This window comes from Bos mutus, chromosome 14, assembly GCF_027580195.1.
Source record: "Bos mutus isolate GX-2022 chromosome 14, NWIPB_WYAK_1.1, whole genome shotgun sequence".
Taxonomy (NCBI): Eukaryota; Metazoa; Chordata; class Mammalia; order Artiodactyla; family Bovidae; genus Bos; species Bos mutus.
In genome coordinates, this window is record NC_091630.1 from 57,508,756 (window position 1) to 57,652,934 (window position 144,179).

General features: G+C 40.8%; 1 protein-coding gene and 1 long non-coding RNA gene across 2 annotated transcripts; one reads left to right on the forward strand and one right to left on the reverse strand.

The window, feature by feature from the left end:
- Positions 1-306: 306 nt before the first annotated feature.
- Positions 307-35,884, reverse strand: UBXN2B (UBX domain protein 2B). The gene is made up of 8 exons (XM_070382374.1): positions 35,760-35,884; positions 21,192-21,295; positions 13,688-13,838; positions 12,827-12,910; positions 11,380-11,489; positions 8,928-9,065; positions 4,390-4,551; positions 307-3,264 (listed from the first exon to the last, which is right to left on the reverse strand). The coding sequence occupies exons 1-8, from the start codon at positions 35,841-35,843 to the stop codon at positions 3,102-3,104; spliced, it is 996 nt and encodes a 331-aa protein (XP_070238475.1). The 5' UTR covers positions 35,844-35,884; the 3' UTR covers positions 307-3,101.
- Positions 35,885-36,062: 178 nt separating this feature from the next.
- On the forward strand, positions 36,063-80,055 carry LOC138990759 (uncharacterized). The gene is made up of 3 exons (XR_011466860.1): positions 36,063-36,831; positions 45,873-46,020; positions 79,932-80,055. It is a non-coding gene; the product is annotated as an uncharacterized lncRNA (long non-coding RNA).
- Positions 80,056-144,179: the final 64,124 nt, after the last annotated feature.

Consider the following 144,179-nt stretch of genomic DNA (forward strand, 5'->3'; position numbering starts at 1 on the left):
CTGGGAAAGGCAGCGAGGGGTCCAAGGAGGTAAGGGGTGTGTCAGAGAACAGCTATGTGGCTGTGAGGACAGGGTTACTGGAAAAAAGGACCTTTTAAAAAGTTCAGGAGGAAATGAGGCCTGTGCTGCGGGAAAAGTGAAGGAAGAGATTCCAGTGAATCAGTGGCAGGAAGCTTAGCATTGTGACTGCAGCTGTGTGGAAAGAAAGAAGCATGAGAGAAACTCAAGACTCTCAGCTGAAGAGATTTCTAAGTTGTGTGGCAGGGGCAGCCTGCTTTCTTCTTACTGATTATAGTCTAATGTGAGAAAAAATAGATAAGTTGAGGGAAGGACTGTTAAAAAAAAAAAAGGAAACAGGACTTGATGACCTGGAAATCCTTAGCGAATAACAAAGACATTAAAATTCAAAGATTTACTTTTAGGCAGCTGAAGCTGAAACTCCAGTACTTTGGCCACCTCATGCAAAGAGTTGACTCACCGGAAAAGACCCTAATGCTGGGACGCATTGGGGGTGGGAGGAGAAGAGAACGACAGAGGATGAGATGGCTGGATGGCATCACTGACTCGATGGACATGAGTCTGAGTGAACTCTGGGAGTTGGTGATGGACAGGGAGACCTGGCGTGCTGCGATTCATGGGGTCGCAAAGAGTCAGACACGACTGAGCGACTGAACTGAACTGAGGCCTGCTCCAGGGGAAGAGATGAGACTGTGGCCTACGACCTGCTGCTTATACCTGAGAAAGACAGAGAAGGTCACAGACAGCCGGAAACAGCTGGGTTACCTAGGAAAGCTCTGGAAGGAGCCTGTGGTTTAATGGAGTGAATCTCTGTAACATACACAGAAGATCCACACATGTCTCGAGAATGTTACATTAGCAGATATTGCTTTCTTAAAGGGGACAGAGACATGAAATGAAAAAAGATGGCTCAGCCTCCTACAATTACAGACATTACAAGCTGATAGAACTACTTGGCTGCAAATACCTGCTACCTTTCATGAAAAAGGGAAAAAAAAAAAAGAGGTCTCTGAGAGAAAGTCACACACCTACAAAGACTGCTGAGTCACAGAAGGCTGTTTCCAGGCCTTCAAGCCGAGTGTGTCTGGCTGAACTTACAAAGTGCTTGGCACTGGCAGCTCCCGTTTCCACCCCATTTTCTTTTTAAAACAGGAATGTCTAGAACGGTTATTTTATGCCTGTTGCCATTATATAACTGGTTTCTCTAGGTTCACAGATGGAGAGAAATTGTGTCCCAGGAACCACTCATACCAGATGTTCACTCATACTTGGTTTACATGATTTAAATGAGATTCGGGACATCTGAGTTCATGAGATCCAGGTAAAACTTTGCACTTTTAAGCTGGTGCTGCAGTGGGTTGAAGCTCTTGAGCACCTTTCAGGGTGGAATGTGGATCTTCGGGACAGGAGTGGACTGCAGTAGACAGAAAGGCCTCCCAAAAGGCTCATGTTCTAATCCCCAAGCCAATGAATTTGTCAGTCTATGTGGTAGAAGAGATTCTGCAGATGGGGTTAAGTCACACATCTGAGGCGAGGAGATTATCCTAGAGTATCCAAGTGAAGCAAATGTAATTGCCAGGGCCCTTAGAAGAAAGGAGAATCAAAGGTGGAGGCAAAGGCCGTAAGGATAGAAGCCAAGATGAGGGGCTTGGCCATAGTGAAGGGATGGATGCCAGCTGAAGAGGCAAGAGATGAGCCCTGGTGCACTGGAAGGAACCTGTGATCCATCACCTTTCACAATCAAAGGGACCTCAAGGATCCAGTTACTATGGACCTTATGTGGGGAGAGCATCCAGGATCACCTGGTAGACCCAATAAACAGAGACTCTTTCCCGGCTGTTTTCCAAGAGATGTGATGACAGAGGAGTCAGAGGGATACAGCGTTGCTAGTTTTGGAGACGAAGAGAGGGGGCCACAGGCCCAGGCATGCAGGTGGCCGCTTGAAGCTGGTAAGGCAAGGACACACATCTCCCCGAGACCTCCCAAGAGGAACAGTGCCCTGCTGACACCTGACTGTAGCCCAGTGAGGCCCACGTGAGACCCAGAGAAGTACAAGAAACCTAGGCTATTGTAAGCCACCATGTCTGTAGTGATTTGTTACAGCAGCAATAAAAGACAAGCCAGGAGAGGTGACCAGAGATGAAATGGTGTTGGGAAGAAGAAGAAGCTTTTCTCTCACTCCTGCTGCACCTCCCTCACTCAGCGAACATCTGGCTCCAGCAGAAACGCAGACATTTACGCTGGTGACTCTTCAGGTTCTGTCTCTTTGATGGAATTCATTCTTTCGTTTCTGCCCTCATTTGGTTTTGCAGTACAATACACTCTGGGTTTAACACTTACAACAGTGTTTAGTATACATGGTGGGTCCCCCAGAAACACTTGCTGAATGAATAAATGGGGGTGATCAAGACGGGCGCAGCCAGGGACTGTAGTTACTCTCCTTTAAAGTGCAGTTGAACACACTCCTCCTCAAGAACTGCTGACCTTTATGTCTTTGTTTCTGGTTTATGAAGGTCATAAAACACAAGGCGAAACTGTATTTTCTGACATGAGTAAAACAGCTAAATCAGCAAGTAGAAAGGAATTATTTATCTTAATAGGAGAAATAACTATCATACAATCCAAGTATTTAAATATCAGAATACATACATAGTTCCCAGTATACATTACAGAAAAAATTTCAAGGTGTTTGATCAGAAGATTTCTTAATGGCTGCTGATCAATGCAGCATCAAGAAACTTTAGTGCAAATTTTACCAAATACATTTGTCAAAAATGGCATTTTGTTCATTTTCTCTGCAAATAAGTGCTGTTACATTAACTCTGAGCATGTATCAAATTGGTTTGCCTGAATATTTAAAAGCTATCAATGGAAGCCAGCCCTTTTGGCTAAAACTTCGAACATATGTTACCTTAAGATCTACTCCTAGTCCAAATTTGTCTATCCTAAAGCTGGAAGATTGAAGAATTAAACCAAAATTTATCTGTATAAATAATAAAAATAATTTTTTACGCTCTTAAGTATTTTCCTCACTAGTATGGCACATTACCATTCCTACATGCTACTGCATAGGTAGGACAGTATCATTTTAGCTGCTGCAGTATCACAGTGTTAAGAATATCTGCTTCTTGTAGTGTCAGGCTTTCATCTGTTAGCACTTTGTTTGGAAACGAAGTCACGAGAATAAAGTCAAGAGTTGCAAATTCAGGACGAGACTGAACGATAAAGTCCCGGACATCCAGGATCCTGAAGAAGTAAGATGAAAATAATTTGTGATATGAAAGTTTTATTGTCATTTAGGTTTTTTAGCTAAAATTAGATAATAATTAAAATAAATCACACAGTTCTAATCCTTTAAATGTGTTATAACCTTCTTTAATTTCAATGGATGGATTTATCTTGGCTTTCAGGTAAAACATGAGGATTAACTCTGGAGCGTACCTAACAGTTACTTTCACTGTAAACAGACACAATCTCCAGGTGAGTTGTTCCATCAAAGAAACATCAACAATGCTACTACACTGAACTACAAGGGCTGACTTTTTCATAGTATAAAACATCTTAGTAGCACATGATCCAGAAAAAGGTACCTCAGATGAGCCTATGTCAATGTGAGTCTGTACCTACGAAAAGTGTTTAAAAAAATTACTTTCATATAGACACAGCAACTCAACTAAGATCATAAATGTTATCTCTTAGTGGGACACAGTGAACAATAAAAACAATATCTTATTAGCATAACAAATGAATGCTAAAATGACATTTAAAACTGTTAATTTGAAATACTTGATAACAGCACAATTAAACTTTATTTACACTACAAATCTCTATGTAGATTATTAATCCTACAGGGTTAGGGCTTCCCTGATAGCTCAGTTGGTAAAGAATCCGCCTGCAATACAGGAGACCTGGATTAAACACCTGGGTTGGCAAGATCCCCTGGAGAAGGGAAAGGCTATCCACTCCAGCATTCTGGCCTGGAGAAGTCCATGGACTTCTGTATGGTCAATGGGTTGCAAAGAATAGGACACAACTGTGACTTTCACTTTCAATCAGGGTTATCATAAATTTTTAAAGGAGTAAAGTTCAAATAAGGTTTTACTAAAGTAAATCAAATCTGATTCAACTTTTCCTGGTTTTAGCATCAGCGCAAAATGATAGCTTTTAACAATTTTCTTTATTTCTAAGTGGTATCTGCATTTGCATTAGTATTTGGACAGTTTACAGAGGATGTTTAAGTACTAAGTATTTGACTTCTTATTTCAAGTTTTTCTGTCAAAAACTTACTTCAAAAGTAAACCTAAGCAATTTCATATTTTTCCTGACTCAAGATGCACCCAGATTTACAAAGATAAGTCACCCTGAGCTTACCTGTGAGTACTGTTGAATCTCTGTATCAAACGGCTCCCGTCTGCTAATCTGATCTGGATTTTGGTGGTTGGCATGGAATCATCAATAAGAACCACTGCATTGAACAGTGACTTCTCCTCCTCTTCTGGGGAGGAAGGTGTACTGACTATTTCAGGTGTGAGGCTAAGAAAGAAGAATTAAAGAATCAGAACGTAAATATAAACACGTAAGACGCATGACACACTGCAGACAGTAGAAGCACCACTCGGACCTACAGCTGACTCTCCACTCGTCCTGCCATCACGTCTGCACCAGCGAGAACACAGCTTCCTTTGGGATAGCCTATTTTTCTTGAAAACTCTTTTATTAAAATTATTCTGGGTCCTACAATTCTGATTTAGTTTATCCAACTTTCTTCCTCCTTCATCCCTTTGAAATTTCATGAGACTGTTGGGCACAATGGTCTTCAATCAGAAACCCGAGCAACTTGGAGTTTATGTCCAAGACTGACCATGAGCACAGACAGATTTCAGATCCCAGCTTTGTCAATTTGTGTGAACTCAAGTATGTAAATTAATCTCTTTGAATCCCAGTTCTATCATTTATAAAATGGAAATAATAATGTTATGAAAGTCTGTTATAGTAATATAGTGCTTGAAACAGTGTTTCAAGAGGTATCAGTTATATTTGTACATATCATCAATACTAAGCTTAAACTTAGTTGATACCACTTTAAAAATCTGATTCAAGTAGTTACTGTTTTACAGAAAAGAAGTAATGAGAAATTTAATATATGGTAATGACAGTGATAAATAAACAGACTCTGTATGACTTCAATATCTTTAGACTATAAAATTTTTGCATCTTGTTTTATACCCCTGGATATGTTCCAGTGTCTCCTAGTTTACAGTCTATGGGGAACCTGAATAAAATTTGTATCCTACTGTTACATGAAAACTGTATAAATCTTAATTACTTTGAGTTGGTTCATAGTGCTTTGCAGGTCTACTATATAATTCTCCTTCTCTGTATAGTCTATTAATTTTTGAGAGTTAGTATCAAAACTCTTAACTAAAGATCTTACTTTATCGACTTAATATACGGTGATGAGTGTGTAATGAACCTTGTGTGACATGATCTCTTTCCAGTGGACCGTGGTTACTAGTGACCATAGTGCCTTCCAATGCTAGCAGGATGACCCGTAACCGTAAGCTGCGAGTGAACGTCAAAAACAGAGTGCTCTTTTGGTTAAGCAATTAAAACAAATACAGCCAAGTTCTTTAAAGACATCACATCTTAGTTTTATCTCAGTTATCTTTTAAGGGATCTTTTGACAATCTTGATGTTTATTCTTTCAAATATTGAGACTTAGATGGGTCCCTATCTTACTTTTGAAAAAAAAAAAAAAATCTGTTAGGATAGAGGCCCCATGAGCATTTGTGCTTTATTCTAGTACAAACTGAGCTCATTATGGCTCTTATTCCCACCCAAAAGCTTTTCTCAACCTATACAGCCAAGTGGGAAAAGTAATTGGCACTTCTTGCTATGCTTTGCCTTTCCTTAGCTACCTCCTGACACATATTACAGAACCAATTTCAGAATGTATATGAAAAAGACATAGAAAAGGAGAACATGATGATCTGCAGTCACTGCTCAGGTAGTATTAAGGAATTTCCTGTCAAGTTTGTAATTCAGGGTTGAAAGAGCTGTACCACCAAGGTGGGTCACTGTGCCGACAGGAGGATGGGAGGCAATGAACCAAAGGGCCTCTTCCCTCTCCCTCCGTGTCCCTATTCCCAGGTCTCCACGCTGTCATCACCACCAGCAGCACATTCAAGTTCTGGAGTGCGGGAGGCGCCATGGCTAACAGCATGGATCCAGGAGCCTGACTCCAGGGCTGATTTTGCCGCTTGTCAGACATGTGACTGGCGGCAAGTCCTTTCACCTCTCTGTGCCCAAGTTCCCTCAGTTGTAAAACAGAGACAACAGCTGCACTATTGCAAAGATTAAATTAATTAGATCTGTAAGCACGTCAGTGCTTCTATATAGTTGGCTATTAATGTTTTAACTACTGTCCTAACAACCACCAGGGGAGGAAAAGTTACCCATCACCCCACTGGCACATGGGGTTCTGGGGTCCTCTCCATGACGTCAAGTTGCCTCACACTGCTCTTTCTGTGCTTTAATGCTTTCTGTTTTAAAAAAAATTGGGGCCAGCTAAGCTACTTCTCAAAACACGAAAATCAAGTGCAGGGTGGGAACTCTAAGAAGAAAAGCTTTCATGCATTTCTTTGTATGATGTGTGTGTCTGTCAAAGTGAAATTACATGGAATAACAATGAAAGACAGGTATAACGAACTGACACTGAATTCTTCCCTATGCTGAGAAACGAAAGGGGAAGACAGAACCACTGTGCACAAGGCAGCTGAGAAGAACTTGGAAAGGAAGGAGTCACATGAACAGGAATACAGGGCACCCAAGAGAGCATGGTGGCGACACAGCCAATTCAACGTACCACCTGCAGTGACGTGTGGAAAACGGAGGGTCACGTTTACCAGCACACATTATGTTTATGAAGAGTCCAGTCATGGCTACTATAAAGGAGTCCATCATATATCATGCCACACTCACTGGTTTCTAAATTGTGCTCAGCGAAGTCCTGGGTTTCACTGTCTGGAGATATCTAAGACAATCCCCTCTTTCTGCAATGAGAATTCTATATGTGTTTCCTGAAGAAAGAGTTTGGCTGCTTAAAATATATTGAAAATAACCAACTTAAGGACATTGCTTTGGCTGTAAGAGCTTAGCAATTACTTACAGCAGAGAGATGCTTACAGCTATGATCTAAGATATTTACTGTTTTATCTAATCAATAATTTCCCCCTCTGAACCCACATAATCATAATCAGAAATAGGCAGGATGGCAACTGGTAAAAAGCATGCACTCTGCAGGCAGAGTGCCTGGTTTGAACCTGACACTCTAACCACTTCCTAGCTTAACTACTCTGGAAGAACTACTGCACCTGCTAATGGAGTGGTGACAGGCGCTATGGCAAGAAGCTGCTGTGAAGATGAAGTGGGTTCATGTCTACAAAGGTACTGACAGAGTCAGGGATATGCAAATTAACTGCTGTCTAAGTAATGCTCAAAATTCTCCAAGCCAGGCTTCAGCAATACATGAACCGTGAACTTCCAGATGTTCAAGCTGGTTTTAGAAAAGGCAGAGGAACCAGAGATCAAATTGCCAACATCTGCTGGATCATTGAAAAAGCAAGAGAGTTCCAGAAAAACATCTATTTCTGCTTTATTGACTATGCCAAAGCCTTTGACTGTGTGGATCACAATAAACTGTGGAAAATTCTTCAAGAGATGGGAATACCAAACCACCTGATTTGCCCCTTGTGAAATCTATATGCAGGTCAGGAAGCAACAGTTAGAAGTGGACACGGAACAACAGACTGGTTCCAAATAGGAAAAGGAGTACGTCAAGGCTGTATGTTGTTGTCACCCTGCTTATTTAACTTATATGCAGAGTACCTCATGAGAAACGCTGGACTGGAAGAAGCATAAGCTGGAATCAAGATTGCTGGGAGAAATATCAATAACATCAGATATGCAGATGACACCACCCTTATGGCAGAAAGTGAAGAGGAACTCAAAAGCCTCTTGATGAAAGTGAAAGTGGAGAGTGAAAAAGTTGGCTTAAAGCTTCATTCAGAAAATGAAGATCATGGCATCTGGTCCCATCACTTCATGGGAAAAAGATGGGGGAACAGTGGAAACAGCGTCAGACTTTACATTTTGGGGCTCCAAAATCACTGCAGATAGTGATTGCAGCCATGAAATTAAAAGATGCTTACTCCTTGGAAGGAAAGTTATGACAAACCTAGACAGCTTATTAAAAAGCAGAGACATTACTTTCCCAACAAAAGTCTGTCTAGTCAAGGCTATGGTTTTTCCAGTGGTCATGTATGGATGTGAGAGTTGGACTGTGAAGAAGGCTGAGTGCCGAAGAACTGATGCTTTTGAACTGTGGTGTTGGAGAAGACTCTGGAGAGTCCCTTGGACTGCAAGGAGATCCAACCAGTCCATCCTAAAGGAGATCAGTCCTGGGTGTTCTTTGGAAGGACTGATGCTGAAGCTGAAGCTCCAATACTTTGGCCACCTCATGCGACGAGTTAACTCACTGGAAAAGACCCTGATGCTGGGAGGGATCGGGGGCAGGAGGAGAAGGGGACGACAGAGGATGAGATGGCTGGATGGCATCACCGACTCGATGGACATGAGTTTGAGTGAACTCCGGGAGTTGGTGATGGACAGGGAGGCCTGGTGTGCTGCGATTCATGGGGTTGCAAAGAGTTAGACACGACTGAGCGACTGAACTGAACTGAAGTATAACATTATCTACTAACACTATCATCAAAATTGCACATCTGATCCCATCAGCGAGGTCTTCACAATTTGTATCTTAGTTTTTACTCTCTAGGTTATTTTGCTCTCATTCTCAAAGAAAATTCATGTTGAACAAAGACAAGTATTTTCTCATTTTAGGATTTTACCTTCCAAGTTTCTGTCCTTCTCCACTAAAAGCCTTGAACCTCAACCTAGGCTTTACGTATTCTTGATCCTGATGGTCCTCCATGTCCAAATTCAAGTGTCCTCCATGAACCAGTCGCTGAAGCTCCAGGGGAATCTCTCTTAAAAAAAGAAAACCCACTATGAGATAAGACCGCACATCTGTCAGAATGGTGTTCATCAAATAGAGCACAAATAACAAATGTTGGCAAGGACGTAGAGAAAAGAGAACCTGTATCCTGTTGGTGGAGGTGCTTCTGACAGTTAGAGCCCTGAACTGTGGGATGGCATTTATAGCTCAGTCAGCATTAGAAAATCCCCCTGAGGACCTAACAGGTAGTGCGGTATTTTTTTCTGAACACCCTGGCGGAAGGCTGGAAGTTTGACGGGGATGGTTTTGATTATCGTCTGATTCATGTGTGCCACCCTCCTGCAGGCAACTGTTGTTTTTTTTTGTATTGTATTAATATGCTTTGAACTTTTCAGAAACTCACCTGCCACATAAACCAAAGATTGTACTTTGTTTTGTCTGGAACTTAATCAAGTCTCTGACTGCAATACCACGTATAGTAACGAAGCTGCTAACTTCACACACCTCACTACCCCATTATTCTGATTTCTGTTTGTCATATCTACATGATAAGTGCTAGACTGCACACAGGTGTGCAGTCTGTGTGTATGTGTGCTCAGTTCCCCAGTTGTGTCCAACTCTTTGAAACCCCATAGACTGTAGCTCACCTGGCTCCTCTGTCCAAGGGATTTTACAGGCAAGAATACTAGAGTTAGTTGCCATTTCCTCCTCCAGGGGATCTTCCCAACCCAGGGATCTAACCCGAGTCTCCTGCATTGGCAGGTGGATTCTTCACCACTGAGCTACCCAGGAACCAAGCTATCTACTTTGTTATATTTTGGTTATGTTATATATTGAAATATGTGTAATTGCATAATAAATTACCTTCCTTTACTTCTTCACCATATTTAAGATAAATGTTACATGAAACTTTTAGACATAATAGGCATAGACTGATTATATTATCTGTAAACACTTCCTTGAGGATAGTAAAGATGGTGTTACAAAATATGTCATAAAGCAGGGGGCAATGATTATACAGCTGACAACCACTATCTGACCATCAATCATTTTTTTCAAGGTGCCATTTCTAAAATGGTTCTTGATCATAATTTGAACTTGAGGATACAGTGTGGCTCAAATGAAAACATTCCCTTGGTATTCCAAGACTGAACGTTAGCCTACAAAGTTCATGGAGTATTTTCATTTAGTAATAAATTAGTTTGGATCTTTACGGAGAGCACACTCATCATCAACATGGTCTTTCCTTCTCCCATCCTGAAGTAAATGTTATTTCAATCGTCCTGTTGATCTTCACCAGGCAGAAGCCCACTCCCCTGGCCCCCGCAGCTCCCAGTCTGCTCAGTGACTCTGCAAGCTCCCAAGCCCATGGCCCTGACCTCAGCTCTTGACCTTGCATTTACCACCAGCACACACTGCCTGCCGGGACAGCCTCCCACCTTTCTCATGACTTCCTTCCCAATTACAGCATGTCTTACGAAACCTTCTTCAGTATTCTGACATTATCTGGGAGAATTCAACTTCAAAATCCAAGCAAATTAATGTCCTAAAATGCCTTTCCTTCAGAGTTCCACCTCCACTCCCCTCCTACCACTCTGCTAGGAAAAATTTCACTGCCTGGAAAAGCCCCACTTTCAACTCCTGGATGGAGAGTAGCCTCCTGTTCTGGGCCCTTCACTGCTACTCACATTTCCCAGCTCATAACCAGCCTGATGTCTTTCTTTCACTGTATTCCTACTTAGGGATGATCACTTATCAGCTAGTGAAAATAAATAGCTCTTGTAATTGTAGCAAAATCACTCAAGTCCTTGTCCTTCAGCCACAAGGGCTGGTGAGTTACAACGTTCTTTAGATGGGTCAGGGCACTGTAAATCTGGTTTCAAAAATTTTAACTTCGAACTAACCTTCTGAATTCTTCTGCCAGCAGTAATGCCATTTAAAAAGATTTCTAATATAAGCGGCTTTCAGGCATACATGCAGTGAGTCACCCTGTCAACAGTAAGCAGGACAGTGGCTTAGCAGATGGGCAGACACCTACTGATCAATTCATAAATTTATGACACTACGATGCTGCTTCTCAGAACTGGGACCATAGCTTCATGAGATTTTAAAGGAAACCAATATCTACTGCTCCCCCCACCAAGTTAAGAACCAGTGACTTATAGATAGCAATGTGTCCTTTATATACTTAAAATACCCTTCCCCCCAGAAGCTGTTTACAGAATATATTCCAGTATTTCACTCTTAAAAACCAGTGGAGCACTTCTGACTGGTGGTCTGTTTAAAAAAACAAACAAAAAACCTCCACCCTCAGTAATAGACAAAATCTAAGTAACATATCTTACCCTCTCTTAACAGACTCCAGAAACTGGGCATTTGTTGGGTCACTGTAAGGTCTCAACTCTCCATCATCCAAGCTGAAACCGTTGCTCCACAGTTTAAGCAAAATTTGAACCTTTCGCGCATAGAAAAAAGAAATACAAGAATGCGTCTGCATTAAACAATTTTAATTTTCAAACACGTTATTTACCACTTACTTACAGTATGAAGTACACACTTCCCTGGTGGTCCAGGGGTTAAGAATCTGCCTGCCAATGCCAAGGAAATGGGTTTGATCCCTGGTTGGGGAGCTAAGATCCCATGTGCTGTGGGGCAATTAAGTCCATGTGCCACAACTACCGAGTCCAAGCTCTAAAGCCCGTACTCCACAACAAGAGAACCCACCACAAGGAGAAGCCTGCACACCGCAACTAGAGAGTAGCCCCCATTCGCTTCAACTATAGAAAGGCCGTGCAGCAATGAAGACCCAGTGCAGCCAAAAATAAATTAAAAAGAAAAAAAAAAAACCCAACAAAAATTTAAAAAAATATACAAAGCTTTTTGTACCATCCTTTACTTTATTCAGGTCAAATAAGGACATAAATGGAACCATGTGTGCTTCCTTAGATTTGTATTTGGCTTAACAAACTGACAATGGCTAAAATATCAAAGGTGCCACTGTGGGAGCCTGGCCTTGAAGTACAATTATTTCTAGTTCACTGAGAAGATCCAAGTCATGAGAGAAGCCACTGCCACCCCACAGCCACTCTTCCCCTTCATCTACACTCATATTCTTCTCTGCTTCATGCCAGAGAGCACGATGAAATCTTCAGCGACCCTCCAAAGTAAAACTATTCATCACATTGAAAACGAGACGGTTAACTTCAAAATTTCAAAAAGAAAAAACAAAGACTGACTTTAGGCATCTCTACGTTTGTGCGTACGTGTTGTGTCCAACTCTTTCTGACCATGTGGACTGTAGCCTGCCAGGTTCCCCTGTCCATGGGATTCTCCAGGCAACAACACTGGAGTGGACTGCCATTTCCTTCTCCAGGGGATCTTCCTAATCTAGGGATCGAACCCACGTCTCTTGTGCCTCCTGTATTGGCAGGTGATTGTTTATGACTTGGGTCACCTGGGAAGCCCTATGTTTCCATGTATATAACTCAGCTAATTCTACACCATGATGGTATGCCATTTATAATAATTATTATAACATTTATGTAACTCATTTTGACAGTGAATGATACATTCTTTCACAAACGGTTATATATCTTTAAGTGCAAGGCACAGCTGAGATACAAAAAAGGCACAGCTGAGAAACACAACATTTGAATCTGAAAACTTACACGTTAGTTTTTTTAATCAATACTTCAAAAAATAACAGAAGAGAATTTCAGTTTTTAATTTTATAAAAACCGTAGTAACTAGGGGCAAAAATCAACAATTTCTCATTTTCATTACTGTACCTACATCTTGCAACTGATTTTCTCCATAGATGTATTCAGACTGCTTACAAAAGGAATTACCCAATCTGTATCCTCCACCTGTAAAAGACTAAAAAAAAACAGCAAGTGGGTTAAAAATTCAGTCTTATTAAAGCAAAATGTATGATAATGTATGATATATATTTTAAAACTAGATCAATTAGCCACACTGGTATATACTTTCCAGGAAATTTTTACATTAAAATAAAGGTCTTATGTTACAGAAATGTATACTCTAGTATATCATTTTCTTCCCATAAAAACATGAGTGACTCAGAAACTGAAATAACTTACGCCAATCTTAAATTATGAAATACATTCATACACTGAAATAATATTTTTAATTAGGAACAGACTTTTAAAACTCACCATTAATATTTTATAACAAGTCTTATAATAAAATTATAATTCTTGAATCATATTTGACAAAGCATTAAGAGCTTCATAGAGAAAGGAAGAATTTAATAAATTGAGTATAAATAACCCTGAAGAAAAGCTCCATACTTATTTTATAAGCAGCTTTGATTCAACTGTAATGCATCAACTGAACTGCACTTTTTATTTTGTTTCACTAATCACAAGCTCTTCTATTTTTCAGGTGAGGCAGCTTATGAAGTAAAAACACCATTCCTTTTAATTATTATTCATATCATATATGGGTTTTTAATCATCACACTCATAGAAATGTTAAGAAACTGCTTTAATTTTGATTAATAGAAAGTTATAGACTTTGAAAAATAACGGAAATATCTGAAAAAGAAATACACAGAGAAATAGTGTTTGCAAATAATATAAAAATCTATAGCAGATCAAGTACACTGATAGCATATAAAACTTCAGCCCTTACCTTAGATTTGTCATCACCCGAGGCTCTTGTGGCTTCATTCAGAGGGACGGCTCCATGCTGTCTCGCCTCTCTGAAAAGTTCATTCACAATTTTCCCAGTTGAAGGTTGAACTATATGTAATCCACTGCATTCATGCTCACTTGAATAGAACCTTTAAACATTGTAAAGTTCATGAATAAAAACAGATTGTAAGCATAAACTACTTTAAAGCAAAAGACTACATAGTCTTAGGAAATGACTTTTATTTAAAAAGAGCCATTTCTATGGCTTTTGTGAAAGTACTTAATTTTAAAATCGGGATCAAGAAATTAAGAAGTAAAGAGTTCATTTATCTACTTTCTCATGGAGTCTGAGGAAACGCTGGTAGCAGGCTCAGCATGCCACCTGAGAACTAGCTTGCTTCTTCCTCCCTCCCGCTCTGTGACTGCTGATCTATCGGTGTGATCCTGGGAAAACACTGCTGACAGCCAGAAGCTAAGTCGCCTCCCCAGAGGAATCCACATTTCATAGGACTTGGTTAGTGAAAAGCCCTCCAGATTGAGACGATATGAACATCTAAATCCACAGGCCTACACATAGAGTTTATTCCTCAGAGAGCTCTGACTGAAAAATTAACCTCCCCCCATGTTAAAGGTTGTAATCTCCCTGTGTTAAAGGGCTTCCTTGGTGGCTCAGAAGATAAAGAATCTGCTTGCAATGCAGGAAGCCTGGGTTAAATCCCTGAAGAAGGGAATGGCAACCCACTCCAGTATTCTTGCCTGGAGAACCCCATGGACAGAAAAGCCTGGTGAGCTACAGTCCATGGGGTCACAAAGAGTCAGACATGACTGAATGACTAACACTTTCACACTTTTTCACTATGTTAAAGGTAAATAATTCAGACCACAATTTTCTCAATGTGTTAACTATGCATTGAATCATTTCTCCTCTCTTTTCTATTTCCTCATAAAAGCTTCCTTCACATAAATTAGTACACTATTTTATCTTTCAAGATTTTTTCCAGTCAAGAATGTCAGAAAATATAACCAATGAAATATAAACATGGAGACTTTCAGAATAAGACGAAAACCAAAGCTCATTTCCTGAACTACACATACCCTCCAGTCCAGTTTCCAATCTACAATGAACTGACTCAGAAAATGAAACAGACGGGGAAAATTCTATCAGCACTGAAGATCAGGATAGAGTCACCTTTAAGGCTTTCTCCAAATGAGTACGTGGAGAACGAAACAGGAAAGGGAAGGGAAGCTCTGCTCTCAACTCACTGTCCATGGAGGAAAGATCCAAGAGGAGAACAGTGGACACCAGCAGAACCCCACTAACAAGGCTGGTTCACAGCTGGGGGCGGCTGGGTGGACTCCAAGCTCCTAGTGCCCTGGGGAGGCACCTGAGGTCCAAGTTTAGCCAGAAGAGGAGCCAACCGAAGCCCTCCTGCCAAGCTGATCCTCGGAGGGCCCCATGCAACAAACCAAGGCCAGGCACTGCCATGGCTGGGTTTAAGACTAGGGTCAGTGCAAGAAGCCAGTAGTCATGTAGGGATGTGAGAGCTGTAAAGAACGCTGAGTGCCAAAGAATTGATACTTTCAAACTATGGTGCTGGAGAAGACTCTTGAGAGTTCCCTGGACAGCATGGAAATCAAACCAGTCAACCCTAAAGGAAACCAACCCTGAATACTCATTGGAAAGACTGATGCTGAAGCTCAAATACTATGGCCACCTGATGTGAACAGCTGACACATTGGAAAATGCTGGGAAAGACTGAAGGCAGGAGAAGTGGGTGACAAAGGATGAGACGGTTGGATGGCATCACTGACTCAATGGACATGAGTTTGAACAATCTCCGGTAGATGGTGAAGGTCAGGGGGGCCTGGCGTGCTGCAGCTGATGGGGTTGCAAAGAGTCGGACACGGCAACTGAACAACAGGGCAAGAAAGAGCCTGATAGCTGATGCCTTAAATGGCAGTATGAGAAGGGAAGGGGAAGGGAGGGAAGGGGGAAGGAGGGAAGGGGAGGGAGTGGGGAGCTTCTGCTGCATGCTCTCCCTTATCTCTTGAGCTTAGGCTCCCTCCTGGGTCCCTAACCTCAAGAGCTGAGTTACAAGGCTCCTTCTTCTCAGTCTCGGTGAGGAAGACCTTACAGGAAAAACCGGGCACAGGAAAAGATTTATTAACTTCTTTACGGTCTCTGAATTTTTATCACCAGTATAAGAAATCTCTGCCTGCCTCGAGGTCTATTTTCTTCCAGAAATTTTATTGTTTCCCTTTTATATTTAGATCCACAATCCACCTTTCACCTCTTTCATAAGTATTCCTATATACTTACTTCTCTCTTGCTCTATTTCAACTCATCTGATCATCATTTGTCCCTGTCCAGAGATAACAACTTCCTCTGTAGAGATGACTCTCAAATATAGGTTTTAGAGCCTCTTACTTATGGTCCAGTGCTGAACTGAAAAGCACCTACTTGAATCCAGTTCATCTCTTCCCATGAATGATCACATTTTCCTCAGGTACTAGATTAAGAACTTTTCAGAGTTCTCTCCCATTCTCTTACTCTCTTTTCCATGTCACCACATTTCTATTCCACATCATCATGTTTCTACAATAAATTCTTTTAAAAGTATCCACACCAATGTCACCCTTTCTCCTCCATTCCACTGACACCACGCTAATCCTAATCCTAAATTTTACCAGCATACTCTTTGGATAACTACAGTTGTTCTTTTCTTGATGTCTTCTTATTTTGTTTTCCTCATTACTCTTTATTTTATATGGTACTGCCAGTCCTCTTTTTCTAAAGGTATTATAATAATAACTAACATTTATCAAGTGCTCATTTAATCCTCATAAAAATGGCATTAACTCCACTGTACAAATAAGAAATACTGAAGTTTAGGGAATTAAAAGACTTGTCCACTGCCAAAATCTTATTAGAACAGAGAGGAGAAAAACAACTGAGGTGTGTCTATAACTAGAAACAAAGTTTTTATCACTATAATTTTTATTGTAAAATTTACAGTAAAACCATACACTGGCTTTCCCCTTTCCACATAAGCACAGCTTTCCTTGGCCTTCCAGGCTGGCTGTGCTGTGGCTGCATCCAGGACTGGACATGTAATTTGTAGGCCCAGCACCAAAATGAAAGTGGGAGTCTCCTTGTTCAAAATGTGTTAAGAATTTCAAGACAGTAAGAGCAAAGTTTTCCAGCAAATGAAAACCGGAAAAGGTCAGTTTTCATTCCAATCCCAAAGAAAGGCAATGCCAAAGAATGTTCAAATTACCACACAATTGCACTCATCTCACATGCTAACAAAGCAATGCTCAAAATTCTCCAAGCGAGGCTTCAACAGTATGTGAACCAAGAACTTCCAGATCTTCAAGCTGGATTTAGAAAAGGCAGAGGAACCAGAGATCAAACAGCCAAATCCAATGGATCATAGAAGAAGCAAGAGAATTTCAGAAAAACAGCTACTTCTGCTTCACTGACTACACTAAAGCCTTTAACTGTGTGGATCACAACAAACTGTGGAAAATCCTTAAAGAGATGGGAACACCAGATCACCCTACCTGCCTCCTGAGAAATCTGTATGCGAGTCAAGAAACAACAGCTAAAACCAGACGTGGAACAATGGACTGGTTCCAAATTGAGAAAGGAGTACATCAGGGTTGTATATTGTTACCTTGCTTATTTAACTTATATGCAGTGTACATCAAGCAAAATGTACTTGGGCTGGATAAAGCACAAGCTGGAATCAAGATTGTCGGGAGAAACATCAATAACCTCAGATATGAGATGACACCACTCTTATGGCAGAAAGCAAAGAAGAACTAAAGAGTCTCTTGATGAAAGTGAAAGAGGAGCGTGAAAAATCTGGCTTAAAACTTAACATTCAAAAAACTAAGATCATGGCATCTGCTCCCATCACTTCATGGCAAATAGATGGGGCAACAGTGAAAACAGTGACAGACTTTAATTTCTTGCGCTCCAAAATCACTGCGGATGGTGACTGCAGCCATGAAATTAAAAGACGCTTGGCTCCTTGGAAGAAAAGCTATGACCAACCTAGACAGCATATTTAAAAAGCAGACATTACTTTACCAACAAAGGTCCATATGTCAAAGCTGTGGTTTTTCCAGTAGTCTCGTATGGATGTTAGAGTTGGACCATAAAGAAAGCTGAACGCCAAAGAATCAATGCTTTTGAACTGTGGTGTTGGAGAAGACTCTTGAGAGTCTCTTGGACGGTGGTGAGATCAAACCAGTCAATCCTAAAGGACATCAGTCCTGAATATTCATTGCTGAAGTTGAAACTCCAATAATTTGGCCACCTGATGCAAAGAACTGACTCACTGGAAAAGACCCTGATGCTGGGAAAGACTGAAGGCAGGAGAAGGGGATGACAGAGGATAAGATGGTTGGATGGCATCAATGACTCGATGGACATGAGTTTGAACAAGCTCTGGGAGTTGGTGATGGACAGGGAAGCCTGGCGTGCTGCAGTACATGGAGTTGCAAAGAGTTGGACACGACTGAGTGACTGAACTGAAGAGCAAAGCATTAAAGCAAGCTCGAGGCCCTTCCCAGTGAGGTTCTCTGGGTGGGCACAGAGGCCCCACATGATTGAAGTAGGCCCTGGTAGCACCCAGTCTGTCCATCCTCACCTGCCATGAGGCTACCCAAGTTCTGCTGCTCCTCTTCAGCTCCCTCCTGTCATTTTTATTACTTTTTTCTTCTAGGCCTATTCTGTCCCTTGTCTTCTAGTTATCTTTAAAGGCCCAGCCAGATACCCACACTGTGCCAGATATTGTGGAAACTTGTCTCACTAAATTTGCAAAACCATACTAGGATCTAATGACTTGTAGGGAACATTTTTTTAAGTTCTTATATTTTTGAAGAAGAAGAGTTACATTTTTAAAATCCTATTTGTGACAGAGAACCTTTTGTGGATGAATATGTAAAAGCAGGTGTCAGGCTGTCTTCTGTGAACTTTTCTGTAGATCCTGTCCCTCCTTTTCTTTAAAACAGATCAAGTTATGTGTAGACTACTGAAACTTCACATGATGGTCACACTGAAAATATACTGGCTTAAAACAACAATGAACAGATGAATGTTTTGATATTTAAAGTTGTTCAAGAAGGTGGACCATGAAGTAAGGTGGACCATTTCTGTACCAGACAAAAGCAGCAGACATGCAATGAAATCAGGCAGATGTCACTGCCAAATGTGAAGCCAACAGAACCACATACTTTCTATTCAAAAATATCACACTTAGCAAAAAGAAAAGATGGCCAATAATTTGGTTTGCAATTGTATTTTAAGCGGATCAAACAGCATAAGCCTCAATATATTTAATGCAGCTCCTCCTTTTGGACAAGTAATTCTAGAAATCATATCTGAGGCACTAAGTCCTTAAAAATTGCATTATCAAATTGTAAACATTAATGGCAACACTGTGTCAGCATAAAAGAAAAGAGAAAACAATTCACTGAAATATTTTAAGGATTATATTTGAATCCTTAAGGAAAATATTAATGTACTAATTTTAAGAAGTCAAATATTTTGATTTTTTATACCAGCAAATCAAGTCATTCAAAAACTGGTTCAAATTGGGGAAGAATAGTCAAATAACTTATGAGTAAAACTTTGGTACATTAATATTTTAAGCACTTTCAAAGTTTCGGAGACTGAACAAATTAAGGAAGCAGCTAAAATATATATATGTCTGTGTATATATAATACATATGTATATATGTATTATATATATATGTGTATAATACATATACATTATATAAATGCCTATATAATACATTTATATTATACAAATGTCTGTGTATATATATACATACACATTATATAAATGTCTGTGTATAATATATATTATACATATATATACACACATACATATATAATACATATATTACACATATATCTGTGTGTATATATATATATCAGATAAACTTAAGTGAAAGGGAAGGATATTCAGACTGTGCCAAGATGACCAATCTGCAGACAATAAAGGAAAGACTGTACCTCCTGGTGGAGTGATGGTGGCGGTCAGCACCCTAACCGAGTGAACAGGGCACCAAGAGTGGGGGAACCCGAAACCATAAGGCTCCTGGTGTAACATAATACACAGCAGAAAATGTCAATAAGTAGTACTCTTGACAAGCATGTTTAACAAGAAACTCGTGACAAGCATTTAACGAGAATCTAAATGTGAGGAAACAGTGACCTTGAATGTGGGACATTTTATAAGACATCTGGGCCCAGCTCTTCAATGTCAACGTAATAAGCTTTAAACAGATGAGTTAAAAGCAGACAATGGAAAGATGGGAAGAATGCTCTGGATTCAGATTTAAAACCGGCATCATCAGTGAAATGTATCCTAAATCCTCAAAACCTCTAAGAGTATCTGATTATGGACTATGTAGTAAATGACATGCAGTCAGAGCTCACTTTCTAAGGTGTGAGACATTATCAAGGAGTGTTTGCGTCTTACTGGGTGTGGACTGCAGCCTCTAGGGATGAAGTGCTATCACAGCTGCAATTTACTTTCAGGTGGTTGAGTAACAGAGTGTGTGTGCACCAATGAACTGCTACAGCATATAAACAACTGGTGAATATTGGAGCAGACACAGTATATGTTCATTATCCTAATCTTTTGATTATCTATGTATTTGAAAAATTGTAAAATAAAAAGTTGGGGTGAAAATTATAAATTATAAGTGTTATTCTTTCCATTCAGGAAAGATAGGTCATTTTATCTCCCCTACAGGAAGAAGGAAGGCAGAATAGTAACAAACAAAAAAAGTAATTTCCACTGAATTTTTCAACTTCTGGAAAAATAAAAGACTTTCTGAGAATGAGATGTAATGGGGAAATTCAAGCTTCTCCCTAGTAATGAGATTTGTGTACTAAAAAGACATTAATGAACATATACATGGAAATAAGAAAACTCATGACAATAAAATATACCTGGTTTCCATCTCTTAAATCTTCACTGTTGGTTCTTTTTATAGTTCAGGGGTTTTAACAACAGCAAATACTATCTATCACTATTCGATGTAGCATCATCCAATGGAAGGAAAGACAGAGTCCTAAAGTCACAGATTCTTAAATGGAGAACAAAACACATAGAGGGGTTCCACGGATGGACTTTAAGAAACACGCAAACCTTTAAAAATGAATGACAAAGCTGGATGTAAATGTTCTAGGGGAAAGACGGTGTAGCTTTTATCAGATCCTCAATGAGTCCTATGACTCAAAATAGAACCACAGTGCCCAAGAAAAATACTACTCAGTATACTATGCTTTGTGAGGTCTATCAAAACATTAAGTATTTAAGATAATTTCCCCCAAATTTTCTTCTTGCTTTCTATTATAGTTTCAGAAATAGTATTTAAAAATATTTAATAAATTATAGTTAAAAAATTCCCAAGGCCATTTAAAATAATGTGGGATTAGTGAACTAAAAAGGGATACAAGTTTGAAAAACAAAACTTACCTTTGAGGTGCTGTCTGTGGGCTTTTAAAGGCTGTAGCTTTAGGTCTATCAGATTTGGAAGCTTTGCATTTCACTTCATCTTCATATAATTCTGCCAAGGCCAACTACAGAATAACAGATTTGTTATAAAGTATAAAAACATTAGAAATAAACTCTCTGTACAAAAAGTTAGGAATAGAAAATTAACTTGTAATTGAGTAGTCAAGATTTTTAATTAAAAATGAAGGCTGCTATTTCAGAAGATGACTCCCTTCCAAAATAAAACCAGTGTAGCTCTCACTAAAATGTCACACATAGGGAGGAGCCAAGATGGCGGAGGAGTAGGACGGGGAGAACACTTTCTCCCCCACAAATTCATCAAAAGAGCATTTAAACGTCGAGTAAATTCCACAAAACAACTTCTGAATGCCGGCAGAGGACATCAGGCACCCAGAAAAGCAATCCAACTCTTCGAAAGGAGGTAGGAAAAAATATAAAAGACAAAAAAAGAGACAAAGAAGGAGGGACGGAGTTCCGTCCCGGGAAAGGGAGTCTTAAAAGAGAGAAGTTTCCAAACACCAGGAAACCTTCTCGCTGCGAATCTGTGCCGAGCTTTGGAAGCACAGAGGGCAACATAACAGGAAGTAAAAATAAATAAACAATTAAAACTCAAGATTGCGAGTCCTACGGTAACTCCCCAGCGGAGAAGCAGCGCAGACGCCTGCACGCGCGCCATTAGCAAGCGGGGCTGGGCAGGGAGGCGCGGGCGTGGGCTGCATCGCTGAGAGTAAGAATCTGGCCCTGAATACCCTGAGCACTATCTGAGCGAAATAATTTGGGCTAGCAAACCAGACTGTGGGATATCTACCACGCGAAAAGCCAGCCCTAACCTAAGACACCGCCAGGCCCGCGCACGGAACAAAGAATTGAACAGAGATAGCCGGCTGCAGACCTTCCCCCTCCGGTGACAGGCAGCCAGAGCCGGAAGGGGGCAATTGCAGCCCCAGAGAGACATTATCTATAAAACTGTAAGCAGGCTTCTTTGCTAACTAAAACTTCTTGGGGGTCTGGACGGTTAACATCTGCCTGAGAAGGTGCGCCGGTTTTACGCCCAGATAACCGAGTGGCAGGGAGGCGATAAGTCGCAGCATTGGCGCCGCCCCAAACACCTCATCACTTGAGCTGCTCGGACCTGGGAAGAGCACAAAACTCAGGCCCAACTGAGTCTGCGCCTCTAAGGACTACCCGAGTGCCTGAACCTGAGCAGCTTGGACCTGGGAGGTACATGCAACCCAGGGCCAGCCTCGGATTGTTCCCGGCGGAACAACCTAGAGCCCGAGCAGTGTGGGCAGGGAGGCTACACGCGCCGTGAGTGGGGGCAGACCCAGTGTGGCTGAGGCACTGCGAGCGCACGCCAGTGTTAATTGTTTGCAGCATCCCTCCCTCCCTCCCCCCCACAGCGACTGAACAAAGAGAAGAAATACAACACCACCCATCAGAACACCGACACAAGCTTCCCTAACCAGGAAACCTTGACAAGCCACCTGTACAAACCCACACACAGCGAGGAAAAGCCACAATAAAGAGAACTCCACAAACTGCCAGAATACAGAAAGGACACCCCAAACTCAGCAATTTAAACAAGATGAAGAGACAGAGGAATAGCCAGCAGATAAAGGAACAAGATAAATGCCCACCAAACCAAACAAAAGAGGAAGAGATAGGGAATCTACCTGATAAAGAATTCCGAATAATGATAGTGAAATTGATCCAAAATCTTGAAATTAAAATGGAATCACAGATAAATAGCTTGGAGACAAGGATTGAGAAGATGCAAGAAAGGTTTAACAAGGACCTAGAAGAAATAAAAAAGAGTCAATATATAATGAATAATGCAATAAATGAAATTAAAAACACTCTGGAGGCAACAAATAGTAGAATAACAGAGGCAGAAGATAGGATTAGTGAATTAGAAGATAGAATGGTAGAAATAAATGAATCAGAGAGAATAAAAGAAAAACGAATTAAAAGACATGAGGACAATCTCAGAGACCTCCAGGACAATATTAAACGCTACAACATTCGAATCATAGGGGTTCCAGAAGAAGAAGACAAAAAGAAAGACCATGAGAAAATACTTGAGGAGATAATAGTTGAAAACTTCCCTAAACTGGGAAGGAAATAATCACCCAAGTCCAAGAAACCCAGAGAATCCCAAACAGGATAAACCCAAGGCGAAACACCCCAAGACACATATTAATCAAATTAACAAAGATCAAACACAAAGAACAAATATTAAAAGCAGCAAGGGAAAAACAACAAATAACACACAAGGGAATTCCCATAAGGATAACAGCTGATCTTTCAATAGAAACTCTTCAAGCCAGGAGGGAATGGCAAGACATACTTAAAATGATGAAAGAAAATAACCTACAGCCCAGATTATTGTACCCAGCAAGGATTTCATTCAAGTATGAAGGAGAAATCAAAAGCTTCTCAGACAAGCAAAAGCTGAGAGAATTCTGCACCACCAAACCAGCTCTCCAACAAATACTAAAGGATATTCTCTAGACAGGAAACACAAAAATGGTGTATAAATTCAAACCCCAAACAATAAAGTAAATGGCAACGGGATCATACTTATCAGTAATTACCTTAAACGTAAATGGGTTGAATGCCCCAACCAAAAGACAAAGACTGGCTGAATGGATACAAAAACAAGACCCTATATATGTTGTCTACAGGAGACCCACCTCAAAACAGGGGACACATACAGACTGAAAGTGAAGGGCTGGAAAAAAGATTTTCCATGCAAATAGGGACCAAAAGAAAGCAGGAGTAGCAATACTCATATCAGATAAAATAGACTTTAAAACAAAGGCTGTGAAAAGAGACAAAGAAGGTCACTACATAATGATCAAAGGATCAATCCAAGAAGAAGATATAACAATTATAAATATATATGCACCCAACACGGAGCACCGCAGTATGTAAGACAAATGCTAACAAGTATGAAAGGAGAAATTAACAATAACACAATAATAGTGGGAGACTTTAATACCCCACTCACACCTATGGATAGATCAACTAAACAGAAAATTAACAAGGAAACACAAACGTTAAACGATACAATAGACCAGTTAGACCTAATTGATATCTATAGGACATTTCATCCCAAAACAATGAATTACACCTTTTTCTCAAGCGCACATGGAACCTTCTCCAGGATAGATCACATCCTGGGCCATAAAGCTAGCCTCGGTAAATTCAAAAAAATAGAAATCATTCCAAGCATCTTTTCTGACCACAATGCAGTAAGATTAGATCTCAATTACAGGAGAAAAACTATTAAAAATTCCAACATATGGAGGCTGAACAACACGCTGCTGAATAACCAACAAATCACAGAAGAAATCAAAAAAGAAATCAAAATTTGCATAGAAACGAATGAAAATGAAAACACAACAACCCAAAACCTGTGGGACACAGTAAAAGCAGTCCTAAGGGGAAAGTTCATAGCAATACAGGCACACCTCAAGAAACAAGAAAAAAGTCAAATAAATAACCTAACTCTACACCTAAAGCAACTAGAAAAGGAAGAAATGAAGAACCCCAGGGTTAGTAGAAGGAAATAAATCTTAAAAATTAGAGCAGAAATAAATGCAAAAGAAACAAAAGAGACCATAGCAAAAATCAACAAAGCCAAAAGCTGGTTCTTTGAAAGGATAAATAAAATTGACAAACCATTAGCCAGACTCATCAAGAAACAAAGGGAGAAAAATCAAATCAATAAAATTAGAAACGAAAATGGAGAGATCACAACAGACAACACAGAAATACAAAGGATCATAAGAGACTATTATCAACAATTATATGCCAATAAAATGGACAACGAGGAAGAAATGGACAAATTCTTAGAAAAGTACAACTTTCCAAAACTCGACCAGGAAGAAATAGAAAACCTTAACAGACCCATCACAAGCACGGAAATTGAAACTGTAATCAAAAATCTTCCAGCAAACAAAAGCCCAGGTCCAGACGGCTTCACAGCTGAATTCTACCAAAAATTTAGAGAAGAGCTAACACCTATCCTGCTCAAACTCTTCCAGAAAATTGCAGAGGAAGGTAAACTTCCAAACTCATTCTATGAGGCCACCATCACCCTAATACCAAAACCTGACAAAGATCCCCATAAAAAAGAAAACTACAGGCCAATATCACTGATGAACATAGATGCAAAAATCCTTAACAAAATTCTAGCAATCAGAATCCAACAACACATTAAAAGATCATACACCATGACCAAGTGGGCTTTATCCCAGGGATGCAAGGATTCTTCAATATCCATAAATCAATCAATGTAATACACCACATTAACAAATTGAAAAACAAAACCATATGATTATCTCAATAGATGCAGAGAAAGCCTTTGACAAAATTCAACATCCATTTATGATAAAAACTCTCCAGAAAGCAGGAATAGAAGGAATATACCTCAACATAATAAAAGCTATATATGACAAACCCACAGCAAACATTATCCTCAATGGTGAAAAATTGAAAGCATTTCCTCTAAAGTCAGGAACAAGACAAGGGTGCCCACTTTCACCATTACTACTCAACATAGTTTTGGAAGTTTTGGCCACAGCAATCAGAGCAGAAAAAGAAATAAAAGGAATCCAAATTGGAAAAGAAGAAGTAAAACTCTCACTATTTGCAGATGACATGATCCTCTACATAGAAAACCCTAAAGACTCCACCAGAAAATTACTAGAACTAATCAATGATTATAGTAAAGTTGCAGGATATAAAATCAACACACAGAAATCCCTTGCATTCCTATACACTAATAATGAGAAAACAGAAAGAGAAATTAAGGAAACAATTCCATTCACCATTGCAACGAAAAGAATAAAATACTTAGGAATATATCTACCTAAAGAAACTAAAGACCTATATATAGAAAACTATAAAACACTGGTGAAAGAAATCAAAGAGGACACTAATAGATGGAGAAATATACCATGTTCATGGACTGGAAGAATCAATATAGTGAAAATGAGTATACTACCCAAAGCAATTTATAGATTCAATGCAATCCCTATCAAGCTACCAACAGTATTCTTCACAGAGCTAGAACAAATAATTTCACAATTTGTATGGAAATAAAAAACCTCGAATAGCCAAAGCGATCTTGAGAAAGAAAAATGGAACTGGAGGAATCAACCTACCTGACTTCAGGCTTTACTACAAAGCCACAGTTATCAAGACAGTATGGTACTGGCACAAAGACAGAAATATAGATCAATGGAACAAAATAGAAAGCCCAGAGATAAATCCACGCACATATGGACACCTTATCTTTGACAAAGGAGGCAAGAATATACAATGGATTAAAGACAATCTCTTTAACAAGTGGTGCTGGGAAATCTGGTCAACCACTTGTAAAAGAATGAAACTAGAACACTTTCTAATACCATATACAAAAATAAACTCAAAATGGATTAAAGATCTCAACGTAAGACCAGAAACTATAAAACTCCTAGAGGAGAACATAGGCAAAACACTCTCTGACATACATCACAGCAGGATCCTCTATGACCCACCTCCCAGAATATTGGAAATAAAAGCAAAAATAAACAAATGGGACCTAATTAACCTTAAAAGCTTCTGCACATCAAAGGAAACTATCAGCAAGGTGAAAAGACAGCCTTCAGAATGGGAGAAAATAATAGCAAATGAAGCAACCGACAAACAACTAATCTCAAAAATATACAAGCAACTCCTACAGCTCAACTCCAGAAAAATAAATGACCCAATCAAAAAGTGGGCCAAAGATCTAAATAGACATTTCTCCAAAGAAGACATACAGATGGCTAACAAACACATGAAAAGATGCTCAACATCACTCATTATCAGAGAAATGCAAATCAAAACCACTATGAGATACCATTTCACACCAGTCAGAATGGCTGCGATCCAAAAGTCTACAAATAATAAATGCTGGAGAGGGTGTGGAGAAAAGGAACCCTCTTACACTGTTGGTGGGAATGCAAACTAGTACAGCCACTATGGAGAACAGTGTGGAGATTCCTTAAAAAACTGGAAATAGAACTGCCTTATGATCCAGCAATCCCACTGCTGGGCATACACACTGAGGAAACCAGAAGGGAAAGAGACACGTGTACCCCAATGTTCATCGCAGCACTGTTTATAATAGCCAGGACATGGAAGCAACCTAGATGTCCATCAGCAGATGAATGGATAAGAAAGCTGTGGTACATATACACAATGGAGTATTACTCAGCCATTAAAAGAATACATTTGAATCAATTCTAATGAGGTGGATGAAACTGGAGCCTATTATACAGAGTGAAGTAAGCCAGAAGGAAAAACACCAATACAGTATACTAACGCATATATATGGAATTTAGAAAGATGGTAACGATAACCCTGTATACGAGACAGCAAAAGAGACACTGATGTATAGAACAGTCTTATGGACTCTGTGGGAGAGGGAGAGGGTGGGAAGATTTGGGAGAATGGCATTGAAACATGTGAAATGTCATGTATGAAACGAGATGCCAGTCCAGGTTCAATGCACGATGCTGGATGCTTGGGGCTGGTGCACTGGGACGACCCAGAGGGATGGTATGAGGAGGGAGGAGGGAGGAGGGTTCAGGATGGGGAACACATGTATACCTGTGGTGTATTCATTTTGATATTTGGCAAAACTAATACAATTATGTAAGGTTTAAAAATAAAATAAAATTAATTAAAAAAAAATAAATAAAAAAATAAAAAGATAAAAAAAAATGTCACACATAGTAGCATAACTAAGTTACAATAATAGCTTAATTACTTTCAATGAACTATTCAACAGCTTCAAAAATGATTTGGTAACAGATTAGTTTCAAAGTTGGAACTATAATTCTTTTAAAAATACTTGAAGATGTTTTACACTTATGTCAGCTTGCTCTCATTAGATCCCATAAAAATATTTCATTTAGTTCTTCACGTTTTCAAAATCTGAGTACATAAGACAATTTCAAAATTATTCTATTTATAAGTTTACCAGACATAAAAACTTCTAAAGTTTAGGAAAATAAGCTTCTAAAAAATAAAAGACAATGAAAAAAATATATATAGTTTATATAACTGTTAGAAAGCAGTTTTACCAAATTATGCTTTATAAATATATGGCTGGATATCTCTTTCAAAATGAAGTCAACAAAGCATACTTTTTGAAACTGCAATTTTAAGAAATTATCAAAATATTTCATTATTATATAAGTTATATTGTTTCCACTTTTGACATCCTTGGACAACTCAAGTCAGACTTTCCTTCATGGCCCTTGTGGCTATTCAATTAAAACTGGCATGACCCTAATCTTTGGAAAATTAAAAAAACCAAGAAACACTCTGCTGCAAAACTCAGATGAAGTACTCCTAGAAAACGAGAAATATGAAACAATCTCCAGGGATTCTGTCCTCAGTAGGAAAAGAAAAATAGGGAACTGGGCCAAAGCTAATTTTCTGAAGAGTCTATTAATCAACCTTTAAAATATGCAAGAAACAAGAAAACAAAACTGAAAGGCTTTATTTTTCCCACCTAACTTTTGACCGCCACTGCGTACACATATGTCAACTTTCATGTTTCTATCATGTTAATTTTGCAAGAAACCTTAATTATAAAAGTGTAGTGTAGCCTAAAAGAATCTTATTAAACTCCTAACTTAGGTTTTTACTGTGTGAGCTTAAGCAAATTATTTAACTTCTCTGAGCTTTTTAGTTCCCTCATCTTCTAATGTCTACAATAAAGGGATTACATAATGTATGTGAAGCACAAGGCAAATGCTCCATTACCAGAAGGTAGTATTAAAACCTCCTCAACAATGATTTTTATCACTGTTTCATTTTCCCCAAGATTTTTCTTGCTCCAGTATTATCTATATATCTTCTATGATCTTTTCCTACCTTATCTTCTCCAAAAGGGAGAAACAAACAAACCACCCTCACCATGCACAAAAAAATAAATGAGAGAGATGGACAGAGACAGACACTCTAATTACCTGGACCCAAGGTTTTAAGAAATTTTTACCTTCAAAAATTTTCTTCAAAACCATATTCCTTTATGGATTTCCTCATGAGATGATAATATTGCTCTATGAATTATTTTTATGCTATTCCTCCATCAATGGAAATGGTACCTGTATGTCAAAGGCCCATTATAGCCATCCTTTACGAAGCCTTTTCTAGTTTTCTTAAGTGATGTAAATCCTTATAGCATATGGCATTCTATTATTGACACATATTAAATATTACATTCTCATCACTTGTGTACTTTTCTTACTATTTCATCCCCCCTACTATAATTTATAAATTTCTGCCTCTTGAGAAATTTGTATGCAGGTCAGGAAGCAACAGTTAGAACTGGACATGGAACAACAGACTGGTTCCAAATAGGAAAAGGAGTACGTCAAGGCTGTATATTGTCACCCTGCTTATTTAACTTATATGCAGAGTACCTCATGAGAAACGCTGGACTGGAAGAAACACAAGCTGGAATCAAGATTGCCGGGAGAAATATCAATAAACTCAGCTATGCAGATGACACCACCCTTATGGCAGAAAGTGAGGAGGAACTAAAAAGCCTCTTGATGAAAGTGAAAGCGGAGAGTGAAAAAGTTGGCTTAAAGCTCAACATTCAGAAAACGAAGACCATGGCATCTGGTCCCATCACATCATGGGAAATAGATGGGGAAACAGTGAAAACAGTGTCAGACTTTATTTTTTTGGGCTCCAAAATCACTGCAGATGGTGACTGCAGCCATGAAATTAAAAGACGCTTACTCCTTGGAAGAAAAGTTATGACCAACCTAGACAGCACATTCAAAAGCAGAGACATTACTTTGCCAACAAAGGTCTGTCTAGTCAAGGCTATGGTTTTTCCTGTGGTCATGTATGGATATGAGAGTTGGACTGTGAAGAAGGCTGAGCGCCGAAGAATTGATGCTTTTGAACTGTGGTGTTGGAGAAGACTCTTGAGAGTCCCTTGGACTGCAAGGAGATCCAACCAGTCCATTCTGAAGGAGATCAGCCTTGGGATTTCTTTGGAAGGAATGATGCTAAAGCTGAAACTCCAGTACTTTGGCCACCTCACGCGAAGAGTTGACTCATTGGAAAAGACTCTGATGCTGGGAGGGATTGGGGGCAGGAGGAGAAGGGGACGACAGAGGATGAGATGGCTGGATGGCATCACTGACTTGATGAACGTGAGTCTGAGTGAACTCCGGGAGTTGGTGATGGACAGGGAGGCCTGGCGTGCTGCGATTCATGGGGTCGCAAAGAGTCGGACATGACTGAACGACTGAATTGACTGACTGAATGACTATAATTTAGGCTTCCCAAATTGTTTCTAATGCAGAACTGGACAGGCACCCAGAAAATTCTTGTTAAATTATGTAGACTACAACACAACAGGAATCATAGAGAGATATGGGTAGATAAATTATGCTATAGATTTAAAAACTGAGATATTGGGTTGGCCAAAAGTTTGTTTGGGTTTGTTTTTTCATAAGCTGTTATGGAAAAATCTGAATGAACTTTTTGGCAAACTCAAAATTTCCTATAGTTTTGTACATTGTTTTTTGCTTGAAGAAGATGTGAACAAACCTTGACAATCAAATAATCTTCTACAAAATAAATGAATAATGCAAACAATGCCTCTGATTCCATGAAATGTGGAACATATATTAATAAAATAGGAATATAGAGAAAATTACATCAGACCAGGGGGTCCAACTAGCTGAAAGGTTCTAGTTATTACTGGCACATCATTAACTTAGAAGAAAATGAATGATATTTAAAGGGAATTAATGCCAGGATCCATGATGTCCCTATAGCATCATATGGCATAAATTCATTAGCTAATTAGTATTATTTAACATAGCAAATGACACCATATCTGAAGAGATAATAAACTGAGGTACTGGTTAAAACCAGTAGAAAATGACAGAAAAATCTCAAATAAAGAGATAAAAATACATGCATTGTGAAATAATTATGGACTGTGAATTATCAGGACAGATTTCCATGAGCTAAACAACTAAATTATGTGATATTTCAATCACACAGAGAGAATAAAATATGTAAGCACTGATAATTTTTTCTCTAGAACTGGAAATGTGATGAATGTGTGAAAAGAACCTGAAACTGTGGGTAAGAATATCAACAACACAGCAAAAGACTGAAAGTACTGGAACTCCCAGTCTTAGACAACTGCCAGAAGGTATAATGTTATTGTTTAGTCGCTCAGTCCTGTTCTTTGTGACCTGGTGGACCTTAGCCTGCAAGGCTCCTCTGTCCATGGGATTTTCCAGGCAAGAATACTGGAGTAGGTTGCCATGCCCTCCTCCAGGGGATCTTCCCAATCCAGGCACTGAACCAGCATCTCCTGCACTGGCGGGAGGATTCTTTACCCCTGAGCCACCTGGGAAGCCCAGAAGGTACAATACAGACTTAAATCTAGAAGAGCAACATCAGCATCACCTGGGGGCCCTTTAAAACTGCAGGTGCTCAAGCCCTGCCCTGGACCAAGAGAGTCAGAAACTCAGGGTGGGGTTCAGGAACCTGTGCTTGAGCAAACCTTTCAGGTGACTCTGATGCACGTTAAAACTGAGAACCAAGGATAAGGGACACTGACACCAAGAGGATGAAGGTCCCAGATAGTCCTACTCTTTTCTCACTGACAGAACTCTCTTCTCTGCCCCATCCAAAGCCTATTCCAAACCCTGGTAAGTACTTAAGTTAGCCCCAATTTTTCCCCAACTCCAACCTATATGGAAATAAAGAAATAAAAACCGAAATCTTTTTCTTTTGATATCATTCTGAGGAGACCTGGAACAGAGTGTACCTAATCTGTTAACTCCACGTGTGTGGATAGAGGGAAGGGCATGACAAGAGACAAAGGGCTCTGAAGACGTTCAGAACTACTAATGAACACTGAGGTTTGGGGTGAGTACTGTCACTTTGTCATTACTTTGACAACAAAGATCTGAATAGTCAAAGCTATGGTTTTTCCAGTCGTCATGTATGGATGTGAGAGTTGGACCATAAAGAAGGCTGAGCACCAAAGAACTGATGCTTTTGAACTGTGGTGTTGGAGAAGACTCTTGAGAGTCCCCTGGACTGCAAGGAGATCAAACCAGTCAATCCTAAAGGAAATCAACCCTGAATACTCATTGGAAGGACTGATGCTGAAGCTGAAATTCCAATACTTTGACCACCTGATGCAAAGAGCTGACTCATTGGAAAATACTCTGATGCTGGGAAAGATGGAAGGCAGGAGGAGAATGGGACAATAGAGGTTGAGATGGTTGGATGGCACCACCAACTCAATGCACATGAGCTTGAGCAAGCTCCAGGAGTTGGTGAAGGACAGGGAAGCCAGGCATGCTGTGGTCCACGGGGTCACAAAGAGCTGGACACACTAAGTGACTGAACAACAAGTGCCACTTAACAGGGGCTTCCCAGGTGGTGCAGAGGAGAAGACCCCACCTGCCAGTGCAGGAGACAGAAGAGATGCGGGTTAGATCTCTGGGTAGGGAAGATCCCCTGCAGTAGGAAATGGCAACCCACTCCAGTATTCTTGCCTGGAGAATCCCATGGACAGAGAAGCCTGGCAGGCTGCAGTGTATGGGGTCACAAAGAGTTGGACACGACTGAGTACCTACATACTGTCACCAGCACTCCTGTCCCAAGCTTCCCCCTTAAATGTTCCCAATTCCGGAGGAGGAAGGGAGATAAAATCTACTCTCATTGTGGGACCCAGGGGAAACTTCTGCTTTTAGAGAGTCAGAGGCTCACTGTGCTGGGAGGCTTTTGGGGGACGACCATCCATCTCTCCTGGTGTGGTAAATGAGGAAATCTCTCCTACTTTAGAGGCTGACAAACCCCACACTGCACGGCAGCTGACAAATAGGCACGGAGCGATACTTCTGCTTGTTCCAATTAGTAACACATCACCCTTCTCTCCTCAATAATACTGTGAAAGACTCTTAGAGCAAGTTGCCAGGAAATTAAGAAGTATCTACTGAAAACTGAACTAACTGGGTAATGCTTAAAATAACACAGCTAGATTAAACAATAAAAAGATAATCCAAAAATATTCACTATCCAAGAAACCAGCTGGGGAGAAGAACATTATCCAATTCTTTTAAACCTTTGATACGCACTCTATTACTTCATATGTCATTACTTTGGTTCTTTTCTTCCGGGGTTTCTTTGCAAATTCTTCACATTCTTATTAAATTCTAAAATAAACATTATCAATACTTAATGTATTTGAAATGCCAAATCACATTCATAAAAAAATCAGTAATCTACCTACCGAAAAGTAGATAGGAGACTGGAAAAAAAAAAAGTTTATTTTCTAATTGATGGTGGAAAGGAAGGCATTCTCAAAATTAGCGACATCTACAACATTTCCAACAATTAATCATATCAATCCAGTGGACTCAGTCTAAATTTGACAAGTATCAGGTGATCATTAACCAAGCTATTCTCATTTTTCACATAAGAAGAAATAGATTTAAATTAGAGAAAGGCTATTAGGTCACATAGTTTTAACTTAGTAGCATTAGATGGACTAACCAGTGAAAGTTACAGTATTTTCTCCTTTAAGGGAAAAAGAGCCAAATATTTAGTAAGCAAGTCTGAGCCAGGGTAATACTGAAGAGGCACTTTACAGACATTCCTTTATTTCATCCTTGACACCTGTGATCAACATAACCCTGAATTTATGAATAAAGACACAGGATCAGAGAAGTTAGGACATTTCTCCTATACTCACGTGACTACTAAGCAGCAAGGTCAAGGAGCAAGCTGAAGCTGTTCTGACTAGAAACACTATTTTTCCCCCAAGGGCACATGCTGCGTCTTAGTGATGCTGGCCTTCAATAGACAAGATGAGGTAGATGAAACCCTCCTACTTCTGGATTCTGTTTACTACTACTAAATTGAGTCATAAATACTGCAAATGTTTTATCAATACATTGAGTTCATTTCCTAAGCTGACACTGATCACTCCATTCTCCAAATTCATCACTGTATGCACTGCTTATCTTGGCACTCAATCATCCTCCATCTTAAAAATGTTATGTTAAATTCATGTGTATCTTATTTAGGCAAACAATGGGTAGAAATGCCTTTCACACTTCTAGGCCCTTCCAGTGTCCCAGCACCAACTGTGGATTTGATGTACTATTTATCTCTGCATTCCCAGAGCTTAGTAGTATGTTACAGGGCAGGTGGTCAATATACATTCGTTTAAAGAAGCAGAATGAAGGTGTGACAATAAAGAATTATAATAGACCTTTTCTACTAAGCCTGGTAGATGGAGGGACATTCATGTTTAATTATAGTCCCTATAGGCGTTTGGGGTTTCCCAGGTGGCTCAGTGGTAAAGAATCCACTTGCCAATGAAGGAGATGGTGGTTCGATCCCTGGGTAGGGAAGATCCCCTGGAGAAGGAAATGGCAATCCATTCCAGTATTCTTGCCTGGAGAATCCCATGGACAGAGAAGCCTGGCGGGCTACAGTCCATGGGGTCGCAAACTGCGACTGAGGAGACACACATCTTCACTGTTTCAATTTTATCAATCATCTTACAAAGGGACAGTTAAAAAAACACCCTAAAATGAGTAGCGTGAAGCACCTGGCAGAGGGCGCTGGTATTGAGGCAATTAATGTCAATGTCCTGTAACATTACAAAGTTTTACATCCCCGTTTCTTACGTGCAATGTTTTCTACCCTATAGCAGTAACGACTAGGGTGCGAGACGTAGGATGAAATACTTATTTAGGTCACTGTGAAAGGAGATCAGCCCTGGGATTTCTTTGGAAGGAATGATGCTAAGGCTGAAACTCCAGTACTTTGGCCACCTCATGCGAAGAGTTGACTCACTGAAAAAGGCCCTGATGCTGGGAGGGATTGGGGGCAAGAGGAGAAGGGGACGACAGAGGATGAGATGGCTGGATGGCATCACTGACTCGATGGACGTGAGTCTGAGTGAACTCCGGGAGTTGGTGATGGACAGGGAGGCCTGGCATGCTGCGATTCATGGGGTCGCAAAGAGTAGGACACGACTGAGCGACTGAACTGAACTGAAAGGGAAAAGCTCTCTGATTAAAAAGGAACCATTTTTACATTTAAATAAGCCAGAAACAGCATCCGAGAGAAACAAGACCAAACCGGCTTCCTTGTGACTCGACTTCCCCACGGCCACCTCAGAGTTTCCTTCTGCATAAGTCTGACCGGAGCGTCAACCAGTGAAGCATTCAACTGACCCCTCAAAGAAGCCATTCGGAATCAACAGCTGCTTCTTAAAAGGCAAGAGGGGTGGAGGGGAAACGCCGCCGGGACACCTGAGAGCGCGGGGCGCCGACACTCGTTTCTCCCGACGCCCCTGTCCGGCGTGCCGCCCGGGGGAGACCCACGGAGTCCGAGTTCGGTCCCCGGGCGGGTCTGAGAAGCTCGGCCGCGACCGGAACGGCCCCACACATTCCCCCGCCGCACCGCCCGCCGCACCTGCAAGTCCCGCGCGCTCGGGGGCCGCGGCCCCGCCGCCCTCGGCTCCTCCTCGCCCGCCTCTCCGCCGCCGCCCTCCGCCATCTTTCACCGCTCCCGGCACCGCCGCCGACGCGCCTCCCGCGACTTCCGGGGCCGGTTGCCTGGCAACGGCGGGGCGGAGCGGTCCCAGTGCGCCTCCGCCTCCCCCGCCCCTCTCCCCCCCTCCCCGCGCGCCCCTCTTCCGGCGCCCGCCCACCTGTCCGGTCCCGCTCCTTTCCTTAAAGGAAGTTGGCTCAGAGTTTCCTTTCCGAGAAGGGCAGCACGGACTTGGGGATTTCTTTACCCCATGGTGACAATGTCTTCTGGAGAGTTCATCTGATGGAAAGTGCCACCTTACTTTTCCCATCTCGGTCACATTCTCTCGTTTCCCTGCCAAGGATTGGGTGGTGCGTCGTCCCCGAAGCGTGAAGTGTTGTTGAGAAAAGAACCCCGTAAACTCTCTGTGATTAGAGCTGCTGCTGCTAAGTCGCTTCAGTCGTGTCCGACTCTGTGCGAGCCCAGAGACGGCAGCCCACCAGGCTCCCCCGTCCCTGGGATTCTCCAGGCAAGAACCCTGGAGTGGGTTGCCATTTCCATCTCCAATGCATGAAAGTGAAAAGAGAAAGTGAAGTTGCTCAGTCGTCTTTGACTCTTAGCGACCCCATGGACTGCAGCCCACCAGGCTCCTCCGTCCATGGGATTCTCCGGGCAAGAGTACTGGAGTGGGGTGCCGTTGCCTTCTCCAGCGATTAGAGCTAGATACTCCTAAATTCTCTTTATTCACCTGAGACTTGTTCAGACTCCTGTCTTATCCCAGGTTTTTTCTATGACTCCGGACGCAAAGGTAAAAAGAAAGTAGTCCTGGTCATTATAAACCTCACAGTCTAGCGGAGGAAAAGAGATATAAACAGCGTAAATGCCATTTGCAGTAAAACTTTGCAGGAAATGTTCGGAGTGGAAGATGGGTGTGAAGGGAAATATTCTGCTGGCATCTGCTGCGTGCACCGTGCTAGGTGCGTTCTTTGTGTTCTCTTGTCTGCTGCTCTTGGAGGTGAGTATTGTTATTCCGTGTTATACCCAAGGAAAACTGATGACAAGTAACCACTAAATTCACTCTGTTGTGAATGGCGGTAGCGGATACTAAGCCTTGCATTTGCTGGTTATCCCAATGTTCTTTTTAGTACAGTATTTGTTGTTCAGCCGCTCTGTCGTGTCGCACTCTGCAACCCCATGGACTGAAGTACGCTAGGCTTCCCTGTGCTTGACAGTCTCCAGGAGTTTGCTCAAACTCATGTCCGTTGAGTCCATGATGCCATCCAACCATCTCGTCCAACATCTTGTCCAATTAGTACAACCATCTTTTTCAATTAGTACAACATTCTGCCCTAGAAATCCCTGGATCTTCCTTATATCCCATAAAGCCAATGGCATTTTGCCCCAGTCTTGAAGGATAAGTGCTCCTGATAAACTTTGAACCTAAAAGGACCACAGCGAAAGGCATGGGTTTGAAATACCATGTTAATGCTGGTAACCACATGGCTGAACCTTAGGAGAAATGATAAAAGATGGTTGGGGTTGGAGCGTGTGATTGCCATCTAGCCTGGAGATGCAGGACAGGTACTGAGGGGTCTTGCCTTAGTGAAGACATCAAATATTATGCCCTGGGCCAATGATTCTCAAGGCTCATGCACAAAGAACTCCCCTCCCATTCCCAATGCAGGAACTCAGATTTAATTAGTATGGGATTCCAGTCAGGCATATTTTTTAAGATGCTCCCCATGTGGACTTTGTTTCTGGCCATGACAGTGTTCCTGATACTGGATTTGCCTTCCCCTCCCAACAATGAAAACACTAGACAAAATATATGAGACGATTATTTCCAGACACTGAACTACAGGCAGTACAGATCTGTGCTGTGCCAGAGAAGGGAAACGAGCGAGATGAGCGATGTTTGTCCTGGCTTTGTGCCTGGAACTCTCCTACAGTGCTGGTGAAATAGAAAATGGTGCAGCTACTTTGGAAAATAGTTTCTTCTAAACTTAAGTATTCATTGTCTTAAGACCCAGCATTGACCCTCCCAAGTATTGACCCAAGAGGAATGAAAATATGTGTTGACAAAAATATTTGTACCTAAATGTTCATAGAAGCTTTATTCATGATAGCTCCAAACTGCAAACTATCCAAATGTCCATCAACGAATGAATAACATTTTGAGAAATTTCATAGCACAGACTACTACTCAACAATAAAAAGGAAGAAATTACTGATTAACACACCATGACTGAATCTCAAAGCCATGATCTTGAGTAAAAGAAGTCAGATGCAAAAAAGTAAATATTGTCTGATTCAATGTGTGTGAGATTCTAGAGCAGGCAAAACTTATCTTTACTGAAGGAAAACTGGCAGTAAATTGCTTGGGGTCAGTTCTTTGGGAAATGATAAACTTGGGGAATTTGACCGACAAAGGTTATGTGGAAACTATTTGAGGTGATGAAAATGTTTTATATCTTTATTGGTAGTGATAGTTACATATATGTGTGAGTATTTGTCAAAAACATATTGAACTATATACTTAAAATGAGTGTACCTTATTATATGTAAATCATACATTTACACAATTGGTTGAACCCCCCCACCCCAGATAATTCTGTTGCACAGCCATGGTTGAGAACCACTGGTCTTAGGCAATTGGGAGCCATTAAGTGATTTGTGATTTAAAAAGATAACAGAAGCCTCGGTGTGTAAGATGAATAAGAATCATGAAATTAGCAGGTTATTACAACAGTGAGGGATGAGCAAGATTAAAGAACATTTTTTTTTTTTTTTTTGGCTGTGTAGCTCATGTGATCTCAGTTCCCTGATCAGGGATCGAACCTGGGCCCAAGGCAGTGAGGGGACTTCCAAGATTAAAGTTTTATCAGTGGCAGTGAGTAAAAAGAGAAGCAATAATTGGTAGAGATTTTAGGACCTGAGCCAACTGGGGCTGGAGTCTTTCATGAGAAATATAGGAAAGAAGGAGGGGTAAAGAATGACACTCAGGGTTTTGGCTAGGTGATTTGGCACATAGTGCCTCCTACAAATCTTTGAGTTGAGAAGGAGAGGCAGACTTCAAAAGAAAGAAACAAGTTTGTTCTGGACACGTTGTGGCTTTGTTTTGCTTTGTTTTCTCCCAGTTTTATTGAGGTATGACTGACACCTGGTGCTGTGTAACTTTAAGGGGTATAGCATAATGATCTGACTTACATACATCATGGAATGTTTACCCCAGTAGGTTTAGTGAACATCTATCAGATTGCATAGATATAAAATAAAATAGGAAAGGTCACTTTGGAGATCATCAGCTTAAAATCATCCCATCTAATTTATATAATAGGTAGGTGTATGTAAACCTCATGGGACCTAAAATTTGTAATAGATACACACACACCCACACACACAAAGAAGGAGGACTCCAAACATCACACTAAACATAGTCATAAAACCACAAGGGAAGAGAGTATTATGGACATTTTGAACGTGAAATTTTTGTGGGACACAGGGAAATACTTCATGGAACAACTGCAAATGTGGGTCTAGATACTAGGAGGCGAGGAGAGGATTCTGAAGATAGGGAATTGGTGTTGACTGCCTGTGAGTGATAACAGGGTAGGTGAGGCTTTTGGAAAAGTGTGAGATGTGATAAAATTCGAGGAACAAGAATACTCGGAAAAAAACAAACCTGAAAGTCTCAGCGGGTAAAAGGAGAATATTCAGAGGAGACGCTGAAAGTAGTCAGAGAGGAAGGACGAAGACAAGAGGCTGGACAGACCAGTGAGAAGGCAATTTCGAGGAGACTAACAGTGCCATTTCCTACAGATAATCAAGGTTAGGATTGGAGCAGTTCCCTGGTGGGCTAGTGGTCAGGATTTGGCGCTTTCACTGGCTTGGCCCGGGTTCAATCCTGGATCGGGTAATTAAGATACCATGAGTCTCGCAGTAAGGCAAAAAAAAAAAAAAAAAAAAAAGAGAATTGGAATGTGTCCACTGGATTAAGAGAAGAGGTTGCAGTACCAGGGTCAATATGAATTTCATAGAGAGGAAAACCCACATTTTAGCAGTTTGAGATTGACAGCTGGGACAGTGAAGCTGTGTTTTCGAGATACTTAAAGTCAGGGATGTGCAGGAGGTGGCTTATCCTGGTTCAGGAGAGCCTGTGGTTAATTTTTCAGGAATTTTAAAAGCAGTTGTTAAACACAGCCAGTATTAAAAATTAAGGGCAAAGAGGGAGGGATAAATCAGGAGTATGGGAACTAACAGATACTGTAGCCTGCCAGGCTCATCTGTCCATGGGATTTCTCAGACAACAATACTGGAGTGGGTTGCCATTCCCTTTCCCAGGGAATCTTCCGATCCAGGGATTGAACCTGCTTCTCTTGTGTCTCCTGCATTGGCAGATGGATTCTTTACCACTAGCACCACGTGGGAAGCTCACAGAAGCTTCAGATACACACTGCCATATATAAAGTAAATAAACAACAGGAATTTTACAATATAGCATAGGGAACCCCATATTCAATATCTTGTAATAACCTCTGGAAAAGACTAGAAAAAAGATACATAAATGTATATATGTATAACTGAATCACTTTGCTGTACACCTGAAACTAACACAACCTTGTAAATCAACTATGCTTCAATTAAAAAAGTAAAAGAAAAGTAAATTACAAAAACTTACAATGAAATCATATTAAAAAGCAATGTAATCAATACTCAAGAGATTATTTCAAAATTATTTAAATACACTTTATTATTATCCATACATCTGTTGTATTTACATGATGAAATACCATATAATGGTCTGCTGTGGTGGCAGCATGTTGGTAGCTTGAAACTCACCAAGGTGGGAGTATTTACATCTCAGAAGTTGACAAATGCTGCACATCAGACATTGATTTATTGTTTTGTTCATTGTTTAAGAATATAGTGGAGAAAATGTTTACAAGGCAGTTAAGACTTAAATTGTGCTGTGTCTGTAACTGTGAATAGCACAGCTAGCTAGCTAAGTCGATTCAGTCGTGTCCGACTCTGTGCGACCCTGTAGACGGCAACCCACCAGGCTCCTGAGTCCGTGGGATTCTCCAGGCAAGAGTACTGGAGTGGGTTGCCATTGCCTTCTCCAATGCATTAAAGTGAAAAGTGAAAGTGAAGTCGCTCAGTTGTGTCCGACTCTTAGTGACCCCACGGACTGCACCGTGGGATTCTCCAGGAAAGAGTACTGGAGTGGGTTGCCACTGCCTTCTCCAGTGAATAGCACAGGGGATTAAAAAAAGAGAGACATTCTTTCAGTATGTGACCAGCTCGTTTGGGCTACTTTCTGGCCTTCTGCTCAGTTTCTTGAACTTTTCCTTAGGTCCCCACAGCTAAGGTGCAGGTGAGGGATTGCAGAGGAGTTTTGCAGATGACTTGGGGTTCCCTTTCTTTGGCAACCTCTTTGCTAGGATTGGGCTTCCTAGGGGCTCAGACAGTAAAGAATCCACCCACAAAGCAGGGGACCTGTGTTTGATTTCTGGGTTGAGAAGATCCACTGGAGAAGGGAATGGCAACCCACTCCTGTATTCTTGCCTGGAAAACCCCATGGTCAGAGGAGCCTGGCGGGCTACAGTTCACGGGGTCACAAAGAGATGGACACAACTGAGCAACTAATACTTGCTAGGTTTCCTCCTCTTAATTTCCAGCCCTGAATTCCGACCACTGATAATAACTCCCGATTGCATCATTGCCTCCCCTCTGCTTTTTCTAGTTGATGTGTGTAAGCAATGCTTGAACAACGTGGGGGCATAGTCTGCATAGTCAAAAATGTGCTATAACATTACAGTCAGCTGTCTGTATCGGTGGTTCTGGATCTGAGCATCAACCCATAGATCATGTAGTTAACTGTAGTATGTATTTATTGAAAAAAATTCACCTCTAAGTTCAGTCCTGTGCAGGTCAAGCCCATGTTGTTCAAGGGTCAGCTGTATTCTCTTTATCTACCAGCTGTTTCTTTTTCTCCCCAGTGGCTCCTTTTAAAGACAATCATTAGATCTACCTATAGAAGTGACAACCTTTTATTTTATTGTGATCTTGAGTATTAGATAATCTAACTCCTTATGACCATGTGTGAGATAAAATGGGAAATAAAATTGAAATGGGAATTCTAAATGTACAATTAGTGTATGTGTACACGCCAGTCAGGAAAGGTGATATTCTGGTAACAAATAGTCCACAGATCTCCGTGGTGCTTATAGACCATGGGGTGAGGATGAGTCAATGGCGACAGTCTCTGTCTCATATTAGCCTCACTTAGGGACCTCAACTGACGTCACCACCTCCATTCTCTGGAACAATCTCTGCTGTCACACAGTGGGGAGAAAATTCAGCAAATCATGCTCAGATCTTAAAGCTGTTGCCTAGATCAGGCACTTCATGTTCCCACCCATATGTCCTTGGCCAAAATGAATCCAGCGCTCCCGCCTGACTGTCCAGGACTTGAGCGACTGCAGTCCCACCATGTGGTCTGAGGAGGAAGCTGCAGATGGGACATCAGGGGTGACCATTTCAGTGTGATTCACAGGTTAAGAGCAGGGAGCATTCAAGTCTTTCCTGCACTGGTTCCAAATCACTGGTCCTGGAGTAAACAGTCCCTTGCATCTTGTTCTGAAATTGTGACAGAGATACTGTACAGTGGACTAGGAGCTGTAACTAAGAAAATGTAGTGTTGTAATAATCACTACACGATGCCCAGAAAGCTGCTCTTTTAATATCTGAAGCTACCGAGGTTTTCCCTCTGTCATCGCAGTTCGAAAAGTTAGAATTGTTCTCAGATAGTGGCTTCAGAATTATGCGAGACTTCCCAGGTGGCGCAGTGGTCAAGAATCCGCCCACCAATGCAGGAGACGCAAGAGATTTGGGTTGGATCCTTGGGTCAAGAAGATCGCCTGGAGGAGGAAAGGCAACCCACTGCAGTATTCTTGCCTGGAGAATTCCATGGACTGAGGAGCCTGGTGGGCTATAGTCCATGGACTTGCAAAGACATAACTGAGCAACTAAACATGCACGCATGACACAAGGACTTCCCTGCAGGTCCACTGCAGGGGGCGTGGGCCCCTGGTCAGGGAACTAAGATCCTGCGTGTTGCACAGTGCAACCAAAATAATAGAAAAGAATTATGAGGACATGGCATCACTCTTACACACGAGCTCTGCTCTCCACAGGCATTTCCCTCTTCATGCTTCCTTCCTGGTTCTCAACTGTGTCATGTGTAACTGTTTGTGTTTGTTAGTGAAGTTTTCAGACAAGAAAGCATCCCCAGGAAGAGCAAGGAGAAGAATAAAGGAAGAGTGAAAGGCACTGGAACTGCAGCAGGGAAGTTCTGTTCATCCGTGCCTGAAAGTGGGGCATCTGAGTAAACGCACAGAATTTAGCAGCTCTGTGGAGGCCAGCCAGGGAGTGTTCAATAAAGGACCAGATTCCGGTATGACCTGATGACGCTGGACAGCAGGACTGGAGGGATCGATTTTAGCTGCGGTGAAAGACCAGGTGCAGGCCTGAGACCTTGGCCTTGTTTGGGGGTAGTTGCCACTCGTGCTGATGGGCGGTCCTGGTTGCTCCGTTGGCGGTTCCCGTGTGCCCTCAGGAGGCTGCACAGGCGCGGAGATGCTGATACCTCTGAGGTTGTAGGAAGCACCACAAGGTCTGTGGTGCCCTGGCCTGGCCCCTCAGCAAGCAGCATCCACATCATCACTTCCATGCTCGCCTGGCTGGGAGGTGCTGGCCTATAGCTCTGCTTTGGTCTCTTTTCAACCATGTGCTGTAGTGTTGACTCAGAGGTGTCCGGCTTTACAAGTTGACACATCGCTCCAGTGAAGGACCACGGTGCCTCTCCTGGTAACACTGGCTTCTGCATTCAGCTGTCCCTTCAGACTCTGCATCTGTGTTCAGAGGTGTCCAGCTTTACGAGTTGACCCATCGCTCCAGTGAAGGGCCATGGTGCCTCTCCTGGTAACACTGGGCTTCTGCATTCAGCTGTCCCTTCAGACTCTGCGTCTGTGTCTCGAAGCCCTCTGCCCACCTCACCACCCCCCGCCCCCCCGATCACCCAAGTCACAGAATTCAGCTTCTTTACGGTTTTCCACAAGAGACTGACAGATTCCTCTATGCTGAAGATTTGAAGGATCTGGGGAAGGACTTAGCATCTTAGGTTGTTCAAAGTGAACTCTATTTAGCGTGTATTTTCTGTGGCCTCTGTTCTTCCATGCTACCCTCTCCCAAGGATGAGGGTGAAACTTCTCTGTTCCCAATTACCAAAGGCAAATTCCCCATCCTTAATCAATCAGGACAAACATTGAAAAATAAAAAAATCAATTACTGCTGATCAGTCCTTTGCAGTTTTAGCTGCCACTCTGAGCTGTTATCAAGCTGGGAACATCTTTTAAATCTATTTATTTATTTTTTGGCCCAACCGAGCAACATGTGGGATTTTACTTCCTCAACCAGGGATCAAACCCATGTCCCTTAAACTGGAAGGGAAAGTCTCAGGCCACCCCTTTTAAACAAGTTCCCTGACAAGAATTCTGGTGAAGACAATAAGCTAAGTAAGACTCATGCATTTTTAGATCATTCAGAGGTCATTTGAGATAACTTCCTGATTGTTCTTGGCTTTGTGAGATGTTTCTTTCCTGTGAATGAAGTGCTCCTGCATTTAAAAACAAAACAAACAACAAAAATACCCCAAACAACAATAAAAAAAGCATGTGTAATGTGAAAAATGTCCATCAGAGGGAGCACCAGCCCACAGATTTCAGCTCTAAATCGAGATTTCTGACTCCAGCTTCCTCTCCATCTTTGTTGAACAAAAGAAGGTGAAATTCTCAGGAATGCAGTGTTACATACAACACACACTGAAAGAGGATTAAACATATATTTGTGGTTATTTTTTATGTAGAATGTAAAATTGAATTTAGTAAAAGAAAAGGAGAACTGCTGATGTGAAATTTGCAACAGTTGTTTCTAAAGGAGGTGATGCAAGAGTGCAGCGTGGGGAGCAGGGGTGGGGTAGGCCTCTGGCTGGTGCTGTGGCCCCACATTTAGTCTTCATGTAGATTATCAGTACTGTTACTACTACTTCTACTACAACTACTCTAGTTTTGGACGGAGGAGTTTATTTACCTACTAAACCATCCAGATGGAAACAGGAGCAAGGCAGACATGCGTGGACCAGTTTAGGTCTAGATATTCACCAGATTGGACTATTTTTAAACATTTAACATGCAACTTTTTATCGCAAGAACAAAACAATCTATGAAAACTGACTTCCAGAATTTTCCAAATTATTTTTCAACACGTAATTTCCCCCTACATTTCTGTATCAATTTCGAGGGAGACAAGATGGTAAAGAGTCTGCCTGCAATGCAGGAGACCTGGGTTTGATCCCTGGGTTGGGAAGATCTCCTGGAGAAGGGAATGGCTACCCACTCCAGTATTCTTGTCTGGAGAATTACATGGACAGAGGAGCCTGGTGGGCTACAGTCCATGGCCTCACAAAAAGTCAAACACAACTGAGTGACTAACACTTTCACTTCACTTTCAAATTCACCCCAAATACCAAAACTTTACTTTATAACCTAGTTATATAAGAGTGCCTAAACTGATACTGTTCTCTAAGCCCAGGTTCATATCTTCCATTTAAAATCTGTAAGTATCTTTATTTTTTGGATCTTTTTTGATGTGGACCATTTCAAAAGTCTTCATTGAATTTGTTATAATATTACTTCTGTTGTTTTATGTTTTGGTTTTTTGGCTACGAGGCATGCCAGTTCTTAGCTCCCCAACCAGGGATCAAACCTATACCCCTTGCATTTGAAAGTGAAGTCTTAACCACTGGACTGCCAGGGAAGTTCCATAAAATATATAAGTATCTTTAAATGAAATTGTCTATGTTAAAGGTCTTCTGGAGAAAAAATTATGAGTTAAGCACCTATAACTCCATCTTCATTTCTGCTATAATGTAGCAGTTTATCATCTAACCTGAAAGGGTCTATCAGGTGGGAGAGACTGAGTTTCTTATTTTCTCAGAATACCTGACTGCAGCTCATGATGTACCAGCATCTCCGCTTCTTCATGAATTACTCCTCGCTGGGGAAGATTCTCACACAAATATTGGAGACCGCAGCCTGACCCAGTTTCAAGTCACTGAGATTCTCATGCACTGATACTCTTGAAGGTATTTTTCAAAATATGTCCATTCTTAAAATGCACTGTGTTTAACATTTTCTTGAAATTCATGCTTTTCTCTGTTGAAGATACTGATTTCTCTGAAAAGGCCTGATTGTTTTCTTCCCTCTTGAGTCTAAGACGTTTTACCCAACTGTAGCTGGAATGAAGGGCTGACCTTGTTTTCCTCGGTGATCCTGACGGTGTTCACTCACACGGTGTTTTCTCTTTTCCCTGTTTACTTATTTATTATTTATGCATGTTACTGGAGTATAGTTGATTTCTAATGTTGTGGCAGCGTGTCTTCTGAACTCCTGGTGTGGTGCCGGTGGATCCCCTCGGGGTGTGCGGTGCTGAGTCACAACTAGGTCCCATAGACCTTCCATCATGGTTTGCAGTCTTGATTCACGTCAAGGAAAGGGAGCTTCCTGCTCCACAGCCCCAGCCCATGGGGAGTCCAGCTCTTTCTCATCCAGGCTGCCGCTCTGCATCCCATTACCCCCAGAGCGCAGAGAGCTGGTAGCAGCCTGACCAGGCGCCATCCCACCCCAATGGGGGCGCTGACTGGGCATCCATGTACATCCACGCCCAGGGTTGTCATGACAAGTTTCTGCAAATGGAGTGGCTTACAGTAACAGAATATATTCTCATCACTCTGGAGGCCGGAAGTCTGACATCAGTGTCCCCAGGGTGGTTCCTTCCATTGGTCCTGATGGAGAATGCACTCCCTGCCTCTCTCCCAGCATCCTGCAGGGCTCTCGGTCGGTCTAGGCTTGTAGATGCTATTACTTCAGTCCCTGCCACTGAACTCGCATCACCTTCTTCTCCGGGTCCCAGAGTCTCTCCTCTTCTGTCTCTTCTGAGGATATTCTCACTGGATTTCAGGACCACCCTAATCCAGGATGATTTGAACCTCATGTTAACTACATCTGCAAAGACCCTTATTCCTAATAACGTCATATTCTGGGGTTCTGGGTGGATGTGAATTTTGGGGGGACATTATTCACCCAGTATACCACATGCACAATAATTCTGTCTGCTTGGGGCTGAAATGCCCACTAAGGGGTATCCAGATCACTTTGAGGATCCTTGCTTTAACAAGGCACATACCTTTTTGCAAATTCAAGATTTAGGTGGTGAAATACTTGTTATAGAAATGTTTGATCATTGGAAATCCATTCATGTCACCAAAGAAATTTTTTCATCAAACTTATCAGTGAAAGAAAAGACATTAAAATTGAAAATAGACTTTCATTTACGTTAAAATTTTTGTACAGTTGTAAAGTAATAAAATTTTTTTGTTGTATATTAGTACTCTTGCCTGGGAAATCCCATGGACGGAGGGCCTGGTAGGCTACAGTCCATGGGGTCACTAAAAGTCAGACACGACTGAGCGACTTCACTTCCACTTTTCACTTTCATGCCTTGGAGAAGGAAATGGCAACCCACTCCAGTGTTCTTGCCTGGAGAATCCCAGGGACGGGAAGCCTGGTGGGCTGCCGTCTATGGGGTTGCACAGAGTTGGACATGACTGACGTGACTTAGCAGCAGCAGCAGGGCAAGTAAGTTTTTCATCAATGGTGGTCATCAAGAAGTAGCTTTAGTCATTTTTAAAGGTCTTGATCAAGGATTGCATGTAGACATTTCAAGTATAAAGTCATATTTTAAACAATTATATTAGAAAAAACTTAGAAATACATCAAATATTCAAAAATGATATTTGAAGCTTAAATTTAGTATTTAAAAGTGTTCCAGATACTATATGGATTTTATAATAATTTTGTAATGTAAAAAAATCATGATTTTTTAAAATCAGGTTCCACGTAGATGCTTCTAAATCCTTTCTAGTTTTTCTCAGAGTATAAGACAGTGTTTTTGCTATGTGAGTCAGAACTTGAAAAAGATGTAACATATCACCTTAAGAACTTTCTATGCATAAGCAAATGCATGTATTTATTAATGTTCAGTTCAGTTCAGTCGCTCAGTCGTGTCCAACTCTTTGCGACCCCATGAATTGCAGCATGCATACATATATACACACATTTATCACATATATTTATAAAATTATATTTATGTAAAACCATACATTAATGTTTTTTAAATTGTAAGCATTTATAAAAGTCTATATGTTTATGCAAGTGGATTGATAGTACACATATAATGCAAAAACTGGCCCCTTTTCTTTAAACAGAAAGTTTAGTTATCTTTTCTTATAAGTATGCTTAGAACTCTGTTATTTTGAAAAACGACTGGGCAGCGTTCTATATGGTATGGCTGTCGTCAATGCCCTACATTTTGTCAGTCTCCTGTTAATAACATTTAAGTTGTCTCTAAATTTATTTCACTTTTGCTATCACCATTAATGCTTCAGTAACTATTTGTGTAGAAATCTCAGTAGAATAAATTCCTAGGAGTGGAGTTGTGGCATCAAAGTCTGTGTGACTTAAATTTTTTATGGATACAGGAGTCCCCCTTACAGTCCTGTGTACAGGTATACACAGCAGATGTGTTGCAAGACCTTCTGAAACTACAGGTAGTACAGATCCCTGGATATACTGTGTTTTTTCCTATACATACACACTGATGATAAAGTTTAGTTTATAAATTAGGCACAGTAAGGGATTAACAAAAGTAATAATAAGTAGGGCTTCCCAAGTGTGCTAGTGGTAAAGAACCCGCCTGCAAATGCAGGAGACAGAGACTAGGGCTCGATCCCTGTGTCGAGAAGATCCCCTGGAGAAGGGCGTGGCAACCCACTCCAGTATTCTTGCCTGGGAAACCCTGTGGGCAGAGGAGCCTTGCAGCCTGCAGTCCCTAGGGTCACAAAGAGCTGGACACAACTGAAGTGAATTAGCACTTAGCACAACAGTAAGTAGAACAATTTAACAGTATATTGTAATAAAAATTATGTGAATGTGGTTTCTCTCAAAATATCTTGTACTGTACTCATCCTTCTTCTTGAGGTGATATGAGATTGTAAAATGCCTGCATGGTGAGATGACATGGGTAACGTGGGCATTGTGACACAGAGTTCGACCACTGCTGACCTTCTGATAATGATACATCAAGAGGATCATCTGCTTGGGTTGATCCTGGATCACTGACCTGTGGTGATGCCGGTGGTTGGATGTCAGGTGTAGACAGTGTTGATCCCTGGGTCTCCTGGGTGGGACTGAGCATGAGATTTCATCATGTTGCTCAAAACAGTTTTCACTTTAAAACTCATAAATTGTTTATTTCTGGAATTTTCCATTTAGTAATTTTGGACTGCAGTTGAACTGGAAAGAGAAGGCACAGATGGGGGCAGGGGCGGGGGTTGGCCGTACTATGAAATAACCAGCAAACTTTGGCACCAATTTATTCTCTCACAGTTAAGAGGGAGCTGGTTTTACCACCCTGTTTCCAGCAGCCTTTTAAATTGTTGATCCGAGAGATGAAAAGTGCTATCTCCTTTCTTTCTTTAATTATAGTTGAGAAAATAAAAGGGAGAAATGAGAAATGAGATTGCTCATATAGATAATTCAGTCAACAGTCACCTGTTGGAGATAACATAAGAATGTCACAGAGATTTAGCTCTTAATTGTTCTATGAGTCAGTAAGAAATGGGGCGTGGGGGGAATTATAAATACATTTCATAGGAAAACCAACTTTGTTTTCACTTAAGGGGTGTTTTAACCATTATTGTAATGGACGCTGACAATGAGCATGGTGTCTGTCACTGCATGGCCAAGTAACAGAACTCAGATCATGGAACTAGGAGACCTGGAGAATTGTTATATATATGTATGTAAATTTGACCTCATATCATCTTTTGTATAATTAGTAGTGTTATTGCGGCAAATCATTGAACTGTGTGTCTATTTCCTCATGAGTGTAATGTACAGGGTTAGGACCTCAACACCTTAAAAAATGTGAATTTAGAAACGTCTAAATTCAGTAAATATCATTATTGATGAGGATTTCCAAGATGAGAAATTGTTCCTACCTTAACTCTCCAGTAGGTGGTGATATTATAACATTCAAAATAGTGCAGGAGTCAATATTTCAGATTTAGAAATATTCTTTGCCACTGTAGTAAAATTTTAATGTTATATACAAAGAGTGCATTTTTAAATTTATTATTTTGCATTTAATATATTCACTTTAGTTGTTTAGTTGTGTCCAACTCTTTTGCAACCCCATGGACTGTAGCTCTGTCAGGCTTCTCTATCCATGGGATTTCCCAGGCAAGAATACTGGAGTGGGTTGCTGTTTCCTTCTCCAGGGGACCTTCTTGACCCAGGGATTGAGCCCAAGTCTCCTGCATTGCAGGCAGATTCTTTACCACTGAGCCACCTGGGAAGCCCAATATATTCACTTATGATTGTTCTTTTAATGTCTATAAAATCAGACTCCAAATCTAATTACCACAGACATGATTTCCAATCTGTTGTAGTTTCTTTAATTCAGTTCATTTTATAAATAGTTTCAGTTTTAATTAATCAGTTTGTTTAATTGGAAGACTAAGAGTGGATACAGATTGAACTTTGTTTATCCTGTATAAACTAAACTGTAGTACTAAAACTGTAAAATTCTGTATAAGAAGTTATTTGAAGGAGAGCCTTGAATAAGGTCCTTGGATATCTTTTTAGAAAGTCATCTTTTAGTGACTGTATAATATACAGAAAACCAAGGACATTGAAAGTTCACGGAAATTGCAAGATTTCAATTTTAAGTTGTATAATTTTCAAAAAATAAATTTCATATATGCAGTAATGGCAGAAAATAAAATGTCATGTAATAAAACAGCAAGAAAAGCTTTGCATAAATGTGTAGTCATTTATCTTTTAACATATGACATATATTAAAGAACTATAATAAAGTCTTATTAGGAAAAATAAAGGAAGACACTCATAATTTCAGAGACTAAAAATAGTAAACATGAAAATACCATTTAAGGTAAACATAGACTAAATGTAAATATTTATTAAGAGCCTGTATGGAATATTTTATACAACTTGACAAGTTAGTAGTGAAAATCTTTCAGAAAAATCGTCAAGCAAGTGCATAAAATCATTTTTTAAAGATCATAATAATAAGACTTCATAAAATAGATGGGGAAACAATGTTTTCTTGGGCTCCAAAATCACTGTAAATGGTGACTGCAGCCATGAAATTAAAAGACGCTTACTCCTTGGAAGAAAAGCTATGACCAACCTGGTGGTGGTGGTTTAGTTGCTAAGTTGTGTCTGACTCTTGTGATCCCATGGACTATAGCCTGCCAGGCTCCTCTGTTCATGGGATTCTCCAAGCAAGAATACTGGAGTGGGTTGCCATTTCCTTCTCCAATGACCAACCTAGACAGCAAATTAAAAAGCAGAGACATTACTTTGTCGACAAAGGTCCATCTAGTCAAAGCTATAGTTTTTCCAGTAGAGTTGGACCGTAAAGAAAGCTAAGTACCAAAGAATGGATGCTTTTGAATTGTGGTGTTGGAGAAGACTCTTTAGAGTCCGTTGGACTGCAAGCGGATCAAACCAGTAAATCCTAAAGGAAGTCAGTCCTGAATATTCACTGGAAGGACCGATGCTGAGGCTGAAACGTCAATACTTTGGCCACCTGATGCGAAGAGTTGACTCATTGGGAAAGACCCTGATGCTGGGAAAGATTGAAGGCAGGAGGAGAAGGGGATGACAGAGGACAAGATGGATGAGATGGTCGATGGACATGAGTTTGAACAAACTTCGGGAGTTGGTAATGGACAGGGAAGCCTGGCGTGCTGAAATCCATAGTGTTGCAGAGTTGGACATGACTAAAGTGACTTAGTAGGTATGCACGCACAGCTCCTTATATCATATAAAAATATCTATCTTAATACAAGACACTTCTACAAAAATTGACCCTGATGAATGCCACTGATGAATGCTGCTGCTACTGCTGCTGCTAAGTCGCTTCAGTCATGTCCGACTCTGTGTGACCCCATAGATGGCAGCCTACCAGACTCCTCCATCCCTGGGATTCTCCAGGCAAGAACACTGGAGTGGGTTGCCATTTCCTTCTCCAGTGCATGAAAATGAAAAGTGAAAGTGAAGTTGCTCAGTCATGTCCGACTCCTAGCGACCCCATGGACTGCAGCCCGCCAGGCTCCTCCATCCATGGGATTTTCCAGGCAAGAGTACTGATGGATAACCAACACTAATTCTTAATATGTAGGTTAGAAGACTTAGAGTCATTTTGTGCTACTTGGGAAAGCAACCTTTGAAACTTTGCTTTGTCTTAAAAAAAAAAGAGAGAGAGAGAGACTTGGGTTAAGAATAAGGAATCAGAGAATAAATTGTTGCATGATGTTTCTTTAGCAAGACATAATCTTACTGTAAAATTTTTAAGTAGGTGAGACAATGCTCTTAGTTGATTTAGGTGATTATTATCTGAAATAAAGGTTAGAAAGGCTGTAAATTTAGGTTTTCTTTTTTTAAAGAATTAATAAATCCTAGCTATCAAAACCCTTCCTACTTGAACAAGGGAACCTAATAGACTTGGATAAGTGTATTTAAATTCTCATAATCTGGAACTAAATAGATAAAGATAATAAGGGATACTTACATACTATTACAGATTTGGGAAAAATTGAAAGGAGAAAGGAGTCTAAGAAAACCAAAGTCTAATTTTGTTAAGTGCAGAGAGGTGCGTGCAGGCACGAAAGTGATCCTCTGTCCTGAACACAAAGTTGGGCCACTTCTCCTAACCTGCTTTGAGGGTCATGTGGGTGCGAGTGAGTTCAGCCTTTCAAGTCAGCCTGAGAAAACCTCCTGTGTGATCCTCACCTGCTTTCTCCACCCACTGGCCAAGTGCAGAGGAAGTAACTGGCCAAGGGCGCTATGACCTAGGGGATGCTGGAGCCATAGTTGGAAGGAGGCTGGTCGTTTAGCTGATGCTTACCTGGAAAATTTGTGTTCAACTTTGCACAAATGAAATATGAACTTTTTTGTGAAGTTTTGGATTCGTTTTACAACAATGAGTGCTCCTTATTCTAATACATGTTACTGAATTTTTATTTCTGTCAGATAACAGTTTTTAGTTGAAATTAATGTATGATTGATATTTTACATGTTACTTTCTTCACTTAAGAAATTTCCATGAACTTGCCTTCATATGTGAAGAATGTTGACATACTAGTGGATGTGACAGAATTCCAGCTGAACTATTTAAAATCCTAAAAGATGATGCTGTTAAGGTGCTGCACTCAATATGCCAGCAAACTTGGAAAACTCAACAGTGGCCACAGGACTAGTAAAAAGTCAGTTTTCATGCCAATCCCAAAGAAGGGCAATGCCAAAGAATGTTCAAACTACCATACAGTTGCACTCATTTCACATGCAGGCAAGGTTATGCTCAAAATCCTTCAAGCCAGGCTTCAGCAGTATGTGAAACGAGAACTTGCATATGTACAAGCTGGGTTTTGAAGAGGCTGTGCAACCACAGGTCTAATTGCCAACATTTGTTGGATCATGGAGAAAGCAAGGGAGTTCCAGAAAAACATCTACTTCTGCTTCTTTGACTATGCTAAAGCCTTTGACTATGTGGATCATAACAAACTGGAAAATTCTTAAAAGAGTTAGGAGTACCAGACCACCTGAATGTGAGTCAACAAGCAGTAGAACCCGGGTGTGGAACAACGGACTGGTTCACAATTGGGAGAGGAGTACAACAAAGCTGTATATTGTCACCCTGCTTATTTAACTTCTGTGCAGAGTACATCATGTGAAATGCCAGGCTGGATGAATTACAAGCTGAAATCAAGATTGCCTGGAGAAGTACCAATAATCTCACATACGAAGATGATACCACTCTAATGGCAGAAAGTAAAGAGGAACTAAAGAGCCTTTTGATGAAGGTGAAAGAGGAGAGTGAAAAAGCTGGCTTGAAACTCAACATTAAAAAAAATCTAAAATCATGGCATCTGGTCTCATCACTATAGAAGGGGAAGAAGTGAAGCAGTAACCGATTATATTTTCTTGAGCTCCAAAATCACTGTGGATGGTGAATGTGGCCATGAAATTATAAGATGCTTGGTCCTTGGTAAAAGGCTATGACAAACCTAGACAGTGTATTAAAAGGCAGAGACATCATTTTGCCAACAAAGATCTGTGTAGTCAAAGCTATGGTTTTTCCAGTAGTCATGTACAGATGTGAGAGTTGGACCATAAAAAGGGTTGAGTGCTAAAGAATTGTTACTTTCGAGTTCTGGTGCCAGAGAAGACTCTTGAGAGTCCCTTGGATGGCAAGGAGGTCAAACCAGTCAATAAATCCCAAAGGAAATCAACCCTGAATATATATTGGAAGGTCTATTGCTGAATCTGGAGCTCCAATACTTTGGCCACCTGATGTGAAGAGCTGACTCATTGGAAAAGACCCTGAGGCTGGGAAAGATTGAAGACAAAAGGAGAAGGCGGTGGCAGAGGATGAGATGGTTAGATCGCATCACCAACTCAGTGGACATGAATTTGAATGAACTCTGGGAGATAGTGGAGGACAGATGAGCCTAGCATGCTGCAATCTATGGGGTTGCAAAGAGTTGGATACGACTTTGTGACTGAACAACAGCAGTAACAACACTTTTGTATGTAAAGAAGGTTGACATGCTAACCATCTTTAACACCATATTCCTATTTCATATTGGTAATATTTTCTTGTATTACTTTTCAAACTCAACTGTTTGTCATTAAGTTTCCAATTTTTTACCATAAGTTATGCTTCTCAGTACTTCTATACCAATTATTTTGGGGCTTTACTCAAAATGAGTAATGTGGTCAAATAAATGAATGGTTGATAAGGATAAATGTGGTCAGTGGCTATCACACACTCTGTGAATTCCTAAAAATTACTGCGTTGTGCAAAACTGTGTGATAAAAAATACGACCCATTAAAGAAAAAAAAAGTTGACCTTGACTAAAATGAAAACTTCTACTCTGTGAAAAATGCTGTTTAAAGAACAAAAAGATAAGTCAGATTTTGCAAAAATATATAAAGAGTTCTTAAAGCTCAACAATAAGAAGCAACCCAGTTTAAAAAATGGGCAAAAGGTGTGAACAGACACCTCGTCAAAGAAAATACACAGATGGCAAATGAGTGTATGAGAAGATGCTCACCATCATATATTATTAGAGGATTGGAATTAAAACCGGCTACAGCTACGTATCAATTAGATGCCTAAAATCAAAAACACTGATTGCACCCAATGTGGGCAAGGGTGTGGAGCAACACGAACTCTCCTTTACTTCTTATGGGGAAGCAAAGTGTTATAGCCACTTTGGAAGACAGTCTGGCCATTTCTTACCAAACTAAATGTGCTCTTATCATGTGATCCAGCAGTCGTGTGCCTTGGGTTGAAAACTTAATTGCACTCAAATGAATTGAAAACTTATGTCCATGCACAAGAAAACCTGCACACACTCAACAGGGAGGGGATTTATATACACATATAGGTGATGCAGGCTTCCCTGGTAGCTCAGCTGGTACAGAATGCGCCTGCAATGCAGATGACCCTGGTTCATTTCCTGGGTCAGGAAGATCCCTTGGAGAAAGGCATGGCAACCCACTCCAGTATTCCTGCCTAGAGAATCCTCATGGACAGAGGAGCCTGAAGGGCTACAGTCCATGGAGTAGTAAAGAATCAGACACAACTGAGCAACGAAGCACAGAACAGCACAGCATAGGTGATTCCTGCTGCTGTACAGCAGAAACTAATACAACATTGTAAAGTAATTATACTCCAACTAAAAAATTTTAAATTAAAAATTTAAAAACCTGCACACAAATGTTTATAGCAGGTTTTCTCGTAACTACCCTAACTTGAAAGCTGTCAAGATGTCCTTCAGTAAGTGATTGGAGTCAAACTGTGGTACATTCATGCCATGGAATATCATTCAGCAATAAAATGAAATGAGCTCTCAAGCCACAGAAATACATGGAGAATCCTATATGCTAAGCGAAAGTATACAGTCTGAAAAAGCCACACACTGTGTGAATCCAACTGTGTAGCTTTCTGTAAATGGCAAAGCTCTGGAGACAGTAAAGGGATTAGTGGTTGCTAAGGGCTCAAGGGGAGGCCAGGATGAATCAGCGGAGAACAGGGGATTTTTGGAGCAATGAAACTATTCTGAATGACACTGTGATGGTGAATACATGTCATTATACATTTGTCAGAACCCAGAGAATGTACAACACACAGAGTGAACTGTAGACCTCTGTTAATAGTAACAATAATGTACCAGTGCTAGCTCATCAGATGTAATGAGGTACCACGCTTAATGCAAGGTGCTAGTAATAGGGCTGCTGTGTGTTTGGGAACTCCATGCTTTTTGCTCAGTTTTTCTGTAAATGTAAAATTGCTCTAAAAAATAAAGTCAATTCAATTAAAAAATGAGCAAACAAAACAACAAATAAATACAACAGGGCAAAAATGGGATTAGGGGCATGATACTCAAATATTTTATGAATGACATACATGAATTTGATAGCTAATAATTTTGAAATAATATTAAAAGCAAATTCCAGGCATTGTTTTACCTCTCCTGTGTGTCTGACCCCATGGACAATAGCCTGCCAGGCTTCTCTGTCCATGGAATTTCCTAGGCAACAATACTGCAGTGAGTTGCCATTTCCTTCTCTAGGGGATCTTCCCTACCCAGGGATCGAACCCATGTCTCTTGCATCTCCTGCATTGGCAGGCAGATTCTTTACCACTGAGCCACCTGGGAATCCCCATATGAGTACTCTATTAATATTTATTGTATTTTAATATTTTGCATTTATTATATTTTTAAAAATCTGGGTAATAGTGTTATAGATCATGGAAATACTGTTTTTATAGCTTCAGATCAGATCAGTCACTCAGTCGTGTCCGACTCTTTGCGACCCCATGAATCGCAGCACGCCAGGCCTCCCTGTCCATCACCAACTCCCGGAGTTCACTCAGACTCATGTCCATCGAGTCAGTGATAGCTTACTGTATGAAAAAATAATGCTGATATTTATAAAAGAATAAAACACAAACTACTAGTGATTAACCAGAGAAAAAGAAATAATATTTTAAAAATCTTTTTGTTAAGAACAAAATATTCAAAATACTAAAATTGTCAATGTTGGTGTTACAAACAGCTGGATTTATTTTTTGCTGCTCATCTCCATGACTAATGTATATTCATAATTAGAGATGTGGATGGGTGTGGCTTGTACATCTGCTGCATAGAGGTAGTTGGTAGATAACTGATGAGAGTGTGTGTTTTGTGTTTTCCTACCAAATTTAGCGGCCTTCCCTGGTGGCTCTGTGGTAAAGAATCTGCCTGCCAAGGCAGGAGATGCAGGTTCAATCCCTGGGTCGGGAAGATACCCTGGAGAAAGAAATATCAACCCACTTCAGTATTCTTGCCTGGGAAATCCTGTGGAGAGAGGAGCCTGGTGGGTTACAGTTTGTGGGGTTGCAAAGAGTCAAACATGACTCCCTGACTAAAGAAAAATTACCACTCAGTTTATCTGATGCAGTATTTCTGGTGTTTCCTGCAGACATAAGGAAATCTCGATTATGCTCAGATTGTTCACAAGTTAAATAACTAATTGTGCTAGAAAAAATGTGATTTTCAAAGCCAGCATTTAACCAAAGGAGCTGTAGTATTAGAAGGCTTATAGAAAACAGCATTCTTCTGTTCTACCCTGTCCATTCTCTTAACTCTGGCCTCCAGATCTGTGACTTTACACACTTGTTGTCTCTTTCTTTAGGTAATTAGGTCCATTTAATTTATTTTTTAAAGTGCTTAAATTGCTATTTCTTCAGTAGTAAATTTTAAGATTTTTTGATGTAGGTTTCTCTGGTGGCTCAGCGGTTAAGAATCTGCCTGCAATGCAGGAGATGTGGGTTTGATCCTTGGATCAGGAAGATCCCCTGGAGGAGGAAATGGCAACCCACTCCAGTATTCTTGCCTGGGAAATCCCATGGACAGAGGGGCCTGCAGGCTTCAGTCCATGGGGTCGAAAAGGGTTGGACGTGATTTAGAGACTAAACAACAACAACAACAACAATTTTTAAAGTTTTAAGGAATTTGTTACAATATTGCTTCTGTTTTATGTTCTGATTTTTTTGGCTGTGATGTGTGTGGCATCTTAGCTCTGTGAGGAAGGATCACACCCAAACCCCCTGCATTGGAAGGTGAAGTCTTAGCCACCGAGCATCCAGGGAAGTCCCTCGTAGCAAACGTTACTACTGCACACACACAGCCTTTTCCCACCTCTCACAACCGCCTCCACATTCACCAGTGGTCGTGTGGATAGACACTCCGTGTTATCGTGACTTTGTAAATATTGTCTGACATTAAGTCAAGTGGTTTACTGTGAATATCTTTCTTTTCCCATAAAATTTTTGTCTTTTAACTTTGACTCTTGTTATTTGCATTTATTGTGCTTGGTTTTACAGCTGTGTCCGTGGTAACTGAAATTTATTTGATTTGTGTTTCTTTCCTGCCTCCAAGAAAATGACATTATTTGAATGAGTTCTCTCTATATATTCAGAATGTTAAAGTTTTATTAGTTATGTTGTCAGTTTGGAAATTTCATTGCTTTCTTTTTAAAAACATTTATCTGTGTCATTTTACACGTGTATCTTTCTATTTTTTCTGACACAGGTTTAATGTTTGTTTTACACTTTAACTCATTTAGAATTTATTATGGTATATGATATGACATTTGGATCTAATTTATTCTTTCTTTGTACCAACATCCGGTACTCCAGACATTTCATTGCCAGTAATTTTCCCCTCATTGGCCTTGCTTTATTTGTTCATTTTTAGAATTATGTCCAGTTAATTGGTCATGTCATTTGTCCTCTCAAAGCCTGTACGATTGTCGTAGAATTGGTGGTTTGTCAATAATATCTATCCTGGGATTCTCTTTCTACTCAGTTGAACTTTATTTCCTGGAGTACTGTTTTCATGCTGGTGACTCTATTTCCCCAGTATCCCCACTATTTAGCAGTTGGATCGCCCCCATTTTCCTCGCTCTGCCACCATCTGCCGAGTCATCAGCTGGCAGTCGAGTTGGTTGTGCTTACAGTTCTCCCCCCTCATCTGTAGTTTGACTTTCTATAGTTTCAGTTGCACATGGCCAACCACAATCCAGAAATATTAAATGGAAAATTCCAGATATAAACAATTCATAAGCTTGAAATTGCATGCCGTCCTGAGTAGCCTGATGAAATTTCGTGCCACCATGGTCCTGCGTCATCCCTTTGTTGGGTGTCTCCTGCCCGCTGTCGGGGTTATCAGATCGATGGTCGAAGTACCTCAGGGCTTGTGTTCTAGTGACCCTGATTTTACTTAATAATGGCCACACAGTGCAAGAGCAGTGAGGCTGGAGGTTCAAATATGACAAAGAGATGCTGTGAAGTACTTCCTTTGAGTGAAAAGGTGAAAGTTCTCAACTTATAAGGAAAGAAAAAGATCGTACACTGAAATGGCTAAGATCTACGATAAGAATAGATCTTCTATCCGTGAAATCGTGAAGAAGGAGAAAGGAATTTGTGCTGGTTTTGCTGTTGTGCCTCCTGCTGCAGAAGTTACGGCCACAGTGTGGAGGAACGCTTGGTTAAGATGGGAGAAGCATTCAATTAGTATGATGAGATTATTTTTCTGTTTTACTATGAGGTAACTTTAATGGCAGTAAACATTTAAGAAGCAAATAATATGCATACAAGATATAAATGTAAAAAAATAGAAGTAGTGAATTGTAGGGTTAAATTTTTTCATATATGTATGTGTGAGTGTGTGTATGTGTGTGTGTGTGTATGTATGTGTGTGTGTGTTAAATTGCTTCAGTTGTGGCTGACTCTTTGTGACCCTATGGACTGTTGCCTTGCAGACTCCTCTGCTCATGGGATTCTTCAGGCAAGAATATTGGAGTGGGTTGCCATGCCCTTCTCCAGGCGATCTTCCCGACCCAGGGATCGAACCCACATCTCTTATGTCTCCTGCATCGGCAGGCAGGTTCTTTACCACTAGCGTCACCTGGGAAGCCCATTAGAAAGCTGTAGTTTCTTTCATTATGTTCACATACACACAACTTTTTTGTTTTCTCATCAGGGATCTTTGCCGACACATCAGATTTTGTGACTCCCAGCTTGCCAGATCAGGTGTGACACAGTATTGCTCACTTCTACCTAGAAGACGGTCTCAGAGGGTCTTGCACAGCATGTGTCAGCTTTACAGCTCTCTTATCTTTCTCTGTCTTGCAGAATTGTACTTTTAGGGATGTTTTTCTTCTCATAGCGAGACACACAGGAAGTTCAAAAATACATCTATAAATGTACTTCTCAGAAAGTGTTTTGGCATGCAGGATCACTGATTGGAAGCAAGCTCTCTCCTGACTGCAAGAATATCCTGATTAGATGGCGTTATTTCCTTTGTGGCTTAAATAACCATATATTAATCTGAATTTGAAATCCTGGGTTTCAAGCTCTTTTTAAGTTGTTAGAAATTGCCAACCACTAGCTCAGTAACAGGGGTAAAGTGAAATTCATTGTTTGGTTTTTGAGGTTGCAGCATAAATGAAACTTCAGGAACAAAAGATAAATTTGGCTTTTGTTGCACCAACTGACGGAAACTGCTCAGTCCAGTGATAGTAGCAGCAAAAATACACAGTTAAGATGATAAACCAAGGTTATGATTGAACAAGTAACTTCACAACAGAGGAAAACTTTACAGGGTCACTTCACAGCCCCATAAGCATTCAGGGTAGGGTTATATTTCTAGGGAGTTTCTAGTCCCTGTTATTTAAAGATGAAGATCTGTTTGCTTTTAAAAAATCTATTTAATTATTCAGCAAGGTTTTTGACATTCTGAAAGAACTTACCACAATGTCACAAAGAAATAGATTCTTCCAAGACCATATTTGGAGGGTGACTTTACAAAATGATCCCACTTTCTTAAAATGCCCCTTCCTCTCCATCCTCCAACAATGGACCAATCCCTTCATGCTTTCTCTTGCTAAGCTCTCATTGGCACCAGTGGAAAGCTTGCACAAAAGAAGCAAAAGGTCTGGACTTTGTTGAAATGGAGTCACTTTGTACATATGTAAAAACTACATCAATTTATTTTGTGAAGCCGAAATGACTGTTTAGGAGCCAGAAGAGGTAGGAGTAGTGGAAAGCAGCATTTTGGTGCTCACACGTGAATCAGCATATGTCTGCATGATGTTGTTGTTCAGTCATGTCTGACTCTTTGTGACCCGATGGATGGCAGCACTCCAGGCTTCCCTGTCCTTTATCTCCTGGAGCTTGCTCAAACTCATGTCTGTTGTGTCAATGATGCCATCTATCACCTCATCCTCTGCTGCTTCCTTCTCCTGCTCTCGGTCTTTCCCAGCATCAGGGTCTTTCCCCACCATCAGCTCTTTGCATCAGATGGCCAAAGTATTGGAGCTTCAGCTTCAGCATCAGTCCTTCCAATGAATATTCAGGACTGATTTCCTTTAGGATTGACTGGTTTGATCTCCTTGCTGTCAAGGGACCCTCAAGAGTCTTCTCCAACACCACAGTTCAAAAGCATCAATTCTTTGGCGCTCAGCCTTCTTTATGGTCCAACTCTCACATCTGTACATGACTACTGAAAAAACCATAGCTTTGACTAGACGGACCTTTGTTGGCAAGTTGATGTCTCTGCTTTCTAATGCACTGTCTAGGTTAGTCACAGCTTTTCTTCAGAAACATTAAAATGTTTATTCAGATGCATTCAGAATGAAGGAATATGATAATTCAGCTGACTGGGATGGTTTAGCAGCAGTCAGGCATACAATTTCATTATTTTTTGATAATAGATATCTGGTTTATAAAATAGTATAGTAGTTTTTAATGTATCTGGAGGTATAGTAACCACCATTTGAAATAAATATATGTGATTGTTAAATGTATTGTATGTACACAGGATTTGTGAATGACATGAAGGTATTTAACAGAGCCCTAAGAACCTGACTGGAGAAGGCAATGGCACCCCACTCCAGTACTCTTGCCTGGAAAATCCCATGGGCGGAGGAGCCTGGTGGGCTGCAATCCGTGGGGTTGCAGAGTCGGACACGACTGAGTGACTTCACTTTCACTTTTCACTTTCATGCATTGGAGAAGGAAATGGCAACCCACTCCAGCGTTCTTGCCTGGAGAATCCCAGGGACAGGGGAGCCTGGTGGGCTGCTGTCTATGGGGTCGCACAGAGTCGGACACGACTGAAGTGACTTAGCAGCAAGAACCTGACATTCTTAACGATTTGGAACATAGGCTGCAATGCAAAAGTAAGGAAACATGCCTCTGACTGGCAAAATCCCTGGTGCTTTGTCATAAGATACGTGCCTTTTGCAGTAAAATTGCATGTAAAGTACGGGAGAAGGTGTGGAACATCAGGGTCCAAAGTCTTGATAATAAATGACGGCGGCCCAGCAGCTGGGGCCACTTAAGACAAGGCAAACCATCCTCTGTGTTGCAATGGCCCTAGGAGCTCTCAAAAGCATAAACATGTTTAGTGAAGTGCATTTGTTTCCTGTTTGCTAGTTTGGTGGAACAGAGTACAATAACCAGTATTTTTAATGTTGGAATCATCAAGAAAGTGCACGAACTTTTTTTTTTTTCTCAATATGCTCAGACATGAAAGAGTCAGACATATTCTTTTTTTTTTTTTTTCCAGACATATTCTTTAAAGTCTTGGCTTCATGTGGAACACTCTCTGAAAATGGCAGGGAAATGAAACATTGATTTATTTAAAAGAGAATTTATACATTTTCTATGCTGTCCTAAGTCCTTCTGAGAAGTAGACGTTTTCTAAACAAGCGATGCTACATTTTTTGAAGCTTCTGCTTTTTTTCCAAATAATTTTCATCTTGTGTGCATGAGTGCACAGCCACTCAGTTATGTTTGGACTCTTTGTGACCCCATTGACTGTAGCCCACCAGTCACCTCTGTCCATGGGATTTCCCAGGCAAAAATCCTGGAGTGGGCTGCATTTCCTTTTCCAGGGGATCTTCCCATTAATTCTAGGTCTCTGACCCCCATTACATGTGACCTTAGGCAGTGTAATTAACTTTTTTTGATAATTTCCTGGTTATGCACACACACACATGCCTACACATGCACACACACAAACACACCCACCCATTTCATAGAACTGTGAAAATTAGATACTGTGTCTGAACATTTTGTGTATATTGGTTTTGAATGTTTGCTTATCTGATTTATGTATGATATAGCCAAGAAAGGAGGGTTTCTGTGGCTGGTTCCACATTACATGTCTGGTGGGTGCTGAGTCCAGGTTGGATGCTGGGTGACCTAAATCTGTTCCACAGGTTTCTGCTGCCCTGGGACTTCTAACTTTTTCAGTTTCATGATTTTCAAGCTTTCTGAAGTCATTAAATCTGTTTTATGGATGTTGTTGCTGTTTAGTCACTAAGATGTGTTCGGCTCTTTGTGACCCCACAGACTGTAGCCTGCCAGGCTCCTTTGTCCATGGGATTTCCCAGGCAAGAATACTGTAATGGGTTGCTGTTTCCTTCTCTAAGGGATCTTCCTGACTCAGGGATCATACCCATGTCTCCAGCATTGACAGGTGGATTCTCTACCACTGAGCCACCAGGGAAGCCTGTTTTATAGATGACCAATGTGTAAAACAGGTAAAACCAGGCTTGCTATGCTGAAAGTTTTGAGGAGCTGAAACCCTTAACCCCACTTTCTTGTCCTAATAACACCAGGCCTCTGCAGAAGGGCTAAAAGGTCTGGTTTGGTGTGTGCTTTCTCTTAGTTATAGTAGATATCAATACATATTTTTTTTTTTATACTTTTTTCCTAGTTTTCTTCTAGTTTTATTGAGAAGTAATTGACATACATTACTGTATATGTTTCAGGTATATAGCATAATGGCTTAATTGACATATATTGTGAAATGATTACAATAGGTTTAGTTAACATTCATCATTTTTGTATAGATACAATAAAAAGAAAATAAAAAAATTTTTTCCTGTGATGAGAACTCTTAGGCTCTCCTCTTTTAACAGCTTTATATATACCATACAACAGTGTTAATGCTGTATATTACATCCTTAGAACTTAGTTGTGTTATATCTGGAAGTTTGTCCCTTTTGAACACTTTATCCAATTCCTTTTCTCCCCACTGATCTCTTTTTCTACGCGTTTGGCATGGTTTCTCATTTGTTTTTTTGTTTTGTATTTGTTTTAGATTTCATGATGAGATTTTTAGGTGAGAGTATACAGTATTTGTCTTTTTCTGTCTGAATTTACTTCACTAACACCTTCAAGGTCCATACATGTTGTTGCAAATGCATATTCTTAAGAACTCATCTGCAGGTTAGGGTTGATGGATAAAGATAAGTTTTTTCAAAATTGAAGTAAGTTTGATCAGTTAGAAAACTGAAACTAGAAAACTAGACACAGAGAATCTCATTATATGTGTTTTCTCTGTACATTTATATAAGCACATCTTATTTGTCATTTAAACACTTCTTTTCTAATGCTAGGTTCCTGCTAGTTATGACAAATTGTGTCCACTTTAGTAATATTTTAATTTTAAAAAATTTTTAAACACATTTATTTTGCTCTCCTAGGTCTTCGTTGCAGCATGTGGGATCTTTAGTTGTGCATATAAACTCTTAGTTGCAGCATGTGGAATCTAGTTCCCACACCAGGGATCAAACCTGGGCTCTCTGCATTATGGAGAGTCTTAACCACTGACCACCAGGTAAGTCCCCACGTTAGAAATGTTTTAGATAGCATTTGAAACTCCAGAGGTTGCCAACATCCATTGGATCATCGAAAAAGCAAGAGAGTTCCAGAAAAACATCTATTTCTGCTTTATTGACTACGCCAAAGCCTTTGACTGTGTGGATCACAACAAAATTTGGAAAATTCTTCAAGAGATGGGAATACCAAACCACCTTACCTGCCTTCTGAGAAATCTGTATGCAGGTCAAGAAGCAACAGTTAGATCCGGACATGGATCAATGGACTGTTTCCAAATTGAGAAAGGAGGTACGTCAAGGCTGTATATTGACATCTTGCTTATTTAACCTGTATGCGGTGTACATCATGCGAAATGCTAGGCTGGATGAAGCACAAGCTGGAATCAAGATTGCCAGGAGAAATATCAATAATCTCAGATATGCAGATGATACCACCCTTATGCAAAAAGCAAAGAGAAACTAAAGAGCCTCTTGATGAAAGTGAGAGAGGAAAGTGAAAAAGTAAGCTGGCTTAAAACTCAGTATTCAAAAAACTAAGATCATGGCATGCAGTCCCATCACTTCATGGCAAATAGATCGGGAAACAATGGAAACAGTGACAGACAATTTTCTTGGGCTCCAAAATCACTGCAGATGGTGACCACAGATATGAAATTAAAGGACACTTGCTTCTTGGAAGAAAAGCTATGACCAAGCTAGACAGCATATTAAAAAGCAGAGGCATTACTTTGCTGACAACGTTCTGTGTAGTCAAAGCTGTGTTTTTCCAGTAGTCATGTATGAATGTGAGAGTTGGACCATAAAGAATACTGAGCAGTGAAGAACTGATGCTTTTGAATTGTGGTGTTGGAGAAGACTCTTGAGAGTCCCTTGGACTGCAAGGAGATCAAACCTGTCAGTCCTAAAGGAAATCAGTCCTGAATACTCATTGGAAGGACTGATGCTGAAGCTGAAACTCCAATATTTTGACTGCTTGATGTGAAGAACTGACTCATTGGGAAAGATCCTGATGCTGGGAAAGATTGAAGGTGGGAGGAGCAGGGGATGACAGACAATGAGATGAATAGTATCACCGACTCGATGGACGAGTTTGAGCGAACTCCGGGAGTTGGTGATGGACAGGGAAGTCTGGCGTGCTGCAGTCCACGGGGTCGCAAAGAGTCGGACATGATTGAGTGACTGAATTGACCAAACTGACTGACTAAAACTCCAAAGGAGTATCTATAGTTGCTGACAGGATGGAAGATTTATTTAATCTCCATTATATGTCACTGCCATGTCTTCTCTACAAAACTGTAGCATTTTTATGCAGTTGAAAGTGCACTTGCTGCTCCACAGAAGCCATTCCTTGATACACTGTTACCATGCGTTATCACATACACTCCATCCTTTCAGAGAGATGCTGTTTGTGTTTGAAGCCACTGGGAACTGGAAGTCTTCAAAGAAAGTTACACACATTCAGGGTGGACCAGCTGTGCATAAAGATCTAATCATGACGTTCTCTGAGTTGAAGCCTTGTGCCCAAATGACAGGAGAAAGCAGACAGCATTATGAGAATACAGTATTGCCATCCCAGTCTGCCACTGCTCTTTATTCTTTTACATCTTGTCTTTCAAGTCTTTCTTTTGTTAAATAATCTTAAACCTTACTGGGGATTAGTATATTATGTTAACTGACGGCTGTATATTCTAATACAGGAAAAAACAAACAACTCTCCTCCCACCCTCCTAGCTAATACTAGGTCATTTTAGAAGACACAAGATGGAAATTACTCACACAATACCCTATTTTCAATTTACTTTTGCACTTTTGGAAAGCCCTGAGAATTCATGTTTTATGCATTTGTTCATAAAACATTCACTGAGTGCCAAGTATCTACAGAACTAAGCTGAGAGGTTTAGAGACATACTTAGTTTGAGTCTTTGATAAGTGGGAGGGAATACACACAATTAAAATACTTGCAATTGATGGCAGCTGTGGCTGGTGCAGTGACAGAGGACTTTGCAACCTCAGCAGAGCCTTGGGAGGGAGAGTTTCAGGGAGCCTTGAGAGTTTTGGGGAGAAGCTGATAGGTGAATAGTGTTAAATGTGAGAAGCACTTTGTCACAACCAAGGCCATGGTCAAGAATTCAAGGCTGGGAAGGCAGGTAGATGTATTGAGGCCTTTGTAGTTCTCTGGGAACAGCAGAGACTTGAAGGGTTGAGGACATATGTTTGGTGAATAGAAGATAGTGAGCACCATGGGGTTATGCAGTCAGGATCTTGATGTACTTCTGACCATTAAAAAAAATTAGCTATTTTCACCTTCACGGAAGTGAAAACACTGCCAAAACAGTGGTCATGGCAGATAATGCTAAGTGTCAGCACAAGTGAGATTTACTCTGGGAGGGGTTTGTTGTCATTCAGTTGCTAAAGTTGTGTCTGACTCTTTGCGACCCCATGGACTCCAGCCTACCAGGCTTCCCTGTCCCTCACTGTCCCCCAGAGTTTGCCCAAGTTGCTGTCCACTGAACTGGTGATGCCATGCAACCATCTCATCCTCTGTCCCTGCTTCTCCTCCTGCCCTCCATCTTTCCCAGCATCAGGGTTTTTTCCAGTGAGTCAGCTGTTTGCATCAACTGGCCAAAGTGTTGGAGCTTCAGCTTCAGCATCCGTCCTTCCAATAAATATTCAGGGCTGATTTCCTCTAGAATTGATTGGTTTCATCTCCTTTCTGTCCAAGGGACTCTAAAGAGTCTTCTCCAGCACCACAGTTCTGGTTACCACTCTGGGGGTTTAGATAACTGCAGATTCAGTGTGATGATGATTAGTTAGTCAAAAATAAGAGGTAATTTTACCCAAAGTTTCCTGTGTGAGATGATTCTAGACAGCAATAGAGGGACTATTTCTGCTGTGGTCTGCCCTGTAAGATCACATTTTTTTTTTTTTTTTTTTTTAATGTGGGACCATTCTTAAAGTCTTTATTGAATTTGTTACAGTATTGTTTCTCTTTTATGTTTTTTTTTGGTTTTTGGCCATGAGGCATGTGGAATCTTAGCTCCCTAAGTAGGGATCAAACCTGTACCCCCTGCCTTGGAAGGCAAAGCCTTAACCGCTGGACCCCCAGGAGGGTTCCGTAAGATCACCCCTTGTGTGTTACATTGCATCCAGTTCTGATCACTACACTTTAAGAAGGATTTCAGCAATGGGATCATGTTTTTCTTTTTTTAATTTTATTTTTTGAAAAATACCAACTAAATGGGTTATTAAAAGTCTGAAAACCATGAAACTTTGGAAAGCCCTGAATAGTTAACCAGAATCTCTGGAATGGAGCCCTGGCATGTGTAATTTTTAAGAAGACTCTGTTGATTTTAATTTGGAGGCAGGGTTGGAAAAACTAGAAGAGATAAACTGTGTTTCATTTTTCAATTTCAGTTATTTGTTTTTGTTCAGTTGCTCAGTTGTGTCCAACTCTTTGCAAACCCATGGACTGCAGCATGCCAGGCTTCCCTGTCCTTCACCATCTCCCGGGGTTTTCTCAGATTCATGTCCATTGAGTCGGTGATGCCATCCAACCAGCTGGTAGCCATAATAAAATAACCAAATTAGTGTATTTTGTAAGAAAAGCATCACACTAGCTTATAAATAATATACATTTAGTAGCTTCTCATCCTCACATGATGGGGAAAGGACATGTGTTGATGTAGACATTTGTTCCCAGATGTCAAGATCCCCAGAAGTTGAGCCTCACTGGCAGTGAGCTCTGTACAGAGATTGGATTGTGTTTCTACCACCAGGCTCCTCTTTCTGCTTTGGAAAGTGTGGAATAGTTTAAGGAGTTTGGCTATTTTATTTGTGAAATTACACTTGGAAAATTTTGCCTATTTTCTATCAGGAAGCAAGAAAACTTCAAACCTTTTCCTCCATCATGTCTCTTCAAGTGCCCCCCACCCCCACCCCGAGCTTGTCTGTCCACTGTCGGATCTTTGGTTCCAATGTAAAGTCAACAGTGTAATAAGTCCCATTAAAATAAATGACTATTGATCGCTTCCCATGATGTCATCTTCTAACTCCGCTAGAATAAAGTGCTTTTATTCTTGTTCTGTTTGATCTTTTCCTTATATTTGAAAAAAAAATTGACAAAACAAACAGAAAGTCTTTTGAAGTTTTGAAAGAAGGCTTGGAGAAAAGAATCCTACTAGGAGAAACCCACCCAGACATTGATAGAACTCATTCATTTCTCAGAAGTTTGTTGAGCAACAAGTACATGCCAAGCTGAGTCGCTGTCCCAGTGGTAACCGGGCCATAAGCCCCTACCTGTCCAGAGGGTAATGCACTAGAAGTTAGCGTGTATAGCCATATTTTACCATCAAGTCCCTTTGTCTGCCTATGAGTGCACCAGAGTCCCAGTCCTGAGAGGAGAAGTGAGTCACTATTGACTCCTCTTTCAAGGAAGCTGGAACACCAGGGATTCCAGAAAACTGAAAAGGCTCAAGAGAAAAATAGTAATGTATATTCTAAATATGTCACTCACAAGCACTTTCAAGATAGTGTCAGGAAATATTACATATTAGTAATGTAACCACAGGAAACGGGTCTAAGTGAGGGGTGAGCTGTGGGACCAGGCACTAAGGTGTGGCCTTAAGGTGTAGGAACAGGGTGGGAGCAAGGCCCCCAGTGGCTGAGTCCTCCGGAGATGAGAAGAACCCTGGGGCAGCCTCCGCTCCTCTCAAGAAGGCTGGGGCTGGGCACTGACTTGTTTCAGGACCTGCCTAGGACTGACTCGCCCTCTAGAGCAGGAAGGAAGACCTTCTTCCTGTTCGGGGAAAATCCATGACAAGCATATTTGGATTTTGAAATCCGCCAGTCCTCTCCAAGTTGTCCCTACTCCAGTCACGATCTTATTTCTCTTTTTAATTGTTTTTAGTACCTGTATGATTTTCACAATCTTGTGTTGTGAGCTTCTCACATCCCTGTAGTTGATAATTATTTGCTCTGAAGTATCTTAACTATATATTCACCACTTTCCCATACCCCTCACTTCAAGTTCTGTTTCTAGGGATCACCCTCCATAAATGAAACAGAACATTTCTATTATAGCATTCTTCAAAAATTATTATTGTTATTATTTAGGTTCAGTGGTAAATGATGTCTGCTTTGCCATATAGAGTATGGTTAAATCTATATTACACCAAATAGGATGTTTGGCTATTTTTTATTATAGAATAAATGAGTTTTCTTCTCTCTGATCTCAAATGGAAACTTCTGGGATGAAGTGGAAAATTATATCCAGTAGTTTAAGAGTTTGGGGATAAATAGAATAAACTGTCTTTTCATATAAAAAGATGATCCACAATCAAAATAGCATATTCTTTGCTATTTACAGAGCAGCAGGGGAAGGTCTATACTGGTCAGTCCACTGTTTTTGCCAAACTTGTCTTCTTTTATTATATTCTGGCAAAATGGTTGACTATCCTTTGGTGATGCCATGGGTGTACACTCTCCCAGAAGATTCTTAATCACCACACAACTAAAATGTAGTATTTTCTGACACTATCTAGGAGTGCTTATGAGTGACGTATTTAGAATGCACATTTCTGTTTTTCTCTTGAACCTTTTCAGTTTTCTGGAATCCCTGGTGTTCTTTCTCGGAAGGTGAGTCAATAGTGACTCGCTTCTCCTCTCAGGAAAGGAACTCTGATGTATTCATAAGTAAATAAAAGGATTTGATGGTACAATATAGCTATATAAGCTAACATCAAGTGCATTACCTATTAATGTTTGACCTGGTAATAAATATGTAATCTAGGTACAGAGAGCACCTGTCTCACATTGCAGCCCATCTACCCGTGAGGCTGAATTTCTAATCTATCAGTGTGCTCTGATCTTTCCTGTCTCTCTTCTTCCAGATTGGACCAGCCCTGTGAGGTAGTCAAGCTGGGGCAAGGACCTGGAGTCTGATCACTGACCACTTCCGAGTGCACACTTTGCTCTCGTGGCAGCCACAGGTATATTCACAGCTGAGACAGTGGGTGTCCTCCAGCTGTGTAACTTCTAGAAGCCCGAGTTGTTAGCACTACTCTCCTTCTAGGTTTGCTCAACCTCTCATGAAACCCTGCGGTTGTTCCTGTTCCCAGTGGGCATCGTGTCTTGAGTCAAGTGCCACCTCCAGCTTGTCATTAGATAGCTGCCTTATCAGTATCACCTTCTGTTTGTCCTACAGCTGGTGAAGACCAGGGAATTTCCTTTAGATTTTCTTTTTTAATCAGCAAAGGGAATGTGGAGAACCTGATCTAACTCCATAATAATTGCCCTTAATCACTGCCAGAATTTACTTCTGTTTCCGCAGGACTCAGCTGATGCTATTGCTTTCACTCAAATTGCTGTTAACTTCTTCCCTCTTTCAAGGGAAACCATCGGTTAGGATGTCTTGATCTTTGATTTGTAACTTTTAAATCCTTTACTGATTGGACAAGGCTTTTGTTTGTAAAAGAGTCACCACTTAAAATATAGAGTTACCATTTATAAATATAACCTAGACAGCGTATTAAAAAGCAGACACATCACTTTGCCGACAAAGGTCTGTATAGTCAAAGCTGTGATTTTTCCAGTAGTCGTTTATGGATGTGAGAGTTGGACCATAAAGAAGGCTGAGCATGGAAGAATTGATGCTTTTGAACTGTGGTGTTGGAAAAGACTCTTGAGAATCCCTTGGACTGCAAGGAGATCAAACCAGTCAATCCTAAAGGAAATCAGTCCTGAATATTCGCTGGAAGGCCTGATGCTGAAGCTGAAACTCCAATACTTTGTCTACCTGATTGTGAAGAGACGACTCATTGGAAAAGACCCTGATGCTCGGAAGGATTGAGGGCAAGAGGAGAAGCAGGCAGCAGAAGATGAGATGATTGGATGGCAGCATGGACACAGTGGACATGAGTTTGAGCAAACTCTGGGAGATAAAAGACAGGGAAGCCTGGCGTGCTGCAGTCCATGGGGTCGCAAAGAGTCGGACATGACTTAACAACTAATCAACAACAACAAGAGGGCGCAGCTACATTTAAAAGAGTCTAAGTGTACACATTTCTCTACAGTTGTATCATCACAATTTCTCTACAAGTCTCTCTCAATGCCTGAACCTCCTTTTTAGCTAACTGTAAAGTCTTTTCTATTAAATATCATCTTCTCTTTGTTCTGGGCCATTAAACTATATATACATCCTTTCATCCTGCCCTGTAGCTCCAGAGTAAGATACCGTCATCTTCCTTTTTAAGGCTAATCTATCTCACTGTCAACTGGATCCCACACCTAAATTATTTATACATCAATTATTTACCAAGAGCCTACGATGGGCGAGGCATCTGTTAGAGAGCTGAGGACTGACATGCACAGGCAGGTGGGTTCCTGTCCTCATGGAGCGCCTGGCCTTGCTTATCTCCCCATGATAACAGTTCCATCTCCAGCATTCCCATTTCTACCTTTTTAGCTCCTTCTCCTCTCCTTTAAATCTTTCCCTCATGCCCCATTAGCTAATCCCCAGTTCCCTCTTCTTTTTCTTCCTATCTGCTCACTCATTTCCCCTTCTGTGATTTTCAGAAACTTACTGGATTCAGCGTTAGATATTTTTTGATGAAGCTCACCTGATCATGAGAATCAAGAGAGGAACTTGTTACAGTGTTTGTTTCTGAGTCCGCCTTTGGAAGTTTTTGGTAGAAGATGGCTGAGGTCAGGGAATCTGTAATTTCACGTAGTTATGTAGATGACTCCTAACATCAGGCCAGTTGGGTAGCGCTGGGCTACATGACTTGCAACTCTGATATTTCCCCATCCAGCCCCTTTACCTTCTGTGGGCACACCTTACATCACACTGCCCCAACCCTTGCTGTCCTCTCCTTTCCTTTCTCTTCCAGAGAGACCACTTAAGAGACCACCCACTTATTAAGGCCCCTGCTTCGTGATCCAATCTCTGGTCTGTATCTAGAGTCTGAATCTTTTTCATCTTATTCCTTAGACTTCTGCTTTTTCATCTGCCTGGGGGAGAGAGATATGGCAAATTTAGTACAGAAAAAACTGCTAAAACCAAACCAACAAAAAAATCCAGCAACAACAGTTCCCTTTCACACACACAAATCAGAACCCAGACCTAATACAATATACTGCCAAAATGCTCATATTCAACAAAATATTATGCCGAGTCATGCAGAGAAGCAGGAAAATATAACCCACACTCAGGGAAGAAAGCCAACATTATAAATTATCTCTGAGTAACCCCAGATGTTGTATTTAGCAGACCAAGATGTCAAAGCAGCTATTATAAATAAGTTCAAAGAACTAAAGGAAACCATATTTAAAGAATTAAAGGAAAATATGACATTGACTCAACAAATAGAAAATAGCAATAAAAATAGAAACTTTAGAAAAGAAACACATGGAAATTCTAGAATTAAAAGATATCAATTGAAGTGAAAAATGCACTAAATATATTCAACAACAAAATTAAAATGGCAGGAGAAAGGATCATCAGTCTTTTGATACGCTAATCAAATTTATCCAATTTAAATAACACAGAGAGAAAAAGGCCTAAGAGAAATGAACAAATTTTCAGTGATATGCAGGACAACATCCAGTTTACTAAAATATGTGTAATGGGAGTCTCAGAGGGAGGGGAGAAAGAGACAGAGAAAATACTTGAAGAAATAATGGCCAAAACATCCCAAATTTGGTGACAAATAGCCAAGGGGTCAACAAATAGTAGGAACAGAAGTGAACTTCCTTAACTTGATAGAGGGCATCTATAAAAACTCTGTAACTAACATTACATTTCATCATGAAATTACTGTTTTTCTCTGAGGATCAAGACCCAAGACATTGATATCAACTATTGGCATTGTTATTCAATAGTTTTGGAGGCTTTAGGACATGTAGTAATGAAAAAGAAAGGAAGAACAGCAGGAGAAGAGAAGAGGAAGAAAAGAGAGAAGAGAAAGAAAAGAGGGAGGGGGAAAGATGGAAGGAAAGAGGAAAGAAAGGGACGAGAAGGAGGGGAGGAGAGGTTGGAAAGAAGGGCACCTAGATTTGAAAGGACTCTTTTCATTTTTAAATTTCAGATGAAACTATCTTGTATGTAGAGAATCCTAAGGAGCAACAAAGACAGGAAAAACTAATAAATGAGTATAGCAAGTTTGTAAGATGCAAGATTAATATTCCAAAATCAGATTATGAAATACTAGCAGAGAACATGGCAAACATGAAATAAACCAATTTCATTCAGAAAAGCATCAAAAGGAATAAGTATTTAAGGATTAAACAATAAAAAGAATATGACCTTCAGAGTGGAAGCTAAAAAATATTACTGAGAGAAATTTTAAAAGAGGTAAATAAATAAAACAATATCCCATGTTTATGGCCTGGAAGAGAGAGTTAAGATTTCAATTCTCCTCAAATTGTAGATTCAACAGAATCTCCATCAAAAATGCCAGGAGACCTTTTTTGTAGAAATTGATAAGATGATCCTAAAATTTACATGGAAATGCAAAGGAACTAGAATTATGAAAACAATTTTAAAGGATAAGAGCAAAGTCAGAGCAGTTACACTGCTAAATTTTAAAACTTCCTATAAAGACACAGTAATCAAGAGTTAAATTTGCATAAAGATAAATATGTAAATCAACAAGGCAGAATTCAGAGTTCTTAAACAATTACACTAATAGTTAATTATAATTAAAATTTTTTGCTTTGAGATAATTCTAGATTCACGTGTGGTAAGTAATACAGGAAGATGCTGGGCAGCCTTTACTCAGTTTTCCCCAAAGGTGACATCGTATGGGAACTCAGCAGAATGTCACAGCTAGGATACTGGCATTGAGACAGTCAATATGCACAGCACATCCATCACCACAAGGGTCCCTCTTTTTGCCCTTTTATAGCTACACCCGCCTGTCTTCTCTCCATTCTTGACCTCTGGCAATGACTAATCTGTTCTTCATTTGTATGATTTTGTCTTTTCAAGAATGCTATATACATACATTGTATAAATGATACGTGAAGTCATATACAGGGGACATTTTGGAATTGGATTTTTTCACTCAGCATAATTCTGTGGAGGTTCATCAAAGTTGCTGAGTGCATCAAGAGTTTTTCCTTTGTATTGCTGAGTAGTATTCAATGGAATGAATGTACCAACAATTTGTTCAGCCAGTCACCTGTTGAAGGACACTTTGGTTGTTTCCATTTTTTGGTTATTACAAACAGGTTTGCTAAGAACAATTGTGTACAGGTTTTTTGAGTGAACATATGTTTTCATTTCTTTGGGATGAATGCCCAAGTGAAATTGGTGGGTTTATGATCGTTACATGTTTAATTTTTTAAGAAACCAGTGAACTTTTCCAGAGTAGCTGTACCATTTTACAGACCCAACGGCAAAGTACAAATGATCCAATTTCTCGTCATCCTTTCCAGTGTGATGTCATCCTTTTTTTATGTAGCCATTCTGAAAGTATGTAGTGATATCTCATTGTTTTGGTTTCCATTTCTTCAGTAGCTCTTCTAACATACATTGTTTTAATTACTATAGCCTGTATATTGTCTTAATAACGAATAGTTTTATTCCTTCCGTTTCATTCTCTTTTTTTATTTTCAAGTTTGTTTTAGCTATTCTAGGACTGGTCCACTGATTTTTGAGAAATATGCAAAGACATTTCAATGAGTTAAATATAGCATTTTCAGCAACCTAATCTGGGACAATTAGATACATATATATATGCAGAAAAAATGAACTTAGAATTTGGTCATCGTATGCAAAAATTAACTCAAAATGATATCCAGGTCTAAATGGAAGACCCACCACAAAGAAACTTCCATACAAAGTATAAGAGAAAATTGTGGCTCTGGGTTAGACAAAGATGTCCAGCTTATGGTATGAAAGGCACAATTCATAAGTAAGAAAATAGATTTCGGACTTCAACAACAGTAAAGACATTTGCTCTTTAAAAAGCCCCATGAATACAGTAAGGAAAATATACACAATACTATTGTAATAACTTGCACGGTGACAGATGATACCTCGACTTATTGTGATGATCATTTTGAAATGTATGGAAATGTTGAACTACTATGTTATGTACCTGGAACTAATGTAGTGTTGTAGGTCAGTTATACTTCAGTAAGAGTTTTTAAAAGCAAGAATAAAGGGTTCATGAAGAAAATGAAAAGACAAGCCTCAGATGGGGAGAAAATATTTGCCTATCATATTTTGGATAAATGTTGTTGTTCAGTTGCTAACTTGTGTCTGACTCTTTGCCACTTCATGGGCTGCAGCTCGCCAGGTCCTCTGTCCTCCACTATCTCCCAGAGTTTGCTCAAATTCATGTCCATTGAACGGGTGATGCTGTCTAACCATCTCATCCTCTGATTTTCAGATAAAGGATTTGTATCCAGATATATAGAGAAAAGTATATTCATGCTCACCATTTCAAAAATAGAACCTAATTTTATTTATTTATTTATTTATTTATTTATTTTTTTGAACCTAATTTTAAAAAGGGAAAAAATACGTGAATAGATACTTTCCAACAGAAGATAGGAATGGCGGAAAAGCACAGGAGGAGATGCTCACTGTCATCATTAGGGAAGATGCACTTTTAAAGCCCAGTGTGATGCTACCACATACCCATACACAGGGCTATAATAAAAAAGACCAACAAGGCCAACGACTGATGAAAATGTGAACATGTAGAACTTTTGTACATTGTTGATGGGCATGGAAAATTGTAGAACCACACTGGAAAACCATTTGGCATATTCCTCAAAAATTAAACATAAATTTATGACACAATCCAACAATTGATTCCCTTTCTAGGTGTCTACTGAACAGAACTAAAAACTGATGTCCACGTAAAAACTTGTGCCAGTGTTCCTAATAGTATTATTCGTAATAGCCTCAAGCTGGAAACAATCCAGATATCTGTCAACTAGTCACTCACTAGGTAACCAAAATGTAGTATCTTCTTCCAGTGGAAGATTATTTTCCAATAAGATGGAAAGAGCTGCTTACCCATGCTGTGACATGAATGAATGTCAAAAGCATTATACCAGGTAAAAGAATCTAGACACAGAAGACTATACAGTGTTGATCTCATTTTTATGAATTTCCCAGAGGAGATAGAGAATATAGAGAAAGCACATCAGTGGTTGCCTGGGACTGAGGGGGTGGGAGTGGAGATTATAAATGAGAGGAGGGAAGTTTTTAGTGCAGCAGAAATGTTCTAAAATTGGGCTGTGGTGACGGTTGCACAGCTCTTCATATTTACTAAAAATAATTGAATTATACACTTAACAATAAATGAACTTTGTGGTATGTAAATTATTTCCCCAATGAAGCTGTGAAATTCTAATAATAATTCTTTTTTGCAAATGTTTTCTTATAGTGCCAGTTTAATAAGTAATCACCAGTGTTTCACCTGGCTTTTAGGAAAGCCAGATTTGGAGAACAATAGGAAGAATAAAAACATAAGTTATTTACTCTGAGATTCCTCTTAAATCTCTCCAAGAATAAATAGACACTGGATTCTCTTTAATGACAGAAGTCAGTAAGCTGGGAGAATGGCACCTGATACATCCCAAAAGATCATTTCTTTTCCCTAAAGTGAACTTTCAAAGCTGGTATTTGTCACATAGCCAAGTTTTTCCTAGAAGTTACCCACAGTCCACTCTGCTGAAATACTAGGAAACTTCCATGTCATTGTACCTCTCCAACTTGCGATGTGAGTAGTGATATAATTCAAATGATTATTTTTGTTTGGAGAGTTTAAATTGTCTTATTATGTGCAAATAACATTCTTAGACTTGAGTCACACATTTACAAACTAATTACATGGCGTGTCTTTGCTTCACTTGCCTGCACAGTGATCATGTAACTCTAAAGGAAATGTGATTATTTTGTACCTGAATTAATTCAGAGCACAGTTATGTGATCATTGGTTTGAGTCCCTAGGACAGAAACATCAAAGTCTAGTCAGTAGCAAGAAGTTATAATGCAGTCCTTGTCTTCTGCAAGCAGATTCTGTATTCTGCTGGTGATAAACTGCATTCTGTTGGCAAATGATTGTTCAACAGGACAAATGTGGTATTATTCTCCATTTCTAAGCATGAAATTCCCATCTCTAGGACTGTTTAGTGTCCACCGGCCTTCAACACTTCACTTCACAGCCAGCTCCAAGTGCTTATGTAATAATCGTCTGCAACCAGTCACTTAAGGGCGACTTTTTTGATGACCTTGTCAGAGGCTTTCTGTTGGCAAGCGGGATTGATGGACTCTCAACCAGCACACGAGTGACAGAAAACACTTCTGTCACAGTGAATTCACTCTTTTGATACACAGAACTCACATTAGAGGTCAAATTGCCAAAACTGGTGTTCTGTAGCTTCACAGATTCTATTTCTGCCTCCTTTTGGGTGGTCACTTGTAGCTGAGTTTGCCAGAAGAGGCCTTATTAGAAGGATGCACAGGTTCTTCCATAGTCTACTGTTTAGCCTGATTTCAATCACCAAGTGAAGGTCTCTCCCTTTTCACTGAAACCTAACAGATTAGTTTCACAATCTGCTTGTTTTGGCTGGTCATATTCATAGGAACCCCATCCAAAGAGGAAAGAAGGAAGTGAGGGAAAGTTAGAAAGCATAATGTAGTATGATGAACTTGGTCCTAGGGCATGGCTCTTAATCCAGGATGTGGCTGCTTAATGAGCAGATGATTCCGATTAAATGGGGCCTCCAATGTCTCTCAGTACCCTGTAACCTCTGGTATCACCATGAAGGTCTCAGCGATAAGGCTCACAATCTTTTTGGCTTTTTAGAGTTTTTTTCCAGGCTTCCCAGGTGGCACTAATGATAAAGAATCTATCTGCCAATGCAGGAGACGCAAGAGACATGGGTTCAATCCCTAGATGGGGAAGATCCCCTGGAGAAGGAAATAGCAACCCATTCCAGTATCCTTGCCTGGGAAATTCCATGGACAGGCTATAGTCTATGGGGCTGCAAAGAGAGACATGACTGAGCGCACTTGCAGACACACCCCGCAGATGCCTAGCACAGTCCCTGACCAAGGACTCAAAGTGCATGCAGGGTTATTTACTTATTTATTTATGTTTGGCTGCATTGGGTCTTCACTGCTGCACACAGGCTTTTTCTAGTTGTGGCAAGCAGGAGCTACTCTCTAGGTGTGGTGCACGGGCTTAGTTGCCCCATGGCATGTGAGATCTTCCCAGAGCCCGTGAAGATTGAACCCGTGTCCCCTGCATTGGCAGGCGGATTCTTATCTACTGGACCACCTGGGAAATCCACATGCAGATTTGTAGGGAGCCTCTGTGCTTTTCCCACTTCTCTAATATCTTGCTCTGCAAATTCCAGCTGCCTCAGCAGTCTAGAACTTGGTTCAGTTCATCTCAATTCATCGAGACTGCTGTGTCCAATGGGCTTCCCCTCCCAGCCACAGAAGGCAGAAATCGGGATTATTGTGGAGCTTATTTTGTGTGTTTTCCTTGTCTTAAGGATTATAATTCTGCATCCTTTGGGTGGTCACCTGTGGCTGAGTTTGGCAGAAGAGGCTTTATTAGAAGTCTAGAACTTGGTTCTGTTTTTTTCCCAATGGCCGAAAGCAGTTGCTTTATACATTTTTTTTTCCTGCTTTTGAGAGGGTATTCTTGCCTGGGAAATCCCATGGTCAGAGGAGCCTGCTCTGCTACAGTCTATGGGGCCATAAAGAGTCAGACACAATTGAGGATGCACACACGTGGTTGTTTTTGGTGGGCGGGCAGATCTCCTAATTGGTCTATCAAGGATAGAAGTGGAGGGTCTATATTCAACTTTCATATTCTTATCTGGTTATCAAGGGTAAGCAGTAATTCCCAACATGATTAATCCTGACACAATCTTTTCTGGGCCAGTCTCTATTCCTTATAGTTGTGCTTGGGACAAATGAGTCAAAAAAATAGCTTAAATATAGTTTTTAAGAGAAAATAGTTTGTAAGATAATATTGTAACAAAGTCAAATATCAATTATTTTTCTTCTGCCTTATTTATTGATTCTTATAGATGATTAAGAGTTGACTATCTTATACTAAATATAATTTCCTAGACCAGCCTTTTGTCTAATGACAATCTTTTCTCTCTTCTTTTTATGTTCAATAACAGAACTTCGGACAGAAGGCAGTTTTAAATGTCTGCTCACATAACCATCAAACAAATGTTCTAACATTAGTTGTATAGTCTATAAGAAGACTGGACTTTATGTTGAACAGAATTAATAAGAATCTTGGATTACAAATTCAATATTTAGTGTAGATTTCAGCTTCTGGTCTCAGTGGTAGAATGTATTGGCTTCCTAGAGGTTCCAATAAAGCTTTTAACCAGCTGTTCTGTTTAATTGTATCCTTTTGTGTGTCTCAGAGAGACAAGATGCTAAAGCTTTAACCTCAAATTTATTTTTGCACCTTGCCAAATACACTGGAACAAAAGGTTGAATGTGATACAAATTCAGTACATCAGTATATTGAGTCAAACATGTTTTCATGTCACTTGAATTGCAGATTGGCTGGACTTTTACCCTGCTGCTACCTAACTCTCTTTCGAGACTTTTAAATGCATGGTCTCCTTGGTTCATTTCTCATATGTGCTTTTGGGTCAATTACAACTCTGCCTCACTGCTGCCCTGTTCTCTCCAGCAAGATAAACACTGAACAGAACCTTTTATCTTAGCAGGGCTTCTCTGGACACTGCATTAGAACAACTTTTCTCTCTCCAATGTATTATTTATGAGATTTTAAGTTTTTCTTTCACTTTGGGTGTGAAACCAAACTTTCATATACAGTGTAACAGATGTGGCAATAAGTCCAACTGATTACCTGTCTTCCTGTGATTTCATCTGCAGCACTTCCTTCAGCTAGTCACTTTCAGCTGAGTTCTTTTCTGGCGCTCATGTGATGAACTGGGGGCTGGACTTTGTGACTGAGGGGTACTTTAAACCAGGCATGTTGAAGGATGACATGCAGCTGTTTTGGGCAGAGGCTGTCTATGGTGACAGCAACCACAGATTCATTCACAGTTGCATGTCATGGCTCTACTTGCCAAGATAACTGGTCAGCCACATTAGAATGCAAGTTGCCTCCTGCCTTGTGGTGACTGTTCCCTAAGATGGTGTTTCTCAAGGACTGTCCATCAGCCCTCTCCCTCATAATCATACTGGGTGCTTGAACGACATGCAGACCTGTGTCATGTCTGAGGATGAAGCCTGGAACTTCTTTCAACAAGCATCCAGGGTGGTTCTCACACATAGAAAAGTTTCAGAACCACTTTCTTGAGGGGAGCTATTTTAAGATCCAAACTGGCAAAATATTTACTAATTTAATCTATGATGAATTCATGTTGTTGTTGTTTAGTGGCCAAGGCATGTCCAACTCTTTTGCAACCCCACGGACTGTAGCCCGTCAGACAACAATACTGGAGTGAGTGGGTTGCCATTTCCTTCTTCAGGGGATCTTCCCTGATTCAGGGACGAACCCTCATGCCCTGCATTGGCAAACAGATTCTTTACCACTGAGCCACCAGGGAAGCCCAATGAGTTCATGCACAGATGACTTAGTGTTAAATTTTTGGTCTAGGATTTTGCATTGATGCCTCTTGCTGTGCTTATTGTAGAAAAGTTTTCTATAGCCTGGACCAAACATGGCTTCTTCTCCAGGTGGGAACATTGGCACTTCCTCTTTTGTCTATGTCCTTAATTTCAATGAACAGCTACATCATTTCTCAACTTTCTTAAAGGGATGTAGCAAAGTCATCCTTATGGTTCAGGTCCTTCTTTTTAAGATTTTCAGTTTTCTGGACCAATTTTTATTATAATTGCAGGACACGATCCTGGCATTGTCTCTGTCTGAATGGGGATTGATGGTGCCTTCAGGGATCTGTATAACTTTCTGCAGACATTCTTGCTCATGTTAAAAGAATAAATGAAATTCTCCAATGGATGTTCTGATTCTCTGCTATCACTAGCCAAGAAGTTGTTTGGATACTTGCCAAGCCACTCACCTTCTCACTGGTCTCCTTGCTTCTACTTTTGGTTATACAACCATTTCTCAACACAGCAACCAGTGATCCTTAAAAACATGTCACTCCTCACTCAAAACCCTCCAATGGCTTCCTGTAGTGGATGCTCTGGTGTGTTGCCCAGATACCCCTCCCCGGGACTGAAGCACTGTTTCCCCCAGATGGTGGGACAGTTGGCAGCTAACAGCCCTCAGCGAGTCGCTCTTTAGGAATTGCTCTGTTGAAGAGAGTCACCTCAGCCAAGATCACCTTCATGGCAGCCTGAATCCACTGATGGTTGGTGCGGGGTATAAAGACTGAGTAGTATTGGCCATTTTAACTCCAGAGCTCCCAGTGGGGTGCACTGCATCACAGTTCCCCTTTTCCATCTGCCAGGTCCTGCTTCTTTCACGCTCTGTGTGTGCTTAATTGCTAAGTCATGTTTGACTCTTTGTGACCCCACGGACTGTAGCCCGCCAGGCTCCTCTGTCAGTGAGATTTCCCAGGCAAGAATACTGGAGTGATTTGCCATTTACTCCTCCAGGGGAATCTTTCCGGCCCAGGGATTGAACTCAAGTCTCCTTTGTCTCTTGCACTGCACGCAGATTCTTTACCCACTGAGCCATCGGAAAAGCCCCACCCTTTGTAGCTATAGATGCCTGAGACCACTTCCCCAAAACTTCTCACCCACACATTTCCATCTTAGCGTCTATCCTAAGGAACTCAAGCTGCAATACCTCCCATCACATACATTTTATTAAAAAAATTTTTTTTTGTATGCAGCATCTTAGTTCCCTGACCAGGGATAAAACCTGTGCTCCCTGCAGTGGGTCTAACCCCTAGACCACCAGGGGAGTCCCCCATCACATTTAGAACAAAGCCATGCTCCTCTCTAGTATGGCCCTGTGCACACTGGGCCTACCTGTCACCAGCCTCCTGTCCTCCCCTCTCTCCTCTGTGCGTTTCATTAGAGCCACCTTGGTTCTCCTGCCATCCCTCAGACACTCAGGTTTGTTCCTACCTCCTGGTATTTTGCCCTGCCCTCTGCCCAGAACAGAATCCTTGCCCCAAACTCTGCATGACCCACTTCTGTGTCTCTGTCCAAACAATCCCTCCTTAGAGAGCTTCTCTGATGGTCCTTCCTAAGGTGGTGCCCCCTGCCCCCACATCAGCTTCTACCTCCTCATCTGGCTTTACTTCATAGCACTTCTCAAATGTTATTTATTTCTTTTGTTTCTCTTGCTTGTATGGGAAGCTTATGAAGTCAGTCTTGTTTACTGCTTCAAAGCAGCACTCACATGTAGTGAGCCCTCAGTAAATATTTCTGAATGAATGGATGAATGAATGAGTGACCTGCAATTGACCCAACCCACTCACACAAAATAATCAAGATAAGAATGTAAATGTGCTTTGCTCTCTGCCTTTTAATCTTCATATCTAATAGATGTGTTCACATATCATTACCTGTTCATTTCTTAGCTCTGCCATTTATTGGCTGTGTGACCTTAGGTCAGTTATTTAACCTCTGTGCTTCAGTTTTCTTTCCATAAAACTGAGGTAACAGGGTTGTTGTGAAGATTCAAGTGGTTAGAAAGAAGACTGCCTACAAGGTGGCAACTACTTTGCAAGTGTTAAATCAGTTTCTTTTAAAATTGGTGTTACATCTTTTGACTTAAAATCTATCTTAAATGCTTAGAACTATTTTGTCATAAATGTTTACTTACCTAACCACCTTTTGTCTGACCTTGAGTTTGTTTCCAGTTTGCTTTACTATCATAAATAATGCTGTAATAACATCCTTGCACATGAATCTTTTTGCATATCTGTAACCATTTCCTTGTAGTGATGCCTGTCATAGAACTACACACTTCTATTATTAAGGTGCATTATTAACTCTAACAAATAGCCTGAAAAAGTGTAATGGCTCAAACACAACAAAAGTTAATCTTTCACTCAGATTTCAAAATGGGTGTTGTTGATTCCTTGTAGGTGGCAGTATTGAAACCCCATCTCCAGGACATGGCCCCCAGGGTTATCACACTGGTCAGCGTCAAGCCAGTGGAAGGAGAAACAAGGAATGAGGAAAGCGCATTCCTGCCGATCACATCAGTCGACCCCCTGAATTGCCCTGCCCACTCAAGAGCAGGAATATAGAGAGAAGAAATCGAGTGTTGTAATTTCTCCTTCTGAATCTTAAATAGCTTCCGTACTGCTTCCAGGTTGTGATATAAACCAGAGGATGCTGTCACTGTGCTGTGGCCCCATTTACCTTTCTAGAGTTAGAAGGCAAAGGTTGTATCTGACGGGTCTACTAGCCCTTTCTTGGTTTTCCATCTCTTATCCCATAAATACATGGTCTAGTAAGGTCCAGTGTCTTTGTGAGTGTCTCACAATTCATCTGTGGCATTTTTATTAGGTATGGACATTCCCAAAGGAACTGAGAAGTGGCATTATCAATGCTTTCCAAAATATACACTGGTAGGTAGATAATTTTGGCTTCCCTGGTGGCTCAGATGGTAAAGAATCCACCTGCAATGTGTGAGACCCAGGTTCAGTCCCTGGGTCAGGAAGATCCCCTGGAGAAGGGAATGGCAAGCCCCTCCAGTATTCTTGCCTGGAGAATCCCATGGGGTTGCAAAGAGTCGGACATGACTGAGTGACTTTCACTTTCACTTCAGGTAAGTAATTTAGATGAAATCTTCGGTAGTTAAGAGTTTTTCAAGAGCAGTGCTGGGCAATAAATTTAAATCAGGATTCTTGGTATAACTAGGGAATTACTGTGAAACTTTCAAATGAAAGTATAATCTTTGCTCTTAAATGAGTCAGAATCTAAGTTAAAATGAGTGATCCATGGAAAATGTGAAAAAAAAAAAACCAAGCTCTTATCATAAATTATACAGTACATAATCAGCCACTACCTGATGATCTTAAATAGGGCTATTTTGCTTCTACTTTTCTATTCAAACTGAGAACAATAGCAATGAATAATTGTATGTCCTTCAGCATCTTAACTTCTTACGCAGATGTCTCAAAAGATAAGATTTTATTTTGGACAGATGACAACCGAATGATTTGCAAGCCTCAGGCCCAAGTTTAGTAGGATAGACTAAGCATGTTGACAATATTTTAAACTGTTGAAATAAACTTCTATCATTTCATTTGGAATGATTCCTCAAGCTTATTCTAAATATCTTTATTATGGAAATAAAATATTTTAGCTAGGAGTAAAATTACTTTCTAAATGTAATTTCTTCTAAGAACATAAATCTAACACTCAGCACACTTTTCAAAGCTATCTAAAATGGCAGTTCCTCTCAAACATTAAAAAATGCCACCAGCATGTTATCTACTGAATGTCCCACCTAAAAACTCATTCTTCATCAGCAAGGATCAAATCCACCCTGTTTTCACCAGAAAATATGTTACCATAAGCTCATTCACAGATGCTCTTGGTGGGATGGTGGATGTCTTAGTCAGAGACCTAAGCCTTTGGGTACATAATGTTTAGAAGTTAGGGAGATGAGGCAGAATCCATAAAAGAACTGGGGAGTGACTGGCAGGAAAAGGGGAAAATTACATGTTGTGAAAGTCAAGTGATGAATTAATGTTAGTAGGAGGATGTGATTGGCAGCAAATGCAGATCAGTAGATTGAGGAAACAGTGAAGTATAGGGAAGCCTGGCGTGTAGCAGTCCTCAGGGTCATAAAGAGTCAGACATGACTGAGCGACTGAGCAACAGTAGATTGGTCAAGTATTGGAGGACTGGGAGTTGACCATTGAATATCATGTAGAAATCACTGGTGCCATTGACAAGAGGGTTTCACGGGCTCAGTGTGGATGAGAGCCTGATGGATATGCATAAAAGAGAGAATTGAAGGAGAATGTGCATTGTTGAGTGTAGATGACTCTTTTGTCTTTCCAGCCAAAACCACCAGGATTACACTCTAGTTGAGCAAGTTGGGCTTGTAGCTCATTACAGTGAGGGAGACCGCACAGTATGGGGAGCACTGGGTCTGTCAGCAAGGTGTTCTATAATTTGGGGGGAAGTTTCAGGAACCAGATCTTTGTTCTGGAGTGGAGGATCTCTGGAAGCAGGGATAATTAGCTATCTTAATAAATCTTCATAGGAAGGCTATGAGTGTGGTCAAAGCTGTAGTTAGTAAAGAATTATCAGTCACTGACATCAGTCGGAAGAGGTGGTGTTGCGTAGTTTGTGGTTTTCACAGTGACCTTGCTGTTGTCTGTCCTTAGATAAGATGATAAAGTGGCCTTGTTTTTTGACTGCTTTATCATGCTCACAGAGTGACCTTGTCTGATGTTGATGTTCTGTGAAATTGTTTATGTTCAAAGGAAGAACACCAAGGTCTAGCTGTGAATGGTGTGCTGTTACAGACACTGCTGTTGGAGGACTCGGGGAAGAAGTAGTTTACACACGGTTTGAGTTTTATAACTGAATATTCTCATATGTGATTCATCTCTTGTTCCCCAAACAAGATAATAATTAACATGTCTGATCATTTATTTTTCTTTCTATCTCACTTTTCCACTCTGAGGCTCCAGGTTTTGGGGGTTAGCATTTACCTAGCACATGACACTGCAAATTTCATAAACTGAGCAGAAGATGGTGATACGTGAAATTTTCGTGAAAGCCTAAATTGTAATGCTGCAGACTCATTACCTTTATTTGGCCATAGACTCAAAGAGATTGTGCATTCCAAAGTGAAAGTGAAAGTCGCTCAGTTGTGTCCGACTCAGCGATCCCATGGGCTATACAGTCCATGGAATTCTCCAGGCCAGAATACTGGAAGGGATAGCCTTTCCCTTCTCCAGGAGATCTTCCCAACTCAGGGATCGAACCCGGGCCTCCCACATTGCAGGTGGATTCTTTACCAGTTAAGCCACAAAGGAAGCCTAGTATGCATTAGCAGTACTCAATTTCATGGAATATTGAGTAGTTACTTTAACATTTAAGAAAATTATATTAACTGTTTGGTAAGAGTCGGACACGACTGAGACATGACATGACTGAACTGAACTGAACTGAACTGAACACCATAACATTAGCAATGATTTTGGATATTAGATTTCTTGATACATTTTTGTTTCATACATTTGGCAGGAGAGTCCAAAAACTATATTCAAAAAGTAAAAATGAGTATAAATTTACATAAAATTAGTCCCATGGAAAGTTTAATTTTATCTCCCACAGTTTAAGTGATTTTTTTTTTCAGCTATTTTCCACTTGGATGAACCAAGACTAGTTACCATAACAACTGTGGTTATTACCACTGATTAAGTGGTCTTTTCTTACACCAACACACTTATCAACGTGTTCACGGTACAAACGTTAAACCTTCACAATGTAAAAACGAAAGACTTCCTTATACCCCCAGCCACCAGGACCTCTCTCTTGATACATTCATGGTTCTCAGCTTCTTTTATATCATTCAGAGATATTTAATGCTTATATAAGCATTTATACATGTATTCTTCCAACCTTACACAAATGGTCTGCACTTGTTATTTTACCTAACGATTTGAGACTGGTTTCATTACAAATATGTACAGTGATTTTGTTCTTTTAAGCTGTTAGTCTATTTTATTGCTATAAAAACATTTCAATAACTCTATCACAGATAATTCATCACTGAACAACTTTATACATGTCCTATGCATCTGAAGAACAACTTTCCAAAATTAAAATTCTGGGTCAGAGATCATTGACATTTTAAAATTCAGTGGCTGTTACCAAGTTTCTACAGAAGTTGTACCAGTTTCTACTTCCATCGGGAGAGGATGTGAATGTTCCCCATACCATTACCAAAATGCTAGGTGGACACTTTGATTACTGCCAGCCTGTTAAAAATGTTACTATAATTTCATTTTTCTTGGGAGCGGGTTATACTTTTCGTCTTGATAGAATTGAGTTCTTATAGTAAATACGTTTTTTATCAGTTTGTTATCTTTTGACTGCAGTGGTTTTCCTTTGAATACATTTAAAAAAATTTTTTATAGAATTGATTTAATTAATTGTGGATTTTGTGACATCTGGCCTTCATGTCATCTACACGGGCTTTCCTGACTCTGAAGTTGCCAAAAACAAAAGAGATACACAAGCAACCAAGTAAAAACAAAAATCTTCTTTCACAGTATTTTTCTAATATTTTAATAAATTTACATTTTTTCACAAAAATTTTTAATGTTAATTTTTTTGGGGTATAATGTGTGAGTTACAGATTCAAGTAAGTTTTCAGGTATCAGTGTAATTGTTTTTTTATCTATTATTGACTAGCTTATCTTTTCACCATTCAGTTCAGTTCCGTCACTCAGTAGTGTCCGACTCTTTGCCACCCCATGAATCGCAGCATGCCAGGCCTCCCTGTCCATCACCAACTCCCGGAGTTTACCCAAACTCATGTCCATCCAGTCGGTGATGCCATCCAGCCATCTCATCCTCTGTCATCCCCTTCTCCTCCTGTCCCCAATCCCTCCCAGGATCAGAGTCTTTTCCAATGAGTCAACTCTTCGCATGAGGTGGCCAAAGTACTGGAGTTTCAGCTTCAACATCAGTCCTTCCAATGAACACCCAGGACTGATCTCCTTTAGAATGGACTGGTTGGATCTCCTTGTAGTCCAAGAGACTCTCAAGAGTCTTCTCCAACACCACAGTTCAAAAGCATCAATTCTTTGGCGCTCAGCTTTCTTTACAGTCCAACTCTCACATCCATACATGACCACTGGAAAAACCATAGCCTTGACTAGACGGACCTTTGTTGGCAAAGTAATGTCTCTGCTTTTGAATACGCTGTCTAGGTCATAACTTTCCTTCCAAGGAGTAAGTGTCTTTTAATTTCATGGCTTGCAGTCACCATCCGCAGTGATTTTGGAGCCCAAAAAAATAAATTCTGACACTGTTTCCACTGTTTCCCCATCTATTTGCCATGAAGTGATGGGACCAGATACCATGATCTTCGTTTTCTGAATGTTGAGCTTTAAGCCAACTTTTCCAGTCTCCTCAAGAGGCTTTTTAGTTCCTCTTCACTTTCTGCCATAAGGGTGGTATCATCTGCATATCTGAGGTTATTGATATTTCTCCTGACAATCTTGATTCCAGCTTGTGCTTCTTCCAGCCCAGCATTTCTCATGATGTACTCTGCATAGACGTTAAATAAGCAGGGTGACAATATACAGCTTTGACGTACTCCTTTTCCTATTTGGAACCAGTCTGTTGTTCCATGTCCAGTTCTAACTGTTGCTTCCTGACCTGCCTATAGGTTTCTCAAGAGGCAGATCAGGTGGTCTGGTATTCCCATCTCTTTCAGAATTTTCCACAGTTTATTGTGATCCACACAGTCAAAGGCTTTGGCATAGTCAATAAAGCAGAAATAGATGTTTCTCTGGAACTCTCTTGCTTTTTTGATGATCCAGCACATGTAGGCAATTTGATCTCTGGTTGCTCTGCCTTTTCTAAAACCAGCTTGAACATCTGGAAGTTCACGGTTCACATATTGCTGAAGCCTGGCTTGGAGAATTTTGAGCATTACTTTACTAGCGTGTGAGATGAGTGCAATTGTGTGGTAGTTTGAGCATTCTTTGGCATTGCCTTTCTTTGGGATTGGAATGAAAACTGACCTTTTCCAGTCCTGTGGCCACACCATTAGTGTGAAATATAACCTTGTTTGTATACTAAATAGCCATGTGAATTTGGTTATATTACTGGATTTGCTTTTCTTTTACCTTAATCTCACTATTCATATGTAATGTATTTAGTAAGGCTAGTTTCCCCTCAGTACTTTTCTTTTTTATAGTCTTCCAGTCTATGGATATTTACCCTTGTTTATATCTTCATGTGGACTTCTGAACGAGTTTATGTAATAAAAAAAATCTGTTAGTAATTTGTCAGTATCACATTAAATGTTCACATGACCTTAGAGAGAATTCATGTCTTTAGTTGATTTCCTCCTTTCCAAGATCACAGGAGGCCTTTCTTTGTTCAATTCTTCTCTTGAATAAAGTTTGCCACTACTAATAGGGTTTTATCTGCTTTCCATCCCTTTTCCCTGTAATACTGTTAAAACTGTTATCTGGGAAATAGGTACTCAGAATCATCGGGTTCTTCGTTTTAGACTCCATCTTCTGTCAGTTATACATTTAAATTTTGTTTTTGGGTGTCAGTTTTGAAGAACTTTCTGTTCTTTCCTGTGTGTTCTTTTTTCTGCTACCAGTTTTATGATCTCTTAGTTATCAGAGATGTTTACTAACTCTTTATAAGTGACAGGACAGTGCCCATCCTACCCATTCTTCTTAAACCTTAAAAATTGTATGGAATCATACAAGATGCTGAATTGCAAATGCAATCTTGCAAAAGAAGAAAAAAGTTGAGACATGTTCCCTGATGTCAACTATATTACAAAGCTACAGCAATTAAAATAATATGTTACTGGTATAAAAACAGACAGATCAATGGAATGAAATAGGGAGCTCAGAAATAAACCCACACATATGTGGGCAATTAATTTATGACAAAGGAGCCAAGAACATACAATGGGGAAAGAACAGTCTCTTTAGTAAATGGTGTTGGGTAAACTGGGCAGCCATGTGTGAAGGATGAAACTGGACCACTATCTTACATCATACATAAATTTAACTCAAAATGGATTAAAGATTTATATGTAAGACCTGAAACCATAAAACTCCTAGAAGAAAGTATGTGTGATAATATTCTTAACATAGCTCTTGGTGATGATTTTCTTGAATCCAAAAACAAACACAACTAAGGCAAAAACGAACATGTGGGACCATACTAAACTCAAGACTTCTCACAGAAAAGGAAGCCGTCACCAAAATGGAAAGGCATTTCATGGGAGAAAGTATTTTCAAATCATTTATCTAATAAGAGACTAATATACAAACTATAGGGGCTTCCCTGCTGGCTCAGATGGTAAAGAATCAGCCTGCAACGAGGGAGACCGGGAATGTGATCCTGGAATGTGATTCACATCCTGGAATGTGAAGTCAAGTGGGCCTTAGAAAGCATCACTACAAAGCTGGTGGAGGTGATGGAATTCCAGTTGAGCTATTTCAACTAAAAGATGATGCTGTGAAAGTGCTGCACTCAATATGCCAGCAAATTTAGAAAACTCTGCAGTGGCCACAGGACTGGAAAAGGTCAGTTTTCATTCCAATCCGAAAGAAAGACAATGCCAAAGAATGCTCAAACTACTGCACAATTGCACTCATCTCACATGCTAGTAAAGTAATGCTCAAAATTCTCCAAGCCAGGCTTCAGCAATATGTGAACGATGAACTTCCAGATGTTCAAGCTGGTTTTAGAAAAGGCAGAGGAACTAGAGATCAAATGGCCAACATCTGCTGGATCATCAAAAAAGCAAGAGAGTTCCAGAGAAACATTTATTTCTGCTTTATTGACTATGCCAAAGCCTTTGACTGTGTGGATCACAATAAACTGTGGAAAATTCTGAAAGAGATGGGAATACCAGACCACCTGACCTGCCTCTTGAGAAACCGGTATGCAGATCAGGAAACAACAGTTAGAACTGGACATGGAACAACAGACTGGTTCCAAATAGGAAAAGGAGTACGTCAAGGCTGTATATTGTCACCCTGCTCATTTAACTTCTATGCAGAGTACATCATGAGAAACGCTGGGCTGGAAGAAGCACATGCTGGAATCAAGATTGTCAGGAGAAATATCAATAACCTCAGATATGCAGATGACACCACCTTTGTGTCAGAAAGTGAAAAGTAACTAAAAAGCCTCTTGAGGAAAGTGAAAGAGGAGAGTGGAAAAGTTGGCTTAAAGCTCAACATTCAGAAAACGAAGATCATGGCATCTGGTCCCACCACTTCATGGCAAATAGATGGGGAAACAGTGGAAACAGTGTCAGACTTTCTTTTTTTGGGCTCCAAAATCACTGCGGATGGTGACTGCAGCCATGAAATTAAAAGATGCTTACTCCTTGGAATGAAAGTTATGACCAACCTAGATAGGATATTCAAAAGCAGAGACATCACTTTGCCAACAAAGGTCCGTCTAGTCAAGGCTATGGTTTTTCCAGTGGTCATGTATGGATGTGAGAGTTGGACTGTGAACAAAGCTGAGTGCCAAAGAATTGATGCTTTTGAACTGTGGTGTTGGAGAAGACTCTTAAGAGTCCCTTGGACTGCAAGGATATCCAACCAGTCCATTCTAAAGGAGATCAGTCCTGGGTGTTCTTTGGAAGGACTGATGCTAAAGCTGAAACTCCAGTACTTTGGCCACCTCATGCGAAGAGTTGACTCATTGGAAAAGACCCTGATGCTGGGAGGGATTGGGGGCAGGAGGAAAAGGGGACGACAGAGGATGAGATGGCTGGATGGCATCACAGACTCGATGGACGTGAGTTTGTGTGAACTCCAGGAGTTGGTGATGGACAAGGAGGCCTGGCGTGCTGCGATTCATGGGGTCGCAAAGAGTTGGACACGACTGAGTGACTGAACTGAACTGATATAAAATATATAAAGAAAGCATATAACTCAATAGCAAAATCCCAAATTTTGTACAAAATAGACATAAGATCTGATTTCCAAGGAAGACATATAGATGGCAATCAGACCATATAGACCTTTTGATAAACAGCTCCAGGGAAGCTACTGGACCCTGTTTGAGACAGAGTACTTGACCTTGGACTACAACTGGCTGTGTTTCCAGAAGCTGAACATGCAGCCCGGATGCCATGTCATCAGTGATAGCTGTACCATCATGTCTCCCTGTGCTTTATTTGTTGTTCAATGAGGGATCCCTTAGGAGCAGCTGATGGAGAAGGAAAAAGCCCAAGCTTGGTTCCTGGTTGGATTGGTTCAAGATGTAGGTGTTAGGGAAACATGGATCGTGTTTCCCTGACCTATACTCAGGAATGACATTGAAAGGCCATGGTGAGAAAACATCCTCCTGGGATGAATATACAGTAAGGCCTCTGGTTTCTGCTTTGCATGGAATGAAAAGCTGCCTTTTCTTTAGATGGTTTATAGGTATAGGTTATAATATACATCAGGACTCATGAGCCGTGACAATTGGCCAGAAAAAAGATTGGAAGATTACAACTCACTGCTTTCTTTACACCAAGAGAAAAATTTGAACACATATTTAATCATGTGTTTCATCATGGAGTCAACATTGTTCAAAACTCTCTTCTACCTAAAATCATTTGAGTTGAAAAAGACTTAAAGTGGTGTTAGTAATAATCCCAGGATTACTGTCAAATTTGTTTTGAGCCAGTTTATTATACTTGTGACAAATAAATATTGGTAAATAAAGCTAATTTACATTCACTGCCCCATCTGATATCCACGGAGCTTTACAAGTCTCCCGTGCTCTTCTCATTAACAAGATTATGCATGTAATGAAAGTAGATGTCTTCTTATCCCCTAAAGTCCTCACTAGTCTCTGAAGGCAGAGGATGTCTTGTTTCTCTATTCAACAAGGTAAACAGTCTAATCAAGTACTGGGCACTCACATGTTGTCAGATGGCATTATAAGTAATGCATCAGAAAATTTACTTACACATCAGAAGCATTAATCTTTGGCTTGTTACATAGATTTGGGAAGCTAGAATTTAAAATAATTATTTGTTCTTTAAAACAACACTCATTGTTTCATATTTTGTATAATAAGTGATTACTTTAACCTTTTGATTAACAACTAATAGCTTAATGTTGATATCTAATGCTTGCATCAAGAACTTTTCTGGAATGCTGTTGTCAAATATGGAACCCACAAGCAATGCGTGACTATTGAGTCCTTGAAATGTAACTTAACTCAGTTGAGCTGAGCTATAAGTAAAAAGTATGAATTGGATTTCAATGACAAAGTAATTGAAAAGTAAAATATTTTATTAATACATTTATTTAGTGGCTCAGATGATAAAGAATCTCCCTGTAATGCGGGAGACCTGGGTTCAGTCCCTGGGTTGAGAAGATCCCCTGGAGAAGGGAATGGCTACCCAGTATTCTGGCCTGGAGGATTCCATGGACAAAGGAGCCTGGCAGGCTATAGTCCATGGGGTTGCAAAGAGTCAGACACGACTGAGCAAATTTCACTTAACTTATGTTAAATAATGTTCACTTCAGTTATGTGTGAAACAATATTTGAGGGATGTCGGTTTAATTTAGTAAGTATAAACTCCTATAATTACCCATTGTTTAGTGTAACGCACAAAATATCTCTAACACAGGGCTTCAAATTGTGATATTGTTATTTATTTCATTAAATTTTCTACCATCATTAAGTATTAAACCCCAAACGTTATACTGATTGTGATTTGTATCATCTTTACTCCTTGATCCACATGCCAGGCCCACTAGTGTGTCACGTGAAGTCTACCACCCGTGAACGGAACGACAGCAACAACAGAAAAGCAAAGGATGTGGTTTGACCTTGATGATAATGATAAAATAAAGACACAAATATCACTCAGGCATCCCTTCCAGAGACCTAGGATTCTTCTCTATCCTTCCCTTCCATACTCTCTCCACTGGCCATCCATTCCTGCCATTCTGCTTCCTAATGACTCTCAAATGTTCACTTCATCCTCCTGTCTATTGCTACTATATTGGCAACCCCCCTTAGTGTCTTTCCCAGAATTATTGCAGTGTCTATGGCCTGGGTCCATAATTCCAATTCTCTTTGTCCTTCTGCTTATTCTTAAGATGTGGATCAACTGTTTTTCTCCTAAAATACAAATCTGTTCAACTTTTTAATGAGGAGTCCTGCAAAAATTCTGACTGCCCACATGATAAAATGCACACTGCTTAGAGAATGTTCCCTGTGCTGTCTCTCATCACATCCTCCTCTATGTCAGCCACGTTGGATGGGTGAACATCCTTGATGTGTGTTGCTGCCTGAGGCTCTCAGCCTGTGCTCACTGGCATATTAGCCTGGGAAGCTCTCCTTGCCTGGACTGCCCACGACCTGGACTCTCCTGTCATTCTGACGGTGCTCTAGACTGCATTGTTCAGTCACTCAGTCATGTCTGATTCTTTGCAACCCTACGGACTGTAGCCTGCCATGTCCATGGGATTCTCCAGGTAAAAATACTGGAGTAGGTTGCCATTTCCTACTCCAGGGGGTCTTCCACACCCAGGGATCGAACTCACATCTCCTGTATTGTCAGGCGAATTCTTTACCACTAGTGCCACCTGGGAAGCCCTGTTATGACCTCCCCAAATTCCTACTTTGAAGCACTAACCTGCCAATGTTACTATATCTGGAGGTGGGGCTTTTAGGAAATAATGAGGTCATAAGTGTGGGGCCCTGATCCCATAGGATTAGTGTCCTTATAAGAGGAGACCCCAGAGAGCTCTCCCTCTGTCCCTGCTTTCTGACAAGGATGCAGTGAGAAGGCAGCCATCTGAAAGCCAGGAAGAGAGCTCCCACCAGAAACCATCTCTATTGGCACCCTGATCTCTGACTTTCAGCCTCAAACAACTGTGAGAAAATAGATGTCTATTGTGTAAGCAGAGGTTGGTGGTGATTTTTATGGCAGCCTGAGTGGACTGATATGGAAGGCTCTGCTCCAGCTTCATTCCCAGAGAGTGTGATCTGGGTTAGGTGCCTTTCCTCCACTCCCTGCAGCTGCTGGGTCCTGTTATCAGAGCCCCACATTATTCTGTGGCTATGGTCATTAACTTCAGGAAGGCAGAGTGAGTCTTTCATTAGTCTTTGCATCAAATTCTCAGCACATGATTGTTCATTTTAATGTTGAAAGAGGTACAGGACAGAAATGGTGTTTTGCTGGCTGAGCATTTTAGGAGTGTTTTGCAAACATGTTCCAAGGCAAATGAAGAATATTTGGGGGATGCATTTCATGAAGAGTTCTCACAAGTAACTTCCAGTCTGAGGCCACCTGGCCAGAGGGAGCAGCAGGGATCCAGGGCCGGCCAGCTGGTGAGTCTGGGGAGGTGTCAGGGAGCCATGTTTCTTGGGAAAGTTACCAAGCCCACGCTTAGTTAATGCTCATAACAGGTGGGATTATCCCTGTGGGGCATCCGTGTTAAAGGGATCTGCTCCCTCCTTCCCTGACCTCAAATGCAAATGGTTAATGACAAGGGAATGATAAAGAATCTTTAGTTATCAAGCCGTGGTAACCCAATGCCTCAGAGAAACAGACGGGACTGTATCTTTGGAGGGCCCTGTTTCTTTGAGCGGAAGAAATAGAACAATGCCCTAGCACAGTTGTTCAGTTTCACACGTTCTCATTGCAGAAATCATGGGGCAATTTTCTCAGGCTTTGCTAGGGCTGTACCATTTATTTCTCCTTTCACAGTAGTTTGTGAACCTAGTGAATTCTTTGTGATTTCATGAGATCTCGGGTAGTAGAGGATGTTGTATAGTGTGTGTTCATTGATGTTTCACTTCTATTTTTTTAATCTGTCTTTATCAGTTATCTTCCTCTTTTTATTCGTGGTCTTATACTTGTTTGCTAGTTTTCCAGGCATGCCATGTTATATTGTATGGATTAGAAGTGGCACATTTGGAGGGTGTCCTGGAGAGTTTTCATGGGTGGAGGGGTCAGCCTCCAATGGTTACTATAAGGCAGCATGTGGGAAGAGTAAGGCATGGCTTATCCATGGGGTCATGCAGACTTGTTCATAGATAGCCCTGGGTTAGGATGTGTGTGTGTGCTCAGTCACTCAGCTGTGTCCAACTCTTTTCAGCCCTGTGGACTGTAGCCTGCCAGGCTCCTCTGTCCATGGAATTTTCCAGGCAAGAATACTGGAGTGGGTTGCCATACCCTACTCCAGGGAATCTTCCAGACCCAGGGATTGAACCCAGGTCTCTTGTGTCTCCTGCATTGACAGGTGGATTGTTTACCACTGAGCCACCTGGGAAGCCCCTTATTATATTTACGTCTGCTAAGTATTCGGCATCTAGTGCCTTGGTACCTCAAGTGTGTGACGTGTGTTGTTTTATGAATAACTGGTGCAAATTTTCCACCAAGGAACTGATTGCAAGAGATTTTCCTGTAGGTGAAGCCCCTGGGTTAAGATGCTGACTGTTATTTATTTTCTGTGTGATCTTTGATAAGCTTCTTGACTTCCCTGAGCCTCAGAACCTATAAACTGGAAATAATGATGCTTACCTTGTACTGTTGCAGAGACAAGAGGCATAAATGTGAACACTTGTTAGTAATGCCCCTGTTACTTCCACTGTCCTTGGAAGGCATTTCCCTCTGTAGCTAGGAGGAGGGAAGGATGACTAAGGCACATAGGAGATTTGGGCCATGGAAGGACCCTGAGAAATTGCTGTTTTCATCCAGAGGGATGTCTAAATCATTCATGATGGATAGTTTTTATTTTCTTCTTTAATATTTCTGGGAAAGAGATTTAACTTGAACACTTCACAGAGAACTTTATTCTAGTGTTTCATCATCGTAATGGGTGAAAAGTTCTTCCTTATATTCAGTGGAAATCTGTCTGGTTTTAATGCAAGCTCATTTCTTTGTATTCAGACCCTGGGGGGAAAGGGAAGAATCTATGGAGTCTCTCAACTGAGAAAACCTTCTCATATGAAATCATCACTCCTTTTCCTTTTCTCCGTAAGTCTGAATGAACTCGGGGTCATGAAGGGGTTTTCAGGGACACAGGTCCCCATTGCTTGTCATCTTCAACCTTTCATGTGAAGCGGGTTCTTTCTGCTCATTTGGTTAAACGTGTGTCTGCGCTGAGCAGAGTCAATCTACTGCAAAGTAGAAGGATGGGTGTCGTCTCAAGGTTGCAAAAAAAAGACAACTTATTTCGATGATATGCTACCAAATCCAAGACATTTTAGAAAAGAATTTCCTATTATATAAAAAAGCCCCATTTAGCAATTTAATGTGTTGTATTTGGGTCTCTGTGCTTACCACCATTTTATTCTGATAAGTTGAAAAAATATGCCATAATGTGGTGAGACCTCAGCTCCCCATGTTACAGGCTACGCTTCTCATCTCAGAAGCCTTTCCTAACTCTTGTTCCTCAGATAAAAACCTGGCAGAAACCATTGTCCATGTTCTGTTCACTTTTAGGCTCTCATGGTCCTGATCTAGCATTCATAGATGATTAGGTATTTTGTGTGTGCATGCTCAGTCGTGTTGGACTGTTTGTGACCCCATTGTCCATGGGATTCTCCAGGCAAGAATACTGGAGTGAGTCGCCATTCTCTTCTCCAGGGAATATTCCCAACCCAGGGATCAAACCCAGGTCTCCTGCATTGCAGGCAGCTTCTTTACTGTCTGAGCCACCAGGAAAGCCCAATTAGGTGTTAGTTTGTTTATTTTTTACTGGTAGAAAAAACAAGTGAGTTGTTCACAGTGTTTTTAAAACTGGCTTAAAAAAGTTGGTTGTTTTCGTGATGGTAATTCAGAGTTTCTTCCTCTCTGGAATGGGACTTTCTTCCTCTCTGGAAATGGTATATAGATCCAAGCATCCTTTTTGCTCATGATGAAAAGAGTCTGTCCTACCTCATGGAAGGGAAAACAGTAGACAGGAAATTGGAGACAGTTGTTCTTGTCCTGATGAATGTGACTTTGATACATTGATACATAACACTGACTAGTTTGTCAATCCCAAGACGGCTTCCCCTCCTTTAGCTCTAAATAGTCTTCAGGGACCCAGGCCATCGAAGTGTGCAGTAGCTCTCCCCCATCCCCAACTTGATTTGTTATATTTACATCTGCTCAGTGTTCACATCCAGTGTCTTGGTGGCCCATGTGTGAGAGATATGTGTTGTCCTGTGAATAACCGGTGCCAATTTTCCACTAAGGAACTGATTGCAAGAGATTTCAGTGTAAGTAAATAAGGGATAGTTTTATAAGGTTTGATTCTCCAGGGGGCCGCAGTAGATGCAATTGGGACTTTCTGAATTAATTCAGAACCAGAGCCAAAGAAGGTGGCTCAACATTTTGGCTGATTCTGTCATGGCTTAAGTGTTGTGACTGGCAGTGTTACAGAATATAAATTCTGTAACCTCAATTCAAAGAGCAACAGTTTAACCTCCACAAGGTAGCCTGGATGGGGTACGCTGTGACAGTAATTTATTCTTTCAGTCATCTTCTTGTTGCAGTAGAAGAGATAATTTTGGTAATCGGGACTATTCCCAGACTTATATGCTCAGCCACATACACCATTAACATAAACGCTTCTATTCACTCAGGCCCTGGAAATAGGAGCTGTGATTAATATGCTCATCCATATGCTTTTTTATATCCTTTAAAAGCAAAAGATGATTTTTGAAAGAATTAAATAGGGACTGGAATTCATTCTGTAATCGCTCTAACAAATGGCATTTTAAAGGACCTAGCAGGGGAATATTTGTGCTGAGACGAAACGGTAGCTAAGAAATTGATTTCTTGTGACAAAGAGAAGTTCTTGCCTCCTCATTTTGAAAGAGAATCTTAAATATGTAATATAATCAGGCTCATTCTTGTCTTTGGCTGAAACCCAGGACTCGACTTTGCACTGTCGCTCAGGTTCTATTCTCTACCCCTGCCTGAGCTTGACCCACGGTGACCCCTCCTCCTGGCAGGAGCATGCGGGGATGTGCAGAGATGTCCCCTCATCATGCCCTTACATGACCAGCTAGGGTCTCCAGCTGCTTCTGAGTCACAGAGGGAACTGGGTGCCCTGGAAGTGGAAACTCACCTTGTCTGATGGGTCGAGGATGGACTTGGGATGCCTTAAATGCCTCTCAAAAGTCCATGAATGAACTTAAGCTGAAACAAAGTTCAGGTGGGCAAACCACACCTCAAAAATTGAGTTAACAGATAGTTGTATATTTCTGAATATTTTCTTGTTTTTGCTACTGTAGTTTTTATTTTTATTATTTTTTATACAATTGCTTTACAGTGTTTTGTTAGTTTCTGCTGTACAACAAAGTGAATCAGCTATGTGTGTACATATATCCCCTCCCTCTTGGACCTCCATCCCATCCCCCAAATCCCACCACTCTAGGTCATCACAGAGCACCAGGCTGAGCTCCCTGTGCCATGTAGAAGCTTCTCACTAGCTATCTGTTTTACACATCTGTCCATTCATGTGAGTGCTCAGTCATGTTCGACTCTTTGGAACCCCATGGACTATAGCCTACCAGGCTCCTCTGTCCATGGGATTCTCCAGACAAGAATACTGAAGTGGGTAGCCATTTCCTTCTCCAGGGGACTTTCCCAAGCCAGGGACTGAACCAGGTCTCCTGCGTGTCCTGCATTGGCAGGCGGAGTCTTCACCACTGAGCCACCAGGGAAGCCCGTGTTACATATGATAGTATGTGTGTGTCAGTGCTGATATCCCAGTTCATCCCACCCTCCACTTCCCCTCAACTCCTTTGTCTGAATGTCCATTCTCTATATCTGGGTCTCTATTCCTGCCCTGCCAACAGGCTCATCTATACCGTCTTTTTAGATTTCTTATATAGGAGTTAATATACAATGTTGGTTTTTCTGTATGACTTACTTCACTCTATTGCAGACTCTGGATCCATTCACATCACTACAAATGACCCAGTTTCAGTCCTTTTAATAACTGAGTGATATTCCGTTGTATATATGTACTACATCTCTGAATATATCCTTGTATACTTTCTTTTGGGCTTCCCAGGTGGTTCAGTGGTAAAGAATCTGCCTGCCATTGCAAGAGACTCAGGAGACAGAGGTTCAATCTCTGGGTCAGGAAGACCCCCTGGAGGAGGAAATGGCAACCCACTCCAGTATTCTTGCTTGGAGAATCCCATGGGCAGAGGAACCTGGCAGGCTACAGTCCATGGGATCGAGAAGAGTCAGACATGGCTGAGCATGTACACATGCATGCTTTCTTTTATGCTCTGGTAATCACAATAATCTGTGGAAAATTCTGAAAGAGATGGGAATACCAGACCACCTGACCTACCTCTTAAGAAACCTATATGCAGGTCAGGAAGCAACGGTTAGAACTGGACGTGGAACAACAGACTGGTTCCAAATAGGAAAAGGAGTACGTCAAGGCTATAGATTGTCACCCTGCTCATTTAACTTATATGCAGAGTACATCATGAGAAATGCTGGGCTGGAAGAAGCACAAACTGGAATCAAGATTGCTGGGAGAAATATCAATAACCTCAGATATGCAGATGATACCACCCTTATGGCAGAAAGTGAGGAGGAACTAAAAAGCCTCTTGATGAAAGTGAAAGAGGAGAGTGGAAAAAGTTGGCTTAAAGCTCAACATTCAGAAAACAAAGATCATGGCATCTGGTCCCATCACTTCATGGGAAATAGATGGGGATACAGTGGAAACAGTGGCAGACTTTATTTTTTGGGCTCCAAAATCACTGCAGATGGTGATTGGAAATTACCATTGGAAATTAAAAGACACTTACTCTTTGGAAGGAAAGTTAATGACCAACCTAGATAGCATATTCAAAAGCAGAGACATTACTTTGCCAACAAAGGTCCATCTAGTCAAGGCTATGGTTTTTCCAGTAGTCATGAATGGATATGAGAGTTGGACTGTGATGAAAGCTGAGCACCGAATAATTGATGCTTTTGAACTGTGGTGTTGGAGAAGACTCTTGAGAGTCCCTTGGACTGCAAGGAGATCCAACCAGTCCATTCTATAGGAGATCAGTCCTGAGTGTTCTTTGGAAGGACTGATGCTAAAGCTGGAACTCCAATACTTTGGCCACCTCATGCAAAGAGTTGACTCATTGGAAAAGACTCTGATGCTGGGAGGGATTGGGGGCAGGAGGAGAAGGGGACGACAGAGGACGAGATGGCTGGATGGCATCAACGGACATGAGTCTGAGTGAACTCCAGGAGTTCGTGATGGACAGGGAGGCCTGCCGTGCTGCAGTTCATGGGGTCGCAAATAGTTGGACACGACTGAGCGACTGAACTGAACTGAACTGAAGCCTTACGTGCCCATCTGCTGCTGGCATGACTCACTGCCACCAAGCCCATTTCTAGTAGACTGTCTTTGATTAAGGGGCATGTGTAATTATAAATGTATGAATTAGAGGAGAAAAATGGAAAAAAAAGTGACTCAATTTAAATGAATAATACACTACAAATAGGGAACGTGTTTATAAGAGACATTGTTTTTGCCCTATCCTGACATGAGAGCAGTCTGTGATTTTTTTACTACAGAGAGTGGAAGGGGATAGGCCAGAGCCACACAAGATCCAGCTTCCAGGGTTGTAAATTCCAATCTGATATGCACATGGCAATGTCATCCAAAAGTTTGTCTGTTGGCCTTGGCTGACCTCTGTTCCCCAGTCTCAATTAGCTCAATTCGAATCTCATAGCCCTCTTTTTAGGGCAATCATCAGATTTGTCATTCCTGTCCAGTGACAGTCACACAGGAGAGATGGTGAGCCTCACGAGGGCAGGGCTTTAATTTTTCTTATTGCCAAATGTTCACAACTGACCTGTGGCTGCCCCTCAAGTCCATGCTGAATTAATGCCGTTAATATGGGTGCAGAGACCTAGTGATCAGTGTCCATGGGGAGGAACGTGGAAGGTCAGAGTGGAGGCAGGTCATGAGCCCAAGACTGGGACATGGGGAAACAGGAGCCCCTGTATCAGGATCACTGGGAGGGAGCCGCCCACAGCATGGCCAGGGTGACCTGGCCTGGAGATCACTGGGACTGGAGACCAAGACAAGCCTCAACTGTGGGCTGATGGGTGTGATGATCCAGGGCAAGGTCAAGTTTACAGTTAGAGTTTAAGGGGGCTCAGCTGTGAGAGAACAAGGGCTACAGGAGCTGAGACCCAGGCTTAGCCTGACGCTCTGTGTGTAATGAAAACCTGGACTGACATAGATGTTGCCTCGCTAATTATTAACTGGTAGCCAGAGCGACGACCTTGTAATCAGACTCTTCGGCTCCTGGTCCTGGCTCTATCACTTACTAACCACAAGCAGGTCACTTGGCCATATCTTGTCTTAAGTTGCTTCTCAGAAAAATGGTTCCACTAGAGCTCTTCTTACAAATCAAATAAAAGCTCATTCCTATTAGTGTGTATGCTAAGTTGCTTCAGTTATGTCCGACTCCTGCAACCCCATGGATTGTGGTTCTCCAGGCTCCTCTGTCCATGGGATTCTCCAGGCAAGAATACTGGAGTGGGTTACCGTGCCCTCCTCCAGGAGATCTTCCCGACCGAGGGATGAATCTGTTTCTCTTAAGTCTACCTGCATTGGCAGGTGGATTCTTTACCACTAGTGCCATCTGGGAAGCCTGCCTACTAGCAAGACTGTAAAAATTAGAAGACTTTAAAATATTAACCATGATGCACTCAATCATTCTCTCTCAGCCCCAAAGGGCTCAGGGGTCAGTTCTCGCCATGACCTCTTGGAAGGGTCGCCATTGACCCTTCAGTGCCTTTCTAGCTCACCTTCAAGGACAAGGATAAACCTCAGAAGTATCCTTTTAGAGCCTGGAGCAGAAGAGAAGTAGGGCTGAGGGAAAGTGCACAGCCCAGGCCTGAGGTGTATTCCCGAGGGCTGGTGGAAAGGAGCCTGGGCACTCTGGGCAGGAGAGTCTTCCTGTGTTTCCTTGACTGGCCTCCCCTGCCGACCTCTGTGATTGTGTAGCCAGGGAGGTATGCATGCATGTGAAGATGCAAACTCTCCCAGGGTTCAGAACTTCTTTGTCCATTCATTTGTTCACTCACTTTTTTCACAGGTATGTGTGAGCCCCTGCTACATGCCAGGCTGGATGGCGAGCCCTAGTCCCGTGTTAGTGCTAAGCACCACAAATACTCTTCGTGTCCCTTCACCAGTAGGTGGATGGTGGGCTCCTCTCTTCTCTGAAGGGATCATGCCTACTGGTGCTTCCACTTTGGGTTCTGCCATCAATTCAAGTTATTTCATGGAAGGCTTTACTTCTCCTAGGGCTTTCCAGGTGGAGCAGTGGTAAAGAATCTGCCTGCCAATGCTAGAGTTGCAGGTTGGATCCTTGGGTTGGGCTGGGAGGAAATGGCAACCCGCTCAAGTATTCTTACCTGGAAAATCCCGTGGACAGAGAAGCCTGGTGGGCTACAGTCCATGGAGTTGCAAAGAGTTGGACACAACTGAGCTTACTTACATAACTTTTACCTCACTTCCATATTTACATATATACTCTTTAATCCCACCCTTCCTTTCCAATTTGTGCCCTTACTTGAGAAAAATCTCATTTTTCCACAACCTTGCTATAAGGATGTTGGCTCAGATGGTAAAGAATCTGCCTGCAATGCTGGAGACCTGGGTTTGATTCCTGGGTTGGGAACATCCCCTGGAGGATGGCACGGCAATCCACTCCTACTGGAGGATTCCTGCCTGGCAGGCTACAGTCCATGGATCTCAAAGATTCGGACTAAGTACAGCACCCAGCATTATAAGGATATCAGTGATGATTCATCTAGGTTAAGGGACTGGAAATTCATATAAAATTAGGAAGGAAAACACTTTAAGTCTTCATAATTGATGAAATAGATCCTCATCATTTTCTTACTGATCTGTTTTACTACTTCTGATTAATTTATTTCCATCTAAAAACCAGCCTTTAAGATAATCTATCTCAAATACAAATTTAATTTTTCATTTTGTCCTATTTTTGTTTCACTTAAAATATGCAGTATTTTGACAACTCTATGATTGGTCAAGGGTCTTAGGGCTCCCTTGAGGTCCCAGACATCACTTATTACTTTAATTGAATGGGAAAATATGTTTTAAATTTGAAATGCACGCCAGTAGTAAGCAGGATTTTTAAGTCATTGTAGAATAAATTATGAAATTTATTTGAAAATTCATGGTTATAAACCTATAAAACACTGGCACTTTCAGGCTGTTTTAAAACAGGTCTCTCTTTTATGTAGTAATTCTTCTGTTTTCACATTCCTTGCCCCCATCAAATTCCTCATCTTAACAGCTGGGGCAGCAGTAGTTCTGGGACTATATGATATCCTGGAATAGAATGTTTAAGCATTTCAAAACACAATCTGCCAAAGAGTGTCCCCAGTGTCCTCCAGAGAGAAACAGCTGGTTGATTCTAACCTGCATCCAGCAAACCCAGAGTGCACAGTTTTCTAGTTTTGTGTGTGAGTTCAAATAGATACTCAAGTACTCTATGAATTTTTGTCTGTTCAACACTGAAAGTAGAAGTGTAAGTTTTTGTCTCATACTACACATTGTATATATTTTTTTATTTAACAAACACTTCAAAATAAGACATTGAAACAAGAAAACTCATCTTCTGGTTTCGTTGCTCCCTCTCTCCAGATGGATCCCAAAATACTTGCAAGGAACACTGCCTAATTCATAACTTAGAATAGAAATACATAGAGAACCATAACAATTGTGCCCACTAAAACTATTTTCTGCAATTACCAATGGAAATAACAAAAATGCTAGGAAAACATATTCATCAAAATGGCATATTTTTTTTCTTTGTGAGCTGTAATTAGTTCCTGGGCCAATTTCCATTTTCTGAATTGCATACTAGATGATAGACATTTTTATTTGTGTTGGGGGGGGCAGAAAAATGAATGTATTAGCTCATAAGCACATCCTGTCCAGATTACAAATTTGTTTCTCTGGAATGCACCAGTAATAAACAAAGTCTTTCTGAAAGAGAAGTCCTTTTCCCTTGAAACGTTTATTTGGAAACATGAATTTTCATTCTTCATGTATCATTGTGTTGTTTGGCGTATGTTAGTCGCTGCAATGCCATAGAGAAGAATACAATATGCTGGCATTGCATGTTAATAGCAGTCATTTCAGGGTAAAATAGAATTATTTTACTGCAGTAGCCCCCTTCTACCTTGCTCCCCACTTCCCTTTCATGCCAATAAATAGAGTGTATAATGAATATGGAAATTTGGGCTCCATTTTACTACAAATTATTGAGCATTTCCTATGTGCTATATTCAGTGTCCTGGGCTTCCTAGGTGGCACTAGTGGTTAGGAATCCGCCTGCCAATGCAGGAAACTCAAGAGATGTGGGTTCAATCCCTGGATTGGCAAGATCCCCTGGAGAAGGAAATGGCATCCCACTCTAGTACTCTTTGCTGGAGAATCCCATGGACAGCAGAGTCTGGCAGGCTATAGTCCATGGGATCGCAGAGAGTCAGATACAACTCAGTGTCTGAGCAGCAGCAGTATACAGTGTCCTGCTACTGTTGCTAAGTCACTTCAGTCGTGTCCAACTCTGTGCGACCCCATAGATGGCAGCCCACCAGGCTCCCCCATCCCTGGGATTCTCCAGGCAAGAACACTGGAGTGGGTTGCCATTTCCTTCTCCAATGCATGAAAGTGAAAAGTGAAAGTGAAGTCGCTCAGTGGTATCCAACCCTCAGCGACCCCATGGACTGCAGCCTTCCAGGCTCCTCCATCCATGGGATTTTCCAGGCAAGAGTACTGGAGTGGGGTGCCATTGCCTTCTCTGATACAGTGTCCTAGGGGAGTGAAAAATAAACACAATAAAATCCCTGCCTCAAGAGCTGCTAGTTTAGGAATTTTCTGTGACTGACTTCTTGCAGACCAGCCTGGGTCTCACTGCCCTGAGAAGGCCCAGTGTCTTCCAGCGGGGCTCCAGCCTGTGACTTTTGTCCACCTGCAGAGTGAGTGGGCTGTGTCTGGGAGCGCTAAGCTGAACTGCCCTTCTTATAAGTGCGACCGAACACATTCTCATGCTTTTCTTTGAAGAGTATTTATGTTTATTTTTCTGTGAGCTGACAATGTGTTTGTGATGCGTGTGCGTTCTAAGTTGCTTCAGTCGTGTCCAGCTCTTTGTGGCCCCCATGGGCCATAGCCAACCAGGCTTCTCTGTCCATGGGATTCTGCAGATAACAGTACTGGAGTGGGTTGCCATGCCTTACTCCAGGGGTCTTCCCAACCCAGGGATCGGACTTAATGTCTCATGATGTTTCCTGCATTAGCAGGCAGATTCTTTACTATTAGTGTGCCGCCTGGTGAGAGTATCTATCATACCACTGGTCATTCTCTTTATGGGCTTCCCTGGTGGCTCAGACGGTAAAGAATCTGTCTGCCAATGCAGGAGATACAAGAGAGGCAGGTTCTATCTCTGGGCCGGGAAGATCCCCAGAGAAGGAAATGGCTACCCGCTCCAGTATTCTTGCCTGGAGAATCCCATGGACAGAGGAGCCTGGTGGGCTACAGTCCATGGGGGGTCGCAAAGTGTTGGACATGACTGAGCAACTAATACACACACACACAAACACACACACACACACTAAATGCATCAGCCTCTTGTCTGTCAATGCAAAGCTCAAACTCTGTTCAGAGCCTGTCTCTCAAGGTTCTCCCCCAGGGTCTTCTCTTCCTGATGGCCTCTGAGTGGAGGAGGGTTAGTGGCGGGAGGAGAAGGAGCGCTGCCTCTTCTGGGCGTCTTGTTCCCGGGTCCACTGAGGTGTGGTCAGTGTCTTCTGCACGCTTGGAGCCTTGCTCTGCTGCCCCTGCTGACTGTGTTCCCCCAGCCTCAGATGGGGAGGCCCGTGCTCTGCAGCTCCCCACCCACCCCAGGCTTCTTCCAGTGGCTTCTGTGCCTCCTCTCTTGGGCGGGAAGTGGGGGTAAGTCAGAGTGGATGGCAGCTTCCACCAACTCCACGGTACCCATCTCTCCAAGCTCACTTTCCCTTTGACTCTGCTTGTTGGGTGCGGCCTGTGCTGGGGCTCTGACAGGCTGGGCTCTCCGAGTCCAGTCTGGAGGAGGCCTGGGTTGCTCATGGGGTCCTTTTACTTCAAGGCTCCTTCAGGCCAAGAGCTTGTCAACTTACTGAAATTCCTGTGCCTCTGTTTTCTCTGTCTTAAAACAGGCGTGACTGTAGAACCTTAATCATCTTGGCATTCTGAAGAGTAAATATAAGCACTCTGTAAATATTTGCTGTATTAAAAATTATTCCACTCTGCTTTCACCTTGAGGATTAGAGAGGCTTTACCTCTCAGACATTTATTGATTGACTGGGCATCTCTAGGCATTTATTTCAGCAAGTGAATAAGATGGCTTTTTTAACACCTTCATTATATTTAAATTGGGCTTCCCTGGTGGCTCAGATGGTAAAGAATCTGCCTGCAATGCAATGTGGGAGACCTGGGTTCGATCCCTGGGTCAGGAAGATCCCCTGGAAAAGGAAATGGAAACCCAATCCAGTATTCTTGCCTGGAGAATGCCATGGACAGAAGAGCCTATGGGGTTGCAGAGAGTTGGACATGACTGAGCAACTAACACTTACACACTTTAGATTACAAAGTTATTTATTTATTTAAAATATAAATTTATTTATTTTAATTGGAGGCTAATTAGTTTACAATATTGTATTGGTTTTGCCATACATCAACATGAATCCGCCACGGGTGTACACGTGTTCCCTGTCCTGAACCCCCCTCCCACCTCCCTCCCCATACCATCCCTCTGGGTCATCCCAGTGCACCAGCCCCGAGCATCCTGTATCATGCATCGAACCTGGACTGGCAATTCATTTCACATATGATATTATACATGTTTCAATGCCATTCTCCCAAATCATCCCACCCTCTCCCTCTCCCACAGAGTCCAAAAGACTGTTCTATACATCTGTGTCTCTTTTGCTGTCTCGCATACAGGGTTATCGTTACCATCTTTCTAAATTCCATATATATGCGTTAGTATACTGTATTGGTGTTTTTCTTTCTGGCTTACTTCACTCTGTATAATAGGCTCTAAAAAGTATTTTTTTAAAAATACTTATGTAGAAGCTTTTCATCTGGGCACAAAATTATTTTAAAAATAAACTTAGGCAGAAACTTCCATTTATGGATCTGAAAGCCTGAGACCTTCCTGTAGGATTCCCTTTCCTGGCAGAAACCAACTGTGAAAACTGAACGTAAAAGAATGAAATTCTAGACAGTGAGCAGAAGCAGACACACCATGCTGGCCAGGGCACGTGTGCTCACAGGGAGAGAGAGATGTGGTCTGTAGAAGTAAGTTTCCATCATCGTGGCTTTTGGTCTGGGACTTAAGTGTGGACTGCCTGACTCACTCAGCAGTGGCAGGGGCGCTTATAGAAAAACTCAGTTTTTCTGATCTGAGAAAGTATAGTGAAGCCAGAAAACTGAATGCTGGAGAGAATAGGGGTAATCCTGGAAGGAAAGAGTCAGAGCGTGGATCCCCAGTCTCCATCCACAACATCTCTCCTGGACCCCAGACATGCGTGGAACAGACTCAGTGCAGCTCAGCTAAAGACAAGAGATCCAGAGTGAGACTGAACCTCTGCCCAGGAAACAATTTGCACTTCAAGACCAGCCAAGAAAATTACCTTCTAAAACAAAGAAAACAACACTATCAGAGAAAATAACAGTATCCCGGATCTGTTAACACTCATAATGTCTGAGATACAGTCAAAATTATCCAACATACAGAGATCCAAGAAAATGGAAAACATTCTCAAGAGAAAAGAAAATGAGTTGTGTCTGACCTGAAGATGAACCAGATGCTGGAACTAACAGATAAATATATTAAAGCAGCTATTATAGCAACAGCCAATGAAGTAAAACAGAACGTTTTCAGTGAATGAGAACCTCAGCAGAGGAATGGGAGATCTCAGCAGAGAAATAAAAACAACAAAATGAGAAGCACATGGAAGTTATAGAACTGAAATTAGAGTTATGATAAAAATAGTCACTGGGAAAACTTAATAGTCAAATAGATACGACAGGGGAAAGAGGAACTGAACTCAAAGATAAAGGAATAGAAATTTGTCCAAGGTGAAAAGCAGAAAAAAGATTGCGGAAAATGAACAATGTCTTGTTGGACTGGATAAAATAATCAAACATATAATAGGAGTATCAGAAACAGTCTCAAAGATTTGGACACGTCTGAACAATTTCACTTTATTATGAGAAGGAGAGGAGAGAGAACAGAGCAGAAAAAAAGTACCTGAAGAAATAATAGCTGAATGTTTTCCAAATTTTGTGAAAGTTAGAAATGTTTTGGATACAAAATGCCATGCAAACAAAACCACAATGAGCACGGAAACTCCAAGGCTAAGTTACATCGTGGTAAATTGTTAAAAGTCAAAGATAAGAGTAAGTCTTGAATGCTGACACATTGCCTACAGAGGAACAATGATGATTAATAGCTACCTTCTCATCAGAAGCTATGAAGGACAGAAAAGAATGGAATAACCTTTTGAAAATGCAGAAAGAACAGCTGTCAACCCAGAATTGTGTATCCTTTGAAAAGTGTTATTTAAGAATGATGGCAGCTTCCCAGAACAGTGCTGTGTTCACTCAACCCTCTTTGCATAGCCTTGCTCCTGGGACCAGAGCCAGACATTGTTTCAGGGATAATCAGAAAGAGTTCTGGAACTCTCTCGAGTTTCCAGTTCTGGTGGACCTTGTGTTTATTCCCACTGTTGTGGGTGAAGGACCAAATGAACTATTCAGTACTAACCCGAAGAAGAGAAGAGACAGGACTATGTTATGTAAATATAGGAAAGATAAAAGAATGCAGCCTGCAGTCAAAGATCTCATGGTGACAGCAGTGGGAAATCACACAAAAAATTCATTAGTGAAGGACACCACATAATTGGATCAATAAACAAAAACATAGCTTTAAAAAATTTTATTTATTTTTAATTGGAGGTTAATTGCTTTACACTCTTGTGTTGGTTTCCGCCATACATCAACATGAATCAGCCATAGCTATACATTCGTTCCCTCCCTCTTGAGCCTCCCTCCCACCCGCTCAGTTGTCACAGGTCAGCAGGTGGAACTCAGTGTTGTACAGCAACTTCCCATTAGCTAGCTGTTTTACACATAGCAGTGTATATATTTCAGTGATACTCTCTCAATTCTCAATTTGTCCCACTCTCTCCTGCCCCCGCTGTGTCCATAAGTCTGTTCTCTACGTCTGAGTCTCTATTCCTGCCCTACAAACTGGTTCATTAGTACCATTTTTCTAGATTCCATATATATATATGCATTAATATATGATATTTGAAAAATATATTTTTTATTTGAATTTCTCAGTGGAGGGTAAATGGAATCGGAAGTAGAAAGAAATGCTCAGATAAGACATCCTCATCATCTGAGCTTGTGATCTGTTCTTTTTCTTCTTGGGATTTAATATGAATTATATAACTATAAAGACTAAGTATCAGCACTTCTCTGGCTAGCACAGTGAGCAACTCAGCAAACTCTTTTTCAGATAATAAAGGAAGACTTCTCAGAAGAGAAGACATTTGATATTGTATGTCAGAGTGTGAGCATTTCCACTCAAAGAAGGGGAGGAGAGAGGAGAAATTGCTTATTGTATTTAAAAAAAATCATATGCAGAGCACAATACCATTTTAATTAAGCATGCTGCCTCATGAAGAAGTGTAAAAAGTCCTGCAAGTGAAGGCTTCAGGAATCATCCTCATCTCTATTCCTCACACACGGTGTTTTCCAAAAATGAGAGCAAAAAAGGCATTTTCAAATAAAATAAAATTAAAATAATTTGTCATCAGAAGACCATGTAGCATTACGATAAAAGCTAAAGGATATTCTTTAGGCTGAACGAAAATGATAGCAGATGGAAAGTTGGATCCTCAGGGGAGAAAAAGAAGAGCACTAGAAATGATGAATATCTGGGTGATGATGCAAAAGACCACCCTTTTCCTTCCAGTCTCTTTGGAAACAATTGTCCTGTGTAAAGAGAAATGTAATTCTGTCTCAAGGGGTTGTAACATATGGAGCTGTAACACAGACAGCAACCATGACTATATTCCAGCACCGATCTATAGTGTTCCCCCACCAGTTCAGTTCAGTAGCTCAGTCATGTCCGAATCTGCGATCCTACGGACTGCAGCATGCCAGGCTTCCCTGTCTATCACCAACTCCCAGAGCCTATTCAAACTCATAGAACAGGCAATATACTGGACAAATCTATCCCCCATCCACTAATTGCTTTCAGTTTCCCCAGACATTCAGTTCAGTTCAGTTCAGTCGCTCAGTCATGTCCGAATCTTTGCTACCCCGTGGACTGCAGCATGCCAGGCCTCCCTGTCCGTCACCAACTCCTGGAGTTTACTCAAACTCATGTCCATTGAGTTGGTGATGCCATCCAACCATCATCCTCTGTCATCCCCTTCTCCTCCTGCCCTCAATCTTTCCCAGAATCAGGGTCTTTTCCAATGAGTCAGCTCTTTGCATCAGGTGGCCAAAGTATTGGAGTTTCAGCTTCAACATCAGTCCTTTCAATGAACACTCAAGACTGATCTCCTTTAGGCTGGACTGGTTGGATCTCCTTGCAGTCCAAGGGACTCTCAAGAGTCTTCTCCAACACCACAGTTGAAAAGCATCAATTCTTTGGCACTCAGCTTTCTTCAGAGTCCTACTCTCACATCCATATGTGACTACTGGAAAAACCATAGCCTTGACTAGACAGACCTTTGTTGGCAAAATAATGTCTCTACCTTTTAATATGCTGTCTAGGTTGGTCATAAATTTTCTTCCAAGGAGTAAGCTTCTTTTAATTTCATGGCTGCAGTCACCATCTGCAGTGATTTTGGAAATAATCTGGAAAAATATTGGAAAATTGGAAAAATTGGAAAAAATAAAAGTCAGCCACTGTTTCCAGTATTTCCCCATCTATTTGCCATGAAGTGATGGGACTGGATGCCATGATCTTAGTTTTCTGAATGTTGAGCTTTAAGCCAACCTTTTCACTCTCCTCTTTCACTTTCATCAAGAGGCTCTTTAGTTCCTCTTCACTTTCTGCCATAAGGGTGGTGTCATCTGCATATCTGAGGTTATTGATATTTCTCCTGGCAATCTTGATTCCAGCTTGTGCTTCTTCCAGTCCAGCGTTTCTAATGATGTACTCTGCATATAAGTTAAATAAGCAGGGTGACGATATACAGCCTTGATGTACTCCTTTCCCGATTTGAAACCAGTCTGTTGTCCAGTTTTAACTGTTGCTTCTTGACCTGCATACAGATTTCTCAAGGGGCAGGTCAGGTGGGCTGCCATCTCTTTCAGACTTTTCCACAGTTTGTTGTGATCCACACAGTCAAAGGCTTTGGCATAGTCAATAAAGCAGAAATAAATGTTTTTCTGGAACTCTCTTGCTTTTTCCATGATCCAGCAGATGTTGGCAATTTGACCTCTGCTTCCTCTGCCTTTTCTAAAACCAGCTTGAATATCTGGAAGTTCACGGTTCATGTACTGTTGAAGCCTGGCTTGGAGAATTTTGAGTATTACTTTATTAGCATGTGAGATGAGTGCAATTGTGCGGTAGTTTGAATATTCTTTGGCACTGCTTTACTTTGGGATTGGAATGAAAACTGACCTTTTCCATTCCTGTGGCCACTGCTGAGTTTTCCAAATTTGCTGGCATATTGAGTGCATCACTTTCACACCATCATCTTTTAGTTGAAATAGCTCACCTGGAATTCTGTCACCTCCACTAGCTTTGTTTATAGTGATGCTTCCTAAGCCCCACTTCACTTCACATTCCAGGATGTCTGGCTCTAGGTAAGTGATCACACCATTGTGGTTATCTGGGTCATGAGGATTGTTTTTGTATAGTTTTTCTGTGTGTTTTTGCCACCTCTTCTTGATATCTTCTGCTTCTGTTAGGTCCATATGATTTCTGTCCTTTATTGTGCACATTTTTCATGAAATGTTCCCTTGGTATCTCTAATTTTCTTGAAGAGATCTCTAGTCTTTCCCTTTCTATTGTTTTCCTCTATTTCTTTGCACTGATCCCCAACCAGGCACTAGCTACATCAAAGTGGTGGTTTTGCAGAGTCTCCTCATGCTCTCAGGTCATTGCACTGCCAAGAGAAATATGACAATGTACACTCCTCAAGGTGAATCCAGAAGCTGGCTCCGCTAAGACTGTAGAGAAGCCATCTGGACACACAGCAGAACTGCCATCTGCATGTGCCTTCCAAGTCCTCTTTGCTGCTTGGCCATTAAGATGAAATGTGGCCCAGGACATAGTGCAGTAACACAAGCACAAAATAATCTCATAATAGCCTTCTCCGTTGAGTGAAAACAATTCTTTCCCTGTATGTAATGTATGTATATATGTATGTGTATAGATGTACATATATATGTATGTGTATTTATGATTATGTATGCATATGTTATAGTTATATGCACACAGATTTCACTGTCCATCAGTCTAGGCTTCTTGGAAGAAAAACTACACAGTGTATTAAAGAGCAGAGACATACTTTGCCAACAAAGTTCTGTATAGTCAAAGCTGTAGGCTTCCCTGGTGGGTCAGTTGGTAAAGAATCTGCCTGCAATGCAGGAAACCTGGGTTTGATCCCTGGGTCAAGAAGATACCTTGGAGGAGGGAATGGCTACCCATTCCAGTATTCTTGCCTGGAGAATTCCATGGACAGAGAAGCCTGGTGAGCTTCAGTCCAGAGGGTCACAAAGAGTCATATACGACTAAGTGACTAACACTTCACTTCATGATTTTTCCACTAGTCATGTGAGGATGTGAAAGTTGGACCATAAAGAAGGCTGAGCACTGAAAAATTGGTACTTTTGAAGTGTGGTTCTGGAGAAGGCTCTTGAGAGTCCTTGGGACAGCAAGGAGATCAAACCAATCAATCCTAAAGGAAATCAATCCTGAATATTCATTCAAGGAGTGATGCTGAAGTTGAAGCTCCAGTAATTTGGCCTCATGATGCGAAGAACTGACTCATTGGAAAAGACCCTGATGCTGGGAAAGATTGAGGGCAGGAGGAAAAGAGGACAACAGAGAATGAGATGGTTGGATGGCATCACTGACTCAGTGGATGCCATCCAACTGAGTCTGAACAAATTCTAGGAGATAATGAAGGACAGGGAAGCCTGGCATGGTGCAGTCCATGGAATCGAAAAGAGTTGGACACGACTGAGCAACTGAACAACAATTTTACAGGTGGGGAAACTGAGTCTTAGAATGTATAAGCAATTTTCCCAAGGCTCCTGTAGAGGTAGGAATCAAATATAGCTGACTGCAGGGCCCATGCTCTTAAAGATTTTTTTTACTGCTTCAACCTGTATCACCTTTCCCATCTGTATATATAGCATATTTACTTCCTGTGTGTAGGGAAATATGACCTGACTTGGAATATATATAGATATGCATACTTTATATATGCAGACTCTAATAAGTGTATTATATATGTGTGCAATGTATATATGCATCCTTGTGAGGTTATACTATTTTCTATACGGTAACTAGCTTTAAGAAGGGCTTCCCTGGTGGCTCAGAGAGTAAAGAATCTGCCTGCAATGCAGGAGACCCAGGTTCAATCCCTGGGTCAGGAAGATCTCCTAGAGAAGACAATGGCAACCCACTTCAGTATTCTTGCCTCGAGAATCCCATGGACAGAGGAGCCTGGCAGGCTACAGTCCTTGAGTCTCAAAGAATTGGACATGACTGAATGACTAAGCACTAGCACATGCTTTAAGAAATTCTAAAAAGTAAAATCCTGAAATATATTGAGAAGATAAAGTAGGCAATTTTTATTTGGAATAGGTTTTGTTCCTCTTTTCACATGGACTTGGTATGGACTTCTTTTTCAGATAAAAAGCTCTCCCAGCATATTTAAAATATTATTCCATTTACAAAATAAAACTAATATGCTTCCCACCCAAATTGTGTAAAAATTGTTATATCTGTAACAGATTGAATAACTGCAGAAAGTTATATCAACAAAGAGGGTGCTATGGCAATTAACAGGTGACTTTAAAAAATAATTGATGATTCAGTAGCATTCCTAACTATTATTTTTGAAAGCATTTTATCAAGCAGTTTCAGGGGTAATTGTTTCTGTTGTTATTTTTAGTAACATGGCAGAGCCTAAGTACCAATTTATGCTGTTGTCTACATGTTTGACTGTTTTCTACAGTAATGAGATTTATCTGTCCTCACAGAGGTTGCCCCTTGGCAGCACACTGGGATTTCATTCAGGAGGAGGAAGAGAAGGCAATAACTTGCCCAGGACAAAGCCTCCTACCCTATGTATTCATTCATTTACATGCTTTTTGGAATGAAAGCACACCACATCAGAGAGCTTTGTATTGTGCTGATCGAAGGATGGGATTCGGAAACTGTGTTTAGAATCCCCCACTCTTAAAATCTTGTTCCCAAAGTATTCACCATCTTTTCAGAGTGTCTTGGAAGATTGCCAGAGGCCCTCCAACTCAAACTTTTCTTCCTGTAGATCAGTAGGAGGTTGACTTAGGGACACCACATCAATATTTTTAAGTTTTTTTTTTTTTTTTTTTTACTTGCTGTTAACTGGGTTGATAACTTTTGACTACCTTTCAAGTTTTTGATCCATTAGGAATAAAGTCTTCAGTCTTCACTATATGTAAGGGAAGGGTTGGGATTTGGTGATCAGTTCAGTTCAGTTCAGTTCAGTCACTCAGTCGTGTCCAACTCCTTGAGACCCCATGAATCGCAGCGCTCCAGGCCTCCCTGTCCATCACCAACTCCCAGAGTTCACTCAGACTCAAGTCCATCAAGTCAGTGATGCCATCCAGCCATCTCATCCTCTGTCGTCCCTTTCTCCTCCTGCCCTCAATCTTTCCCAGCATCAGGGACTTTTTCACATCAGGTGGCCAAAGTATTGGAGTCTCAGCTTCAGCATCAGTCCTTCCAATGAACACCCAGGAACGATCTCCTTTAGGATGGACTGGTTGGATCTCCTTGCAGTCCAAGGGACCTGGTGATAAAACGTGACAAGCAGTGAAGGTCTTGAGGCAAGGATTAGAAGTGCTGTGAGCGTGGTTAGAGGCTGGAAATGTTGGAGTTGGGAGTTCTGATTTCTCTATCTATCATCTATTATCTTTATCTATCATCAATCATCTCTCTATTATCTATCTATCATCTATGTATCTTAAAAAAGTGAAAGTGTTAGTCACTCAGTTGTGTGCAACTCTTTGCGATCCCATGAACTCTGCCAATCTCCTCTGTCCATGGAATTCTCCAGGCAAGAATACTGGAGTGGGTAGTCATTCTCTTCTCCAGGGCATCTTCCCAACCCAAGGATTGAACCTAGGTCTCTTGCACTGCAGACAGATTCTTTACCATTAGAGCCACCAGGGAAGCTCTATCTATGTTCCATTTATCTATCTATCTATCATCTCTCCATCATCTATCTATGTCTGTCTATCATCTGTCTATCTGTCTACCATCTATTATCTATGTACGTGCCTGCCTACCCATCTATCTTTGCAGCTAGTGGCTCAGATGGATCTGGGAAAGGCATTCTTTGCAGATGTATCTCTGCACAATCAGAGTAACCTCCTGTGGTCTTTGACCCTACTTCAGGCGAATGTCAGAGTACAGAACAGTACAGACGTGACTACTGACCTACAGAAGCAGAGTGAAGCTTATGTTTGATTAACGACCGGAGGAATCTAGTTGCAACCACAAATGCGAATGGTAGCAGGTGAAAGATATTAGCAAAGCCTGCATGAATTTGAATAAGATATCATCAGGAGATGGAACCTACGCATTAACACAAAGCCTCCTTATTCTTCTTGGCATCACCATTTGGGTCACTTCACCACTGTGCCAATTTTTCTCAAATGGAGCTTTTCAGAATCACACACAATTTTCAGTTCAAACAACAGAATAAGCACTGGTAATTTTCCATTTTTCACGATCACCTATAGAATGGATTTTTCTTTTAGTTGAAGTGAGCTTTTTAGCTCTGTTATCTGTTTCATAATATTTGCCACATTTAATTATTATTTAGAGTTGAGTTTTTGAGAAAGAATAAAATGCTTTCAAAAACATTCCCTTCATTGTCAGTAATATGTTAAAAACAAATTGAACATATATACTGAGAAATATATTAAACATATATTTTAAATGGAAAATTTCCAGAGATTTAGCCATAAGCTTATTTTCTCAAAACAAAGGAAACTGTTATTATTGTTATATTTAAGTCCTGGCATTTTATCTTAAAGGAAACTAAGACCATTCTGTGGCTACTGCTTCAGTCTGGAACCCAAGAAACTTGCTTTCTAATGTTTTCTAGAATACTTTGTTTGAACCCATGTTTATCTCTAACTAAGCTGTGGTACCACATATCATTAGTCTTTTACTGACAATGCTAGGCTCCAGGAAAAGTGATCACTCATCAGATACACAAAACAGCAGCTTAACTGAGCTGACATAGTAAACATGCAAGGAAACTATATGCCTGTTCTATTACTGATGACATTTGGAACAATAGAACTGTCAGACCCTCATGTGAATAGAGGGGCTTAATCATAGCAGGAATTAGTACACACGACAGGTGATTATGTGCTGGAGACATGCCAGGACCAGCTGTGAGGCTTCACATTATTTGTAATCTCAGTAATTGCAGCTTTGGAAAAAAAAATTATTGGGGAACTCAGGGGTGGAGGGGGAGAAGTAAGCAAAAACCACATACAACCCATTTATTTCCACAATAAAGTTCTTTACAAATAGGAAAAGTTCAACCCACATTATAAATTTAGGTACATCCCTTTTCTCTCCAGTTAAACAAAAGAGTAATATAATCATGTCTTCCCTCCCTTTTTTTCAAGTCCAATTTTAGTGGCTCCTTACAAATAAAATATGCCTTCTATCATTTATTTACTAATTTGAGATGGGATTTCCTTCTAAAATTACATAGGCTACAATATCTAAAGCCACTCAGGAAAACCTGGGACCTAGTTGGCATTTTCCCATGTGGAATATTCTGTTATTTAGCTATAGTAAATATTTGATTTCTTTCTGTTGGGGGTTTATACAAAGAGATAATTCTTTAACTCTGAAACCATTTGTGGAAAATGATCCAAGTGCAACCCATGATTTGGAGAATTCCAGACATGAGAGGCTGGAAAGCAAAGCAGGAACATGGAAAGAAGACAGACAACAAAGTTTTTCAGGATCAGGAAACAAAATTCCTGGTTCATGTTCTAGTTAACCTGGAACAACAAGGCAGAATGTAAAAGGCAGCTTTGTCTTAACTGTTTATCTTTAGTCTGTTTGTTGATTGTTTTTCATGGAAATATACCCCAAACCTTTCTGTTTTCATTATACCCATGTGGTTATTACTACAAATGCAATCTTCCTTTAAATGTTTTTTTTTTTTAATTTATTATCCTATTTATTTATTTTTGGCTGTTCTGGGTCTTTGTTACTGCACAGGCTTTTCTCTAGTTCCAGCCAGCCAAGGCCTCTCTCTGCAGTGCATGAGCTTTTCATTGCCTGGCTTCTCTTGTTGCAGATCACGGGCCCTGGGGCGCTCAGGCTCAGTGGCTGTGGCTCGTGAGCTTTGGTAGTTGCAGCTCCTGGGCTCTAGAGCACAGGGTCAGCAGTTGTGGTGCACAGGCTTAGTTGTTCCATGACATGCGGGATCCTCCTGGATCAGGGATCGAACCCGTGTATCTTCCATTGGCAGGTGGATTCTTTACCTCTGAGCCACCAGAGAAGCCCCACAAATGCAATCTTTGCACCATAGCTTTCCTTTACTTATGTTTTATTTTGCTTTTTGTAACTTTTTGATTTTATGATAATTTTAAACGTATCATTCCAAGAATAGTGTTGGAACTCCCTTAACCAGTTATCCAAATTCACCAACCATTTACATTTGTCTCATTTGACCTATCATTCTCTCACTATGTGTTTATTTATATCTGCATGTTTTTCTGAGCCTTTGGTAATGTAAAGACAATGAGTCCTTTTGATTTCTAAATATTTCAAAGTATATTTCCCCAAAACAAGGATATTATCCTACATAATAACAGTCCAATTTATTTAAAAAGGTGAATTTAACATTGATACATAACTGTGATCTGATCCACACGGGCAGAAGTGTCAGTTATCCTAATCATGGCCTTTATAACTAATTTTATTTTCTCATGTAGCATATAATCCAGGATTACAAATGCTTTTTTGTCATGCTAATTTTAGACTATTTTATCCCCAACAATCCATCAGCCTTTAAAAAATCTTTTGGACATTGCCATTTTAAAGGAAAAGAGGCATTATTTTACAGACTCTTCTTCATTTGGGGTTTGGCTATTTCTCCTTCATTAGATTCCAGTAATGTATATTGTCAGATATAGCACAGAAGTGATGTTCTGTCTCTTTCAGTGCTTTGCAAGTGTGGAAAGCAAACTTAGTAACTAGAGTTTAATTTTTCTTTACAGGGTTTCTTTTAAGATAAAATTTATATATAATGATATGCACAAGTATTAAGTGCACAATTTGATGCATTTAACTGATACATACACCTTCCTAATGCTTTATCCAGAACTAGAATATCTCCATCACCTTAAAGAGTTCTGTCACATCACCTCCAGATGAATCCCCTTCCCCCTACAAAGGCAACAGTTTTTCTGACTTTTTTAGACACAAATGAGTTTTGCCTGTTCTAGAACATTCTGTATACTGAACCACCTGCTGCTGCTGCTGCTATGTCGCTTCAGTCGTGTCCGACTCTGCGACCCCATAGACGGCAGCCCACCAGGCTTCCCTGTCCCTGGGGTTCTCCTGGCAAGAACACTGGAGTGGGTTGCCATTTCCTTCTCCAATGCATGAAAGTGAAAAGTGAAAGTGAAGTCGCTCAGTGGTGTCCGACTCTTAGGGACCCCATGGACTGCAGCCCACCAGGCTCCTCTGTCCATGGGATTCCCCAGGCAAGAGCACTGGGTAGGTGCCTTTGTGGCTAGCTTCTTTCACACATAGTTTTTATGGAATTAAGTACGGCTCCAGCTGTACTTGCTCATCCACACCTTTAGCTGGCTGTCTGTCAGATCCCCGAGCATCTCAGCCAGCAGCCAGCGATCGATGTGTTGATACGTGATGCCCACGACATGTTTTCCTCCGTTGGTAGTTCATTCCTTTTTGTTGTTGTTATGTAGCATTTCATTGTATGATACAGCACAGAAGTTGTTTACCTGTGTTTCTATGGATGAGCATTTGTCACGATTCCAAGTTAAGGCTGTCATAAGTAAATGACTTTGAGTATGGTTGGAACAGATAATAAATTTTATTCCCTTGAGTAATATCGGGAGTGAAATTTCTTGTTGATAGGGTAGGTAACCAGGCGTGGGTGCATGATCAGTTGTGTCCGACTCTTGGCCACTCCATGGACTGTAGCCCCCCAGGTTTCTCTGTCCATGGGATTTTCCAGGCAAGAGTACTGGAGTGGGTTGCCGTTTTCTTCTCCAGGGGATCTTCCCGGCCCAGGGGTCAAACCCTGAGCTCCTACACTGGTGACACCCGGTAAAGGTAAGGTAAAACAGGCAAGGTAAAACATTTAATTAAAATTAAATAAGTTGCCAAACCTTTCTCCAAAAGGGCCTACAGAAATACCTCAGAAATTTTGTGGGTTCCATTCCAGACAACCACAATAAAATGAATGTCAAATTAAAGCAAGTCACATGACTGCTCTGGTTTCCTAGCTAGCACTGATAAAAATTTACATGATACTGTAGTCTATTGAGTGTGCTCCTCTGTCCATGGGATTCTCCGGACAAGAATACTGGGGTGGGTTGCCGTTTCCTTCTCCAGGGGATCTTCCCAACCCAGGGACTGAACCCAGGTCCCCTGTGTTGCAGGCAAATTGTTTACTGTCTGAGCAATTAAGGAAGCCCCTATTATTACATCATAACTTATAAAGCAATGTTTATTCTGGTGTGACCTGTCCTTTCATATTCTCGACAGTGTCTTTTGATCAGCAGAATCTTAAATTTTGATGAAATGTACTGTATCAATATTTCCTTCTGTGTAGAATGCTTTCTGGATCCTAAGGAATTTTCTCCTACCCTCAATGTGGAGAAATATTTCTCTGTTTCCTTCTTTATTGTTGTTGTTCAGTCATTCAGTTGTGTCCGACTCTTTGTGACCCCATGGACTGCCACATGCCAGGCTTCCCTGTCCTCTACCATCTCCCAGAGCTTGCTCAAACTCATGTCCATCGAATTGGTGATGCCATTCAACCATCTCACTCTCTGTTGTTCCCTTCTACTCCTGCCTTCAGTCTTTCTGAGCATCAGGGTCTTTTCTAATGAGTCATCTCTTTGCATCCGGTGGCCAAAGTTTTGGAGTTTCAGCTTCAGCATTGGTCCTTCTGATGAATATTCAATTTGATTTCCTTTAGAATTGACTAGTTTGATCTTCTTGCTGTCCAAGGGACTCTCAAGAGTCTTCTCCAACGTCACAGTACAAAAGCATCAATTTTTCAGTGCTCAGCCTTCTTTATGGTCCAACTCTCATATCCTTACATGACAACTGGAAAAACCATAGTTTGACTATACAGACCTTTGTTGCAAAGTAATGTCTCTTCTTTTTAATATGCTGTCTAGGTTAGTGATAGCTTTTCTTTCAAGGAGCAAGCTTCTTTTAATTTCATGACTGCAGTCACCATGTGCAATGATTTTGAAACCCAAGAATATAAAGTCTGTCACTGTTTCCATTGTTTCCCGATCTATTTGCCATGAAGTGATAGTACTGGATGCAATCTCAAAAACGACAGAATAATTTCTGTTCATTTCCAAGGCAAACGATTCAATACCACAGTAATCCAAGTCTATGCCCCAACCAGTAACACTGAAGAAGCTGAAGTTGAATGGTTCTATGAAGACCTACAAGACCTTTTAGAACTAAAAGATGACCCCCCAAAAGATGACCTTTTCATTATAGGGGACTGGAATGGAAAAGAAGGAAGTCAAGAAACACCTACCTAGGGTAATGGGCAAATTTGGCCTTGGAATACGGAATGAAGCAGGGGAAAGGCTAATAGAGTTTTGCCAAGAGAACACACTGGTCATAGCAAACACCCTCTTCCAACAACACAAGAGAAGACTCTACACATGGACGTCACCAGATGATCAACACTGAAATCAGATTGATTATATTCTTTGCAGCCAAAGATGGAGAAGCTCTATACGTCAGCAAAAACAAGACTGGGAGCTGACTGTGGCTCAGATCATGAACTCCTTATTGCCAAATTGAGGCTTAAATTGAAAACCACTAGACCATTCAGGTATGACCTAAATCAAATCCCTTGTGATTATACAGTGGAAGTGAGAAATGGATTTAAGGGCCTAGATCTGATAGATAGAGTGCCTGATGAACTATGGACGGAGGTTCGTGACATTGTACAGAAGACAGGGATCAAGACCATCCCCATGGAAAATAAATGCAAAAAAGCAAAATGGCTGTCTGAGGAGGCCTTACAAATAGCTGTGAAAAGAAGAGAAGCAAAAGGCAAAGGAAAAAAGGAAAGATATAAGCATCTGAGTGCAGAGTTCCAAAGAATAGCAAGGAGAGATAAGAAAGCCTTCCTCATCTATCAATGCAAAGAAATAGAGGAAAACAACAGAATGGGAAAAACTAGAGATCTCTTCAAGAAAATTAGAGATACCAAGGGAACATTTCATGCAAAGATGGGCTCGATGAAGGACAGAAATGGTATGGACCTAACAAAAGCAGAAGATATTAAGAAGAGGTGGCAAGAATACACAGAAGAACTGTACGAAAAAGATCTTCACAACCCAGATAATCATGATGGTGTGATCACTCACCTAGAGCCAGACATCCTGGAATGTGAAGTCAAGTGGGCCTTAGAAAGCATCACTACGAACAAAGCTAGTGGAGGTGATGGAATTCCAGTTGAGTTATTTCAAATCCTGAAAGATGATGGTGTGAAAGTGATGCACTCAATATGCCAGCAAATTTGGAAAACTCAGCAGTGGCCACAGGAATGGAAAAGGTCAGTTTTCATTCCAATCCCAAAGAAAGGCAATGCCAAAGAATGCTCAAACTACCACACAATTGCACTCATCTCACACGCTAGTAAAGTAATGCTCAAAATTCTCCAAGCCAGGCTTCAGCAATACGTGCACCGTGAACTTCCAGATGTTCAAGCTGGTTTTAGAAAAAGCAGAGGAACCAGAGATCAAATTGCCAACATCTGCTGAATCATTGCAAAAGCAAGAGAGTTCCAGAGAAACATCTATTTCTGCTTTATTGACTATGCCAAAGCCTTTGACTGTGTGGATCACAATCAACTGTGGGAAATTCTGAAAGAGAAGGGAATACCAGACCACCTGACCTGCCTCTTGAGAAACCTATATGCAGGTCAGGAAGCAACCATTAGAACTGGACATGGAACAACAGACTGGTTCCAAATAGGAAAAGGAGTATGTCAAGGCTGTATATTGTCACCCTGCTTATTTAACTTCTATGCAGAGTACATCATGAGAAACTCTGGGCTGGAAGAAGCACAAGCTGGAATCAAGATTGCCAGGAGAAATATCAATAACCTCAGATATGTAGATGACACCACTCTTATGGCAGAAAATGAAGAGGAACTAAAAAGCCTCTTGATGAAAGTGAAAGAAGAGAGTGAAAAAGTTGGCTTAAAGCTCAACATTCAGAAAATGAAGATCATGGCATCTGGTCCCATCACTTCATGGGAAATAGATGGGGAAACAGTGGAAACAGTGTCAGACTTTCTTTTTGGGGGCTCCAAAATCACTGCAGATGGTGATTGCAGCCATGAAATTAAAAGACGCTTACTCCTTGAAAGGAAAGTTATGACTAACCTAGATACCATATTGAAAACCAGAGATATTACTTTGCCAACAAAGGTCTGTCTAGTCAGGGCTATGGTTTTTCCAGTGGTCATGTATGGATGTGAGAGTTGGATTGTGAAGAAAGCTGAGCACCAAAGAATTGATGCTTTTGAACTGTGGTGTTGGAGAAGACTCTTGAGAGTCCCATGGACTGCAAGGAGATCCAACCAGTCCATTCTAAAGGAGATCAGTCCTGGGTGTTCTTTGGAAGGAATGATGCTAAAGCTGAAACTCCAATACTTTGGCTACCTCCTGGAAAGAGTTGACTCATTGGAAAAGACTGATGCTGGGAGGGATTGGGGGCAGGAGGAGAAGGGGATGACAGAGGATGAGATGGCTGGATGGTGTCACCGACTTGATGAACATGAGTTTGAGTGAACTCCAGGAGTTGGTGATGAACAGGGAGGCCTGGCGTGCTGCAGTTCGTGGGGTCGCAAAGAGTCGGACACAACTGAGAGACTGAACTGAACTGAACTGATGGGACTGGATGCCATAATCTTCGTTTTTTTGAGTGTTGAGCTTGAAACCAGCTTTTTCACTCTCCCCTTTTACTTTCATCGAGAGGCTTTTTAGTTCCTCTTTGTTTTCTGCTGTTAGGATCGTGTCATCTGCATATCTGAGGTTATTGATCTCTTTCCTGGCAGTCTTGATTCCAGCTTGTGCTTCATCCAGCCTGGCATTTCACATGATGTACTCTGCATATAAGTTAAATAAGCAGGGTGATAATAGATAGCCTTGACGTACTCCTTTCCCAATTTGGAACCAGTCCGTTTTTCCATGTTCAGTTCTAACTGTTGCTTCTTGACCTGCATACAGGTTTCTCAGGAGGCAGGTAAGGTGTTCTGGCATTCCTATCTCTTGAATAATTTTCCACAGTTTGTTGTGATCCACACCGTCAAAGGCTTTAGAGTAGTCAATGAAGCAGAAGTAGATGTTTTTCTGGAATTCTCTTGCTTTTTTTATGATCCGGTGGATATTGGCAATTTGATCTCTGTTTCCTCTGCCTTTTCTAAATCCAACTTGAACATCTGGAAGCTCTTGGTTCACATAAAGTTTAAGCCTAGATTGTAGAATTTTGAGCATTACTTTGCCTGCTTGTAAAATGAGTACAATAATTCAGTAGTTTGAACATTCTTTGGCATTGCCTTTCTTTGGGATTGGAATGAAAACTAACCTTTTCCAGTCCTGTGGCCACAGCTGCGTTTTCCAAATTTGCTGGCATATTGAGTGCAGTACTTTCATAGCATCATTTTTTAGGATTTGAAATAGCTCAACTGGAATTCCATCACCTCCACTAGCTTTGTTCATAGTGATGCTTCCTAAGGCCCACTTGGCTTCACATTCCAGGATGTCTGGTTCTAGTTGAGTGATCACACCATCATGATTATCTGGGTCATGAAGATCTTTTTGTATAGTTCTTTTGTGTATTCTTGCCACCTCTTCTTAATATCTTCTGCTTCTGTTAGGTCCATACCATTTCTGTCCTTTATCGAGCCCATCTCTGCATGAAATGTTCCCTTGGTATCTCTAATTTTCTTGAAGGGATCTCTAGTCTTTCCCAGTCTATTGTTTTCCTCTATTTCTTTGCATTGTTCACTTAGGAAGGTTTTCTTATCTCTCCGTGCTGTTCTTTGGAACTCTACATTCAGATGGTTATATCTTTCATTTCTCTTCTGCCTTTTTCTTCTCCTCTTTTCTCAACTATTTATAAGGCCTTCTAGATGTTTCTTAAAACTTTTAGGTTTATTTTTATCTCTGTGACACAGCTGAATTACTTTCTTTTTTTTTTTAATTTTATTTTATTTTTAAACTTTACATAATTGTATTAGTTTTGCCAAATATCAAATGAATCCGCCACAGGTATACATGTGTTCCCCATCCTGAACCCTCCTCCCTCCTCCCTCCCCATACCATTCCTCTGGGTCGCCCCAGTGCACTAGCCCCAAGCATCCAGTATCGTGCATCGAACCTGGACTGGCAACTCGTTTCTTACATGATATTTTACACGTTTCAATGTCATTCTCCCAAATCTTCCCACCCTCTCCCTCTCCCACAGAGTCCATAAGACTGTTCTATACATCAGTGTCTCTCTTGCTGTCTCGTACACCGGGTTATTGTTACCATCTTTCTAAATTCCATATATATGCGTTAGTATACTGTATTTATGTTTTTCCTTCTGGCTTACTTCACTCTGTATAATAGGCTCCACTTTCATCCACCTCATTAGAACTGATTCAAATGTATTCTTTTTAATGGCTGAGTAATACTCCATTGTGTATTACTTTCAACCAGTTTTTTTTTTTTAATCACAATTTGTTGAAAAGACTTTAATTTTCCCACCATATTAATTTAATCTCTTGGCTAAAATAATCAGTTGATCATATAAGAATGGATCTATTCCTTTAGGCTATTTATCAAACATATATCACTGCCATGTGCTGTGCTCAGTCATGGCTTTTAAATAAATTAAGAAAAACAAAAAATACATGGAGAGAGAGATAAAAAAAGAGCAAAAAGGAGTCTTATATATGTACCCACTTGTGACACTCTGTTTCTTCCTGTAGAAACCCAGTTTTTAATCTAGTGTCATTTTTACCTTCTAAGTAAAGGAGTTCTATTAGTATTTCATATTCTGCAGGTTTTCTGGTGGAACTATCTAAAGATGATTTTCTTCCAATGTCACTTTTTATATTTTTGCCAGACATAGTAGTCCAGCCATTATTGTTTCTGATGAGAAATCAGCCATTAATTATGTAATTGCTTCCTTACGTATAAGATGACAATTTTCTCTGTCTGCTTTCCAGATTTACTATTTACTCTTCAGTGTTTGGCAATGTAATTAACGTGTTATGTATTTACTTCCTCCTTCCTCCCCCTACTTTCTTTCTCTCCTTTTTTTTTCTCTTCCTTTTGTCTTTCTTCCTTCATTCCCTCTTTCTCTCTGAGGTTTGCAGAGCTTCTTGAGGTCTATATCTTCTTTTCACTACATGTGAAAACCTTCTGGTCATTATTTCATCAATTTTGTTGTGCCACACCTTATTCCTCTCCTTCTGTTCCTCCAATTTACTTATGTTAATCATTTGCTGTTGTACCTACCACTAAGAGCGTTCACACTCTCTTCAATTGTTTATCTCCTTTTCTTCCCATTTATCTTCAAGTTCACTAACATTTTCTTTGGCTATCTCCAGTAAGCTGATAAGCCTACACAATAAATATTTTTAATTATATACATCTTATTTTTTCTCTGCTAAAGTTTCCATTTGGTTCTCTTTTTATAGTTTCCATTACTCTGTTGGTTTTTTCCTTCTGTTAATTTATGATGATCATGTTCTTCTTTAAGTCACTGATATATTTATTAGACCACATCTAAAGTCCTTGCTGGGCTTCCCTGGTGGCTTAGCAGTAAAGAATCTGCTTGCAGTGCAGGATAGGTGGGTTCCATCCCTGGGTCGGGAAGACCCCCTGGAGAAGGAAATGGCAATCCACTCCAGTATTCTTGCCTGGGAAATCCTATGAACAGAGGAGTCTGATGGGCTACAGTCCGTGGGGTTGAAAATGAGCCGGACACCACTTAGCAACTAAAAAACACAGTCTTTGCCTTCTAATTATAATATCTGTGTTATCTTAAAATCTGTTACTACTACTACCTTTCTTTTAGCAATTGTTCACATTTTCCTGTTTATTCCCATGCTTTATAGAGCACTGGACATTTTGAGTGATAACATTGATTTGTGAAAATAGTGATTCAGAGTAACTTTGTTTCCTCTCTTATAAGTGTAGATTTTTGTTGTAGCCATAACTTAACTGTATTAATAATATTGGAAGCAAACCTCAATCTCCAGCTCCCCTGGATTGAATAGCAGCTGAAAATGCTCAGTTATTGCAACCTTCCAGCTGTTGCTTTTCACAGGAAATCTTGGTGTTGCTCCAGTGTATACAAAGTTCAGGGTTCAGCCAAAGGTTTAGACAGAATCATATGTGGTTTTGAGGATTCCTCTTCTGTGATCCTAATTTCTGGAATTTCTTACTTATTCCCTCTGCTCTCTAACATCTCCCAAATCCATCCTCTGACTTGTTAAGCCAGTGAGAACAGGTTTCTATTCTAGTTCGTCCACCTCTTGCCACACAGACTGGGGTGTGCCCTTCAACAAAAAGTCATACGAGCACAAAGTTTTATCCAGTGAAATTATTTTCTTCCAAGGACAGACTCCTCTCCAGGTTCTGTGTGCTTTTGGTCAGTCCCTACTGCCTACATATACTTATTTTTTAAAATACTTTGTCCCAAGTTTATCATTGTTGTCTGCAGATGGATTAGTTCAATAAAAAGTCCTTTGCCGTTACCAGAAGTGGAACTCTCCAGAGGGGAACTTCCATTATATAACTTTTAAAGATGGTATTTTTGGAGGTTAAATAATGTATTCAATGAAATATATAGATAAAAATGACGTTATTACCCTTTAATGAACATGTGTCCCCTATCCAATTACAAGCCCACTGAAGGCCCTCTTGGTCTTCTGCTTCTTTGTGGTCTTACTCCTGTCACTAGCACTCAACCAAGGTTTTACAATAATGAAGATGCTTATTATTCTTCATTATATTGCTAAAGAGTTCAAGTGAAGAGTTATATATCCAAAAAAGAGATCTCAGTTTTGAAAACATGGGTCAAATTTTAGTTATCAGATTAGAGATTTCACAACTCTGGTTTATGAATCAGCAAATTCGTAATGGCCCACAGACCAAATCTGGCCCAGTGCCTGCTTTTGTATAGGAATTGTTATTGGAACACAGCCAAGGTCATTCATCTATGTATTGTCAATAGTTGCTTTCACACAACGATGGCAGAATTGAGTAGTTGTAACAAAGAATGCATGGTTGGCAAAGCCAAATATATATCGGATCTTCTCCTTACAGAAAAAGTTTGCTGACCTCTGCTTTAAATCAATGTGAAATAATCACCAGTACTTAAAAGAAGCAGTTCAGAGTGAGTGCTTTACTGGTTATCAATGTTTTGAGAAGCATCTTGGGTTTTTTTGGTCAATGTGCCAGACAAGAGAGTCATTGTGGCAGGCAGTACAGTGGTCCTTTAAAGAACCCCGTGGCCTAATCCTCAGGACAGGTGAATATGGCCGAGGGAACTTTGCAGTTGTGGTTCAGGGGTGGCCTTGAGATGGGGAGACTATTCTGGATTATACAGGTGGCCCCAGTATAATCAGAAGAGTCTTTAAAAGCAAGAATCTCTACTGACTGTAAAGTGATGGAAGAAAGACCAGAGAGATGTGATGGTTCTGGCTTAAAAAGGGAGGTGGTGGGGGAGCTGAGTGAAGGAATGCAGGTGTCTTCTAGAAACCGAAAAAGGCAAGACAATGCTCTCTCCCTTTGAGCCTCCTTTGAGCCCCCGGGAGGTATGGGGTCCTGCTGGCACCTTATTTTAGCCCACTTAAACATGTGTCAGACTTCTAACCTGTACAACTCTAAGATAATAAGTGCTTGTTATTCTAAGCACTAAGTTTGTGGTGATTTATTGTGGCAGTAATAAAACTAATCCATTCACATACTGCAACACACAAAGGAATGAATTCATTTCATAATTATGGAGGAATTATACTAAAATCAGAAATACATTAGCTAACCACAGAACACAGAAAAGTATCTCTTGCCAAATCAGCTTTATTTTTGCAACAATATAGTTTGAACAGGTACTTTTGTATCAGTTTCTGCCATCTGTGGTGTTTGAAATTATTAGAAAAAAATTCATATGCAAAAGGAAGGCAATTCTATGGGCTTCATTGAGTTATGGTTGCCAGGGAAACCGTTTTACTTGGTGATCAATATGTCCAGTATGTCTCTATTGCTTTGTGCCTAACTCCCAAAGAAGGGACCAGCGCGGGGTGGGGGGAGGCAGTCCATGGAAAACATTGGGAAAGAAAAGAAAATCCTGAACTTTTGTGAAAGAAAATCTGGATAACTTATTTCTGTTCCCATGAAACTGAAAAAAATTAAGAAATGAATGACTTTGTTTGATTATTTTGCAAACTGAACAGAATGGGATTTATTTTTTGATAGCAAAATGGCAGAACCAGGTAAGGCCCCCAGCATTCTCTTGCTATGCCATGAAAGCAAAGGTACAGCTCACCCATTGGCAAGCCAAGCCCTTTCCAACATTTTTTTTTTCCCCTTTGAATTGTCTTTCAATTAAGAAACATGCAAAAATGAAATGAACTTATATTTTTAAGGACTCTAGGCAATACAGAGTGTTGAATTCTATTCACCGTCCCTGAATCATAGACTGTTTTACACAGCCAAGGAACTGGAACCCTAGAGAGACAGGGTGCCTTCTTATTCTGTGGAACTAGAGAAAATTAAAAAGTGCTTAGGGAAGGTCTCAGGGCACCAAGGGACTGTTTCATGTGCTATGTTTTGAGGTTCAGTTCAGTTCAGTCACTCAGTCATGTCCTACTCTTTGCAACCCCATGAACCGTAGCATGCCAAGCTTCCCTGTCCATCACCAACTCCTGGAGCTTGCTCAGACTCATGTCCATTGAGTCAGTGATGCCGTCCAATCATCTCATGTTCTGTCGTCCCCTTCTTCTCCTGCCTTTACTCTTTCCCAGCATCAGGGCCTTTTCCAATGAGTCAGTTCCTCGCATCAGATGGCTAAAGCATTGGAGTTTCAGCTTCAGCAGCAGTCCTTCCAATGAATATTCAGGACTGATTTTCTTTAGAATTGACTGGTTGGATAATAATTTTGAGGTTATTAATGTTCTTTTGCTTAAGAAACCTGAAGTTGACTCTCGTCTTCTTGGTCACAGGCAGACGATTTCAGGTTGGTAGGTAGCAATCTGAGAAGAGAGGAGAAGCGTGGTAGAGGGACAGAGCGACCATTCAATAGAGACACTCAGCAAATCAGCAAAGACTCGCTCTTGAGATGCAGTCCGAGGCTCAGAACCTGAGGGATTTAACATTTGCACATCAGTTGCAGTTCCTTTTACTTTTTGCGTGAAAACCATTTTGAAGTAAATTACTGTGAGAATGATTAAATTTGAAATCATCTTGGTCAGAGAGACAGGAAGCCAAAAAATAAAAAAAATTAAAAAACACACGAAATGATGAATAAAAGAGCTAACACAAAAAAGATTTTAAAAATCCTTCTAAGGAAAGTGGAGAATTACAAGTGCATTAATACGTGTATTCATGTCTACGTTTATCCATTTAAATAAGAATTTTACATTTCACATTATTTTTTTCTTTTTTTAAAGCTCAGTGGCATTCTTGAGCTATGTTGTTGTGAAAGATGACAGAGTAAAATAAATTGATCTAAGGGAGGAGGGAGGAGGGTTCAGGATGGGGAGCACATGTATACCTGTGATGGATTCATTTTGATATTTGGCAAAACTAATACATTTATGTAAAGTTTAAAAATAAAATAAAATTAAAAAAAAAAGTGCTTACAAATTAAACATGTCTAAATGTAACAGAAACTAAGCTAAATGGATTTCGGATTCGTATGACCCAAGAAACATTTAGTATTAAATTAACATCTGGCATTAAAAAAAAAATGACAATTAATAAATACAAGAGACAAAATTTAGATTTGTACCTAGTACTAAAATGGTCTGAACAGGATGTCAGACAGTGTAAATGGAGACACACTAGCAATAAGATTACTTTTTTTACCGCTTAAAAAAAAAGAGAATAAAAATTGCTTAAAGATATTACTTATATAGGTACTTAAAAGTTATTTTTTAAAAAAATGTATAGTTTTGTAGGTTCATAGTTCCCATATGAGTGTCCCTTGGGGTCTTGTTTTTGAATCCACTCTGACAACCTCTGTGTTTTGTGTATTTATTTTTTAAATTAAAAGTTTTTTGATTGCTCTGGGTCTTTGTCGTGGCGCAGGAGCTTCTCTAGTTGCAACACATGCAGGCTTAGTTGCCCTGCAGCACGTGGGATCTTAGTTCCCGGACCAGGGATCGAACCTGTGTCTCCTGCCTTGGAAGGTAGATTCTTAACCACCGGAGCACCAGAGAAGTCCCTAGTTGGTGTATTTAGACCACTCATGTTTAAAGTGATTATTGATTCTGATGAGAAGACTGCTGTCATCCCCATCTTTGTTTCTCTGTAGGTAAAGTGTTTTATTTTCCCTAGCTTCTTTCAGGTTTTTTTTCTTTATTTTTGGTTTTCTCCAGTTTAAGTTTGATGTGTCGAGGATAAGGCAATGGCACCCCACTCCAGTACTCTTGCCTGGAAATTCCCATGGATGGAGGAGCCTGGTAGGCCGCAGTCCATGGGGTCATGAAGAGTCGGACACGACTGAGTGACTTCACTTTCACTTTTCACTTTCATGCATTGGAGAAGGAAATGGCAATCCACTCCAGTGTTCTTGCCTGAAGAATCCCAGGGATGGGGGAGCCTGGTGGGCTGCCGTCTATGGGGTCGCGAAGAGTTGGACACGACTGAAGCAACTTAGCTTGAGCATTCTTTGACATTGCCTTTCTTTGGGATTGGAATGAAAACTGACCTTTGAAAGGCAATGCCAAAGAATGCTCAAACTACCGCACAATTGCACTCATCTCACACACTAGTAAAGTAAAGCTCAAAATTCTCCAAGCCAGGCTTCAGCAATACGTGAACCGTGAACTTCCAGATATTCAAGATGGTTTTAGAAAAGGCAGAGGAACCAGAGATCAAATTGCCAACATCTGCTGGATTATGGAAAAAGCACGAGAGTTCCAGAAAAACATCTATTTCTGCTTTATTTCCACAATAAACTGTGGAAAATTCTGAAAGAGATGGGAATACCAGACCACCTGACCTGCCTCTTGAGAAACCTATATGCAGGTCAGGAAGCAACAGTTAGAACTGGACATGGAACAACAGACTGGTTCCAAATAGGAAAAGGAGTACGTCAAGGCTGTATATTGTCACCCTGCTTATTTAACTTCAATGCAGAGAACATCATGAGAAATGCTGGGCTGGAAGAAGCACATGCTGGAATCAAGATTGCCAGGAGAAATATCAATAACCTCAGATATGCAGATGACACCACCCTTATGGCAAAAAGTGAAGAAGAACTAAAGAGCCTCTTGATGAAAGTGAAAGAGGAGAGTGAAAAAGTTGGCTTAAAGCTCAACGTTCAGAAAACGAAGATCATGGCATATGGTCCCATCAATTCATGGCAAATAGATGGGGAGACAGTGGAAACAGTGTCAGAATTTATTTTTTTGGGCTCCAAAATCACTGCAGATGGTTATTGCAGCCATGAAATTAAAAGACACTTACTCCTTGGAAGGAAAGTTATGACCAACCTAGATAGCATATTCAAAAGCAGAGACATTGCCAACAAAGGTCCATCTAGTCAAGGTTATGGTTTTTCCAGTAGTCATGTATGGATGTGAGAGTTGGACTGTGAAGAAAGCTGAGCGCCAAAGAATTGATGCTTTTGAACTGTGGTGTTGGAGAAGACTCTTGAGAGTCCCATGGACTGCAAGGAGATCCAACCAGTCCATTCTGAAGGAGATCAGTCCTGGGTGTTCTTTAGAAGGAATGATGCTAAAGCTGAAACTCTGGCCACCTCATGCAAAGAGTTGACTCATTGGAAAAGACTCATGCTGGGAGGGATTGGTGGCAGGAGGAGAAGGGGATGACAGAGGATGAGATGGCTGGATGGCATCACAGACTCGATGGACGTGAGTTTGAGTGAACTCCGGGAGTTGGTGATGGACAGGGAGTCCTGGCGTGCTGCGATTCATGGGGTCACAAAGAGTCGGACACGAGTAAGCGACTGAACTGAACTGAAGAGACTTAGCAGCAGCAGTAGCCGAGGTACTGCTTTTTTGTATTTATTTTTGTGGGTGTTCTCTGAGCTTGCTGAAGTTTTGACTTGTTTTTTATCTTTAATTTTGTAAAATTCTTGGCCATTATTTGTTAAAATATTTTTTGCTCCATTTGCTCTTTCTTCTATGTTGGTATTTCCATTGCATGTAAGTTATACTTTAAAAGTCTTCTGGTAATTAGATGTCCTGTCTGTTTGACTCATTCTTTTAAAATTTTCATTTCAGTTTAGGAAATTTCTATTGACCTATCTTCATGCTCACTGGTTCTTTCTTGGGTGGCATACAGCCTACCAATGAGCCCATCTAAGGCAATTTTCATTAATTAATTAATTTAATTCATTCATTAATTTAATTAATTAAGCATTTCCTTGATACTTTCCTAGAGTTCCAATTTTTCTGCTTACATAACTATGTTATCTTGCATGTTGCCTACTTCTTTCATAAGAGCCCTCTTCGTATCGATCATGGTTATTTTAAATTCCCTATATGATAATGCCAGACTTTATGTCATATCTGAGTCTGGTTTTATGTTTGCTTTGTACCTTCAGACTGTGTTCCTTCTCAAATTTTAGCATGTCTTAAGATTTTTTTGTTGTTGAAATCTAGATGTGCTGTATCAGGTCATGGGAACTGAGGTAAATAGAACTTTAATGTGAGGTCTTATGTTAATCCAGCCAGGAGTTGGGTTATGGTTAATGTTGTTATACCCATAGGTGCCAGGTACTCTTTGGGCTTCCCTAAGTCCCCTTCCTTGAGGCTTCTCAGGTGGCTCCATAGTAAAGAATATGCCTATAAATACCGGAGAGTCAGAAGATGCGGGTTCAGTCCCTGCTTTGGGAAGATCCTATGGAGGAGGGGCAATGTTCTGTAATCTTATAATTAAACTTTAGATTTTTGTGGGCTTGCATCTGTGGGTTAATACTTTCACAAGTGTTTCTAAAATTAAAAACAAATTCCCCTTGGGTGAGACCGGAAGACCAGAGGGGGCTGGAGTTGGGTGATTCCCTCTCAGCATCCATTAAGACAAGGCTCTGGTGATGACCTTTCCCTGAAGAGGGGCCTTTTCTCGAGGAGCTCCTGAGATTTCACAGTGGTGACTCCTTTCCGCCATCTGCACCATTCCTGGATCTTCACCTGGAGATCCTGCTGACATTTCTGGATTAAACTCCCTGCCCCATCCGCCTGCCAAGCAGGAGATGCAAGTTTGATCCCTGAGTCAGGAAGATCCTCTTGGGAAGGAAAATGGCAACCCACTCCATTATTCTTGGCTGGAGAATCCAATGGACAGAGGAGCCTGGTGAGCTACAGTCCATGGGGTCACAAAGATTCAGACGTGACTGAGTGACCAAGCACACACACACACACACACACACACACATAGTGGCTCAGGCTCGTACTTACCCATACTAGGCCTCAGTAACTTACCCAAGCTGCCATTTAACTGCTTTACCAGCGTGTGGCTCCTGCAGCTTCTGCTCAGGGCAAGTGTGACTCCCTGGATCCTCCTGTTTTTCCAGATTTCAGGGTGGAGTTTGCTCTGCAACTCCAGTTCTCTGATGAGTCCCAGTAAAGACATTCCTTTTCCGACATTCTTTATATTCAGAGCAGGAGTGACAAACTTCTTAGCTCATTACATGTCAGAGCTAAAGCCAACCAACCTATTTTGTTAAGCCTAATCTTTCATTCAAGGTTGCACTTACTGAGTAAAATTAAAAAGAAAAAAGACACTACACAGTCATGTAACATTTTGGGGCAGGGGGTATGGACTGAGTCAAAGTCACATTTTCCCATTTTCTTAGGGAAATACTGTACAGTAAAAGTTGAAAAAGTTGTTCTTAAGCATTTCTCTTTTTTTCTTTTCCACTGTTCCATTGTGTGTGTTTGGTCTCTTTGTTGTTGTTGTTCAGTCGCTCAGTTGTGTCAAACTCTTTGTGACCCCATGGACTGCAGTAACACCAGGCTCCTCTGTCCCAGAGCTTGCTCAGATTCATGTCCACTGAGTCAGCGATGCCATCCAACCATCTCATCCTCTGTCATCTCCTTCTCCTTTTGCCTTCAGTCTTTCCTAGCATCAGTCTTTTCTGGTTCCCTAAAATTTGGACTTAGAAATTGGACTTAGAAAATTGACACTTTATTGTTGTTGTTGTTCAGTCGCTAAGTTGTGTCCGACTCTTTGCGACCCCATGGACCGCAGCACACCAGGCTTCTGCCATTTCCTTCTCCAGGGGATCTTCCCAACCCAGGGATCGAACCCAGGCATCGCAGGCAGACACTTTACCGTCTGAGCCACCAGGGAAGCCAAAAAAAAGATGAAAGTTGCTCAGTCGTGTCCGACTCTTTGTAACCCCATGGACTATACAAGTCCATGGAATTCTCCAGGCCAGAATACTGGAGTGGGTAGCCTTTCCCTTCTCCAGGGGGTCTTCCTAACCCAGGGATCAAACCCAGGTCTCCCACATCACAGGCAGATTCTTTACCAGCTGAGCCACAGGGGAAACCCAGAAAATTGACATTTTATTGTTGCTGTTCAGTCGCTAAGTTGTGTCCCGAGTTTTTGCGACCCCATGGACCGCAGCACACCAGGCTTCCCTGTCCTTCCCTGTCACCCGGAGTTTGCTCAAACTCATGTCCATGGAGTCAGTGATGCCATCCAACCATCTCATCCTCTGTTTCCCCCTCCCTTCTCCTCCTGCCCTCAATCTTTGCCAGTATCAGGGGGTTGGCCACCCAGATCATTCTGTTTTTCTCTACCATCTTCCTGGCCAGCCTGATACTAGATTTCATTCCTGTGTTCACATCATCACCATTCATTCCTTCAGCCTCCAGGATTCTTTCTCAAGAAGAGCCCTCTTCTGCTGTCAGGGACCCTGTCAGGAGCTCAGAGAAGACAAGTTTCAATGGTCCTCTGTCAATTCGCCTTCAGAACACCTTGACCTTTGTGCCACTGCCTGTACACTTTCCTCTTAAATTTGGATGGAAAAGTTTGAACAGTGAGCTCTTTAAAGACCCTGTGTGCAGCTTTGAGAGTAAAGACCTCTAATCTTCACCTCAAAATGAGATTTTCATTGTGAGGAGTTTCTACTTTTTCACAAAAGTCCCAAATTTTTATGCCAAAAAAGAACCTAAAGAAATGTCACAGCTAAGGAAAAGCCTCAGTGTGACGCCATTGTCCCTTTTGTGAATGTACTGTCACTTAATGGTTCAGCCCATTTCACGTCTCAGATAAACAATGTCCAACTTTTGACTTTTCATCTCTTTGTTCAGCATGGTCTGGCCCGCTGATACCAGAGAGACTCTGGCTCACTGTGGACAAAATGAGTTGAAAGGAAACTGCTTATTGCAAAATCTGCCTTTTCCTACAGCATAAATGCGAAATGGGGAAAGCTGTAATAAAATTAATTGTATGTACTTAGAATCTTGATGCTGAAGTGCTTAGCGTTAGAAATTCTTTTGAGAACTCAACTCTGAGGAAAAAGGATTTTTCTCTTATATAGCTTTAAATAGAATTCAGTTTCCATTAACTCTCTGAAGATGTCAAAAACACATTAAAAAAATGGCAGTTCCTGAAGTGCGCCTTAACTCTGTATTTTCAAATGTTCTCGAGGCAGTTCATTCAGCAACTTGCTTTAGGTCCGGTAGGTCTCTATTCTGCTAAGGAAATGTGCGGAATTTGTAAGTAATTGTCTCCTTTCGTCTTTTATGTTACATGTGTGCTCAGTCATGTCCAACTCTTTGTGACCGCATGGATTGCAGTCCGCCAGGCTCCTCTGTCCATGGGATTTTCCAGGCAGGAATACTGGAGTGGGTTGCCATTTCCTCCAGGGAATCTTCCCAGTCCAGGGATTGAACCTGCATCTCCTGCATTGCAGGTGGATTCTTTACCATCTGAGTCACAAACAAGTCCTGGTATAATGTGGAAGGACGCTATCACAATATAGATCTTTTGATTAAAGAAAAGCAGACAGCATCCAGTTGATAAATAGAAAGAAGTGGAGATTTGTTTTAATGTTAATGAGGTCTTCTTTGACTTTAATTCTTTATTTACTTCTCTTCCCCTTGAAAAGGCTTAACTAGACATGGCCTATGTAGGAACATTTAGAAATACAATGAGTTTCCAAGTGTTCAAGATTATCCAAGAGCACAGAGAAAGAAATCGGCAAAGAATATCATCCCCACATTTACCTCTGGAGGGAAATGGAAGAGACAAAATCACTGTAATTGGATTTTCACCAGTACATGTCAAGAGTACTTGCCTTTGTAAAAAATGTTCATGGGCCATTAATCATAACCTAAGAACCACATCTCACCTGAAAAATGAAAGATCCTCCTTTGGCCATGGCCCAGATGAATTCCACAAGGCATAGAACATTTCATTTTCAATTCTCCACGTGCTTATTATTGACCCAACTCTGAACATCTCTAAAAATAATTCTCATTTACTCACATGGTGAATGCTTTCACCCTAGAACATTCTTTTCTCTGGGCTTCAATAATGCAATCACACTCTCTTCAGATCTCTTGGGACCTGAAGCATCAGAAGTGGATGAGGCCCTTCAAGAATGTTCTGGCATTAAGAGCCTGAGTGCCCAGAGCCATGGGAGAATATCAGCTGGAAGACACCCTTTCCCTACCTTCTAAGGCCCCAAGAGCTGCCTGATGTTTTCTGAAGAGCTGTGCCTACCTCTTAGGCTCTCCAGGATCCTTCCAGGATGTTTATCCAACTTGACAGAGACATCATCTGAGCCATGGGAGTGTGACTATGCCCTTTATTCCATACCCCTCACAATGAACAGGGATTGGGTAACGGCAAAGGCATTTGAACCCTCCCTTTGCAAGCCTGTGTATCCTGTAAAATAGCAGCTTATTCCAGCCACATTTTTTGTATTTTTAAAGCCACATATTTTAAGCTTGTTTCCTCAATTTTTGTCTGAGATGGTTCCAACACTCTTCAGTTCAGTCACTCAGTAGTGTCTGACTCTTTGCGACCCCATGAACTGCAACACGCCAGGCCTCCCTGTCCATCATCAACTCCCAGAGCTTGCTCAAACTCATGTCCATCGAATTGGTGATGCCATCCAATCATATCATCCTCTGTCATCGCCTTCTCCTCCTGTCTTCAATCTTTCCCAGCATTAGGGTCTTTTCCAGTGAGTCAGTTCTTCACATCAGGTGGCCAAACTATTGGAGTTTCAGTTTTAGCATCAGTCCTTCCAATGAGTATTCAGGACTGATTTCCTTTAGGATTGACTGGTTGGATCTCCTTGCATTTCAAGGGACTGAAATGAATCTTCAAGAATCTTCTCCAACACCACAGTTCAAAAGCATCAATTCTTCGGCACTCAGCTTTCTTTATAGTCCAACTCTCACATCTATACATGACTCCTAGAAAGCCTTGACTAAACTGACCTTTGGTGGCAAAGTAATGTCTCTGCTTTTTAATATGCCATCTAGACTGGTCATAACTTTTCTTCCAAGGAGTAAGCATCTTTTAATTTAATGGCTGCAGTCACCATCTATAGTGATTTTGGAGCCCCCCAAAATAAAGTCTCTCATGGTTTCCATTGTTTCCCCATCTATTTGCCATCAAGTGATGGGACCAGATGCCATGATCTTAGTTTTCTGAATGTTGAGTTTCAAGCCAGCTTTTTCACTCTCTTCTTTCACTTTCATCAAGAGGCTCTTTAGTTCTTCACTTTCTGCCATAAGGGTGGTTTCATCTGCATATCTGAGGTTATTGATATTTCTCCTGGCAATTTTGATTCCAGCTTGTGCTTCATCCAGCCTGGCATTTCACATGACGTACTCTGCATATAAGTTAAATAAGCAGGGTGACAATATGCAGCCTTGATGTACTCCTTTTCCTATTTGGAACCAGTCTGTTGTTCCATGTCCAGTTCTAACTGTTGCTTCTTGACCTGCATACAGATTTCTCAGGAGGCAGGTCAGGTGGTCTGGCATTCCCATCTCTTGAAGAATTTTCCAGTTTGTTGTGATATGCATAGTCTAAGACTTTGAGAATGGGTATAAAATAAATTACAGGCAATATGAAAATGTATATTTTAAAGAGACTTTTATATTTTATAGTAAGAGCATAATTTTGTATTATTTTCTTGAACTTCTAGAACTTTCCATAGCCATTTTATAATCATAAGTATTTTACAACCAAATTAATTAGTAATTCCTCCTAATAGTTTAACAAACCACTTATCTGCATCTTGTCCTTGTGCCAACAGCATGTAGAATCAGAAATAGAAGTTTTGCCTTTAAGCTTTTTCCTTGCTGTTTATTCCTTGATAAGGAGTATCTCAATGTGTCATGTTTGCACACAGATCATCCAAGAAAGGTTCTTCATTCCCCCTGCAGACCCATCAGGGAGGCAGTGATGAGGGAAAATTTCAGGATTGCTCATTTATGTTTAAATATTATCTTCACAGGGCTTCCCAGGTGGTGCTAGTGGTAAAGAACCCTCCTGCCAATGCAGGAAACATAAGAGATGAGGGTTCAAGCTCTGATTTGGGAAGATCCCCTTTAGGAGAGCATGACAATCTTCTCCATTCTCTTGCCTGGAGAATCCCCATGGACAGAGGAGCCTGGCAGGCCACAGTCCATGGGGTCACAAAGGGTCGGACACAACCGAAGCAACTTAGCATGCATGCATGATCTTCACAGGAGCCTGTAAACAAAATCTTATGGGTTTCTGGCTATTTTGAATGGATTGTGTGCTGCTGGAATTTGCAGTTCTTGGGTTCAAGTCTCTTGATGAGCAAGGACTAGACATGTGAGGCAACCTGGCTACACTGATTTATACAGAGGCAGCGCATCTTGTAAGACAGGAAAACACCTAGCCCTGCAGTTGGAAAAGTGATGAAATGTTGTTCCTTCAGACAAGGTTGTGGATTTATAGCCTATGCTGTCTGTGCTCAGTGCACTTTCCCCAGATGGTACAGAGCAGGGACGGAAGTTTCTTCTCTCCAACTCAGAGAGAAGTGATCTTTCTCCTGTCTGCTTTTTAGCTTCACTACTTTATGTCAGACCAGACTTTAGCCTTCGATGTTTCATGACCATCGTCCCTCCACGAGAGGATGGCTAACAGCACTTATTTCACTTCCCAAGCCTCCCTACCCCCATCAAGGGAGGCATTGCTCTTTTGCGCCCAGTCTTATTTACTTAAATGAACCTTTTAAAATCCTCAGCTGTGTAACTAATATGGGTCGCGATATTGATTCCCTTGGTTTTGTCTGAAAGGGGCTTTTTATGAAAAGCATCGACTCAGCTGTTCAGCTCAGCTGAGCTCCTCTGCGTGCTCAAAATTCTGGGTTGCTGTAGCTGCTGAGTAGTGAAAATCAGAGAGGGTTCTTTAGTCATGGCAAGTCTATTCAGATGACTGTGGAGGTTTGAGCTCTGTGTTGTGGACGTTTTAGCCCTGTGTTGCAGAGCTGGGAAAATAAAAAGAAAAATGATTGCTTTCGTCATCATGGGGTCCTGCCCCATTCTTCTCGCCCCCTCCTCCCCACCCCCAAAGCACAGGATATCTTGAGAAAAGACTTTCTCATATGTGACTTTATTATAAACTCTCAGTGAGGGTGTTTATAAACCTTTCCACCTTGTGACTGCCATTCTCTGAGAGCCAGCTCAGCCATAAAGATGAACTACTGTGACATTCTAGGGTTCTGTCTTTCATAAATTAACTTGACTGCACCAGGTCTTAGCTGTGGCACACAGCACCTTGATCTTGTGTCACATGAGATCTTTCACTGTGGTGCAAGGATTCTCTAGTTGTGGCTCCTGGGCTACAGAGGGCGTGGGCTTTTGTTGCTCACCTGTATAAGAAATTTTAGTTCCCCAACCAGGGATTGAACCCACATCCTCTGCATTGCCAGGTGGATTCTTAACTACTGGACTTCCAGGGAAGTTCCTAGGGTTGTGTCTTTTTGATCAAAAATTACTGATTAGCCAGGGTGCAGAGATCTTGATAACCATGATTTCACAGTGTAAATAAACAAAGAATCACCAAACCATCCACTTTTGGAATGCAGACAATAAATTCCTTAGGGTCAGAGATGGCTGGGTTTAACGAGGGTCAGTAATAGTTCAGGGGGTACCGTGCATGCATGCTAAGTTGGTTCACTTGTGTCCAACTCTTTGAAACACTATGGATTGAAGACTGCCAGGCTCCTCTATCCATGGGTTTCTCTTGGCAAGAATAGTGGCATGGATTGCCATGCCCTTCTCTAGGGAGTCTTCCCGACCCTGGGATCAGACCCGAATATTGTAGGTCTCCTGCATTGATAGGCAGATTCTTTACTACTAGAGCCACCATACCAGAGGGTTCAATAAGCATCTTTATCATTGACATCATGAGCAAGCTATTAAGTACTAGTCCTGGGACCACTAGTACTCTTTGAGAAGCCAGTGACCATTAGCCATTCTTTGGGAATCAAGCAAGGACAGTAACTTCTTCCAAAACATTAAATGAAAGTATTTTGTAGACAGTGAAATTGACTAAATGATATCAGGGCCTCTGAGAATTCATTCAAATCACTTGGCTGAGCACTGGCCTTAGCTCCTCAGAGACTTAGCAGTAATGTAAACAATTGGTCTTGGAGAGGCTCATTTGGTTTTTGTTATTACAGAGATCGCATCCTTGAATGCCAAAAGGTTTCCCACTGACAGTTCCTAATATGAGCTTCAGAAAAGTCCAATCTCCAAAACATATACACGTTTCAAAACCTACCCGGAGGAAGTCACGTGCTTCATATTTACAATCGGGCTGGTGACATAGCCTGGCACAGTCTGGGCATGTCTTATCTTTATCTGGAATGTAGCGGATACTCCATTAGGATAATTGTTTTTAACTGGCCTAAAAACTATATCTGCACTGCAGTCATTGACTCTAAATGTGAGCATTCATTGGTGTGACCACAGGACAGGCACTGTGGACAGTTTTACATTCAGCATTTATTTTAATTGTCACCAAACTCCAGGAGTTAGATATTATTCATTTCATTTTATAGGAAAAAAGGAAAGAGAGAAAGTTAAGTCTCTGGCCTAAGGCCACATAGCTAATAAGAGTACATCATATTTTGAATAAAAATTGATCTGATTCCAAAAGCAGGACTTTTGTGTTAAAACTGTACTGTCTAATGTGGAAGATACATGACTGATAGCCCCTAGTGGCTGCTGAGCACATGAATGGGGAAACCTGGCTGGTCAAATGTGCTGTATACAAGTTCAAATGTTCTGTATACACTGGATTCAAAGACTTAGCATGAAAAATCTATATATAGTATGTCAGTAGTTTTATGAATTGACATTTATTCATGTTGAAATGATCATATTTTGGGTATATTACGTTAAATAAAATGCATTATTAAAATTAATTTCATGATAATCACGAAACTTCTATACTTCTCTGCCCTCTCTCTGATGGTGCTTTATTGTGGTCAACTGAGTTTTTACTCCTCAAGACTGAATCTGAACCACCATTTTAAAGCATCTTCAAAAACCTTGGCAAGTTTTTCAGATCAGGCATCCTGCTCAGTTCAAAAAACCATAAGCCTGAACTCTTGCTGTTACCACCAGGGAGACAGGCAATAAAGATCAGTGAGACACGTTCGCTTGTTTCTGACTCGGACATTCTGTCTTCAGAAGCAGCTATAACCTGATTCTGAGAGAAAAAGATACCCCCAGGATAAGGCACAACAAAAACGCATCACTCTCCAAATTCCTAGCCAGTTGTGTATCTCTTCTGTCATTTTTTTTTTTTTTTTAATTTTATTTTATTTTTAAACTTTACATAATTGTTATTAGTTTTGCCAAATATCAAAATGAATCCGCCACAGCCAGCCCAGGTTCGATATACCTGTCATTGCTTTTATTGTGCATGGGATTTGAGTTCTTTATTCTCATGATGCAGATTTTT

Coding starts and splice junctions, on each gene's coding strand:
- UBXN2B (XM_070382374.1), bottom strand. CDS start 35,843: ATGGCGGAGGGCGGCGGCGGAGAGGCGGGCGAGGAGGAGCCGAGGGCG. Junction 4,552..8,927: donor GAAGGACAGAAACTTGGAAG/GTAAAATCCTAA, acceptor CTTCTTTCTTAG/CCTCACACCTGAAATAGTCA. Junction 3,265..4,389: donor AGATTCAACAGTACTCACAG/GTAAGCTCAGGG, acceptor TTACTTCTTCAG/GATCCTGGATGTCCGGGACT.